Consider the following 135,466-nt stretch of genomic DNA (forward strand, 5'->3'; position numbering starts at 1 on the left):
GGACTTTCCAGGGTGGAGGGTGTGGGAAGGGATTTGTTAAAATCAGACACACTTGGGGGAAGAAACCTTGCATCTACAGAGAGTGTGGGTGAGATTAGGTAAGAAGTCAAAACTTACCAGACCACGTGAATACACTCAGAGAAGAAACCAGAAGGCACAGTTCATTGGAAACAGATAACAGTCGGGAAATCTTGAAGTATCTGGGGAGCGCAAATATCTCATTATTGCTTATTATTTGTCAGAAATACACAAGCCCGCGCTCTCTTGAGCACCCACACAGGAGTGGAGGATGGAAGTAGCACTGACTCTCTCTGTGCATCAACTCTCCATGTGGAAAAATGCTTCAGAAATGGCACACAATCAGGACCCCCTCAACTCACCATCCTACCCCAGCTGGGAGGAGACTCCAGTGGGAGTTTCATGACCCTGCTACTCTCCTGAATGAGGGAAAGGCAGAAATAATGGAATAAGAGGCAGGTGGTTTTCAACCCACAGAGCTTTTCCGATGGGGGAACATGGGAACCTTCACGTGGGAGCCTCACGTGCGGTGTTCTTAGGTAGCCCTGCTCTGTTTGAGATTTCATTTCCACACACCAGCCCTTCCTGTGTTTCCAAGGACATTAAGTGCTAAAGAGTTTCCTTCTCTCCACAGTCCTGAGGCCAGCCATGAACTTCCCTCAGAGATCTGTCTGCAAAAGCCGAGATCAGAAAAGGTAAAGACAACACTGGCTGTAAGCCCAGGTCCCCCACATCACTCAGCCCCTAAGAGAGAATCTGAGTCAAGCTCGATGTTTCCTGAAGATGGTAATCTTGTGCAGGAAGAGAAGGGTGGATTCTGGGAAAAGATATGCCAGGGGAGGGAGGGACATCTTGATTCCAGGCATCTTGGGGGTGGGGTGATCACATCAACATGCTGGGGACTCCCTGACCTCTGTTTGCCAGCTGCCCACTGGACCTCTCCATCTGGAGCATGCACAGGCATCACCAACAAGTTGTCCTAAATAGAACTCTTAAGGTTTTTCTGCAAAATATTTTCTTATTTCTGTCTTCCTCTGCTGCCTCAGTTGTTAAACCACAGGCTGGGTCCCACTTCTAAATATGGACCAAGGATCATGAACATTTGAGGAAAGCCTCTAACATGAAAAGCCAAGAGAATCCTGAAGAAGAGCAAAGTGGGGGCTTCCCTGGTGGCACAGTGGTTGAGAATCTGCCTGCCAATGCAGGGGACACGGGTTCGAGCCCTGGTCTGGGAAGATCCCACATGCCACGGAGCAACTAGGCCCATGAGCCACAGCTACTGAGCCTGCGCGTCTGGAGCCCGTGCTCCGCAACAAGAGAGGCCGCGATAGTGAGAGGCCTGCGCACCGCGATGAAGAGTGGCCCCCACTTGCCTCAACTAGAGAAAGCCCTCGCACAGAAATGAAGACCCAACATAGCAATCAATCAATCAATCAATAAATCTTTGAAAACAAACAAACAAACAAAAAGAGCAAAGTGGGAAGACTTTCCATCCCAGATATCAAGACTAGTTACAAAACGACACACATATATATTATACATATGTGTATATATGTATAAAATATATACCTGTTTATATCTGTGTTTATACATATGGTAATTAGGTATGTATAACTAGGATAGTGTGGTTTTGCACAGGGATAGACAAATGAAGCTGTGAAACACCCATGGATGGATGGATAGATGGGTGGATGGATGGATAGATGGATGGATAGATAGATACTTGATGTGTGACAGAAGGAACACAAAGACACATGTAAAAGAATGTTCACGGTAGCACTATTTTCAACAGTCCAAACTGGGAAGCCCTCAAATATCCATCGACATAGCCAATAAGTACATAGTGGTATTTATCTACAATTTATTTCAGCAGTGGACTACTATACGACATTAAAAATGAAGAAGTTTCAGCCACACACAATAAAGTGGATGATTCACAAACAGAATGTTAAAGGGAAAAAGCCAAATACAAAAGACTTCAAAGTGTGTTACTCTATTTCTATGAAGTTCAGAAGCAGGCAAAACTAAACTGGGGTGTCGGGAAACATATGCTCAGGTAGTAAAACACTAAAGAAACGCAAAGGAAGGGATTAACATAGAAGTCGGAGTGTACCTGTCTTTGGAGGGGAGGAGGGTTTGGCTGGGAAGTGTCACTTGGTGGCATCTGGCGGAGGGTCTATGGGAGTTCCTTTTATGATTATATATTAAGCTATTTACATTTTATGCCTTTTCTTGTGTGTATTATCTGTCACAAAAAGCTTTTTGAAAACATAAAATACCAAAGGGAAAACAAATCTAAGAAAAGATATGAAAGAACTTGGTAAGAAACATTATTTTTCCAAAGTAACTTAGCACATGGTGGTGGCGGCTGAGGAACAATGAATGAACTTAACGCTCCTGAACTGTACACTTAAAAAGGTTGAGACAGTAACTTTTATGTTATGTGCATTTTGCCACTACTTAAAAAAAAAAACCAAACCTAAACACTCAGAGAGGACATTAACACATACCTAAATACATGGAGTGTGACCCCATGTGGACGTTTTGGAAAACTCAGTATTGTAAAGATATCAGTTGTTGGTTAGAGCGTAACAGTGAAACTCCCATTGTTGATTTTTCCCCCTTGGAACTCGACACGCTGACGCTGGTAGAACAGGAACAACACAGAAGGACTTGCTTCACCAGATATCAAGACTTACTTTAAAGATAAAGTAATTGAGGAGATATTGTACAGACTCAGAGTTACGCAGATCCACAGAACCAGCCTGGGCACTTAGAGATAGAGCAGCACAGGTGAGGCACAGACGGCCGGTCAATCAGGGGGACGCCGGCTAACCCAGGAGTTACACAAGAAGCACATCCAGGAACATTCCGGGCAGCTCCACGGCCCATCAGAGCAGAGAGCAGGAAACAACCCAGTATCTATGGGCAAGAAAAATGGATAAGTAAATTGTGGTGTTAATTTCACAAAGGAATATTGTGCAGCAGCAAAAATAGATGAAGTGTAACTACCTGCTCCCCTAGGGATGAATCTTAGAAGTAATGTTGAGTGAGAAAAGCCAGTCACAGAAAATGACACATGGAATGACTCCATTTTTTAAAGCTCAAAAGCAAGTAAAGCTAAAAATTGTAATGGTTAGGAATGCATACCCATCTGATTTCAAAAAAGCAATTAAAAGACGTGAAGGAATGATAACTGACAAATGAGGGGTGATGGAGGCCTTTGGAAGGGAGGCAGGGGTGGGATAAGGCAATCACAGGGGCACTCACAGTGACGTGCTGGCCGTCACATCGGGTGTGGGGGATTATGGGGTTCACTTTACTGTTAAACTTGGTAACTCACAAGTAGGATGCAGACGTCCTTTAGCATGTGTCTATTACTACATAATAAAATTGGAAAAGAGCTAAGCCATGGGGAATGCCAGCTTTTACAGATCAGGTGGAGAAGACAGAGCTGTACACAGAAGTGAGGTGGAGCTGTCCGTGGGATGCCCTTGAGGCCAAGAGAACCCACCAGAAAGAAGAGGGGTCTCCCAGGTTCCCGCCTCTAGGAGCAGGACGGGAAGACGACTGGACAGAGTCTCAGATTTGGCCACCTGGGGGCGGTGTCTGGGCTCGGAGGAGCAGTCCTGGGGGAGAAGTGGGGGCAGCAGGGACATCATGCTGGCTGTCGCCAACAGGAGACATGGAGCAGTAGAGGCCTAGGGTGAGGCCAGCCCCTGGCTCCACGGGCAGTCAAGAGGGAAGGGCCTCTTCTGAGATACGAATGCCCCCACCGGCACCCCGCCCTTCTCCCGGGAACAGCTGGCCAGAGGGGAACATGACTCCAGCTGGACACGCTATTCCGCCTGACACGGTCATGACTCTTCTGGCCCAGCCAGGACTCCTTGGGGGGAGAAAAGGGCCTGGTCACCTGCCCTCACCCTGGAAGTCGGAGCAAACCCTGTGAGGACGGAAGGAGGAGGAAGCCATAAGGTAGGGGCATTGGGGTGTCTGGGAAGGACTCTGGGGTCCAGGCCTGGCCTGTGAAGGTCAGGGTCTTCCCAAACCAGGGGAAACCCTCTCTGGGTCCCACGGGTCCTCCTTCCCTCTATCCCCAGCAGCTGGGTGCCAAGAAGCCCTTGCCACGTACTGCTGTGAGGACAGACAGACACTAATCTCATCTCCCCAGACCCACTGAGGCCTCCAGGATCATAATCACAACCGCAGGAACTGGCCTGGTTCCCTCGCTTTGTGTGTCTTGGGAGGGGCAATTGCTGAGCAAACAGGGAAGGGAAATCCTGGATTCTGCCTCTTTTCCGCTTGATCAGCCGTTACTCAGGCCCAAGGGCCTCTAGGGCCCACTCAGGCCTGGCTCCTTCCTGGCTCTGTGTGTGGGGAAGGGTGCTGGGGTGGTGGGTATATATTCACCCAGGGCTTGGCCTTGGTGAATTCTCAGAAAAAATAAACCCCAGTCTAGGGGCATGAACAGAGTTCACTGACCGCTTGTTGTGGTCCGGGCCCTGGGCTGGGCCCTACACTTGTCAGAGCGCCCTGACACTGCCCGGCCACCCTAGGATGTCGCTATCAGGATCTCCAATTTCCAGAGAGGAACCTGAGGTTCAGGGTCGACAAGGAGGATGTTGGCAGAGGTGGGAATCCCACCCAGACGTCTCTGACCCCCACACTGTGCTCTGAAGCTCAAGCTCACCCCTCCTCTCGGAGGAGCAGCAGGGGGAGGGGGGAGGGGCAGGGTTTGCATGGGAACTCTCCCCTTCACCTCTTCACCTCTTCTTTCTCCCCCAGAGACCAAGACCCCCAACCGGGCAGGCAGAGCTCTCCCCATGGCTGAGTTCCTGCCCCTGCTGCCTTGCGCACCCCTGCTGACCCAGGACGGCGGTGCCCAGGACTCACCTGTCCCCCCAGCCGAGTGGCAGAGCCAGCAGCCACACGGTGGCAGGGCCCAGGACCTGGCCCCTAAGCCCTGGAGGCTCCCAGAGGTGCCCTCCATTCAGATAATGCCAGCCAGCGATGGGGAGTCACCCCCCTGCACCCCACCTCCCCAGCGCCTGCAGCTGCCGACGACCCCAGACCTGGAGAGTTCGCCCCAGGACAGGTCAGACTTGGGTGGTGGGATGGGAAAGGGGTTCTCTCTCTCGGGACCCACAGGGTGGGTTCCCTGTGGCTGGCACTCCAGGTGGGGAGCTGAAGGTCAGTTAGAATGTGGCCTTAGCCCCACAGGGGCCTGACTGGAAGCTGTGAAATAGATGCAGATAAAAATTGCAGCTGGGAATATGTGTTGGGATAACCAACTGAGCTCAGCTGAGCACTGCTTACTAAGACCAGAGGCGAACATTCTCTTTTGACCGCCTGGTGTTTTTCAAACTCTGGGTCGTGACCCATTTACGGGCTGCTGCAATTGCTACACAGCAATCAACACTTTTTCCCAAATAGAATCAGGAGAGAATCGAAAATAACAGTGTTAAAAAAAAAAAAGAAAAGAACACACTGTATGAGGCAGTGAACAAGCGTGGCTTCCTACAAATTTTGTGACATTACATATACAGCTGTCCCCGGTATCCATGGGGGTATTCCAAGACCCCTGCAGATACCAAACTTTGCAGATGCTCAAATCTCTTATATAAAATGGTGTAGTATTTGCATATTACCTACTCACATTCTCCTGTATACTTTAAATTACCTCTTGATTACTTATAAAACCTAATGCAGTGTAAATGCTATGTAAATGGTTGTAAATACTATGTAAATAGTTGCCAGCCAGCAAATTCAAGTTTTGCTTCCTGGAATTTTTTTTTTTATTGAAGTATAGTTGATTTACAATGTTGTGTTAGTTTCAGGTGTACAGCAAAGTGATTCAGTTATACATACACATATATATCTATTCTCTTTCAGATTCTTTTCCATTACAGGTTATTACAAGATATTGAATATTGTTCCCTGTGGTATACAGTAGGTCCTTGCTGTTTATCTATTTTATATATAGTATTAATCCCAACTCCTAATTTATCCCTCCCCAGCCCCCCAATTTTTTTATACAAATATTAAATTATTATTTTGTACACCTGAAACTAATATATTATGTACCAATTTAAAAAAATCGAAGTGTAGTTAATTCACAATGTTGTGTTAGTTTCAAGTGTACCCCTCCCGGAATTTAAAAAAAAAATTTTTTTTTTGACCCTTGATTGGTTGAATCCACAGATGTGGAATTTGCAGATACAGAGGGCTGACCATATTTTTAAGTGTGTACTTGGAGACCAATGTAAAAGGTATTTCCTGCTGCAACTCTTGGGGAAAAAAAAAAAGTTTAAACAAAACTTCTGCAAAGAAACACTACCTCTGGCACAAGGAGACAGGAACAGGGAGGTTCAAGGCTATAGGAGGAAAGAGGAAAGAACTACATTGGCCTTGAATAGAAATGTCCATTGTGGTTTCTTCCAACAATGAACATTCGATAAGAGTTAAAGTTTATGAGGTAGGGCTCTGTGTATCAACGTGGAGAAGTCTCAGAAACAATGATGGTTGCAAAATGATACAGTAGGAGCCTAATTGTGTATCTTTTTGGAAGACATTGAATAATAGGATATATTGTTAGAGGATGCATCTTGATGTAGAAAAAGGATAGAAAGATGTACAGAAAGAACACACACCAACTTCAGGGCAGTGGGTACGTTGGGGGGCAGGAACAGAAAAAGGAGGGATGGGGAGTTGGTAACTGTAAGTGTAATCATTTATTTCTTTTAGAAAAAGAAAAAGGATCTGAAGCAAAAATGGCAAAATGTCCACATCTATTGATGTCATATATGCTTGGTAGGGACCAAGATGACTCTTGTATTTTTCCTGTTTGAAATAAATATTCCCTAATTAAAAATTTTAAAGTATTTCGAAAGAAGAAACAGGCAAAGAGAAATACAAAGAAAGAGAACAGTGAGACAGAGGGAGGTGGTGGAGGGAAGGCCTGGCTGAGATCTGACCCTGAGATCTGACCGTGAGAGGCAGTCACGGGAAGAAGGGGGGAAGAGCTTCCCTGCAGAGGCAAAGCAAGTGCAAAGGCCTGGGGGCAGGAATGTGTCTGGGGAGTTAGAGGAACAGCAGGGAGGCTGGGTAGCTAAGGCTGTGAGCAAGGGGGAGCCAGAGAAGAAGTAAGAGTGGAGTCTTGGGCAACAAGGGGAGGACTTCTCTTTCAGCAGGACTGAGAGGTGGGGCTCCGGGAGGGCTCCAAGCCCCGAGGGCCCTGACCCGACGCCAGTTCACAGGCTCCCTCTGGCTGTGTGTGGGGAGCAGACTGTAAGGGCGGATGGGAGCAGGGAGACCAGGGAGGAGGCTGTGTGATGGTCCAGGAGGGAGAGCATGGAGGCTGGGCCAGGGTGGGGGCAGTGGAGGAGCCGAGTTTAGATTCTGGATAGGTTTTGTGGGTGGAGCCCACAGGGTCTGCTGAGAGACTGGATGTGAGTGTGAGGGAAAGAGAGGGGTCAAGAAAAGCTGAAGTTTGGGGCCTGCCATCCACCAAAATGGAGAAGACAGTGGGTCTTTTTGGAGGGAGGGGGTGTAGGGTGAGAGAGGCATGGGAATGGAGTTTTTTTCAACAGCTAGGAACAGCCTGTCCTAGAGAGGAGCAGGGAGCAAGTCTCTGTGCTGGGGCGCCCGTGGCCAGGAGCTGCGAGGTGGGACTCCCATATCTGTGTTCTCGGACAAGGGGTCCAGGACACCGATAGACTCAGGCAGCTGATAGCTCAGGCAGCCGCTGCAGAGACAGGCACAGGTTATGGCGTCACGGGAGGGTTGCGTCCAACAACAGTGACCTCGGCGAGTCACTTCCCATCTTTGAGGCCGGGCTTCCCCTTCTGTAAAAGGGAAGTCCCCCCCCCACCCCCCACTGTCCTGTGGGAAAGTCCTGACCACAGAGTTAGTGGGATCCCCAGGACTAGGTGACTTGCTTGAAGTCAGATAAGCGCCAGGGAGGCTGGATTCTAACTCGGGCTGGCTGACGCGGGCTGGGACCAAGAGGGGTCCCCAGAGCCCAAGGCCCTGGGCCCTCCGGGGGCCGACAGCGGGGGCTCAGAGACGCGGAGAGGGAGGCGGCCTCGGGCCCCACCCGCTTCCCGCCAGCTGCGTACCCACAGCCGCAACTCCTCCGTTTCCCCGAATCTCCATCCCACCCCCAGCTCCGCCCCACCTCTCAGGTTCCGCCCCGGGTGTGTGTGTGTGGGGGGGGGGGTGCGGAGAGCCCCCAGCCTGGGGCCTCACTGGAGCCGAGGACCCCTTTCCCGGTACCAGGGGAGCGGGTTGGGCCTGTGCCCAAGCCTCTAGCTGCCATGGCGGTGTCGTGTTTTAATCAAGTCTGTGTTTTTCTCTTTCTGTCTTTCCCCCTCCCCGGTCCATTTCTCTGCCTCTCTCCTTAGAGCCTCTGTCTGTTTTTCTTCCTCTCTCTTGCTCTCTCCGTGCTCTGGCGTCCCAGCCGCCCCTCTCCATCTCTGTCCCGCTTTTCCTGCCCCAGCGCCCCGTCCCTCCCTCTCTAATTCTCCCTCTCGCGTCTCTCTCCCTGTGGCCTCGCTCTGTCCCCGCCGTCCCTCCCTCGCCTTGGCCAGCCCCCCGTGGGTCTCCCTCTCGCTCTCATCTCCTGCTCTCCCGCCTCCCTGCGGCCCCTTTCTCCCTCCAAGTATCTGACTCTCTCCATCTAGGCCCCGCCGCCCCTCCCCGTCTCCCCTCCCCTCCCCTCCCCGTCTCCCCTCCCCTCCCCTCCCCTCCCCGCCTCGGCTGGTCCCTCCCCGCCTCCCCTCCCCTCCCCTCCCCTCCCCGCCTCGGCTGGTCCCTCCCCGCCTCGGCTGGTCCCTCCCCTCCCCCTCCCTCCCGCGGGCGGGGGGCGGTGCTGTGACGCGACGGGGCGGGGCCAGGAAGGGGGGGAGCTGACGCTGCGGCTACCTCCCGCGGCCCCGGCCTTTTGTGCGGGCGGCGGGCGGCGGGCGGCGGGGTCGGGTGCTGGCGGCGGCCGAAGAAGGCGAGGCGGCTGCCCAGCGGGGACGCTCAGCCGGGCCCGGCCCTGCCCTGCGGCTGGGCGCGCCCGCCGCTCCGCATCCATGTTCGAGTGAGGACCGCGGCGGGGGCGGGGGAAGTTCGGGAGGAGGTCGGGGGTGGGGGGAGGGGGCTCCGCGGGCTCGGCTGGGGGTGGCGCGGCCGCAGCCGAGGTCCGGGAGCTTGTGCACCGGGGGCCGGCCAGGGGGAGGGGAGGGAGGCGTTGGGGGCCCAGGGGTGCGCTCGGGGATGGGCCCTGACGGCGGGGAGGCCCCCGGGGCCGGTTCGTTGGCTTGGCGGGGCTTTGGCTGGGGGACCCGGCCTCATCCCGGGGGGAGGGGGGGGACCGCGGCCTGCCGGGAGCGCCCCGGGCCTCCTTCGCCGCTGCCTGGGAGGCGAGGGGTGGGCGCGAGGCTGACCCGGGTCTTCGGGCCTGCGGTCTAGGCAGGACGCAGACGAGCCCCCTCCGGCCGGGCCCCCAGGCCCCGGAGACCGGGGCAAGCCCGGGAGCAGCCTCTCCCGGTCTGGGCCCCCTCCCGCCGTTCTGATCTGTTGCTGGTCCCGGGGCTGCTCGGATGGGGGCTGCTGCGTGGCCGGCCGGCAGACCGCGTGCGTGAGATCCTCTGGGGTCGTGGGCACGGAATTGAGCTACTCTCTGTCTGGGCCCAGAGTATTTTAGATTATGCATTGTAGGTGTCTTGGAAGTGTGTATGCGTGTTTGTGTTCCTAGTGTGCAGACAGCTGTGATCATCCTTGGCTGTGTGCGTGTGTGTGAATTTATCTGGGATACCATCTGTGGTTCCAAGTGTCACTGTAAGTTGCCTGTGTGTTCAGTTGTGACTTTGTAGTGTGTGTGTGCATGTGTCAGGGGCTCTTTGTTTGCTGCTATGATCCTCTGCCTCTGTGTGTGCTTATAATTTGCCTCTGAACCTGTTAGCTCTGTGTGCAAATGTAAGTCACTTGTGTGTGTCCATGTGTGACATTATTGTGTGTCTGGGGCTCGGTGAGGATGACTGAAACCCTCTGGGGTTGTACCTTTTATCTATTTCTGGTTCCATCTTTGTGTGAAAGTTCCTGTGTGTGTCCCTTTATGACACTGTTGTACGTGCCTGGGCTTCCATGTGAGCAGCTGGGACCCTCTGGGGCTTTGTGTGAGTGAGAGAGAGACCCCTTGTGGCTTATAGTGAGCCTGGGACCCTCCCTCCTGAGACCTTGGGTGTACCCTTGACTCTCCGGAGCAATCATAGTAACTGATGTTGTTCCCCTGTTACAGTTTATAAAGCATGTCCCACGCATGATTTCAGTACCTGGCCACTGTGTTGTCGAGATGTGTCCACGACCTCCTGGGGCTGCATTTTTCCCAAGTCCTTCATGGCTGTGTGAGTGTCAGGGCTCTGTCAGTCAGCGACAGCAGCTGACATGTCCATCCCTTGCCACGTAAGAGCAGGTCTTTGCTCTGGCTTCCCCTCCAGATGGGGAACGCCGTGAGAGCTGAGCTGACCCTAGACTTCATTTACCTGGGTTGTGCACGTGTTAGCTGGGGTCCTCTGTGACTGTTCTTTCACTGTGTGGCTCTCTCTGTAACTGTGGGAATGTTACTTGCTTTCAAGTCTCCTCTGAGACTTTCTTGTGCCCGTATATGTGAATGTACCTGGGACTTTGCATGGTTTTCTGTTTCTGTGACCCTCTGCAGCTGCGTGTGTGTTGTGCATGCATGCACGCGCATGCGTGTGTAACTTCTGGGACTTTGTGTGTGGCTGTAGCATCCTTGTGTGTGATTGTGCTGGGACTCTGTGGCTTTGTGTGTGACTGTAATATACCTGTGATGCTACTGCAGGGTGTATGGGAGGTGAGGGGTAGGGGAGACTTCTTACAACTGTGGGGAACTGCAGTTTGCCTGTGACAGTGGCTGTGTGTGAGCCACGTCGAGGTTCCCTTTTGTGCACACCTGTGTAGGCCTCTGCCCCTCTCTGACCAGAGGGAGTTGTTGGCGTCTTTAGGCCTGGGAAACCGGAGGTGAGGTGTTTGCAGTGACAAAACCCCATTCTCTTCCAAGTCCCTGAGCCATGTCACCGTGTCGGGCTCCTCCCTTCCCTCTGCTGCACCCTGCCTGGTTGGGCAGCCTCCGGGCTGTCAGGCTTGAGCACTTCCTCTTTGCCCTGCCAAGGAGCAAGATCTGGGGGCGCAGGCTGTGCCCTGTCTGTGTGTGTTGGACTTGTCTGCAGGTGCCCTCCCTTAGACCTGAGGCTGCAGGAGAGTAGGAGAGGTGGAGGAGGGGTCTGCATTTTGGGCTCGAGAGGCAGGAAGATGACGAGAGGCAGGAAGATGACGCAGGGGAGGAACGTGGTCACCCCTCCCTTAAACCCTTCCCGAGCTCACCAGGGCCGTCAGGGTGAAGCCCGAACACCTGCTCAGGGCCCAGAGGGCCTGCAGGTGGACCTGTGGCCTCCTGTCCTCCTTCCCCAGCCCCACTGGCCACCTCGCTCCTCCTCAGACCTGCCAGACTCAGTCCTGTGCCGGAACTCACTGTTCCTGCCCCCTAAAACAGTCTTCCCCGGCCCTTTGCCAGATCTGCTCCTTGTCCTTTGGGCTCAGCTCAAGTGTGCCCTGCACACCAACCCACTTAGTCCTCCTTATCTCCGTGGTCCTCAACCTTGAACACGCATTAGCGTCTCCTGGGCCCCACCCACACTTCTTGATTCAGGAGGTCTGCGGTAGGTTCCAGACTCTGCATTTCTGACAGCTTCCAGGCACTGCTGGCGCTGCCCCTGTGAGCAGCGCTGCCTCACAGCACTGACCAGTGTCTGAGACCATCATCCTTATTTACGCGTTCTCTCACTGATCGTCTCTGTTCCCCCATCAGAATGTCAGGTCCCTGCGGGCAGGTGTTGCATCTGTCTTGCCCACTTTTGTGTCCCCAGTGCCTGGTGCAGGGCGGGTGCTCCGTGTCCACGTAGAGGGTGACTGACTGGAGTTGGCGTCAGTTTGGGCTCCAAATACCAGGCTGAGGTGTTTGTGCAGGGGTCAGCGTGGCACCTCGGCAGCACGTGCTCTGGGGTGGCGGCAGGGCTGCGTGCTCCATTTTAGTCTGACGGTCCCTAATAAACCAGAGCACGTTCCAGGTGGTGGGCTTTATGTACGTATGTCCTCCAGACAACCCTGGGAGGTAGATACTGCTCTTATTCCCATTATACTCAAGAAGAAACTGAGGCACAGAAAGGTTCAGACACTTGCCCAAGGTCACAGGGAAGTGGTCCAGCTGAGATCTGCAGCAGCCTCAGCCTGCGGAGGGTTGGGCAAGTGGTACACTTGGTGGAATCCAAGTTTGGAGGGTGGGGGGCATGGGGGGGGGTCAATCACTTATTCAGTCCACAGGGGCAGAAGCTTGCGGAGCACCTGCTGTGCGCCAGGCCTCGTTCTAGGCAATGGGGTGCAGCTGGGAACAAAACCCCCTTCCCCTGTGAAGTGCACCTCCTGGTGTGGGAGGATTTGAAACTCGGGAGAAGTGCTGAGGAGAGAGATGAAGAGGGAGGGGGCTTGGGAGAGGGGAATGTGGTTTCCATGGAGGGGCGAGGGACGGTATCTTGGAGGATTGGCCCCTGAGCAGAGGCGGTGAGGACCTTGCCTTCACCTGGAGTCAAATGCAGACGGGGGGAGGACTCAGCCAGGAGGTCCCTGACCTGACCAGGGAGGAGACTACTGAGATGTCTAGGAGGGGAGAGCATGGAGGCTGGGCCAGGGCACTGGAGCAGGGGTAAGTGGGCAAAATAGAAATAATGGAAATAGATTTTAGAGCTGGAGCATGTGGGACTTGCTAATAGAGTAAAAATGAGGAGTGAGTAGGAAAGAAGGAGACGCTTAGGTTTTTAGCTCAAGCCACTGAGTGGAAAGTGGTTGTTCAATAAATATTTATTGTATGAATGAATTAATAAGTTAATTTTAAGACCAGCAGGCATTACTGAGAGCTCACTATGTGCCAGGCTCTGTTAGAAGCCCTTTACATGTACTGATTTGTTTAACCCTGCAGACAACTAGAAGAGGACATGCATTTCTCACCCTTGGATTACAGATGAACTGACCGAGGCCCGGGGAGCTAGGGGGCCTGCTCTGGGTCACACGGCTAGGAAGTGGAGCAGGGTGGGTGGGAGGAGATCAATGGGCTGATGGGTGGGCCCCCCTGGGTGGGCCCCCCCCCCAAGCTGGCCTGTCCCCCCACCCCAGCCTCCTGTTTCTCCCCACAATGCCCCTCTTCCTGTCCCCCCCAGCACCACCCCGCACTCTGGCCGGAGCACGCCAAGCAGCTCCCCATCTCTCCGTAAGCGGCTTCAGCTCTTGCCGCCAAGCCGACCCCCACCTGAGCCGGAACCGGGCACCATGGTGGAGAAGGGGTCAGATAGCTCCTCAGAGAAGGGTGGGGTGCCCGGGACACCCAGCACCCAGAGCCTGGGCAGCCGGAACTTCATCCGCAACAGCAAGGTCGGTTGGTGCAAGCCCAGGTGGGGTGGGGGGAGGGGTGGGAGGGCAGCGGCATCCAGAGGCTCATTCTGACTCCATTCCTTTCTCTTACAGAAGATGCAGAGCTGGTACAGTGTAAGTATTGGGGCAGGGGGCCTTGCTGGAGGGATGAGAGGGAGGGGGACAGGTGCTGGGCCAGGGGCCCCTGGCTGCAGTAGTCACGGAGTGGGTGCTGGGGTCAGCCGACCTGGGGGTCACATCCTATGCTGCTACTTACATGTTCTGTGACCTTGAGTGAGTTGCTTAACCTCTCTGGGTTTCTCTCTCCTTGAGAAACAGTTCTGACCTTACTAGACTGAGGGGAACATTCACTGAGAGTCAGTGATACTGGTGGGTACGTGGTACAGGACCTGGCTTAGGGAGCAATCAGTAAATGGCTCTCGTTATGGTTACTCGTGTGTTACAGGCGGTAGGAGCCGGAAGTGAGCTAGACACTGAAGCCTCAGAGAGGCTCCTCCCAGGTTGAGGAGACTGAGGGGTGCTGGGCGCTTTGGGGGACAGAATTAGGGGTGTGGCCCCCTGTCCTGGTTCTCACCTCCCAAACTTCCCCCAGATGCTGAGCCCCACGTACAAGCAGCGGAACGAGGACTTCCGGAAACTGTTCAGCAAGCTCCCTGAAGCCGAACGCCTCATTGTGGGTGAGTCCCTGCCAGCCAGACCCGGGGCTTCCAGCTCTGCCCTCCCGACCCTCCCGCATGCGCCGGCCCAGCGGCCAGGACAGCCGTGTGACTTGGGTGTCTGCCCGTCTCTCCCCTCGGCCGCCTCAGATTACTCCTGTGCCTTGCAGCGCGAGATCCTCCTCCAGGGCCGCCTCTATCTCTCCGAGAACTGGATCTGCTTCTACAGCAACATCTTCCGCTGGGAGACAACAGTGAGCTGACCGACCTGGGACGAGGAGGGGCCCCAGGGCGGGCAGGGCCCTGGCCCCTTCTGACCTGTCTTTTGTCCTCAGATTTCCATCCAGTTGAAGGAAGTGACGTGTCTGAAGAAGGAAAAGACGGCCAAGCTGATCCCCAACGCCATCCAGATCTGCACGGAGAATGAGAAGGTGAGCGAGAGGACCAGCAGACAGGGGCCCCGGGGTCCCCGATCTTCACCGGCTCCTCTCTCCTCCCCACCACCCAGAGCCCTGTTGACTCAGCACCCAGCTTCTCTCATCTTCCCTTTCTCTTTATTCTCCCGGCCCCAGCCTGGTCTCCAGTAGTCTCTGACTACCCGGACTCCTGCACCTGCTCCTGTCTCAGGCCCTGCAGTCTGTCCCCTGACACAGCTGCTCAGGGATAGTATTAACAGAAAAATTCTATCAGCTCAGAGGCCTCCTCCACCGGGAAGCCTTCCCTGATGCTCCATGTATCATGATTGTTGCCTCAGGGTCCAAGAGGGCTGCCTCACACCAGTGGCCCAGACGGGACTGGAGAAGGAAGTGGGGCGGGAAGACTTCAAGCAGACTTCCCTTTGTGCTTTCTTGGCCAAAAGGGGATCTGTTGGCCACCCACTGTGGCCATAGGAGACTGGGAATGTGCCTTGGGCTTCCCCCAAGCAGCCCAGCCAGTCTGGGCTGAACCTGTCTCCCGCCCTGGACTGTGAGCCCTGGGGCCAGGGCCGGGGGCCATCTCCTCATCGCAGTGACTCCAGGGTCATCCAGTGCTGGGCTGGGCACAGGACAGATATTCTGTGGAATGAGTGAAGGGATGAATGAATACATACATCAGCATGGAGAGCCGGGAACAGGGTGCAGCGGGTGGAGCTTCCTCCTCCCTCCAGCCTTGTCTCTCCTCCAGGGCTCACACCCCTCTCTCTTCTGCAGCATTTCTTCACCTCCTTTGGGGCCCGAGATCGCTGCTTCCTCCTCATCTTCCGCCTCTGGCAGAACGCACTGCTTGAAAAGGTGGGCCTGGGTGATTCCTGGGCAGGGGGGCTAGGGGGAGGGCTGGGGGGGGACCATGGAGCCAGGGAAGCCAGGACTCGGGGAACTGGAGGACCCCTCCAGCTCTTCTCCATGGGCACCAGACCCAATGTGCCTGCAGCTCTTCCATAGGCCCCCCCGCAGGGGGCCGCCACGGGCTCCGGTGCCACACCCTGCCCATGAGAAATGCGTACTCACAACCCCTTAGTCACCACCTGCAAATCAAAAATGCTCCGAAGATGGGGAGGTTATGGGTAAAGCAAAACCTGACTTGAGCTGACGTGGTTTACAGTCGCTATCAGCACTGTCTAACAGAGCTTTGTGCTGTGCTGTTGGTATGGTAGCCACTGGCCACTCGTGCCTGTTGAGCTCTTGAAACGTGGCTAGTGTGACTGAGGATCTGCATTTTTAATTTAATTTCAGTTTTAATTAATTTAAACTTAAAACACCACGTGTGCTTCTTGTATAACACAGGTCTGTATTTATCTCAATTAATGGGACTTTTCATGTGTTTCAGGACCAAAAAATAATAACGTGAATGACTGGGGTAAATCTTAAATATAGTTGTGATTCAGTGTAATATTATAGTATCCAGTACAGAATATACCAGTGATTCTCAAACTGTATAGTTTCAGGAATCCTTTACACTCTTTAAAATAATTATAGACTCCAAAGAGCTTCTGTTTAAGTAGAGTATATCTATCAATATATGCTGTATTAGACATTGAAACTGGGAAAATTTTTTTTAAAGTGTTCAAAGTTTGAGAAAGGAACAGAAGAAGGGCAGGCTTGGGAGAGGTAGTGGTGCAGTGCGTCAGTGGGAAGGCCTCCCACAGAGAGTAAGTTTTCAACGCGTCTTTTTTTTTTTTCTTTAATTTTTTGGCCTCGCTGCGTGGCATGTGGCATCTTAGTTCCCCAACCAGGGATCGAACCCGCGCCCCCCTGCAGTGGAAGCACGGAGTCTTAACCACTGGACCACCAGGGAAGTCCCGAAACTGGGAAATTTTTAAACACAAGATACACAAACACGCATTACATTAGCCACCAGAACAATGATAACATCACATAGTCTCTGGAAAACTCCACTGTACACTCATGAGAGAATAAAAGTGAAAAAGGCAAGTGATATACTACTAGTAATACTTATCATACTTAGGAAAATAATTTTGCCCTCATGGGTTCCCTAAAAGCGTCTAGGGGATGCCCAGAAATCTTTGGACCACGCTTTGAGAACCTCTGGTATACACTACTTACTGGATCCTAAGTATAATACAGATATATGTAGTGCTGTATTATAGTATAGGCAGCGTATTATCTTTCTTCAATCCCCAAATTTCTTAATTTTGAATCAAGTCTTACCCCAAAGATTTTGAGTAAGGGATTTCAGACTTTTACTTTTCACATTCTGATAGTCTATTATGGGCCAGCCCTGAGTGGGCTCTCCTGGAATGCCCACTGTGGTTGCATGAGTTTATGTAGCATGCATTCAGCTGCAAGTAGCTGAAAACCCAACCAGACAATGGTTTAAACAAACAGATACTGAATTACTTCAGATGGTAATAATAATAGCAAACACTTAACAGAGCTATTGGGTGCGAGGAACTGTTCTGAGCTCTCCATGAATTAACTTATTTAATCGTCACAGCCACCCTTCAAGGCAGTGTGGTTAGTATCTTTATTTCACCACTGAAGCACAGAGGGAAAGCCTTGCCCATGGACACATATGCTTTTCTGTGGCAGAGCTGGGATTCTGACCCATTACAGTCAGGCTCTGGAGTCCACTTAATCACACTGATGCCCATGTAACAAGAGGTCTGGAGGCAGGCAATCCAGGGTAGATTTGGGGGCTCCCTATGTCATCAAGGACCCAAGCTCTTGTCCATTATTCCACACCATCGTCCTTCTGCATATTGAAGTTTTGTCCACATGCTTGTTGCCTCATGGTTGCAGGTGGCTGCTACAGCTCCAGATGTCATGCCCTCAGTTAAATGTCCCAAACATGAAAGAAGAAAGGGATGGATGGAAAGTGGGCATTCCTTTATCCGGAAGGGAAAGCCTCCTTTAGCAGACTTTTCCTTGTATTTCTTTGGCTAAAACTTGGTCACATGATCACCCTTGGTTGCACAGGAAGCTGGGTATGTGGCAAAGGAAAAATGAGTTGATATAAGCCAGTTATAATTCCCTGGGGCTGGGGAAGATTTTCACCCCAAACAAATCAGGGTTCTGCTGTCAGGAAGGGAGGGTGGATAGATGTCAGGTAGGCATCACACAGTGTCTGCTACTGCTGGCTTGTAGCACCTCAGAAGGCCCAAACCCACTCCTCCAGCAGGGCTGCACTCACTTCCTGTCTTCAGGGGCAGCTCCAGCTATGGCCATCCTCAGGGGCGAGAGCACTGGAGCAGGAGCCCGAGGGAGGGACAGTGCAGTGTCAAAGTCTCCAAGGAGGGCAAGGGCAGCCAGACTGCTGGGGATGGAGTTCAGCCCCATCACCGAGTGCGAGTCACTGAACCCCACTGGTCAGATGGGGACCATCCCTCCTTCACAGCAACTGAGCTGGGCCTAGAATAATAGCTTGGAAATGTCAGCTCGTGGGAGGCAGTGCAGTCCAGTGGTTAGCTCCAGGGCTAGACCAGCCCCCTGGGATCACATCTCAACACTGCCACTTCCTAATTAGATGACATTACCCACCTCTGTACCTCAGCGTCATTATCTTAAAATGATGACAATATTAGCACCTACTTTACAGAATGGTTTTGAAGACTTGTTGAGTTAGCATGCATAAACGGTTAGAAGAATGCCTGGCACATGGTAACAACTCAGTGGATGTCAGCTGCTGCTACTGCTACTATTATTACTAGTAGTATCTCATCAGCGTCATCCAGCCACTCCAGCCATGGGTAGCTTCTGAGGACACCTGGGAAAGTAGTTGGGGGCAGGACAGCATGGCAGGTGGGAGCATTGGCTCTGGAGTCTGGCTGGGTTTGAACCCCAGAGTTGACCTCAAGCACGAGTTCTCCACCCTGGGCCTCATATTCTCTGTAAAACTGGGAACTTTAACCTGTAGCTGTGGAAGTATTGTGAGGACCTAAGGGAGAATTCCTGAGCACACTGGCTCCTATGCGATGGGGTGTGGAGTGAGATTGGGAGAGGTCTGGGATGGGAGGTCATGCTCCCCCTTGTGGACACCAGGGGAACTGCTGAGGCTGAGGGCTGGTGGGCGCGGGTGGAAGGGCTCTGGCCCTGATAAGGTGGAGGCCAACGTAACGTCCTGCCTGCCCAGACGCTGAGTCCCCGAGAGCTCTGGCACCTGGTGCATCAGTGCTACGGCTCAGAGCTGGGCCTCACCAGCGAGGATGAAGACTATGTCTGCCCCTTGCAGCTGAATGGTCTAGGGTGAGTCGGTGGCTGGAGGCTGGCTCCGGGGGTCGGGAGGAGACAGCAGGGGCTGCGTGCAGAGCTCCTGGAGTCCTGGGTGGACTGAGGCGGGGGTACAAAGTCTGGGAGGCCAGGAGGGTGTGTGGGGTCTCAAAGATACAGCGGTCTCACTCCCTCTCTTTCTGTGTAGGGGCCCCAAGGAAGTGGGAGATGTAATCGCCCTGAGCGACATCACCTCGTCAGGGGCAGCTGACCACAGCCAGGAGCCAAGCCCGGCAGGTTCGCGCCGTGGCCGCATCACCCCCAGCCTTTCCCGGGCCAGCAGTGACGCAGACCACGGGGTGAGCAGGCGCGTGGAGGAGCGAGGAGGGTGCTGGGTGGTGTCGGGGAGAGAGAGGGACAGACTGACAGATTGAGGGGGACAGGGAGGGAATGGACAGAGAAGAGGTGGATGGAGGGGTAAGTGAGGGGATGGATGGAGGGATGGGATGGAGCTGGGAAGATGGGCAAGGAAACTAGGCACAGGTAGGGAAAGAGAGAGACAGGCAAAGATGGGACAGGTAGATAGATGGGAAGCGGGAGAGACAGAAGAGCCAAGAGAGGGCTGGCTGGCTGGATGAGGTCGGATACAGACAGAGAAGGCATGGACAGGACAGGCATAAGAAAGCTCACGGCCCAAGCATCCAAGACAGGCCTGGCTGAGAGGCCGAGAGGCGTCCTCGTCTGGGTGGCCCCAGGGCCCCTCGTAGCTCAGCTGTGAGCTGCACATGACCTCCCCAGCATTGGTTTTCCTACAGTCTGGAAGCCTTCTGATGGATGTGGGTACACAGGGGCCCTTAGGCTGGGACGAGGCTGGATTAAGCTGTTCTCTGCAGGCAGAGGAGGACAAGGAGGAGCAGACAGACAGCCAGCCAGACGCCTCCTCCGGCCAGACAGTGACCCCGGTGGCTGAGCCCCCGAGCTCAGAGCCCACCCCACCGGACGGGCCCGCCTCCCTGGGCCCCTTGGATCTGCTGCCCAGTGAGGAGCTATTGACGGACACGAGTAACTCCTCGTCATCCACGGGGGAGGAAGGTGAGGCAGGTGGCCGATGCGTTTGCCTTGGTTACACGTGACAAACCTCACTCACACGGGCTGCACCAGGGGATTCGCTGGCTCATGGGACTGAAAAGTCCACGGGGTAGGCAGATAAGATAAGGCGTTTAAACGGTGTTGTTAGAAATCTGTCCGTATTTAGCTCTGCTTTGCAGGCAGCTTAGCAGGCTGGATAGGAGTATAGACTCTGAAGCCAGATTGCTGGGGCTCAAATCCTGGCCACACTGCTTCGTAGCTGTGTGACTTGGGCAAATTATTCAACCTCTCTGAGCCTCATTTTCCTCATCTAAAATTTTTCCTCACCAGGGGTTAGCGATAATACTACCCACTTCATAGTGTTGTCACTGAGAGAATTAAATGTCTTAATGCAGGTAAAGTGTTTGGGCCAGTTAGTGTTGGCTGTTATTATATCATCATCATCATCGTTAACCATCATCATCATCATTTCCATTTTCTCTATGCCAACTTTATTCTCAGATAGCTTCTACTCTTGTGGCAGAAAGAGCCCCAGCCCTGCCCCAGACAAGCCTAGCAGAGAGAAAGCATGCTTTTCCCAGTGGCTGCACCAAAAGCTCTAGGGTTGGCTCTGACTGGAGAGCAAGCCCACCCCTGAGCCCATCACTGTGGCTGATGGCCTGGCTTGGGACACACACACACCCCCATCCACCCACCCCTGAACCAATCACTGGGGCCGAAAGCTCAAGCTAATGAGCAGGCCCACCCCTGTCGTCACTGGGACTGCAGGTGCGTGAGCCTAGGTGTGTGCTCCGCCTTGAACCCATGGAGGTAGCTCTGATTGTCTGGGCTTGGGGCACACGCCCACCCTAAAGCCATCCTGTGGTGGAGGGGGCTGAGTAGCTCCGTGTCTGTGTCCGCTCTGGTCCAGGAGGACGGGGCTGCCCAGACACCCCACAAGTCCCGGGACGGGGGAGGAGCGGTCACTCAGAGGGAAACCGAGGGACGCAGCCAGCCTCATCCCCTGTCCTTCTCTGTCGCCCAGCCGACCTGGCGGCCCTCCTTCCCGACCTCTCCGGTCGTCTCCTCATCAACTCCGTCTTCCACGTGGGTGCCGAGCGGCTCCAGCAGATGCTCTTCTCAGACTCGCCCTTCCTGCAGGGCTTCCTGCAGCAGTGCAAGTTCACAGGTCAGGGGCCGAGGTGACCAGGGTACACGGGAGGGGGTGAGGAGGAGCAGGCCAGGAGACGGGCAGGCACCGCTGTGCAGGTCAGGTGTGGCAGGCTGGGGAGTGAAAAGCAGCGTCTGTGAGACCAGAGGGGCTCCGCCTCTTACTAGCTGAGCGGCCATGGGCCAGGTGCGGACCCTCTCTGTGCCTCGGTTTCTTCTGTGTGACGCGGGTGTGATACTAGTTACCTGCCTTGTCAGGGTCTCATGAGAACTAAACGAGTTAATACTAGAAAAGTGCCTAGAACAGTAGCAGATAGTAAGCATTTAATACATACGAGTTAATGAGCACTCTGTCAGGCCCGTGCAGAGACCAGGACAGATGAATTCCAGAATCTAGTGAGAACAGCAGTAAACAGATGCTCACGCAGATAAGTGTGTATGTCAGAGAGGTGGCTGTGATCTGGGGGGTATTAGGAAAGGCTGCTGGAAGGATGTGAAATGGAAACTAAGGCCTGAAGGAGGAACTTTCTTAGGGAAAGTGGAGGAGGTGGGAGAGAGGAATCCAGGAGGCCAGCAGGGTACCTGCAAAGATCCTGAGGCTGGAGGCTGGCACTGGGAGAAGCCCCCTGCGGCTGGGCCTCTGTGGCCAGGTGTGGAGAGGGGAAGCCACCGCACCAGGGGAAGTAGAAGGGCTGACCAGGGGACTAGCTAGCAGGGAGCTCGGGAGGCTGCAAAAGAGATTCCAGTTGCGGAGGGCCTACTCAGATGGTAGTTTGCTCTGTTTCTTTTTTCTGTATCGATGAAAATGAACCACGTAGAATCCCCTGCAGAATGAGTAAGACTATGCCTTGTGTTGGGGGCACTCGAGTCCCCCCAGACTATGCTTAGATCCTGGAGGGACTGGCACGTCCGACGGAGGAGCTCAGACTCTGTCTGGCAGTACCGGGGAGCCATGGAGTGCTGTAGACAGATAAGGGACAGGGTCAGGCTTGGCTTTAAGAAGCTACCGCTGGACCAGAGGTGGAGACTGAGGCCAGGAGCTCAGGGGGAGGCTGAAGAGGGGCCCTGGACAGACGAGGACGGGCTGAACTAGGACAGTGCTCGGGCGGCCAGTGAACAGCCGGGGAGGGAGCGTCCAGGACGAGGCTCAGGGCTCTGCGGGAAGCCTGGAGGGCAGTGGGGCGAGGAGGGATGTATTTGAGGAGATGCGGAGGCCAGTGGGTGTGAGGGGCCCTGGGGACTTCCAGGGGAAGGTGTTCAAGAGGTCGCAGGACCCTAGGTCTGAGGCTCAGGGGAGAAGCCAGGACTGGTAAGGAGAGGAGACTGGGGCTGCAGGAGTGGAGGAGGTGGCCCAGGAGGGCTGAGAAGTGTAGGCAGGAGAGAGGCCCCAGCTCCGAGGATCATCAGCATCTGAAGTTTTAGGCGTCCAGAGGGAAGGTGGGGCAGACGCCGCGGTGGGGGCAGGGAGGAGGCGCAGGTTTGGGGGCAAGTCCCCAGGGAACTGGAACCTTCCAGAAAGGCTGAGTCTCCTACAGCCTGTGGGCAAAGGACTGGAGAATGGTGTCTTCATTCTGCCCCTCCATCCTCCAGACGTGACCTTGAGCCCCTGGAGCGGGGACAGCAAGTGCCACCAGCGCCGAGTGCTGACCTACACCGTTCCCATCAGCAACCCGCTGGGGCCCAAGAGCGCCTCTGTGGTGGAGACACAGGTGTGCCAGGCAAGGGGGCCAGCGGGTGGGGCGGCCGGGGGCCAGGGTGGGGGGCATGGCGCTGACTCCCTGATCCTCCCTCGGCCCCGCAGACGCTGTTCCGGCGCGGCCCGCAGGCGGGCGGGTGTGTGGTGGACTCGGAGGTGCTGACGCAGGGCATCCCTTACCAAGACTACTTCTACACTGCCCACCGCTACTGCATCCTGGGCCTTGCCCGGAACAAGGCCCGCCTCCGGTGAGCAGTGGCCTGGCCCCTCCACCTGACCCCCTGATGGTCCCAGGCCCCCTGCCCCCGTCTCCGCACCCCGAGTCAGCTGCAGAATGTTGGTTGCCACCGCGGCAGGCGAGCAGAAGTCAGGACCACCCCGAGGTGTTTGGCCTGAGCCACCAGAAGGATGGAGCCGCCATTGACTGGGAGGGGAAGGTGGGGAGGGGCAGGTTTGGGGGAAGATCGGAGCTCAGCTTGGGACTTGCCGAGATGTCTCTCAGAAGCCCGTGTGGAGTTGGACGCAGCAGCAAGATGGAAGGGGTTCGAGGGTGACGTGTAGGCTAGGATGGCAGTCTGGGTGGGCAGTGCTGGGGCAGCACCGAAGGCGGGAGACCTGCCAAGGTAGTGGGTGTGGACAGAGAAGGGGCTCTGGGCTGAGTGGGGTGGCGAGTGGGGATCACAGGGAACCCTTGGGGGGTGTCTGTTTTGTCTGTGGGTGACAAGAGGCCCTCTCTGAATCGGGGGAGGGAAGGCTGCCCCCGGGAATGGGACAGCAAGGCTGGAGTCAGACCCTGACCCCCTCACCCCTTCCCCGACCCCAGAGTGTCCTCCGAGATCCGCTATCGGAAGCAGCCCTGGAGCCTTGTGAAATCTCTCATTGAGAAGAACTCGTGGAGCGGCATCGAAGATTACTTCCACCACCTGGGTAGGGGACAGGGGTCCGGCCAGGGCCACAGACAGGGTCGGGGCCTGGCCGGGTGCAGACATGCAGGGCCCTCTCTCGTGTCTGCAGAGCGAGAGCTCGCCAAGGCCGAGAAGCTGTCTCTGGAGGAAGGCGGGAAGGATGCACGCGGGCTGCTGTCCGGCCTGCGCAGGCGGAAACGGCCCCTGAGCTGGAGGGGCCACGGTGACGGGCCGCAGCACCCGGACCCTGACCCCTGCGCCCGGGCTGGCATGCACCCCTCAGGTGAGTTCCGTCAGGCCTGGGGGGGGCGGGGGAGGAGCTGGGGCTCCGGGTGGGGTGAGTGTCTGACTCTGAGTTGCTCCCCCGCAGGCTCCCTCAGCTCCCGCTTCTCGGAACCGTCCGTGGACCAGGGCCCCGGGGCAGGCATCCCCAGCGCCCTGGTTCTCATCAGCATTGTGTGAGTAGGGGCCGGGCTTGGGGGTCAGACAGGCCTGGATCTGCACCCTGGCTGTGTGAGCTTGGGCAAGTGCTTGGCCTCTCTGGGTCTCTGCTTACGTGAGAGCACGGGCTCCCCACTCCATAGCGAGGGTTAAAGGAGGCGATGTTTGAGATGCGCCCAGCAGGGCTCCTCACATGGTGTGCAGCTCAGTCTGCCATGGCGAGGTCGTCCCTGCAGGGAGAGGGAAGCCTCGGGGCTCTGGGGGGGTCAGAGGGGCCTGACCTCGCCCCCGGGGCTGGAGGAGCAGGCCCCCAAGGGAGCCGGAATTAGGTGAACCAGGAGAGGTGTGCAAAAGGAGCAATGTCACTTACACTTCGTTCAGGTTTTCTGTGCCCAGCCCTGAGCTGTGTGATGCGAGGGACACAGTAGCAACCAGCAGCCCTGGGGGAAGACAGACCTGGCACCAGACCAGAGGGATGGGGTGGTGATGGAGGAAACATGGGCGGAGGGGACAGGGAAGCCTTCGGAGGCCACTGAAGGCTTCCTCCAGGCTGGACAGGTTCCAGGCCGTCAGGGAAGGCTTCCCAGGAAAGCAGAGGACTCTGAGCTGAGACCCCACGGGGATTAGGCGGGGAGACCCACATGCACAGAGGCCGGGGCTAGGGGCAGGGAGCTCTGAGGAAATGGAAATGAGATCCGTGCTCCCCGCAGACCCTGGGCAGCGAGAGATTGGCCACACGTTCAGCCTCTCTGGGCCTCAGTTTGCCAATAACAGCAGTCCAGTGAGGGGCTGTGCGGTGCGCTCAGCTCCGGGCTGCCGGGGTCGGGGGCTGGCCAGGACCGGCTGGGCGGCTCTCATCTCTTTGTCTCCCCCTCTCTGCCTCCTCAGGATCTGTGTGAGGTAGGGTCCTGCGTCCTGCCCTCCCCTCACCTGTGTCTCACCCTCAGCTTCAGCCCCTTGTCCTCACTCCGTGCCCCCAGCTCCCCCAGCAAGGTGGCCTGGAGTAGCAGTTGAGGGCTCGGGCATCAGACAGGCCTGGGTTTGAACCCTGACTGCTGCTTATGAACTGTGTGACCCTAGGCATGTCACTCACCCTGTCTGAGTCTTAGTTTCCTCCTCTGAAAAGAGGGCTAATCGTGGCACCCCTTCAAGGTGTGGTCACGTGGGTGACCCCCCACTTGTGGGAACGTTGGTATCCTGACTCCTGACCTCTGACCCCTCCCCCCAGCCTCATCGTCCTCATTGCCCTCAACGTCCTCCTCTTTTACCGCCTCTGGTCCCTGGAGAGGACAGCCCACACTTTCGAGTCCTGGCACAGTCTGGCCCTGGCCAAGGGGTGAGTGGGTAGCCCCAGGGAGCTGGGAGCTTGGGCAGGTCGGGGGAGGCCCAGACCCCACTCAGGCCCTGTATCCCCCACAGCAAGTTCCCCCAGACGGCCACGGAGTGGGCGGAGATCCTGGCCCTGCAGAAGCAGTTCCACAGCGTCGAGGTGCACAAGTGGAGGCAGATCCTGCGGGCTTCTGTGGAGCTCCTGGACGAGGTGTGGCTCTGGGCTGTGGGATCCTGCATTCAAATCCCAAGATGCGGCATATGCATCTGGGCCTCACTTTCCTTCTCTGTTAAATGAGGAAGCCATTCATAGTCCCTACCTCCCAGGGTTGCTGGAAAAATCAGTGGGATGGAAGAAAGAACTTATTGGTTCTCATCCTGGGAAAAAAGTCCAGGGATGTCTGACTTCAGGCATGGCTGGATCCAGCCACTCAATAGTAGTAAGAATCAGTCTCTCTTACCATCTCTTGACTCTGCCCACCCCCAGGGTTGCCTTTGTTTGGGGCATCCTAGGATGACCAATATGGTACCTACAGTTCTAGGGTAACATCCAAAGGAAAGAGCTCATTCTTACTGGATACTGGGGTCACATTCCCATCCCTGAACCAGTCATAGTGGCCAGGGATAGGTGAGGCTTGGTCCCTGAACCCCTCCCCGCCTATGAGGTGACTAAGGGGTCACGTGAGGGTGGGAAAGAGGTTCTCCAAAGGTTATTGGGATCTCATCTCCAGAAGGGGTTGCCCAGACAACCACTGTAATTCGCTGGCAGCATCTATTCAGACGGCCACGTTCAAATTCTGACCTGTGACCTCGGGCAAGTGACTTCACCACTGGGGCCTTGGCTTCCTCCTCTGTAAATGGGATGATAATCGATGTTACCTCAAAGGCTGCTGTGAGGATTAAAGGAATTAGCATCTGAGTAGTGCCCAGCTCATGCAAACCTCACCTGCATTCACTGTTGTTAAATGCGATCCCGCAAAGCGGGTGCTCAGTAAATGTGGTGGGGGGAGGCGTCAGCACAGCCGCCAGGCGCTGGGGAGCATCTGGCATTGGCTGGGTGCCCAAGGGCATCAGAGCCCACGTTGCTGGGTGATGGTGAAAATCATTCCTGGTCACTATGGACCGTAATGCTGAGGCCCACCTTTAGGGGCCTCATTGCACCCTGAAATCATGCTCAGAGGGAGATGCTCATGCAGGAAAGGGCTGTGCAGGACAGGGGAGAGGGATCACTGAGGCTAGGGTCCCGTCGCTCAGAGAGAGGGAGGTCAGGGCCTTCCCATCCTCAGTTCACTTCTGATTATTTTCCTCTCTCAAACTGCCGAGAGCATGGGATTGACTGCACAAATTAATACTAACAGCAGACACCAATTGAGCCGGGCTGTTCTAAGAACTGAAATGACCAACTGATTTGTTTCTCATGGCCAGCCTCCAAGGGGGGTGCTCTTGTTACCCCCCATCTAATAGACAGGAACGTTGAGGTAGAGGCATTCCCAAGGTCGCATGGCAGGGAATAAGAATAGCTAACGTGTATCCAGCACCTCCTGTGTGCCAGGTCCTAGGCGTTCACGTGTCAGATCCCTGAATTAATCCTGTGAAGCAGGTATGTTACTGACCCACGTTTCAGCTGAGGGACCTGGGACAGTTAAGGGACTTGCCCAAGGTTACCCAGTAAGTAGCAGAGCCAGGACTTGAACCCAGGCCACCTGGGCCCCTTCCACCTGCTGCCTATGAGAAGTAAAACTGGGTGCAGAATGGCTGGGGTGCAGAGGCACAGGCTGACCTTGGCCTCTCTGGACCTTCCCCAGCTCCTCAGCTGCAGCATGTTGGGGGATGCATCACCCCTCCCAGCACTCATCCCCCACCCTGCCCACCTCTTCCCCCAGATGAAGTTCTCGCTGGAGAAGCTGCATCAAGGCATCACCATCTCAGACCCTCCCTTCGACTCCCAGCCACGGTCCGACGACAGCTTCTCCTGAGGATACCTGGCCACTCGGCCATCCCCCCAAATGGACAGATGGACACAGAGGCTCGGTGGCCACTGCTGGCTCGGTGTGAGCGCCGGGGACCTCCCGCCCACCCCTCCCAGTGGCCCAGCCAGGGGCCGCGCAGACACGGGGACCACGGAACCGAGATGCACTTTAGACCAGCGTGTGTGAGTCCAGCTGCCACCGCCTGCCCCGCCAGGGCACTGGCCCGGCCTTCGGCAGGCCCCCCCACTAACTTATTGTGCTCGGCTGGGGTTATGGGGGGCACCTCCCGGGGTGCACGATTCCCTCAGCTCTGGGTTTAATGTATTATATTTATTTGGGGCTGACAGAGCCCCAATAAAGGGTTGGAAATGGCTGTGGCTGTGCCTGCGGGGCCCTGGGAGTGGGTGGGAGCCTCCCGTTGCACTCAGATCCCGCTGTGGTAGGAGGGGCGTACCGTCCATTTTCTGGGGCCACAATCAGTGACGCGACCTGGAATTCCTGAGCATCTTTCACAAGCTTTGCACCATCAGGGGTGCAGTGTGGGGGCTGTGAGGACAGACTGGTGGCTGGTGGTTTGGTTCAGTCCTACCTCTGATACTTAGTGGGCATGTCACCTGGAGCAGGTCAACCTCTCTCTGCTTCGGTTTCTTCTTCTGTACAGTGAGCATAAGAATAGCACCTGTTGGGGACTTCCCTGGTGGCCCAGTGGTTAGGACTCTGTGCTTCCACTGCAGGGGGTGTGGGTTTGATCCCTGGTCAGGGAACTGAGATCCTGCATGCCGTGCTGCAAAAAAAAAAAGAATAGCACCTGTCTCCCAGGGTTGTTAGAAGTGAGTCGTTCTCGAACTTTAGCTGCATCAGAATCTCCTGGAGGGCTCTTTAAAAAGCAGAATGCCAGACCCCACCCTCAGTTTCCGACTCGGCACGTCTGGGGTGAGCCTGCTGAGATCCTGCGCTTCCAGCAAGTTCCCAGGTGATGCTGACTGTCCAGGGACCCCACTTTGAGAACCGCTTTATAAGGTTTCAAGGAGTTAATAAAGGTGGCTGCTTATAACAGGGTCTGCGCAGAGTAAGTATTCAATAAATGTTACTATTATGGCAGAAAAATTGAGGGGAGAAAAAAGTAAGTCATGTAGTGGGGACCAAGTATGTACCAGGCTCTGTGCCACGGTCTGATGTTCATTTAATTCTCACGGTTATTCCATGAGATGAAGACAAACAAATGGTTACATGCCTGGGGCCATTCAGCAGGGAGGCAAGGCCTAGCCCCTGGTGTCTCCACATTTAGATACAAGGGCCCCCTTCAGGACCCCATACCAGCCCGTCCAGGTTGTGGCCATCTGGACCCCATCTTACCCATGTGGAAATGGGCCTAGAGGCAAGGTCTCGGTCCAGGTAGAACCTAGGTTTGTCTCACTCAAACCCTGTTCTGGTTCCAGAGTGAGTGAGGAGGGGTAAAGAGAGACCTTTGACAAGTCACAGTCAGGCTGTAAGAATCTTAATTGATGGCTTGGGGCAGAGGACTGGAGGAGGGGCTGCATGGGGCAGGATGGACCACATGTGACAAAGGGCAGAGCCAGCCTCCTCTAACCTCTAGCTATGTGACCATGGCAAGTTACCCATCCTGGCAAGTTACCCATCCTGAGCCTCAGTTTCCCACACCTGTAAAATGGGCATAATGGTAACACCCATCTTGTAGGAAGAATTAAATGAGTTAATATTAGTAAAGTGCTTAGAACAGCACCAAGCCCATAGTAGGTGCTCAGCCAACATCAGTCTGTAGAGCTGTCACTAGGTGCCCCTGCCTGGTGCCTACGACCTGTCCTCACTGTGCTTCTGCCTGCCACCCCCGATCAGAGGGGAGGGAACAGAACAGCAAGAGTTATTTTTTGCAGGGGAATTTCACAGCCTAGGAGGTGCTGGCACAAAGGCCCAGATCACAAAGGTATCTGGTGTTCCTGGCTTGGTGTCCCTGGCTTGCTCTCCCTCTGCCCTGGGCCAGCCCCACCCTTGGTTCTTCTCGCCTGGCAAGGCTGCAGTGGGGAGATTCTGGAACTTTACCCCACCCAGAACTGGAGGTCAGGACCTGAGGAGCAACCCTCAGCCAGAAGTCTCCCACCCTGGTCTTGATGCAGCCTCCCCCCTCATCCTCTCCATTTAGCAGACAAGCCCCCTGCCATTGCCTGGCAGGATTCCAGATCCACCTGAAACCAGCTGCATGACCCTAGGCAAGGGAGTGGCCCTCTCAGCCTCAGTTTCCCTGTCTGTAAAATGCGGATTAATAATAGAAGTGCAATAAATGTTTAGGGAGGTAGAAGTGAATCCAGCATACCAGAAGGGCTCTGTGCTTGGTGGTTATTTATTCATTTGACGAATATTTATTGAGCACCTACAATGTGACAGGCACAGTGGAAGGTGCTGGAGACGCAGTGGTGCACAGGACAGACAGTGTCCTCACCCTGGGGGAGCTTGTTTTCCAGGGTTGGAGGGACAAGCAGTGAATGGAGAAAAACTATATAAAGAAGAGTATAATGTCAGGTAGTGACAACTGCTGTAGAAAAAAAAAAACTAGTAAAGGAGGTCAAGTAAGGGACTGCGGAGGCAGTTTGTCCTGAGTGGACAGAGGGCCTGATGAAGGTGACATTAGAGCCGACAGTTGCCGGAGGAGAGGAAGTGAGCCCTTTGGTTACCTAAGGGAAGAGTGGCCCAAGCAGAGGTGAGCAAGGGTGAAGGCTCTGAGGTGGGAATGATATTGGTGTATTGGGAACAGCAGGGGCCTGGACAGCAGCGGGGAGTGGCCGGGAGAGGGGAGTAGAAGATGACCTCAGAGACAAAGAGGGTAGCGGGGTCTTGAAGGGCCTTCCTCTTGAAACATGGCACCTCAAATCCCCAGAGCCGACTTTCTGGTTTGGATCCAGGGTGCCCATCCTGCTTGAGAGGGGCCTGGAGTATTATGGGTAGCCCTAGCCTGACACCCCCCCATGCCCACTTGGGTTCCCACACAGTGACCTCCAGGCCGGAGTGCCAGGGGTCTGAGGGGGCGGTCACTTGGAGGTCCCAGCCAAGTTCCCCTCGAGATCCCATGGGGATGACCTCCATAATTTGAAGTCCGAAGCCCTGCCCTCAAACCGCTCTCCAAACCCTCTTGTAACTCTGAGGGTGACCTCTCCCAGACTCCAACACTGGGGCTCCCCGGAGTCTGGAGGGGTCGGACAACCAGACCACGCGCCCCACGCCCGAAGCCGCGGTCCCTGCGCCACCGGGAGAGGCCGGTGCAGCGGGTGACTCCCGGGCCGCTGCGGCAAAGGCTGGGCAGCCGCGCCCTCCCCCCGCGGTGATTCATCCCGCCCCCTCCCTCTCCCTCCTCCCTCCCGTGGCCGCCGCCGCCGCCGCTGCAGTGCGCAGGAGACCGCGGCCCGCGCCCAGGCGCGCCCGAGCTGGAGCGGGGCCGGGGTCCGCGCACCTGGCGAATGTGTTCGGCTGCGCGCGCCAGCGCAACAGCCCGAGCAGCGGCCGCCGCCCGCGCGGCGGCGGGGATGCCCGGACACCGGGCTCCGGGGCTGGGCCCCCGGCGGTAACCGGAGCGGGGGGGCCGCGCCCCCCCTCCTCCCCCCCTCGCCGGTCCCAGAGCCGCAGCTGCTGCGCCCGCGCGCTCCCGGAGACATTCTGACCGCCGCCGGGTCCCGCCGCCTCTCGCCCCGCTGTTAATACCGGCGGCCCGGGAGGGGGGCGCAGCGTGCGCAGCGCAGCCATGGGGAAGCTGCTGGCCTTCGTGGTCGGCGCGGCACTGGGTGAGTGCACTGGGGCGCGCGTGGCGGGGGGCACAGCCGGAGCACTGACCGGGCGGCGGGATTCGCGCGCTGGACTCCCGGCCGCGGGCGAGGGCCGCCCTCACCCCATCCCCCGGCCCGGCTAAGTCCTCTTCAGAAGTTGTGCGCGCGGGCAGCGGGGTTCCGGAGGGCGCGGAGGTGCGGGTGGGCGCGAGCGGGCGGGGGCCGGGCTGGCATAGGTTGGTGGCTGCGGGCGCCCAGCCGGGGGCGAGGAAACGCGGAGTCAGCTGCTCCCGGAGCCCCGCAGGCTGCAATGTGACACCCACAGCCGCGGGAGGTGGGGGTTGGGGCAGGCGTGGAGGCGGCGCCCGGAGATTGGGACGGAGAGACGGAGAGACTGGGAGAGATGGAGACGGAAGGAAGGGGCGAGAGACACAGAAGAACTCCTGAGCGCTCCGCTGGGAGACTGGGGAGATGGAAGTAAGGGGGGAGCCAAGAGAGAGGGATGCAGAGTGTGCCTGAGAGAGAGAGATTGAGGAGAGAGAGTTAAGAATCTGAGCGGTGGAGAGAGGAAAAACTTGAGCGAGGCAGAAAGAGATGGAGACACAGGTAGACGCAGAAAGAGATGGAGACACAGGTAGACACAGAAAGAGATGGAGTTTAAAAAGGACAGGGAGAGGTGGAGTGAGAGAGCGAGAGGCCGGGAGAGCGTGTCTGAGCCTGGGAAAAGGACACAAAGTGGTGGGACCTTTAGAGAGACCCCTAAGAGAGAGAAAGAGGGGGAGACAAAGACAGAGGCGCTCAGGGAGATGGAAAGAGACAGCAGAGGAGGAGGGCAGAAAACCCCAAGATTAACAGCGGAAAGAATCAGGGACAAAGGAAAAGCCCCGGAGCTGGAGAGACATAGCATTAGCTAGTGAGCAGGAAGGAGGTGGCAGGTAAGAATGTGGAGGAGGGACTCAAAGGGACTGAAATCCGGTGAGGGTGAAAAGGCCCTGGGGCAGGAAAGCGCTCAGAGTGTTTTGAGAAGCTAGTAGGAGGTGGGATTGGCTTCAGGAAGTGAGGAGCCTGGGAGCAGAGGAGGCTGAGGCAGAAGTTGGGGGCGGGGGTGGACGACAGGAACTTATGGGACTGGGGAGCAGGGCTGGAGTGTGGGTTTGCCCTGGTTCCCGTGCCCACCTCCTTCTCAAGCCTTGCCTTCCCCCAACCCATTTCTCTGGGGCTGGCTGGTCTTAACAGAGCAATAATGGTAGAACTGACACTGCCACCTTGAACTTCTAACACAGCTGGAAATCTGGTCCCACCACCTACACGCTGCAGTATTTTGGGCAAGTGGGCTTCTGAAGAAGGGGTACTTGCGTAGCAAAGACTCTGAGCTACTGACCACAGTAACAGCCCTGTTGATTGGGGGTGTCCTGTGTGCCAGGCCCCTTGCGACCTTACCTACCCTAAAGAACCTGCCCAGCAACCTCCAGAAGCAAAGACGATCGATTCCCTCACCATTCACAGAGGGAAACCGAGGCTCAGAGAGGATGAGGGACTTGCCAAGGGCACGTAGCAGGTGGCAGGGCCAGGCTCAGCATCTGGTTCTGGCCATTCCTGATCATTATTGAGGGAAAACAGATGGTTTCCGAGGGGCCCGAGAACTAACAGCCAGCGAGCCTGGCATTGCCAAGGGTGATGGGTGCCCTGGCTCGACCTGAGCCTGCTGTCCCCGCAGTGTCCTCAGCCTGGGGAGGCTGTGTGGAGGTGGACTCAGAGACCGAGGCCGTGTACGGGATGACCTTCAAAATTCTGTGCATCTCCTGCAAGCGCCGCAGCGAGACCACTGCCGAGACCTTCACGGAGTGGACCTTCCGTCAGAAGGGCACAGAGGAGTTTGTCAAGGTGTGTGGGAGCCTGGCAGGGTTGTGGAGGGTGGGCGTCTGTGTGGGAGTTGGCGGGGGCAGGGTTCCGGTAGGGGTTGGTTGGTTGTTTGCAATAATGTGCTATTACTGATGACCTGGATCCAAATTCCAGCTCCACCATGACCGACTGGTGACCTTGGGCAAGTCATTGAGCCTCTCTGAACCTCCGTTTCCACCTCTGTAAAGATGGGGGGCAGGTGGTCTCTAGCTCTGAGGTTTGCATGAGGATTGATTGAGTTCCTGCACCTGGCACATGGTTGGCACAAAATCAATGTCATTGCCATTATTTAGTATGAGCAAAAATGTCTCAGATGGTCGTCATAGAAGGAAACAGAACTTTTTTGACCTCCTCTTTGCTATGTGTATTTTGAATTACGTATGAGGGGGGCCATAAACTTTGAGGGCCTGCTGGAGAATTGGGGTCTACAGCAGCCGGCATCAGGCTGCCTCTCTCCCTGCTTGCGGAGCGTGTCTGGGGGCCGGGGAAGAATGGTAGAGAATGCAGGCCAGGAAAGCCGCATGGGGGCTCGGGAGGATAGCTGAGGAACGCGTGTGTCAGCATGTGTGTGTGTCAGGGCCTGGGACAGAATAGAGGTCTTGGTGGGGGACGTGGCCCAGCGGTGACCCCGCCCCCCCTGCCCCCAGATCCTGCGCTATGAGAACGAGGTGCTGCAGCTGGAGGAGGATGAGCGCTTTGAGGGCCGCGTGGTGTGGAATGGCAGCCGGGGCACCAAGGACCTGCAGGACCTGTCCATCTTCATCACCAACGTCACCTACAACCACTCGGGCGACTACGAGTGCCACGTGTACCGCCTGCTCTTCTTCGACAACTACGAGCACAACACCAGCGTCGTCAAAAAGATCCACCTTGAGGTGGTGAACAAAGGTGAGTCCAGCCCACGGGCAGCCAGATGGAGGGACAGATGGCGAGTAGGGGACGGGTTGGCTCCGCGCCTGGGCAGCGGGGGCGGGGAGCAGCACCTCCTTCCTGGAGTCCAGCTCCGGCCTCCATTTCCCTTCAGCCACGGGGAGGTCACAGCGGGCCTGTCCCGTGGAAGTGCTGGGTGCATAACTCAGCTCTGCCACCTGCGCTGTGTGACCTCCAGGCGGGTGCCTCCCTGTCTCTGAGCCGAAGGATCGTCCTGTAGCAAACAGGATGATAATAGTATCTGCCTCTCCTGGTGTTGCTGGAACCATTCTTATGTCCCAGGGAGGTGGTGAGGATTGAGCGAGATGCTGGGTGTCCGTTGCTGGCGTGTCTGTCACAGCAGGGCCTCAGCACACGGGGGCAATGGTGGTGGTGCGTCTGATTTTCAAGTAGCCTCAGCCCTGCCTCCCTCTGTCACGTGGGGCAGGAGATAGGAGAGTGTCACCTAGAGCGATGCTCCTCGTATTTTACTGTGTGCACGAACCACTTGGCAGTCTTGCTGATGTGTCAATCCCGACTTAGCAGATCTGGGTTGGGCCCAGGATTTCATCTCTAATAAGCTCTCAGGCGAGGCCAAGGCTGCAGGTCTGGGCCCACACCGAGCAGCAAAGATCTAAGGTGTTGTTGAACCATTTCATCATTTTGGCTTCAGCTGCCTTGAACCCCTTTCCTGAGCTATCTTCTGATTGGGTGTAAATTGGAATTTTCCAGGGCCCTATGGCCCATTGGCTTAGAGAGTCAGGGAGGTATCCCAGGCCTTGGGCCACCAAAGAGCAGGGCAAGTGAGTCCCGAGGGGCCTGCCAGTGCACACACATCATCACGGGCAACGTGCATTGGCCCACCCTTCCCTGAGAGGGGTGCTGGTTTCAGCGCCTTACATGGAGTCCATCATTGAATCCTCCCACCCACCCTGTGGGTAGAGGCTCTTCCTATCCCCATTTTACAGATGGGGAAATCGAGGCTCAGGGAGGTAAGATTACATGGCCAAGGTTGCAGAGCTGGGACCTGGATTTGAACCCAGCCAAGCCCGTGTGACTGTTGTTTCTGTTCTTGGCATGATTCACTATACTCTGTCAGCCAGAGCCTGTGGGTTTCTTTTGATAATTAGCATTTTTAAGTGTATTATCAAAGTGATCCAGCAGAATTCAATTCAGGAGACACGTCTGAGCGACTCTTTGGCATAGGTCACTATGCTGGGTGGGCAGTCGCCCATGGATGTAGATGATGGAGCCCTGCCCGCGTGAGTTGGGGGGACAGCTGTAACACAGACACCCCAAATACTGTGGCTTAACAAAATCTCTGTCAGTCCTGTCTCTCAAATCTGTGTTGAGGTGAAGGGTCAGGCGGTGGGGAGGCTCCACGATGCCCTTCAGGCACCCAGGTTCTTTCCACCTTGCGGCTCAGCCCTTGCTCACAATGCCGTCCTCACCTGCACGGTGGAGGCTGGGCTCACGCACACCCGTGACCTAGTAGAGTCTCTGTTTTTTAACGTTATCTACCACATTATACTGCCTCCCAGAGCCTGTGTTCTTTTTTTTTTTTTTTAAATATTTATTTATTTATTTGGCTGTGCTGGGTCTTAGTTGTGGCATGTGGGATCTTCGTTGCTGCGTGCAGGATCTTCGCTGCGGCATGCAGGATCTTCGTTGCGGCATATGGGTTCTTTTTTTTTAGTTGCGGCATGCGGGCTCTTAGTTGTGGCATGAGGGATCTAGTTCCCTGACCAGGGATGGAACCCGGGCCCCCTGCATTGGGAGCACAGAGTCTTAACCACTGGACCACCAGGGAAGTCCCCCGGAGCCTGTGTTCTTATATTTACGTCATGTAGAACTCTTTCTGTTATCTTCCCAGAGCCTGTATTTTCTGCATCCTCCACCATACCCCAGTATTTTTTATCCACCACATTATGGTACTGCTTTTTTAACATTACTCACTGTAGTGTAGTATTTTATATTATATTATATGCTATACTGTTTCACATTACCAAACGTATAACTTTTTATCATAATCCATCATACCAGAGTATTTTTAATGTTATCAACCATATTATCACATTTTTATCATTAGCCACCATGCTATAGTATTCTAAAATATTATCAATCATATTGTAGTATTTAAAATTTTTACTTGGTATATATTCATCATCACCAATCATACTGTAGTATTTTTTTAAAGAAAATTTTATTTTATATATCACTAGCCATGAATTTGTCATTAGTTATTACGGCCGCCAAAAAATATGGAACACTTCATGAATTTGCGTGTCATCCTTGCACAGGGGCCATGCTAATCTTCTCTGTGTCATTCCAGTTTTAGTACATGTACTGCCAAAGTCACAACATACTGTAGCATTGATATATTATTTTTAAGTGTATTTTATTTTATAAATTTATTTATTTATTTATTTATTTATTTATTTATTTTTGGCTGCGTTGGGTCTTCATTGCCATGCACGGGCTTCCTCTAGTTGTGGCAGGCAGGGGCTACTCTTCGTTGTGGTGCATGGGCTTCTCATTGCAGTGGCTTCTCTTGCTGCGGAGCACGGGCTCTAGGTGCACGGGTTTCAGTAGTTGTGGCACGTGGGCTCAGTAGTTGTGGCTCGCGGGCTCTAGAGCGCAGGCTCAGTAGTTGTGGCGCACGGGCTTAGTTGCTCCATGGCATGTGGGATCTTCCCAGGCCAGGGCTCGAACCCGTGTCCCCTGCATTGGCAGGCGGATTCTTAACTACTGCGCCACCAGGGAAGCCCCAGCGTTGCTATTTTGAACATTACATATCACTCTACAGTATTTCTTTCATTCCCCATGATACTATTGCATTGTTAGCATCACTGGCCTTGCTATATTCTTTTTTATTGTAATCCACCGTCTTACTGCAGTTTCAACATTACCCATCAGTCTGTATTGCCTCCTGGTAATGATCCCTCAGCAATGAACTGAGTCATTTCCAAATGAGGGGCAGTGGGCGCTGGTGGTGAGACCTTCACTGACCTGGCAGGGGTGCAGAAGATGGTAGGAAGCACCTGGGGGTCCCCCACCAGGGATGGGGCTGGCAGCTGGGGACAAGCGGGCTAATTCTATTTGGACACACCCAGTATGAAGGGAGCAGGTGTTGAGGTGAAGCAGTCGCTGAGGCTGGCGAGACATCCGGCCTGCAAAGGTGCAGGCTGGGCTTCAGATCTGGGGGCTGCCTGTGTGGGCAGGCAGGTGAAACTCTCAGAAGATTGGGGGGTTTTTGAAGAAATCAGAGGTCTCCCTAGAGAAGGTGCCTCTGCCCCTCAGTGTGACCCCTCTGCCTCAGTTCCTCATCTGTAAAGTGGAGGAGTCCCACCTCCTGAGATGTCTGTGTGGGTCCATGGAGATGGCACTGGACATATCCCAGCCATTTCCAAGTCTCTCTTTGGCTGGGGAAGCTTTCCAGAGCAGATAAGAGCTCGGACCCTACAGTCGGTTACACTTAGGGTTGAATCCTGGCTCTGAGTGCAGTCCTGGCTGTGCATCCTTGCCCAGCACTTTGCCCTCTCTGGGCCTCAGTGACCTTGTCCTGCAAATGGGCTACAGAGCCATACCTGTCACTGTCCTAATCTGATTGGGAGAGCAGGAGATACCAGATTACCTAAATCCGTTTGGGCATTGAGTTCCAGGGGCAGGGGTGAGAATTCCGATGATTGATCTTTATCCAACATATATTCAACTCAGTGTGCTTCCGGAGGTCAGCTGACGTGGGAATCCTGGACTGTCTCTATCCTTGGGGTTGTTTCAAAGAGTCAGAGAGATGCTCAGATAAAGAATTTAGCACAGAGCCTGGCTGAGAGCGTGCGTTCACTGCATGGGACGCATTCATGGTATCTTTGGAGTGAAAGAACGAACAAACAAACAGTTGAGGTGTGGAACCCTGTCCCCAGCTCCTCCTGCAGGGAAGCAGGGGAGAAGCATCCAGCCCTGCACCCCCCTTCCCTGTGGTCCAGAAAGCATTGGTGCCATCTGCACCGGGTGTAGCAGCAGAAAGTGCCCACTCCCAGGGGAGGAAGACCACGTGGGAACAGTGGGGAAAACGAGATCCTGACCATCCAGAAGGAGGGGGCCAGGGATGCGGAGTGGACACCTGTGAAATCCGGCCGAGGACGCCACAGTGGCCTTCCGCTCTGGTCCCCTGGCTGAACGCGCTCCCTTTACAGTTTAAATTTAGGCTCAATGAAAGGAAGCTGGTGTTGGCAAGAGCCAGGGCTGCGGAAAGGATAGAGGGTTTCCAGAAAACGTCAGCGAATAGCCAACACTTACACAGTGCTGACTGTGGGCACATCCACGCATGTTACAGATGTTAACTTGTTTTCTCTTCCCAGCAACCTGTGAGAAGGCATGAGTATTGTCATCCTTATTTTACAGAAGGAGGATAGAGGCCCAGAGAGGTGGAGTCTTTTGCCTGAGGTCACACAGCTAGTAAGAGGCAGAGATAATTGAACCCTGACAGTCTGGCCGCAGAGCCCCTGCTCTTAACTACTGTGCTGTACTGCCCCAATAATAACAGTAATAGTATTAATAATAGTAAACATGTACCAAATGCTATGTATATGTCAAGTACTATTCTAAGGATTTTTAGAGCTTGTTTAATTCTCACAACACTCCCATGAAAGAGATATTGTGATTATCAACTATTTTTTAAATCATTTTTTGTTGTTGTTATTTTTATTTGGGGATTTTATTTTATTTATTTATTTTTGGTTGCGTGGGGTCTTCGTTGCTGCGCTCAGGCTTTCTCTAGTTGTGGCGAGCGGGGGCTACTCTTCGTTGCGGTGTGCGGGCTTCTCATTGCAGTGGCTTCTCTCATTGTGGAGCACAGGCTCTAGGCGCATGGGCTTCTGTAGTTGTGGCTCGCGGGCTCTAGATTGCAGACTCAGTAGTTGTGGCACGTGGGCTTAGTTGCTCTGCGTCATGTGGGATCTTCCTGCACCAGGGATCGAACCCGTGTCCCCTGTATTGGCAGGTGGATTCTTAACGACTGCACCACCAGGGAAGCCCTCCACTCTTTATAGATGGGGAAACTGAGACCCAGAGAGGTTGAGTCACTTGCCCAAGGTCACACAGCTGGCAAGTGGTAGAGCCAGGATTTGAACCTGAGTCTTCTCCTTGTAGAGCTACAGCTCTTGGGCACCTACAACCACCTGAATGACACAGAGGCACCCTCGAGTTACACAGGGAGGCAGGTTGAGGGCGATCCCAAAGCCCGTCCAAGGCTGGTTATTGAGAATCACAGTAACAACGATGACTCTAGGGAAGCAGCCTGGCCTCACTTGCAGACCAGGACCAGGGAGGTCAAGCCACTTGCCCAAGCTTGCACAGCAAGCTCAAGGCACACTCAGGCTGCCACCTGACCCTGCCTGGCCCCTGCAGCCAACAGAGACATGGCGTCCATTGTGTCTGAGATCATGATGTACTTGCTCATCGTGGTGTTGACCATATGGCTCGTGGCAGAGATGGTTTACTGCTACAAGAAGATCGCCGCTGCCACGGAGGCTGCTGCACAAGAGAACGCGTGAGTGGGGTCGCTGAGGAGGGGGAGAGGCGGCCCAGGACAGCCAGCGCTTCCCGGAGGGGAGCGTGAGCTGAGCGGGGAGGTGGGCAGGGGAGCAGCCCAGGGCGCCATCTGCCAGTCCTCCCCAGAGGGGACCATTTGGTGTCAGAGATGGGATGAGGTCGCAGCCCCTCCCCGCTCAGACTCTCAGCCCCCACTTCTGTCAGGACCCAGGGTTCAGGCCCAGCATCCTCTGCCCCAAAGATACAGGACTCCAGGCCCTAGCCCTTTTTCCCCCCAGGACCCAGGAATCTGAACCCCCCCAGTCCCTGCTCCCTCAGACTCAGACTCCAGGCCCTCAACCCCTTTCCCCGCTAGAACCCAGGAGTCTAACCCCCCAGATACCTCCTCCCTCACATTCAGGACTCCAAGCCCCAGCCTGGGCGTCCTTTGGATCCCTGGGATCCAGCCAGCCAGCCCCCTCTTCTCTCCGACTGGAGCCCTATGCACCTGGGACAGAGACCTCAACCCTCTTTGGCCTCCGGGGGGTGGGCCAGACTGACGGCGGGGTTGCTGTACCCCTGACCTTTGCCCCCACAGCTCGGAATACCTGGCCATCACCTCAGAAAGCAAAGAGAACTGTACGGGCGTCCAGGTGGCTGAATAGCCCCGGTAAGGTGGCTGGGCGGGCAGGGGCTGGAGGGCCTGGGAGGTGTCAGCCATTAGGTGCCTGATGCCCTGTCTCTCCCTCACCTTTAGGCCCTGGGCTCCGCCTCAAGGAAGAGCCAGCCCTAACGGGGAACATCCGGGCACAGCCTGCCCCCAATGGGGGTTGGCCATTCCTGGGCCTCCACAAGCCTCAAAGTCCTGCCAACGGAGCCTCCAGGGTGGGAGGGGGCAGGGGGCTTGGCTCACACCCCTAATCCAGCCTTCTTCCTCCTGCCCCATCACCCGCCCGTGCCGTGCATGATGGGTAAAGCAATACTGCCGCTGCCCCCATCCCTGCTTCTGCTGCCTGTTTGGGAGGGGGGCGGTGAGGTGGGGGCAGCGGCTCCGCACCCCTCTTTCTTGCTGATTTGCACACATTGGCCGCTTTGGACACGCACTACTGGGGCCCAGCCCCTCTCTGCCCCCTCCCCGCCCGGTGAGGGTTATGATGGGCTGGAACAGCTTGGGGCAGGGGGTTCTGGAACCCACTCTGACCCCCAGTGACATTTCCCCTCCTGCTTCCTCTGGCTGGACCTGGGGTCTCCTCTCCCTGTGATGCACTCTCGCCCCAGCCCAACCCGCCCTCTCTCACCAGCCTTGGATTGTGGCCACTTCGAAAGGGGCCCATTCAGCCTCGTCTCTCTTTACACAAGTAGTTTTGTTCATGAAATAAAGATTCTTGGACTTGATTCATAGTCTCTCTCGTGAGCCCAGTCACCTTCTACACCCCCTCCAGATCCAGGAGCCTCAGTGTTCCTGGGGACCCGCCCTCCAGGGCAGGCAGCAGGGCCTCTCCGCACACATTCGGGGATAAGCTGGTGGCAGTGTCTCAGGCTCAGCGCCTGCCTGAAGGCTCAGCGGGTGCAGCCACTTGATACTTGATTAACGTGTTGGGGTCTGGGGAGTCATTAGCTCAGCGGGGACCAAGAGTTTCGAGGGAGCCAGCAGGAGCCAAGGAAGCAGACTGGTAGCCGGTGTCAGGGGGGCGTGATGAGGGAAGGAGAGAGAGGGCCATGAATAGAGAGAGAGGAGGAGAGGCTAGGGGCCGGGCAGTGCCAAGGCTGCACCAGTGTGGCCCCCTGTGGGAGGCTGTGGCTCTGAGTGCAGGGGGTGCGAGGGGTGAGCGGGTGGGTCCGATTGTACGGGGACGACGCGTCTAGGGTGAGCAGCTGTGGTCTGACTGTGTCTGAGGGCATATGGCTGTCCACAGGCAGGTGTCTGCTGGTGATCCTTGTGTGTCTGGGTGTTTATCTGGCCCTGGGGTCTGACGTGGATGACTCTTGGCTGCTGGCCAAGAGTGTCTGATGCGGGACAGTGTGTATCTGCCTCTGGACACTTCCGGCCACTTGGCCTGGGCCTCAGCACTCAGTGCTGCCTTTTCCGGGCCAGGTCCCCATCCCCCCCCACACCGCGCTCCCGTCTAGGACTTCCCAGCTCCAGAGGTCATTGCTGCTGGCGGCAGAGAGGCTGCCAAAGCAAACCAGCCCCCGTGACTTGTAGGAAAGCAGCTGGGTGGAGGGGGTGGGGTGGGGAGAGCAAGGGCGGGGGTGGGGTGGGGAGGGAGAGCAAGGTGCGGGGCAGGCGTCGGGACTGGGGCTGGGCTGGGGACACTGGAAGGGGCAGAGGCTGGAGCAGGAGTTGGGGTGCGGGAGGAGTCTGGGGCACGGGCTGGGCTGAGGCCGGCCTGGAACTGGGACCGCCTTGTTCAGGAGTTGGGCAACAGGTGCAGGAAATGGCAGGGGCAGTGGTGGGCCTGGGGCTGGGCAGAGGGTGCTGGAAGGGGCAGGGGTAGACAGGGGCGGGGTTCGGCCTGAGCTGGGGCAGGGCGGGGGCTGGGCAAGAGGCAGGCGAAGAGGCCGGGGCAGGGTGGGCTTGGGGCAGCGGGTGCCCTCCCTCTGTGTCCCTCCAATTCGTAGCTCCTTCCTTTGGTCCTCGTAAGCACCCCCCAGCCTGCCCTGTCTCCCCAGAACCCCGGCCCTCAGGCCAAGCCAGTCCCAGCTCCTCGTCCCCTCAGACTGGCACACCTGAGCCCCCTCCAGGCCAGAGGCAGGTTGCTGGGCCGGCCTGGTCCAGCCCCTGCAAACCCCGTCCCACCAGCCAGGTGGCCTCCAGCGCTGCCAATCCCTTTGCCCGGCCCCTCCCCGCCCCTTCCCCCGCCTCTTGCCCAGCCCCCTCCTCCTCAGGTGAGGCAGCCAGGCCTAGCAGGCCCCGCGCCACCCGCCGCCGCCGCCGCCGCCGCTGCCTCTGGGGCCGCCGCTGCTGAGGGCCCACCATGCTCCTGCCCAGGCCTGGAGACTGACCCTAAACCGGCACCATCTCTCAGCTCCGCCCCCACCTGCCGGACCCCAGGGTAAGGACCAGGGTCCTCAGTTCCAGTCCCCAGGACGTGGGCCCCCTCACCCACACCCGCCCTAATGCTCCGCTCCCAGTAGAAGGGCTCCCAGGGACCCGGAGAGTGGGCTGTCAGGCTTCTCCCCGAGGACCTCAGAGTTCCAGCCCCCTCTTCTTCAGACTCCAAGATCGGCCCCAGTCTCCTCCTCCCTCAGACCCAGGAGTCCAGGCCCCTGTGCCCCTCCTCCGAAGGAGAGCTGGCCCCCAAACCTCTCTTTCCTCAGGACCCAGGAGTTGAGGCCCCAGCTCTCCTCCCTCAGACCCAGGAGTTCAGACCCCTAGTCTCCTCCTCACCCAGGCCCAGGCATGGGGTCCCCCAGGCCTACAAATCCAGGCATCCCCCTGGCTGCTGGTCACACACTGACCCCATCCTTGAACCCAGCCCAGTCTGTGTCCGTGATCACGGCGTGCTCTGGCCGGGGCCCAGACCCTCAGCCTCCCTGGATGGGCGCCTGGGACTGGGGACACAGGGGCTGGCCTGGGCTCCCCCAGGCCCTGCCTCCCCCCGTTCATCTCCCCACAGGTCCCGCCCCGGCCCAGGAGGTCAGCCGGGGAATCATTAACTAGAGGCCGTGACATGGCGGAGAAGGAGGGTGAGTCCCCCTTTCCCTGAGCCCCAACTTTGGCTCTGCCTGGCGCCCTTCCTTCTGTGCTTTCTTCCCAACCCTCCACCCACTTGGAGCCCCCTCTCTCTGGCACCCCTCCTGGGGCCCATCCCCACCCGCTTCTGAAGCCTCTTCCACCTGATTAACTATTAACCAAATTTTCTGTGGGGCTGTGCCACCACCTGCCTCCCTGCCACCCCATATGACCTTCCTGGCCCCTTGCCTCAGTTTCCCCTCATCCCCCAGTGGTCTCTCAGCTACCCCTGGACCTGTCCTCTACTTGGGGCCAAGGCGGGGAGACTAGCTATCACAGTTAAGGACACAGACTCTGGAGTCAAATACACAGGCTTGCATTCGAATTGGCTTCTGCCACTTTTTTGCTGTGCCATCTTGTGAAAGTGTCGTCGTTTCTCTGGGCTTCATTTCCCCCCTGGGTCAAGCATGGATTCTAATGCTACCTACCTACCTACCTACCTACGTGAGGTTGTTGGGAGCACGGAACACACACAAGGCACCAGCATGGGGCTCAGCGTGTAAGACAGATGCGGTGCACCAGAGCTGTCGTGGAAGAGGTCGGCCGACTTGGAGTCCTGGGACCCAAGACCCCCACCGATTCCAGACATTCCTCCCACCTCCTCACACTGTGGGCAAAACAGCAGAGGGAGGACTTTGGACTCGGTCCGGATGGATGGAAAGGGGAGAGACAACAGAGAAACTGCTCCAGGGGTGGTGGGGAGAAACCACATCCTCGGAGTGGCGGGCACTCGAGGGCTCATGGAAGCCCCTGGCAGGGGCTCCAGACACCCTGGCTCCTTCTTACCCTCGTCCACACTCGGGAGCCAGCTGGAAGGGCCCAGTTAGGGGTGGCCTTTCCTTTCCACGCTCCCCAGCTGGGCCTGACTCCCTCTCTTCTTCCTGGAACCAGGCTAGCTGGGTTTGGTCCCAGGCAGTATCACTTTCTAGCTGTGAGGCCCTGGGCAGGCGACTTACCCTCTCTGGGCCTCGTTTCTTCCTCTGTAAAATGGAGACGGTACTAGTGCCCACCTCAGAGGATGGTGTGAGGATTTACATGCCGTGATAGGCAGGAAGCACTGAATGTGTTGGCTGAAATGATGGGTGTAGATCACTGGCCTCTTTCGGTCTCAGCACAGCTAGCGAATCAGAGCCCAAATCATTCAGCTGTGGCCCAGAGTAAATCCAGGCTCCCAGTGGCTCGGGAGAAGGTGCTGTGCCCTTGCTGAGCAGGTGGGCAGCAGAGCCCTGCACCTTTGGAACCATTCCTTCCTGGAGCCCACTGAAGGGATCTCACCAGGCCTGGGGCCTATGGGTGAATGAACCAGGGACGAAAAGCAGGGCATGTGCTGAAGGATGGCCAGAGACTGGCCTGGGGACAGAGAGAACCGAGGCACAGTGGGCTTAAGTGCATCCCCAGGCAGCTCGGGCCTGGCCTTTGAGGGGAGTCCGGCTGTCGTTTCAAACCTAGACACGAATGCTGAAAAGTTCTGGTGTTGTGGTTACTTGCTGGGTGACCCCGGGTAGGTGGCTGCACCTCTCTGGGCCTCCTTTCCTCATCTGTAAATTGGGGATGGTGATAATGACACCTTCCTCATTAACAGTTGCAAGGATTTTAGGAAACTGCAGGATGGGGTTAGGACAGGGCTAAGGTCAGTGTAGCTTCTGAGAACCATTGTGGCTGCAGTTGTGCTAATGTTTGTGTTACCATTCTGCTGGGTTTTAAAAAAATAAATAAATAAATCTATCTATCTATTTATTTATTTATTTTTGGCTGCGTTGGGTCTTTGTTGCTGTGCGCGAGCTTTCTCTAGTTGCAGCGAGTGGGGGCTACTCTTTGTTGCGGTGGCTTCTCTTGTTGTGGAGCATGGTCTGTAAGCGTGCGGGCTTCAGTAGTTGTGGCACACGGGCTCAGTAGTTGTGGCTCGCGGGCTTTTGAGCTCAGGCTCAGTAGTTGTGGTGCACGGGCTTAGTTACTCCGCGGCACGTGGGATCTTCCCGGACCAGGGATGGAACCTGTGTCCCCTGCATTGGCAGGTGGATTCTTAACCACTGCACCACCAGGGAAGCCCCATTCTGCTGTTGAAGTGCACCCAAGGCGAGGTTCTCGGTGCTCCCTGGAGACTTAGAATCAGAGGAGGTGATATCTGAGTTGACACTCAGGATGAGGAGGGAGTAGGTAGGTGTGCCAGGCAGAGGGAAGAGCAAGGCTAACAGCTGGGGTGACAATCTGCCGGGTGTGCAGTGGCACATAGCTAATTTGGTATTTCTGTTGGTAAAGTTGGAAATGGAGCTGGGAGGGTGATTGAGATCCATTAGGACTCTTTTTGGTGAGAAGCTGGCCCATGACTGGGCAGTGCCGGGTCTCTCCACAAGATGGCGCTGGTGGGTATTCTTTGTTTTATAAGTCCTGTCGTTTTGGTTGCTTTTTGGAACCTCTTATCAGTTGTCTGATAAGGACCCATATGGCTGTGTGGGAATTTAGGAAAGCATGTTCAACCCCCAAATCTCTAATAGCCATGCTTACATCCTAGAGGGGCTGGCACCACGGACTGAAGGCTTTAGACTCTGTCCTGGGGAGCATTGGGGTGTCATGGAGGGTAGGGACAGGTTGGATTTGGTGTTTAGGAAGATCCCCTGGGGTTCCATGTGGAGGCTGGGCCAGAAGGAGAGACTGAGCCCAGGGGTTGGATGGGGTGGGAGCAGGGAAGGAGAGAGTGGGCAGGAGACACTCAGGAGGCCTGTAGCTGTGGTGGGAGGGAGGCGTCCTGCAGATGAGGGACAGTCCTGAGGATGAGGGCCTCTGAGACGGGACCTGGGGATCTGGGGAGACATTGAGGCCAGTATGGGACCTGGGAGGTGTGAAGGACCTTGGGGATTCAAGTGGGAGGCATCTAAGAGACTGCAGGACCCCCGATCTAGGACAAAGGAGAGTCCAGGGCTGGGGACAGAAAAGGGACACAGGCTGTGGAGGTAGGTAAGACAGACGGGAGTGGGGAGGCATGAGGGGGAGGAGGCCATGGCCGCCCTGGGGACCCCAGATTTCAGGGAGTGTGTGGAGGAGATGGAGAAGTAGGGAGAGAATCAGAATCAGGCACGGGCCGTGTCCCAGAAATGAGACGGAGGGAGACTTCCGTTCAGGAAGTTGGAGTTGTGTACAATGAAAACAGACACGGAGCTGTAGATTGAACGGAGTTTTAGAGACAAGGAGCCAAAGATGTCACTTGGGAGGGTTTTGCAGCCAAATGGTGGGGACAGAAGAACTGTCCTGTGAGAAGACAAGGGCAGCCTAGCGCCCTTGGAGGAACAGAGAGCAGAGCCTCAGGGGGAAGCTCGGGGGTCCTGGCTTACCCAGCCCTTTCGCCCCTGAGGGATCACGCAAGGCTGCTGCGGCCTCTCACACAGTGAGGACGCTTTCCTGCCTCAGCGAAGATTCGCAGTGAGAATGCCTCTCACGCCAGGGACCCAGAGTGACGATGCTTCCTGTCCCACCAGAGGCACCTGTTTGGGGGTTGCCCGAAGTCCCCTGAACCAGAAGGCATGAAAGCAGGGTTTGCCTCTCACCTTAAGAGACACGGGGTGGCAATGCTTCCTGCCCCAGCAGACGTGCCAAAACCTCTGGGCTGGGCTCTGAGTGGCCCAAAGCTCTGCAGGCACATCTGAACACAAAGGAACCAGGACGAGCCTGACGGCTAGGGGAGCCAAGACCTCCCACTGGAACCAGGAAGATGGTTGGGGATGGAGGTGGGGACCTCTCTCCTCAGGGAGACAAGAAGGGGTCAGTCAGCCGGGGCTGGGCTGGCCTGGTCCACTGGGGCCTCTTTGGAGGGAGGAGCACCTTGACGGGAATGGCTGGGCTCTCAAATTCTTAAGACACTCAGACAATAGCCATCCCAGGAAGGTGCTGGACCGCTCCCTGCTCCATTCCGGGTGCTGGCCTGGCCCTGTGCCCATCAGCCGTACTGCCACGACACAGATGGCAAAGCTGGGAGGTCCTGCAGCCCTGGGAGGACCTTGCAGATGCCAAGGGCAGTCGGGTGCATGCCAGGCCCAGCAAAAGCTTTCAGTGGCCTTTTCCCTTTGGTCCTCCCGATCCCTAGCAAAAGGGTTGGCTTTTCAGCCCCAGGGCCCCTGTTGCACTGGGAATAAAAACCCTCTTCTCCGGGGGCTGCCAGCCCTCCCCAGCTGGCCCAAGCCTTGGCCCTACTGCCTTCCCTAAGCTCATGCCATTCTGGCCACATCAGTGGCCTCTCTTGCCCTCTAACCCACCGTGCTTATTCTTGCCTCAAGGACTTTGCCTGTGCTGTGCCCTCTGCCCACTGTGCCCTTCCATGAGAGGTCTTTGCTTGGCTGGTCTCACCCCTCAGGTCTCCACTCAAAAGTCACTTCTTGGGGAGGCCCTTCCTGGACACCCCATGGAACACTGCCACCCCCAACCCACATCATTTTCTTCATAGACTTTGCCACGATCTGGAAATTATCAAGTTCATTTACTTGTTTACTTGTTTTGGTTTTCCCCTCACTTTACACACTCATTGAGAATATGAGCTCCATGAGAACCAGCATCTCATATGTCTTGTTTTGGGATGTGTCTCCAGAGCCTAGAATGGTTCCAGGTACACAGTGGATGCTCAATAGGACAATGAATGAATAAAGTCCCATTTTACTGATGAGAAAACTGAGGCCCAGAGAGGTGAAGGGAGTTGCCCAGGACCACACAGCTCTAATGATTTAAAGGCATTTATTGACCAATAAAAAACAAAAAATAAATAAATAAATAAAAGCATTTATTGAGAACTTGCTATATGCCAGCCACTATAGCACAGGGAGGGGTGGCATGGCTTAGTGGTTATACGCTTGGACCCCAGTGCCAAATCTGCCCAGGGTTCAGGACTCGGCACTGCCTCTTCCTGGCTGAGTCACCTTGGGCAGGTGACTCCACTTCTCTGAGCCTCAGTTTTCCCTGTCTGAAAAATTGGAATCATAACTTAGATAAGGACTGAATAAGTTAATGCGTTCAGAGCAGTGTTTGGCACATAAAACATGTGATAAGAGTATGGTTTTTATTATTATTATTATTATTTAAAAGAACTTTAAAACATTATACTTAGAGGTGTGTGCTAGGTGAATGCCCATTAAATAGATGAGGAAGCTGAGGCTCAAAGGTGACACCGCCTGCCCAAGGTCCCACATAGGAATGGGTAAGGTCAATATATATATATTTTTTGGCCGCGCCACGCGGCATGCAGGATCTTAGTTCCCAGACCAGGGATCGAACCTGTACCCCCTGCAGTGGAAGTGCGGAGTCTTAACCACTGGACCACCAGGGAAGTCCAAGGCCAGTATTTTTAAGTGAGGCTGGCAAATTTCCAAATGTAGGTTTTCAACCTCCAGGGGCAAATTTGACCTTGGAGCTGGGTCCTTTGGGGGAGGTCTGGTTTTGGGGGGTTCCCAGGGGCAGAGGTTCTGGTATAGCAGAGAGAAGTGAGGCAGTGAGGAAATGCCAAACAGCAGGGAAGAGAGTTGCCAAGAGGGCAAAGGTCAGGGGTCACAGCCCCCAAGAGGCTCCAAGAACCTCTGGGAAAGTTAGCAGAAGTGAGACGTTCAAGAAAAGACGGCCAATGTGATAAAGGAAATACAGAAGCGCAGCGTCATTGGGGAAGAGAAATCCCTTAAGTGCCAGGAATATAGGCAGGGAGGGTGGCAGCTGTCCCAGCCGCGGCTCTTCCCAGCTGGAACCCTTGGGGGGCTGGACACCTGGTTGTCCTCGCCGCAGGGGAGAGACGGCCCTGCCAACTGTTCACCCCAGGAAACTGGGCCCAGGGCAGGGCAGGCTCAGGCGTGCTAAGTTGGCCTGGGGGCAGGGCAGAGCTGGCCCCGTGCTCAGATCCTGCCACCATGAGGACAGACCTGGCAGTGGCCCCAGCATGGTGTCTATTGCAGGTGGCCGGACCGTGCCATGCTGCTCTGGACCCAAGGTGGCAGCTCTCACTGTGGGGACCGTGCTGCTTCTGACAGGCATCGGGGCAGCGTCCTGGGCCATTGGTGAGAGTGGACGGACCCCTGCGCCTCTACCCTCCCCTGCCCCCTGCAGTTCCCAGCCTACCTGCCCTCACCTCTGCCTTCTCTGCAGTGACCGTTCTACTCAGGAGTGATCAGGAGCCGCTGTATCCAGGTGAGTAGAGCGAGCTGAGACCCTCTGGGGAGCCCTGGAGGAAACCCGTACCTGGTGGGAACTCAATGAAAGGATTTTTTTGAATGAATGCGTGAATGCCTGCAGGAATGCTGGTAGTGCTCATGCACTCGTATTGTTGCTCTAAACACTTCACTTGTCTAACCCAGTGTTTTTCAGACTCTAAATGTGTTATCCGTTAGTGCATCATGAAATTAGTGAGCTGAAAACCACACTTTAAAAAGTATGAAATAGATTTAAAAAATCAGAGTGCATCTCTCTCAGTAAGAAGCAGTTCTGTTAATGTTTTCTTTTGGTTTTATGAGGGTGGGACCGTTATTCTCTCCATATTACAGATGGGGAAACTGAGGCTTAGAGCAATGCCATAGTTCACCCCAGAAAACAGACGTTCAAGGCTACATCATAATGTAAAAATGTGTTTCTTATTGCGGAACGTGGTCAAAACAGGTTTGAGAGGTACTGTATGAATTCAGCCAACCTTTTTCTAGCTCTCCTTGGAGGTAGCTGCTGTTATTATCCCCATTTACAGATGTGCAAAGTGAGGACCAGAGAGGACATGCAGCTGGTAAATGATGGGGCCACGAATAGCTCTTTGACTTGACTGGTAGAGATGTATCTGCATGCAGGTGGGAAGGAGTGGCCACACAAATAGATGGAGAAACTCATTGTGGAATGAATGAATCTTCCCAAATGCCAACTCCAAGCTGCCGTTCTGTGGCTCAGGGCAGCAGGAAGAATGGGGAAGTTGGGTGATGGGATGCATTTTTCACTCCCACAAGCCTCATCTAGTTCCATAAAGGACTCAGCTCACATTAAGAGCAGAAATGAACATCTAGACAAGGAAAGCCACCATCAAGGTCAACTACCACAGTTGATGCTTAGAGAGCATTTACATGTGCCAGGCACAGGCCTCAGGGCTTTGCAGGTATTGACTCATTAAATCCTCCCCACAGCCCATTTTAATATGGGGAAATGAGGCTTGGAAAGACCAAGTGACTTGCCTCAGGTCACTGGGATCGGAACCAGGCAGCCTGGATCCAGCTCTTGTGTAGAACTACTATACTCTATTGTTTCTCAAGAAACAGCCAAGTGGGTTGCCATAGTGACGGCTAACACATGCCAGGCCCTGGCTGCAGCCTTTGCACAAGAGCCCTGTGAAGTCGGGGCCATTATCATCATCCCCATTTTGCAGATGGGGAAACTGAGGCCCAGTGACGTGAACTGACTTGTCCAAGTCCGCACGTTGAATAAATGGCAGGGCAGAGGGGTCATGTGCTTGCCGGAAGTTCACTACTGCCGCTGGGCTGGAAGGAGCCAGGCTCCGAGCCTCCTAGGGTGTGGGCCCCTCTCAATCCGCACCTCATGCTTGCTTCCGGTGCCCTTCAGGCTCCAGCGCATGGGCAGCTCTCACGCCCTTGAAGGACCCTCCCTGCACCACCTTCTTTCCCGCTCACACCCCGAGGCAGGTTTCAGGGTCCTGCACCATCACTGCTGAGCTGAGGCTCACACCTGTCCTGCCCTCTCTGGTTCTCAGAGTCCTCATCTGGAAACTGGGAGTGAGAATTAGAGGAGGTAATGATCCGTGCAACACTTGACTCTTAGCCAACTTGGTTAACATGGGCTTTTGTGTCTCATGCTTCAGGCTGTAACTTTCCTGAGCAGGGCCTTTCTGCCCCCAGGCTCCACACCGCCTACCCCCACCACCACCCCCGCCCCCCGCCACTCCCCACAGCCATCCTGCTGCCCCTGGTAAAACCCTCCTCACACTCGCAGTTCGTGATTTACTCCTGGTGAATTTCAGGAGGGCAGGGGCATTTTGTTTACTGCCCCAGACAGTGTCTGGCACATAGTAGGTGCTCAGGAAACCTTTGCTTAATGAATAAGCATGAGGACAGATCGCCTACATGAACCAAGTTGTCCTGGGCCTCCAGCTGGAAAGTAATTAGGCCATGATTCAGACCTGGCTCTGGCCAACACCAGCACCGTGCCCTTCCATTATACTCGAGTTTTTCAGAAACGTTGGGAAATTACAAAATGAACAAACAAAAACAACCCAGAAATGATATCCTCACCTCACTTTTCTGGGATTTTCACACCTCTAAATATATCAGACAATTTGGGGAGCAAACCAGGTGACCTAGAACATACTTTTTGCATTGCTTAAAATAATACAAATAAGAATAAAGAGTTTAAAAGTGAGAAACAGTGGCACAGAATATAGTTTTAAAAATACTTGGAGGGGGCATTTGATATTCCCTCCTCCCTCCCTCCCCCCTCCCTCCAAATCCATCCATAAAGTGATAATTTTTTCCTAAAACCTCACACTTTCTGGAAATCACATTCCTGGAGCACTGAGAAGTCATTTAAAAATAAGAATTCACTGCCACCCGCAGTTGGTGTTTCAGACCCCAAGTGTTGGTCTGGGAACTCAGCGGGTGGCGGGCACCACCAAGCAGAGGTACCAGGCATCCCTGGGCCCCCACCTGGAGGCCATGACTAAGGCAAGCCAGCCAGGAAGCTCCTAGGCCAGGCTGTGGGTGAGTATATTTAGGGTGGGCTCAGGTAAGGGTCCATGTGAGAGCCACAGAAGGAGCAGGGAGTATGCAGGTAGGCAGGCCTGGGTTCAAATCCTGGCTTTGCAGGTTCTTAGCGATATTCCCCCGGGCAAGTATAGCCTCTCCAAGGTTCAGTTTCCCCATCTGCAAGACGGGCATAGAAATGGTCTCTACCTTCCAGGATGGTGGTGGGATTCAAAGAACCCCCCAGATATGACACATAGCATGGGGTCAGCCCACTGACAGCCCCAGGAAACATAGCCAGTGTTAATATTACTGTGCCATTATTGTTTAACCCTCAGGAGGGAAGTCACTTGAGAGGCTGTCTAGGGCAACGTTAAAAGCTTGGGGTTTGGAGTCACTCAGGCCTGAGTGCACATCCTCTGTCTGTCTTTCTCTGTCCTCAGCAGGACAGGGTTCTCCCTGGAAGTCCTGCCTCCCCTCGTCCAGATGTGTGGGGCTGTGGGAAAACTGCTCAGCTTGGGTGTGGCCTCAGCAAGTTCTTCCTACGAGGATGCAAAATTGAGTTTGCACCAGATTCACGTTCCCAGAATGTGCTCTCAGAACACCAGCCACGCAGGAGGCTCAGGAGAAAAGGAGTTCACAGCCGATCTTTCCCCAAGCTTACTCCTCCCCACCTTCCCCATCTCAGTCAGTGGCAGCTCCATCCTTCTGGCGGCTCAGGCCAAACACCCTGGAATTGCCCTCAGACCCTCTTCCCCTCACGCCCACATCCAATCTCAGCAGACCCTGTGGGCTCCACCCACAGAATCTATCCTAAATCTAAACTCTGTTCCCCCCCGCCCCGCTGCCCTGACCCTGGCCCAGCCTCCATCCTCTCCCTCCTGGACCATCACACAGCCTCCTCCGTGGTCTCCCTGCTCCCATCTGCCCCTACAGTCTGCTCCCCACACACAGCAGAGGGAGCCTGTGAACCCCTGAGTCAGATCAGGGCCCTCCTGGCTCAGAGCCCTCCTCCGGGCTGCATCTCACTCCTGGTAAAAGCCGAAGTCCTAGTGTCAATCTAGTCTTGTCTCCCATCTCCCCTCCCCTAGCTCACTATGCTCCAGCCTCCTTGCTGTTCCTTAAACATCCCCCGTGTCTCCCACCCACGCGCCACCACCTTGGGATCTTTGCACTTGGCGGTTCCTTTGGCCTGGTTCTCTGTTCCCTTACCTGTCTTCTTACCTCCTTCAGATCTTTGTTTGCATACCACCTTCTCAGTGCAGCTTTCCCTGCCCACCTGTTGGAAAGTGCAACCTCCCCTCCCCCCAATGCCAGCATTCCCCTGCCTCTGTCAAGCTTGATTTATCTCCCTGGCGCCTTCTTTTGTGACACACCATCTATTTGACCTCTCTGTCCTGTTTGTTATGCATCTCACCTATTGGCCTTTGAGCTCCTCAGAGCTGGGGGTTTTGTCTGATTTGTTCATTGCCCAAAATAGAGCCTGGCACATACTGAGTGTTTGCTAAATGTAAATAAATACGGCTAAGGGCTGTGACCTGGCTTAGGTGTGGACAAGGGTCCTCTGACCATGTGAGGAGCAGCCTGTGAGGGGCTGAGGGGACACAGTAAGCCCCAGGCAGGAGGAATCCCCCGTAAGCTCTCTCCAGCCTTTCTGTGTATCTCCGCCCTACCTCTTCTCAAAGTTTGTGATGCTGTGTTTGGTTGGGTGATTTTTTAACTGCTGTCTGTCTCTCCCATTGGTGGACTTTGGTTGGTGAGGTCACAGCCCAGGGCTGTCTTGGTCATCTTTACATCCCCCGGCATCACCCCACACAGGACTGGGCATGGAGTATGTGTCTAGTTAACACTTGTTGAATGAATGAATGAATAGTGCATCCTCTGCTTGGAGAATTATCATGCAATTTAGTGTGTATTCAAGGCTCTGACAAGCCCTGCAGAAAAAGATAGCTATTCTCTTTTTTTTTTTTTTTTTAAGATTATAGGAAATCTATTTAAATATTTTGGCACTGTGATGTATTAGTCAAGGGTCTTCAGGCTGCAAAAGACAAAAGGAAAATCTAAGAAACTGGCTAAACAAAAAGGGAAATTATTGACTCACTTAAGCAACAGTTCTGGGGGTTCTTCAAGCCTGACTCCATCAAGGGGCTTTAAAACTGTTATCAGAAATCTGTTGACTTTCCTCCACATTGGCTTATTTTTCCCCTTCTGGGGACAAAGGCGGGCCCAAGCAGACCCAGCCTCACATGCCATTCTCCTGGGAGCTTGGTTAAAACAGTTTCCCTCTTCCCAAATCTCCTGGCAGAGTTCCAGATTTCCAGCTCATGGGCAACCAGCTTAGGAATCCCGGTGGTAGGAGGAAGCCCCCTGGTTTCCCCTGGCGGGGCAGCCAGAGTCCCAGAGACCCCGATCTTTGGTTCAACTTGAGTCATGGGCCCTTCCAGACGCAGTCACAAATGTGGGGGGCCCGGGGTGCTGCCATCGGGCCCGCCAGGATTCAGGACTAGACCCACGGGGTCGGAGGAGAGGCCGGGAGGGCTCGGGCAGGAAGGCGACCCAGGCGGCGGTCCTGTCGCCCTGCAGTGCAGGTCGGCCCGGCCGACGCTCGGCTCACGGTGTTTGACCAGACGGAGGGCACGTGGCGCCTGCTGTGCTCCTCGCGCTCCAACGCCAGGGTGGCGGGGCTCAGCTGCGAGGAGATGGGCTTCCTCAGGTACCGGGGTGCCCCTGGGGGTGGGGGGCTGGGGGGGCGGGGCCGCAGGCCTGACCCCTGCCCCGCCCAGGGCGCTGGCCCACTCGGAGCTGGATGTGCGGACGGCGGGCGCCAACGGCACGTCGGGCTTCTTCTGCGTGGACGAGGGGAGGCTGCTGCACGCCCGGAGGCTGCTCGAGGTCCTCTCCGTGTGGTGAGGAGGGCGGCGAGGGCGGCGGGCAGGCAGGGCGCACCCTGCCCCCGGGCACGCACACCCGTGCTCCCCGCTGTGCCTTTCTTACGTCTTAATTGGCCTCTCTTTTTGTCTCCCTCTGTGTCCCCATCCCTGTCTCTCCCACAGCGACTGTCCCAGGGGTCGTTTCCTGGCTACCATCTGCCAAGGTGAGACCCTGAAACTCAGAGTCCTCTTCTGAGACCCCCCCCCGAGGGCAGGGCCACGTCCCATCAGATACCCCCAGGCAGGCCTTATCCTCTTAGATCCCGCAAGGATGGGGCTGTGTCTCCTCATATCTCCCTCCCCCCCGGGTGGAGCCATGTCCCCCTGGGTCCCCAAGGATGGGGCTGTGTCTCCTCAGAATGCACCCCCCGCCCAGGGCGGAGCCATGTCCCTCAGACTCCTCAGGTTAGGATCGTGCCCACTCACGCTTCCCAGAGTGGGGCATGACCTCTCAGACCCCCTAAGGCAGGGGGTCCAGGCCTCCCACTGCCCCTGACTGCCTCCTCTCCCACAGACTGTGGCCATAGGAAGCTGCCCGTCGATCGCATCGTGGGCGGCCAGGACACCAGCTTGGGCAGGTGGCCATGGCAAGTCAGTCTTCGCTACGATGGAGCACACCTCTGTGGGGGGTCCCTGCTCTCCAGAGACTGGGTGCTGACAGCCGCCCACTGCTTCCCTGAGTGAGTGTCTCCCACGGCGCTGAGGGGGGCAGCTGGGGAGCGGCAGGGTCGGGGAGGCTGTGCCCAAGCAGGCTGCCACCCTCCCCTCCTATCCCTGGTAGGCGGAACCGGGTCCTGTCCCGATGGCGAGTGTTTGCCGGTGCCGTGGCCCAGACCTCACCCCATGGCGTGCAGCTGGGGGTGCAGGCAGTAATCTACCACGGGGGCTATCTCCCCTTTCGAGACCCCAACAGCGAGGAGAACAGTAATGACATTGCCCTGGTCCACCTCTCCAGCTCCCTGCCCCTCACAGGTAAGTCTGGGGCTGCTCCTTGGCCTGGGGACGCCAGGGGCCAGGAGGACAGAGGAGGGGGCTGGGGCATAGGAATCCATGGTGATGAGGGAGATGATCTTGAGGGGCACACACTGGGCATTCATTAGACGGGGACAATTGGTACAGCCACTTTGGAAAACCATGTGGCGATTCCTCAGGCAGTTCAACACCATTTGGCCCAGCAATTCCACTCTTAGGTACGTACCCAAAAGAAATGAAAACACATAGCTACACCAAAACTGGTGCACGAGTGTTCAGACCAGCATTATTCTAAAAGATGGAAACAACCCAGATGTCTACCATCTGACACATGGATAAACCAAACGCGCTAGATCCACACAATGGAATGATACTAGGCCATCAAAAGGAATGAAGTCCTGATTCATGGTACACAATGGATGACCCTGGACAACATTGTGCTAAGAAAGAAGTCAGGCCCAAAGAGCCACATATGATCCCATTCCTATGAAATATCCAGAACAGGCAAACCTGTAGAGATAGAAAGTAGATTAGTGGTTCCCCGGGGCGGTGGGGCATGGAGATGTCGGGAGGTCATAGGTAAAAGGGGTGATGAAAATGTCCTAAAATCAACTGTGATGGTGGTTGCACCTTCCTATTGCCAGGCAGGCTAGTACCTATATCTAAAACCTCTCTAAAAAACGTTGACTTGTGCACTTTAAGTGGGTGAATTGTGTGGTATGTGAATTATATCTCAGAAAAGCCGTTACTCTCCACCCCCAAAAAAAATGAAATGAAAAAATTTCAAGTATATGAATAAATCAGAAAGTCAGGCGTTATCCGTGTTATAGTTCTCTGGAGCATTGCCCTGCTCTCAATGAGAAAGATTCACTTGGGTGCCAATGTGTCTTTAATGCCTCATCTACACCTGCCTTTTGGATTAAGAGCAGGCCGTGGGCTTCAGCTTTCAGAAGGCCACTCTGTAGTAGGAATAGTCATAATAATGATAAAAATAAAAAAAATAGTAATGGTGATGATAATGAAGTGAAAATAGCGATGATGATGAGCCTTCAGCAGGCAACAGTATGATGATAATAATAATAACGAAAGAATACAACAATAATGATGATAGGATGAACTTCCACACCTGCACGCTCCTCCTGTGTGCAGCCGCTGCCCTCAGCATGTCCCAAGCACGCGCTCATTTCATTGTCCCAACAGCCCGGGGAGAGTGGGTTCTCTTACGATCCTGTTCTTTTACAAGGGGAAAGGTCCCAACACAGAGAAGGTACATAATGCCCCCCAATTCCCACAACTGGCAAATGGCAAAGGTTTGAGCCCAGGCTGCCTGGCGCTGGAATCAGTGCCTGTAAGCCCCTGGCTGTGCTGCCAGGGAAGTCAGTACTATTTGGTTTGCATTTTTCTTATTTTTATGGTTATTTTTCTTTTGAATGATCCATGATGCTGGTTTTCCATTTAAGGGAGCGATACATGTTTTTCTTTTCTTTTTTCTAAATTAATTTTTTTATTGGAGTATAGTTGCTTTACAATGTCGTGTTAGTTTCTGCTGTACAGCAAAGTGAGTCAGTTGTACCCACACATATATCCACTCTTTTTTAGATTCTATTCCCATATAGGTCATTACAGAGTATTGAATGATACGTTTCTCTTTAAAACAAAATAAACCCTTCTCTTTAGTGAATGGAGTGAGAGGGTTAAAAAGATTGAAGTGGGGAGGTATCCGTGGGGCACAGGTGGATGGGGTGGGAGGGGCCTGGGTTTGAGACACATGGCTGAGGGGTAACAGCATGGGCTTTGGGGTCGGGTACTTGCCAGCTCTGTGATCTTGGGTGCGTGGCTTCACCTCTTCATGCCTCAGTTTCCCTCATCTGTTAAATGACTTCCGAGGGCTATTGAAATGATGAAAAGGGTTAATCTGAGTCAAGAGCCTATAGCAATGCCAGCACTCAGTTAATATTAACAATCATTGCTCTTGTCGTTGTTTTTTACTATTACTAGTTACGTGAGCATCTCCTATTAGCCAGGCACGCTATTCAAAGCATCACCGATTTCTCACTGTACACCTCTGGGGGGAAATGATTATTTTTCCATTTTGCACCTGAGAGCTCTGAGCTCAGGGAGGTGAAGTCACCAGCAGGCAGCAGGTGGAAGTCCAGCATCTCAAGGGAGTACCTTGTAAAATTTCTCACAGAGGTACCCTCTAGGCAGGGGCAGCCCCATGGGCCATGGTTAAGAACACAGGCTTGGAAATTGGGCCAAGCTGGGTTCAAATTCTGGCTCTGCCATCGACTCATTGACTCATTCTGAGGCTTTGGACAAATGACATGGCCTTATTTCCCCCTCTTTAAATGGGGTACTAATAGCTCCTACCTCCCTGGGCTGATGGGATATTAAAGGAACTCACCCAGGAAGGTGCCTAGTACATAGTGAGCTCTCAGTAGAAGGCAACTTCTGCTGTTGTTGTTGTAAAAGAACAGAGGGAAGGGTGGGCCGGGGGCACCGGGGGCAGCTGGACTGAGGTCTGTACCAGGTGGGGCAGGCCGGCAGGGGTGGGACCAGCGTGGTCTGTCTCACAGAGTACATCCAGCCCGTGTGCCTCCCGGCTGCTGGGCAGCCCCTAGTGGACGGCAAGATCTGCACCGTGACTGGCTGGGGCAACACACAGTACTACGGTGAGTTCCGTCCTCTGCCTGTGAAGTCACTGTTAAGGGAGACTCTGATCCGGGCTGGGGAGGGGCTGTTGGCCTGCTTGAAGGCCTCATGACCCAGGGGTGTAGGGACACTAAGGAGCCCGGGTGGGCACCAGGAAGGAAGCGGGGTGTGCGCACTCCCCAGCTTCGGCCAGCCTTGCCTGCACACCCCCAGGCCAACAGGCGGGGGTACTCCAGGAGGCCCGAGTCCCCATAATCAGCAGTGATGTCTGCAACGGCCCTGACTTCTACGGGAACCAGATCAAACCCAAGATGTTCTGTGCCGGCTATCCTGAGGGTGGCATTGATGCCTGCCAGGTGAGGGACGATGAGGGGCAGCCCGGGCCCCCCCTCTCCGGGGGTGGAGACACGTGGCAGTGGGTGGTCAGGCTCGCTACCTCAGGGCCAGGGCGCTCTGTGACCACAGCCCACGATCATCCGAGGAGGGCCCCTCGGCCAGCCATCTTGGCTTCCAGCCAGGCCTTCCGTCCCCTACCAGGGCGACAGCGGTGGCCCCTTCGTGTGTGAGGACAGCATCTCTCGGACGCCACGTTGGCGGCTGTGTGGCATCGTGAGCTGGGGCACCGGCTGCGCCCTGGCCCAGAAGCCAGGCGTCTACACCAAAGTCAGTGACTTCCGGGAGTGGATCTTCCAGGCCATAAAGGTGAAATTTGGGCCCAGATGGGAGCCAGAGGGTGGGAGGGTTTGGGACTCTGAGGGGGAAAGGGAGCCAGGGTTTTCCAGAAACCAACGCTCAGGCTTAGAAGAGGGTGCCCTAGGGAACGGATAACCTTCAAAGGCCTCCTGGGGAGGGGAGTTCAGCTGTGGGACTTTGGGGGAAGCCTCTCAGACCTTGGAAGCCCCTAGTTGTCTTTCCCCAGACTCACTCCGAAGCCAGCGGCATGGTGACCCAGCTCTGACCTGTGGCTTCTCGCTGTGCACGCCTGCAGGGCCCAAGCTGATCTAGGTGGCTCCAGCCCCACATGATGGGGTTCACCCTGGGATGGAACATTTTTCTTCTTGGGCCCAGCCCACAGGTCCAAGGATACCCTCCCTCCAAGGTCCTCCACAGTGGCGGGCCCACTCAGCCCTGGGACCACCCGAGCCTCACCCTTCTGACCCCCATGTAAATATTGTTCTGTCGTCTGGGGAGTCCCATCTAGTGCCCCTGATGACAGGATGCTCTTTAAATAATAAAGATGGTTTTGATTAATGTGGTCTCTGAGTTTGCAAATGTAAGCAGCAAATGAGGACATTTTGGGGGGATGGAAGAGAGCAATTGGGCCTGGGAGACATCAGGCAGGGAGTATGATCCTCCAGTTCCCGCTGGCTTAAGAGAAAATATCTTAATTGGTTCACCTAACTGGAAATGCTCTGGAGCGCCTGGCTTCAGGTACTGCTGGATCCAGCTGCTCGAATATTTTTCATCAGGACTGTGCCTCACTTCCTCTCTCACATCTGCTTTTCTGTGTCAGCTTCATTTCCAAGCAGGCTCCCCTACAATCAGAGACAGAGATGTCCCCCCAACCCACCGAAACTCTTATATGCCATGGATGACTTAACAGCCACAGTGGAAAAAGAATGCTTCTTTCCCATCAGCTACAGCAAAAAAGTCCCAGGCCTGGATCTCCCTGGACGGATTTGGGTCACATGCTCATCCCTTATCAAATCACTGTGCACCTGTGCATGGGGTGAGGAGGAGGTTTGACCCTCAGGAGCTACATGACCTGAGTGTGAGGGGTTCTCCAAAGGAAAATGGGTTGCTCTTTCCAGAAAAAATGGTTGTAGATGCCCAGTGAAAAAAAGACATCCACTGTGGATCAACATGGGAAGCAGGGCTTCCCTGGTGGCGCAGTGGTTAAGAATCCGCCTGTCAATGCAGGGGACACGGGTTCGATCCCTGGTCCGGGAAGATCCCACATGCCGCGGAGCAACTAAGCCCGTGTGCCACAGCTACTGAGCCTGTGCTCTAGAGCCTGCGAGCCGCAACTACTGAAGCCCGTACACCTAGAGCTTGTGCTCCGCAACAAGAGAAGCCACTGCAATGGGAAGCCCACGCACCGCAACGAAGAGTAGCCCCCGCTCGCCGCAACTAGAGAAAGCCCACATGCAGCAACGAAGACCCAACACAGCCAAAAATAAAAATAAAATAAATAAATTTATAAAAACAAACAAACAAACAAACAAAAACATGGGAAGCAGAGCCCTGTAGGGAGGAGGCAGGAGCACCAGGCCCTGTGCACACAACCTGAGACCACCATCTTTTCATCTGGGCTGGAGGTTGTTCTCAGTTTCCCCTGGGACCCACTCTGTTCCCTAGAGCATCTGCAGATCTTGCTGCGACACCAATGGCCACCAGGGGGCACTACTGCCCCCTAAACTACGGGAAGTTAAGGAGTTTCTTTGGTGTCTTGTCCAGGTGTTGCTGGACACCAGATGCTCTGCAGGAAAACACCCACCAGGTGCCTGTTTCCCATGACTTTCTTTTCTCTTTCTTTTCTTTCTTTTTTTTTTTTTTGGCCGCGCTGTGTGGGTCATGTGGGAACTTAGTTCCCTGACCAGGGATTGAACCCACGCCCCCTGCATTGGAAGCGCAGAGTCTTTACCACTGGGCTGCCAGGGGGTCCCTCCCATGACTTTCAATGGTAAAAATTAAATGTGTTGCTCATCAGCTACAAGCCCCCAAGCAATTTCCTAAAACATAAATAGACACCGGAAAGCCCCTTTGAATAACATACAGACTATCCATTTAGAAAATGCTCCAAGCATCCCTCCCTGGACCAAACTCTTAGGATTTGGTGATCCACACCATTACTTTGTCCATCAGGACCGCCCCAGCCCCACATCTCCATGCAGTTTTCCAAACGTCTGCAATGCCGCTGCACTGTTCTACCCATCATACTGGAGATATAATTCGAGACTTGACCCACACATTGCTTTGTTAGAAACGTATTGAGTTACGGGGATGGGACTGTAAATTTTCCTTTGTTGTTGTTAGCTGAAAAATGTACTGTATGTGTGTTTTATGAAGTTTGGGGACTCTGAAAGAACATGGTCCACCTTGGGGATTCTGAGCAGATATGACCATGTCCTGGGGGGTCCGAGGAGACACAGCTCACCCTGGCAGGGAGGGGGCCAGTCTGAGTAGACATGACCCTGCTCTGGGTGGGACTGAAGAGGGCATGGCCCCGCCCTGGGAGACCTGAGGGGCTGCAGCCTGATTCTAGGAGACATGGTGGAAGTTTGGACATTAAAAACCAACGGGTCGTCCACTGGGAAGATGTCGACCAGGGGACCACTCTGGGTTCTGCCCACATTATTGCTCTTGGAGGGGGGAGGGGGTTGGGAGATTGTGATCCACTCAACAGCCGCTCACCAGTCTCCTTTGTTGGCCAGGGATCAGTGAGCCTGTTTCTCCTCCTGCTCCCACTAACCTTGTCACCCACCCCGAGAAGCCATGCAGATATTAGAAAAATAATAATAACAATCACAGGATTGCTTTGAAGGTCTGCTAGGATCTTGATCTTCAGAAAGATCAAATATCAAAACTCTTTCTTCCATGTCATTGCTGTGTATCTCTGACCCAGAAGTATTTGGCCCATCTGATCTAATTTATGTAACCACCTCAGGAATACAAGCAAGGCTTTGCATTCATGGTGAGTGTTTATATCTGAATATTCACTTTCAAATATAGAAAGCCTTCTGGATGTAACTTGGAATGGAAAGCTCCATATGTGGTTTATAAGTTGGCATTCTCCCAGTCAAGTTGAAGGAGAAATGTACAGTTATTTTTCCACCATGGTTATTCTGCAAGTAAATCGCCACCATAATTAACAATGATTGTGATGGCCATGAAATCTGTATTCAGAAATAATTATTCTGAATGTTCAAATAGTGCTGTAAGTAGAGAATGGGTTTTAGTTTCTGCAGAAAAAGTAATACTATTTAAATCCTGCAGTTATTTTGTAAGCAGCTGTCCCAGTTCTACTGGTGCATAGCAAACTGTCCCAAACTTTGTGGTGTAAAATAGCAACAAGCCAGGAGGGCTGTGAATCTGCTCAAGGTGGCACATGTGAGGGGGCAAAGGTAGGACCGGGACCATGACCAGGACATCTCAGGAGATGGTACTGAGCTGCCCACTCCCCCTCGAGTGACCACCCTCTCAGGTGACCAGGCTTGGACACTGCCCCCCAGGATTTCCCTGGGCCCCCAGGGAAACCTGTGTTTCCAGATGCTGGGGGTCTTCTGGGGATGAAGATGGGAGGCCTTAACCAAAGATTGCTCAGAGTGGGGGGAAGGTGACGGGGCCACTCATTCATGCTGGGTGGGAGGGAGCCTGCCAATCAGGGCCTCTGTCCCACCGGGTTTGACCATGTGAAGGACTAGCTTGGGTTTGGGGAGCCAGAGCAGGGGCTTGGGGATCCCCACTTTGAAGATGGAGTCCCCACTTTCTAATTCTGGACCTCCTCTGCCAGGGCAGCCCCCAGCGATCTCCACACGTGCACGGTCTGAGCCCCCGTCGCCTGCCCTTTATTCATCTTTCCAGGTGGATCTCTCCTTCTGACGGTCCATCCCCCAGTCATGTTCCCAAATGCCCAACTATGAGTTTCTACCACAGACTCTCCCATCATTCTCTGCAGATGTCCCCCTGGGCCCCTTCATCTCCCCAGGTGCACATCTCAACCACGCCCCCTGCACATGCTCCCTTAGGATCGGGGAGGCTGTGTGTTCATCTTTAACCTGCTGGGGAGAGAACCGGCAGGGCCCCGGAAGGAGCGGCGCTCTGCACCGTCAGCCCTCCAGCCTCAGCAGAGCTCCAGGGTCTTCACCTACGGATTGCTTGACCCGGGCTTTGGCCTGCTGATGGGGTGGGGAGCTCCTCCTGGGCCTGGGTGCCTGTGACACAACCCTGACCCCTGGGAAAGCCCTGGGGCCACCTCCTCTCTCCTTTCTTGCCCCACCCCAATCTGCAGGCCTGGCCCAGCCTCAGCCAGACCGGATGAGAACCAGCATCCCTGGGTGCTTCCCAGGCCCCCTGGATCCATGAACAATGGGTTGGTGGAGCTGAGTTACAGGTCCCTACTTGGCCCCCACCTCCGCTCCAGGCATAAGCCAGAGTGGCCAGCCAATCCATGGGGCTACCTTGGGGCTGCTCTGGCTTCTGCTGGTGGGTCAGTGGGATTGGGGGCTCTGGAAAAGGGTCAGCTGTGTTGGGTGGACCCCAGCCCTTAGCAGACACCCCCTCCCCTTAGTCCTGCAGAGCCAAGTGACCTGGAGCGAGGAGCTCAGAGGTGAGGCTGGACATGCTTCCCAACTTGGTGAGGGGACAGGACTGGGGGGCAGGTAGGGAGGGTCCTAGGGGTCTGAGAGGACATGGTCCCACCTGGAGACCTGTGGGGACCTGACCCTGACCTTGGAGACTGAAGGGACATGGCCCAATCCAGGGGGGTGCGCGGTGCTGGAGGGACACGGCCCCGCCCTGGTGGGCCTGGGGGAGCCTCAGTGGTCTCGGTGTCCCCAGCCTCTCTCCTGTGCCCCTACGGGCTGGAGCACGGGGACGAAGCCCTTCCTGCTGAGGGTGACGGCTTCTTGGAGGAGCTGCAGCGGCAGGAGCCCTCTACACTCTTTGAGTTCACACACAGGACGGCCTGTGTGAGTGCCCTGACCCCTGACCAGAGGTCCCTGGGCCCCATCTTCACCCTGACCCCACCCCTGCCTCATCCTGTCTGTATCTGCTCCTTGTTGCTTCTGGGTCCTGGGTCTCGTCCCCCGTCTGATCCCTGACCTGATGACACCCTTCTGCCTGTCTCTTCCTTCCCCACTTCCCCCAGGTCTGCACCAATGGGCTGGTGTCCTTCGGGGAGCCTGTGGCCCTGTTCACGCCTGAGGCATTTCCCCTGGAGATGGGCCAGGCCTTTGCAGCCCCGTTCTGGGTGGGTGGGTCCACATCGAGCAGGGGCCACGTGTAGTACCGGCAGAGCCTCCGTTCTGAACTGCTGCAGCGGGCGGCCCAAGACCTGGCCTATGCCTCCCTCATGGCCCTCCCACCCCGCACGCCCTGCTCGTGGCCACCTGGGACCAAGTTCTCTTTTGGGGGACCCTTGGCCCCCAGGTGAGGAAGGGGGTCGGGGAGAAGGACCCAGGCTGGGGTTCTCTGGCCCAGGCCCAGGGAGGAAGGGTCTGCTTCCTGGGCAAGTGGGAGATACCATGAGGGAGAGAGTCAGAGACAGAGGGAAAGAGCGAGAGATAAAAACAGGTGGGAGATGGGAGAGATGGAGAGACAGAGGGGAAACTGCAGGGAGGGAGAGAAAATGGGTGACAGACAGGGAAAGACGCAGACTGGGAGAGAGATGGAGAAGGAAAGACAGAGAGGTAGCAAGGGGAGTGAGACCATCAGTTGGAGAGAGACAGAGCAAAAGAGGAAGAAAAGGATAGATGGGGGGCGGGGCGGGGATTGGGAGGGTGGAGGCAGAAAAGGAGAAATAGAAAATAGAGATGGAGGGGAAGCGGGAGGGAGGCTGACACCCCTCCACCCCCTTTCTTCGTTACACAGCCCAGACTCTGGCTCCCACTCCCTGGTTCCCGGACTCCAGCCACTGGTTCACCTCACTGGCCATCCAGCCTACTAACCCCCTGACCCTGCTGCTTCCTCCTCATCCCTTTCCTTCTCAGATGTCAGGTTCCCTCCTGTGCCCTCCCTCCCACGCGCCAAGCAAACCCCGCGTCAGAAGGCTCCCCTCTCCTCTTGCAGTCACCCCTAGGCAGCTTAACACCTCTGGGCCACCTTCTTACCTGGAATCATGAACTTGAAGGGCCATCTCACCAGCCCCCCAGTACCTTCACTGGCCCCCTCTCCCCTCAGACCAAATCACCTCACTCTCAGCTGTGATGATCTCCCTTCCTATTTCACTGGGAAACGTGGGCAGAAACCCTCTGTGAGCCCCTCTGCCCAAGCCCCTCTGCCTTCCAGGCTGCGGTGATGGGAGATGGTCTGTGCTCCTGGCTAAGCCCCACTCCGTGACTGTTCCTGGATCTCAGCCGGAGATTCCTCCTGATCTCGCTCTTCTGCATCCGTGGTTCTCAAACGGGGCCTAGAGCAGCAGCATCATCTGGAAACTTGTTTGAAGTGGAAATTCTTGGGTCACACCCCAGACCACCACTCTGGGTGGGCCCAGCAGTCTGTTTTAACCAGGCCCTCGGGGACGCTGACGCTTGGGCCCCACTGATTTAATCCCACGATATCAGTTTGCCTCTTTTTACTGGCTCCTTCTCACCACATTCCAACAGGCTCCGATTTGTCCCATCTTAAGAAACCTCCCTCAGTCCCTCCTCCCCGCCAGCTCTTGCCCCCTTTCTTAGACACCCTTTATAGCAAAGGCCCACCAGAGCTGTCTGTGCTCGCTGCCTCCAGGCGCTGTCTTTCCATTCTCTTGAACCTTCTCTGGTCAGGCTTTTGACCCCCTTCAACTTCATGCCTCCCAAACCACTCTTTTTTTTTTTTTTTTAATTAATTAATTAATTTTAATTTATTTTATTTTTGGCTACATTGGGTCTTTGTTGCTGCTCACGGGCTTTTCTCTGGTTGAGGCTAGCGGGGGCCACTCTTCGTTGCGGTGCGCAGGCTTCTCATTGCCGTGGTTTCTCTTGTTGTGGAGCACGGGCTCTAGGTGCGTGGGCTCCAGTAGTTGTGGCGCGCGAGCTCAGTAGTTGTGGCTCGCGGGCTCTAGAGCGCAGGCTCAGTAGTTGCTGTGCACAGGCTTCGTTGCTCCGTGGCATGTGGGATCTTCCCGGACCTGGGCTCGAACCAGTGTCCCCTGCATTGGCAGGCGGATTCTTAACCACTGCGCCACCAAGGAAGCCCCCAAACCACTCTTTTTTTAAAAATCTGTTTATTTATCAATCTATCTATCTATCTATCTCTCCACCTATCTATTTTCTGGCCTCGTAGCGAGACTTGCGGGATCCTAGTTCCCTGACCAGGGATCGAACCCAGGCCCCTGCAGTGAAAGCACTGAGTCCGAACCACTGGACCACCAGGGAACGCCCTCTCCCAAACCACCCTTGATGAGCACGGCCCCCTGCCTCCTATCGAGTAGTCAATCCTCCATCCATGTCCTGCTTGACCATCAGCGGCTTTAGACACCATCCAATACCTCTCTCCTCCCTGAAGCACTTCTTTCCCCACTTCTAAGACCCCAGGTTTCTGGTTTTCCTCCCATCTCTCCAGCTGGGCCACCTCATCAGCTGTCACCCTAAACGCTGAGTGCCCACGGGCTCCGCCCACCCTGTTCTCACCCCCATCTTCACCCACTCCCTTGGGCATCTCTTCCACATTTTCTGCTGTAAATACCCCCATCTACATCCCCTTCCCCCTTCAAGAGTGTCACCATAACCTGAGCCTTGCCTGACACATGCATTTCTATCTCAAGTGTCTCCCACCGAGAGCCTCCCCCATAGTGTAACCGTGCCAAGGCCCCTGAACCCAGTGCTGTATCCTGTCCCACAGGTGAATGAGCGTCTGCTTCCTCCGCCCCTCTACATCCCCGAGGCTGGGCTCAGCCACCCGCCTGGCCGTGGACACCGGCCTCGAACTGTGGATCCAGCGTGGGCATCTGGAGCTTGTGGAACCAGAAGCTGAGGTCACTGTCACCAAGGGCCTGTGTGGGCCCGAGGCCCTGACCCCTCTGGGAACGCCCCAGTCGGAGCCTGGGTCATTCCAGGCCAGCTGGCAGGAGGCGGGGTCCTGCAGCTCAGAATGGCCCAGCTGCCCAGCCCACCTGAGGGCCAGGTATGCAGGTCCCAAGGCCTGTGGGCAGCTCTCAGAGCTGACGGGCCCCTGGCAGCCTGTGTCTGGACCCTCCCTGTGGGCCCATTCGTGGACAGCTGTGTGGAGGAGCTACGTTCAGACAACGGGAGCCTGGCTGTCTTCTGTCAGGCACTGGCTGCCGTCACCCGGGCCTGTCAAACTATTGACATCCCCGTGGGCACCTGGCGTGGTCCTGACTTCTGTGGTGAGCTGGAGACAGATGGTAAAGAGAAGGGTGGGAGCTGGGCCCAAGAACATTGTGTACAGTTGCACAGGCTGTGAACTGCACAAAAATATCTGGCCCTGTTCTGGGGTCTGAGAGGATACAGCCCTACCGTGTGTGTGTGTGTGTGTGTGTGTGTGTGTGTGTCTGAGATTGTCTTGAACTCAAAGCTTGATGCTGATCTCTTTCGTTCTCTCTCTCTGCTTGCTCCAGAACAATTCTGCCCTGAAAACAGCCACTGGGAGACATGTGCCGATATCTGCGGGGCCAGCTGCCCACACGAGGAGGTGCCTCTGACCTGCCACAGCCCGTGCCGTGAGGGCTGCGTGTGCAACGCTGGCTACGTGTTCACTGGTGGGGCTTGCGTGCACCCGGCCCCCTGTGGCTGCCCCGGCAGGGCCATATCCTGTCACTGGGGGCTCGAGAGCTGAGCCCCCACTGCCGTGAGCCGTGTGAGGGTAAGAGCCTGGGAGGCCCCCTTGCTGTAGCCCCCCGGCTCATGGAGATGGGGCCGCATGTCTCCTGCGTGCTGGGGCCTGGGGCTGCGGAGTCCCGAGAGGCAGCACCTGGGTGTCAGGTGACCCCCATTACCGCACCTTTGATGGGGCCACCTTCACAACCCAGGGGGTCTGGCACTATGTGCTAAGCTGTGCCTGTCCAGTTGGCCAGGGGCACCGGCGTTCATGGCGTGGGTGAACAATGACCACCTAAGCCCCACAGCCAGCGTGACAGGGGCACGGCGGATCGAGGTGCGTGCCCACAGGGTGAAGGTGATGACGGAGGCTCAGACGCCCGGGAGGGTCCAGGTAAGCTGGGGCAGGGGCTAGGGCCAGAAGTCCAAGGGGGGCAGCAACCCCCCTGGGGAGCCCATCCCAAGGGTCCTGAGGGAGTCAGGGCCCACCCGGGGGTGTCTGACATGGACATGGCCCCATCTGTGTTTCCAGGTTAATGGGACCCAGGCCCACCTGCCCTTGCCCCTGGCCGGAGGCCCTGTGCGTGTGTACTTCAGTGGTTCCGGGGCGGTGCTGCAGACCGAGACTGGCCTCCTAGTCGCCTATGACTGGTTCAACCACCTATGTGTCATCGTGCCCGAGACCTATGCTGGTGCCCTCTGGGTGGGGACTTCAATGGGGACCCCCGGGATGGCTTCTGTGGCCCCGATGACTCCCTGCTGCCCGACACAGAGGTCTTTTTGCACTCAGCTGGAAGGACCGGGGCTCCCCAGCTGGCTGGTCCATGCCTCTCTGTGCCCGCACGACAGGGAGGGCCAGTACAGTCCCTGGCCTTCTGTGGGCTGCTGAGGGCCACAAAGGGCCCTTCCAGGCCTGCGACGAGCCAGCCAAGGCCCAAGTCCCCATGCAGAACCATGTCCACGACCTCTGTGCCACCGGGGGTTCGAGGGAGATCTTGTGTACCGTGCTGGGGAGTTTATGCCCAGTGGTGCCAGCAGCATGGCATCCCCATGCAGCCCCGGAGACACCTGGTAGTCTGTGGTGAGTGACCACTGTACTGGTTTTCAGGGCATGGGCACTGCCTTCCTCTCCATGCCAGCCAGCAGTCTTCTGCTTCCTAGCTACAGAAAACCAATCAGCTCATTTTGTTGTCTTATTGTAATTGATGATGTAAGAGTAGATACTTCAGGCCTGGCTCAATCTGGAGTTCAGACAGTGTCATCAGCCCTGGTTTCCTGCTTCCTGCCATGTTGGCCCTTGTCCGGACAGGCTCACCCAGAGAAGAGTAGCTCCAGACCTGCAGGCCCTCGGGTTTCAGCCCAGCAGGAAAGAGAAACCCTCAGGTGGGAAGCCCCAGCATAATTTCACTGTGTCTCAGTGGCTGTGACTGGCTCCTTCTTGAACCAATCACTGGCCAGGCTCAGGGATGTGGGGTGGGATGATTCCCCAGTTGGCTTCTGCCTGACTCCAGGCTCTGCCCCGGCGGAGGTTGCCTGGGCAGAAGCTGGGGTGATGTTAGCAGTGGACAGTGGGTGCTGGCTGGTACCCCAAGGACAAACATACACTCTTCTCCCCATCCTTGCCCTGCTGCTGAGCCACCTTTGTCAGGATCATTAAGCAGTCTTTCAAATATTTTTGATGAAGACTCACAGTACAAAATACAATTAGTTTGGGGACCCAATTGTATTCGTTTTCTATTGCTGCTGTAGCAAATTTCCACAAACTCTGTAGCTTAAAACAACAAAAATTTATGACATTACAATTCCATAGGTCAGAGATCTGACACAGTTCTCATCAGGCTAAATTCAAGGTGTCTGCAGGGCTGTGGGTCTTTCTGGAGGCTCTAGGGGAGTCATTTTCTCACTCATTCAGATTATTGCTGAATTCAATTCCTGGTGGTTGTAGGACTGAGGTTTCCATTTCTGTGCTGGCTGTAAGCTGAGGTCTGTTCTCAGCTTCTAGAGGCCTCCCACATCCCTTGGCTTGTGGCCCCTTCCTCTGTCTTCAAAGCCACTAACAGCAGGCCCAGTCCCTCTCATGCTTCAAATCTCTCCTGCCTCTTTCTAACACTTCTGCCTTCATCTTCCACTGTCAAGAGCTCATGTGATTATATTGGGCCCATCTGGATAATCCAGGAGAACCTCCCTATCTCAAGGTCCATAACTTAATCATATCTGCAAAGTTCCTTTTGCCATGTGATGTAACAGGTTCACAAGATCCAAGGATTAGGCCAATACTTGGCCACACCAATATGTACATACACATAATAGAAAGTGTCACCAAATAGTTGACACTCAAATACTTTCTTTCTTTTTTTTTTAATGAATTTATTTATTCATTTATTTATTTTTGGCTGTGTTGGGTCTTCGTTGCTATGTGTGGGCTTTCTCTAGTTGCGGCAAGTGTGGGCTACTCTTCATTGCGGTGCGCAGGCTTTTTATTGCAGTGGCTTCTCTTGTTGCAGAGCACGGGCTCTAGGCGCGCGGGCTCAGTAGCTGTGGCTCTTAAGCTCTAGAGCTCCGGCTCAGTAGTTGTGGCCCACGGGCTTACTTGCTCCATGGCATGTGGGATCTTCCTGGATCAGGGATCACACCCGTGTCCCTGCACTGGCAGGCGGATTCTTAACCACTGCGCCACCAGGGAAGTCCTCAAATATTTTCCATTCTCTTTTTTTCTATTTTATTTTTTAAAAGCAGGGATTGCCCAATATACCTGTATAGGCTTTAGGTTGAGAACACAGATCCCAAAGTCAGCTGGCCCTGGTTAGAATTTGATCAGCACCGCTTCCTAGCTGGGTGCTCTTGGGAAAGTCACTTAACCTCTCTCTGTGCTTCAGTTTCCCCTTTAACAAAAACAAATGATGCCAATAGTACCTTGCTTGTGGGGTTGTTGTGAGAATCCAATAGATTAATAGTTCCTGGCAATACAGTGAATGCTGTCAAGTATTAGCTGTCATTATTCGATTGATTTATACTCTTCACCTTAGGGAAAGACACTGCACTGATGTCACTCTGCCCTCAGATCAGAGCTACAGGGCTCTGCACCCCGGGGCCCTGTTGGTGACAGATATTGTTCCAGAGCCCTGAGTCACCCCGTCCTGGGGGGAAGTAAGAGTCAGCCTTGCCCAGACCCTCCCCAGTTCAGCAGGCAGCTGAGGGGTGGCCTGAGCCACCTTCTTACCCCTTTCACAGGTGAGACACTGAGGCACAGATGTGAGGGGTCTGGCTCAAGGCCACACAACTAGAGAGTGGGTTGGAGGCACTCTGGACCAGGCCTTGCCCTGGGCGATGCTGGGGACACAGCAATGACTGACAATGTCCCTGGCTCTGTCCAGTGGAGCCCACACTCCACTGGCATAGACAGCTGTGCTCAGACAGCAACAACCCAGGGCGGTCGGGGCTGTGATGGGGGAAGCGCAGGGACAGTCACTGGGGCTCAATGAGGGACACTTCGGGTTCTGTGGGAGCCCTTGGGAGGGATCCAGGCCAGCCTGGGGGGTAAGGGGAAGTTTCCAGAGGAGGGGACATCTGAACTGAGGCCTGAATGACCTCAGTCATCCCTGGAGAGGGATGAGGCCGCACATGGGCCAGGGCTGGGCCTACAGGGCATTGAATGACAGACATAGAGTGAGGGCTTTATCCTGATGGCCTGGGACCCGCTAACTCATGGGACCCAGGGACTCCCCTCCCCCACCCCAGTCCCATGCACCTCTCAGGAGTGAGTTCAGTGTCCCTCTAACAAAACCCCTTTTTGTCTAAGGGAAGTAGCCCATTGCATGTTCCAAAGGCCAGCAGAAGGGACTGGTGGGGGGGTGGGGGGAAGGTGGGGGTTCTGCCCTCCCTGTCCTGCCCCTCTGTACCAGGGATCTTGGCCTTCCCCAATCAATAGAAATTGACTAGAGGTCATACAAGAAATTCAGGCAAGGCTTTATTGGGGACCCTGCTGCAGCAGGGGGGAGCGAGAACAAACAACAGGCTCCCTTGCTTGCTCGCTCCCTGAGGGCGGCAAGCTTGTTCCTTATATGGGGTGAGGGTAGGGGTGTGTCCAGGGGTCAGGCGGGAGGGGAGGCTTAGGTGGTTTGCCCACCCCTTAGGTGGTGTTGTGTGCAGGGGGCATGCACAGTACCCTGCTTTTGCTCCCGACACCATGTTTTTGCTCCAGGCTCTTCAAAAGTGGCAGTTGGGTTTTTTGGTCTCTTTGTATCTTTTGGATCCAGAATTTGCCCCAACTGTGCATGCACGCAGTTATTTCAGTCCCATACTATTTCTTTGTATTTTATTGCTCAAGGAGAGGTGTGTCCAGGTGCAGGCATTGCAGCACTGCGGCAAAGGGTCCCAGGTCCCAGTCTGTCTCACCTCCTCCCAAAGCCAGGGACAAGCCCTGAAGTCATTACTCATTTCACAGTAACCAAACCTAATGTTAATTGAACAACTACTACGTGCCAAGCAGTGTTTTTGGCTAGGGACTCAGTAGTGAGCAAAACAGACAAAACCCTGCCCTAAAGGGGCTGACATTCCAGTGGAGAAGACAGGAGAGGGCAGATAGATACACAGATGAAAGAGGGTGCCAGCAAAATGAGGCAGGGTGGGGCTGGGGAATGCTGGGGAAGAGGCATGCAGTATGAAATATTGGGGTCGAGGGTGGCCAGCGTGTGGGGAAGTGCCATGGGAGTGAAGGGAGGGGGCCACATTGATTGAGGGAGGACATTTCAAGTATTGGGAACCCAGGGAAAAGGCCCAGGGAGGGTGCAGGCACTTCCCCTACCCCAGGGCTCTGGGCACCCAAATCAAGATGAACTTTTAGCTGAAAAACTCCCCCGTCCCACTCCAGAGCATTTCTCTTTTCTTGACTTCCTTTATTAAATTCTGAGACTGGGAGACACTCCTCCTAACACACACACACACACACACACACACACACACACACACACACACACACCCCTCCTCAGCAATGTCTGTCTTTCCCCTGATTTTTGAAACCCCCAAAGACAGGGTTGGGGTCTGTCTTTAGGGATGGGGTGTGTCTTGGTCACCCCTGTGTCACCAGCAACCTGGCATGATGCCTTTAAAATATAAATCTGATCTCATCAGACTTCTGATAAAACCATCCATGGTTCTGGGGCTTCCCTGGTGGCACAGTGGTTAAGAATCTGCCTGCCAATGCAGGGGACATGGGTTCGATCCCTGGTCTGGGAAGATCCCACATGCTGCGGAGCAACTAAGCCCGCGAGCCACAACTACTGAGCCCGTGTGCCACAACTACTGAGGCCCGCGCGCCTAGAGCCCGTGCTCTGCAACAAGAGAGGCCACCGCAGTGAGAAGCCCGCGCACCCCAACGAAGAGTAACCCCCGCTTGCCGTAGCTAGAGAAAGCCCGCGCGCAGCAACGAAGACCCAATACAGCCAAAAATAAAAAATGAATAAATTAAAAAAAAACACTGGGGGCTTCCCTGGTAGCGCAGTGGTTGAGAATCTGCCTGCCAATGCAGGGGACACGGGTTCGAGCCCTGGTCTGGAAAGATCCCACATGCCGCGGAGCAATTAGGCCCGTGAGCCACAATTACTGAGCCTGTGCGTCTGGAGCCTGTGCTCTGCAACAAGAGTGGCCGCGATAGTGAGAGGCCCGCGCACCGCGATGAAGAGTGGCCCCTGCTTGCCGCAACTAGAGAAAGCCCTTGCACAGAAACGAAGACCCAACGCAGCCAAAAATAAATTAAAAAAAAAAAAAAAAAGGATGAATTATATAAAAAAAAAATAAAACCCATCCATGGTTCTGCATTGCTCTTGGAATGAAATTTAACCTTCACACATCCTCCTAAGAGACCCTCACATGCTGCCTCTCCTTGCTCACCCCCACCCCCAACACTTCACCTCCTACATTCCCTCTCCCTCTAGCTCACTCGGCTCCAGCCCCACTGGCTTCTCTGCTGTTCCTGCAACGTGTCCGTCTCCTCTCCACCTCAGGGCCTTTGCATCAGCCAGGAGGCAGTGCTGGCTCCTGCAGGACCCCCAGGGGCCCTTTGCCTCTTGTCCCAGCGAAACCAACCCAGATGCATACATATTCAGTGGTATCTGTGATCTGTGTCTTGCTGGGGCAGTGACCGCATCCTCTGCTTGGCCCTGCAGAAGTACACCGCAGTCTGCCAGGGTGCAAATGTCACCATTGGACCCTGGAGGAATTCTTCCTTCTGTGGTGAGTCATGGTTGAGTAGGGCAGGAACTCATCACAAGCTCTAGATGGCCACGCCCAGTGTTAACAGACCGAAACACTTCTGTACTCCTGAGGGCCCCCAACTTCTTCCCACATTCCAAAGCCTGGTATAGCAAGGGCTTCCAGACTCTTCCCAGGTTCCAGCTGGACGCGTGCTAATTGGTTTGGAGCAATTCTATTTGACTGCTGTATATTTTAATTCCACCCCTGGGCTGACTCTGTGATTCCTTGTGCTATTCCCTGCCTCCCTGTCAAGTGGGCTAGAGGGTCCTTTTCTACCCTCAGAGAGCCTGACCTGAGGTGTCCACCTTTCTAATTCCCAGAGATGCCAGCAATCCCCCAAACTGCTCATACTTCCTGAGCATCTATACTGTCCCAGGCACGGGGCTGAGGGCATCATGTACTTCTTGCTGTCCCCTCCTCAGAAACACCCCATGAGTGACAGACAATGACTTTTTAAACCCACATTTTACAGCTGGAAAAACTGAGGCTCATAGAGTTAAAGTCACTTGTCCACAGCTAATAAAGGACATCGTTAGACTGGAACCAAAGACTTTCTTTCTCCAGGGATGGAAGAAGTTTTATTATAGCAACATCCTGCAATTCTTTCTTTCTTATTTAATTCGTGAGCATAGAAAATTTCAAACACAAACAAAAGTAGAGAGAATAGTATCGTGGAGGTTCTTGTACCCAACAGGCCGCTTAACAATGGCCAAGTTGTGGCCAACTTTGTTTGACCCACCACACTCCTCACCTTATTATTCACTTTTTGTAAAGCAAGTCCCAAACCTCATGGAAGCCTATAAATCAGCATGATTCTCTAACAGATAGGGCTTAAAAAAAAGGCATGATTTGCTCACACCTAACAAAATGAACAAGAATTCCCTGATATGAAAAACTGAGTCCATATTCATATCTTTCTGATTGTCCCCCAAATATCCTGCCCTTGTCCACTGCACCACAATTTTTCCTGACTCCCTAATGCTTGGATATCAGAGGTTCGAACATTAGGGATGCAATAGGGACAAGGCATGTTCTCTGTGGGGCACCACTCCCTCGCCCAACCCAAAGGCACCAAAAGTCTTCATGGGACCATCAGGGGATCAGGACGTCCCTAAAACCATGCCCTGTCCCCATGATGTTAGATCCAGATGTGACTCTCTGGTACCATGCACTAGGGAGCCCTTCAAAGCTTTGGAGTCGGGGAGAGAGGGCTGGGATAGTGCTCCTGGAGAGGGAAGGTTAGGTTAGGGGCTGTTTCTAGAATAACAATAGGTCACGTTTATCATGGGCTCATGATGTGCCAGGTGCTGTCCCAAACCCATAGTTTATTTTAACTTGCTTAGTCCTCAAAACAAGTCTGAGGCCAGTACTAAAGAGCCCATTTTATTTATTTATTTATTTATTTATTATTATTATTTTTTTAAAGAGTATAGTTGATTTTTAAAAATATTTATTTATTTATTTGGTTGTTCCAGGTCTCAGTTACAGCAGGCGGGCTCCTTAGCTGCAGCTCGCTGGCTCCTTAGTTGTGGCACGTGGGCTCCTTAGTTGCAGCATGCAAACTCTTAGTTGTGGCACGCATGTGGGATCTAGTTCCCTGGCCAGGGATGGAACCCGGGCCCCTGGCATTGGGAGCACAGTTTTATCCATGGCGCAACCAGGGGAGTCCTAGGGGTCCATTTTAGAGATGGGGAGGCTGAGCGCTAGTAGAGAGGAGAGCAACAGGATCCTGGTCGGGGACAGAGCCGGGATTTGAAGCACAGAGGCAGGGAGCCGGGGCACCGGGGTGCAGATTCTAGTCGCTGCGTTTGTTTTCTCCTCCCTGTCAGCTGCGACGGGCCCCAAGCACAGCCGCTACCAGCTCTGCCTGGACCCCTGCCGCGCACGGCACCTCGGCATCCCTGCCCGGCTGCACCCGCCCAGCGGCGGCCTTGCCTGTGCTGAGGGCTGCGCCTGCCACGACACGCGCACCTGTGGGCCCCGGGCCAGGTGTGTGCGCCCCGAGCAGTGTGGCCACTCCTATCAGGTGAGTGGGGGGCTGGGCTTTGCTCTAGTGATGGGGGCGGGCCCATCTTGAGGGTCAAGAACCCCCCAAACCTGCTAAGATTGCGCTCCCAATCCAGGACAGCATGTTCTACTGGTGTGGATGGCAGATTGGGGATTTACAATGTGTGACAATTTACATCTTTATTGTTGATGATTCCAATATTACTACTAATTTTTACTATGCTCAGTCCCTGTGCTCAGCACTGTGTGATAAGTGCTTATTATTATTACTATTGTTACTAGTATTGTTTGTATTTAGCCATCATTTATTTATTTGTTTGTTTATTTATTTGTGGCCGCGCCGCACAGCTTGTAGAATCTTAGTTCCCTGACCAGGGATTGAACCCAGGCCTCGGCAGTGAAAGCGCCAAGTCTTAACCGCTGGACCACCAGGGAATTCCCAAGCCATCATTTATTGAGTGCCTACTAAATTTGATACCCCTACCAAACACTTTCATAATAATAATGATGGGAATTCCCTGGCAGTACAGTGGTTAGGGCTCTGTGCCTTCACTACCAGTGCAGTGCGGCCGAAAGTAAAAAAAAAACCTGATAATAGTAACGATGATGATAACAATAATAAAGAGCAATAATTACAACAAATAAAACTATTTAGCATTAATAGGTACAAAACTTTGTGTGCTTTATTATTGTTGGTGGTGGTATTATTTTAGTGGCTAATATTTGAGACCTGACCATATGTCAGGTCCCTTACTACTAATGCTACTAGTAATGAAAATATATTGGGTATTTACTGTGTGTTAATGTCTAGGCTAAGCATTTTAATAACAACAACAACAATGGCTAGTATATTTTGGGCATTTCCTATGTGTCTATCTGTTTGTAAGCATATTAAAATAATGAGGATGGTGATAACAATAATAATGGCCAATATGTACTGGGCATTTGCTATGTTCCTGTGCTAAGTGCTTAATGACATATAACAACAATGGTGAATATGTTTTGGTCATTTACTACGTATGTAATCCTGTCATCATAATAACAGGTAATATTTTCTGAGACCTCATTCTGTACCGAGCACTGAGCCAGCATGTTATTGACAGTAATATTAGCCAATGTGTGTCGACAGCTTACTGTGGGCCAGCTGGGTGCCAAGTGCCTCATGTACACGATCACACTGACCCTCAAACAGTGTGAGTTTAATACCCATATTGTGCAGAGGAGGAAGCCGAGACTACCAGAGGCACAGAGCGATCAAGGGGCAGATCCAGGTCTGGAATCCTGGTGTCTCTGACCCCAAGCTGTGCTCTTAACCACTGGCTGGCGCTTCTTGCCGAGGGACACGTGTTTCACAGTTTGCTGCTCTCTGGGCCCGTCATGAGCGTCAGGCATGCCTGTTGCTGACTCTCAGCATCGCTTCATGCCCATCCTCGCTGAACAAGCCCCTCGGCCTTTGCTCTTTCGGGTCCTGCGGCCAGACCCAAACTTCTGCCTGCCCCAAGCCTCCACCATGCCCTGTTTGGGTCAGCTGGGCTGGGCAAGGGATGCTTATCTGGCCTCCCTCCCTGATGAACTGATGCACCTGCTGCTGCAGCTGCGACAGACCAGGATATTTCCGCAGCAGCTCCGTGCCCTACTGGGGAGGTCTGTGGTCTGCGGGGTGGCCATCTGGACTGCCCGAGCCCCCTAGGCACCTGTGTGGCCACCGGAGACCCTCATTACTTCACCTTCACTTCCAAGGCACCTGCACCTACCACCTGGCCCATTCCTGCGAGCCAGATCCCATCGCTGGGGGCTTCTCCTTCAGCGTAGCGGCTTCCAACAGGAACTTTTGCAGCCTGCACGTGTCCTTCCTGTACTGCAAGGAGGAGGAGCTCAGCAGCTGGGGACTGAAGACCCGTGTGATCCTGGAATGGGGGCAGCAAGTTCAGGTGACAGGGCAGAAGGGTAAGGCCCACTCTCAGTCCTGTCCAGGTTAATCCCTCATCCCACCTCATGCCTTTAAGTCCATGTTGTCATCCATCCACCAATCCTTATAACCATTCTTCCATACAGTCATCCTCAGTCCATCCATCCACCCTTCCATCCATTCATTGATCCATCCATCCCCTACCCTTCCATCCTTCCACTCCTCAATTGACCTGCCCCTCTATCAACTCCTCCCTTCATTGAAATTCCCCTGCATCAAACCATCTCTAACAGTATAGCACACCATCGATCCCTCCATCCCTCCATACTTCGGTTCATTCCTCCCTCTATCCATCCATCCTTCCATCCATCCATTCAACAAAGCTTTACATTGACTTTGTGTCAGACCCTGTTCTAGGCTCTGGGAGCACAGCACAGAACAAAACAGACAGGTCCCTCCTCTCCCTGACTTCACATTGTAACAGTGGGAAACAGACAGTAAAACATAAATATATAATATATCAGATGGTAATAAGTCCTAGAAAAATAAAACACCAAAGGAAGATTGGGACTGCGTGTGTGTATGGGGTGGGGGTTATAATTTTAAATGGGGTGAGGTTCCCTCTGGCTTCATGTGGGGCACAGACTATTGAGGGCATTTGGGGAGCGGGTGGACCATAGAGGAGGCTAATGGGATAGGCCAGGCGGGAAGTGACAGGGGTTGGAATCAGGGAGAGGGTAGTAGGGGATAGAGAGAAGTGGGTTTCTGAAATATTTTGAAAGGATCGGATGTGGGGTGAGAGAGAGGGCGAGTTCCAGGATGTCTTGGTTTTTGGCCCCTGCATCCTGAAGGATGGAGCTGTCCCTGCCTGAGATGCAGAAGGCGAGGGGCAGGGCTTGGGGTATGATGGGAGCTCAGGTTTGGACACGTGGAGCTGGAGATGCCCCTTAGCGCTCCCTCCCTTCCCCCATACCTGCGGCTTTGGGCAGGGGCAGGAGGTGGCATGAAGAGTCAGACCCTGAGCGCCCCCCATGCCCAGGTGGATGGCGAGGTGGTGGGCCTCCCGGTGCAGCTGGGCCCCGAGGCCCACCTGTGGCGGGCACCCAGCTCCAGCTATGGTTCAACGGCTGCACCACGCTCTTCCTGCAGGTGGGGCCTGAGTACCAGGGCCGCCTCTGCAGCCTCCGGGGCGACTTCAGCGGTGACCCTGGTGATGACAAGGTGCTCTCCAGCAGGGTGCCCGGCTCCAGTGATGCTGATTTTGGCAACACCTGGCAGAGCTGGGACAGCTGGCCTGGGTGAGTGGCCATACTGGACCAGGGAGGCCTGGGCTGGGGGAAGTGCGGGGCTGGGGGCAAACAGCGGGTGGTGCCTCAAGGACAGACAGGCTGAAACAGAGGCCGCTAATAGCAAACATGGGGTCCCCCTTATTACCAGGAACTATGATACCCATTGACAGATGGGGAAACTGAGTCACAGAAGATAAGTATTTGCCCAAGTTCTCACAGTAGCAAATGATGGAACAGGGATTAGAAGCCAGGCAGCCTGGCTCCAGAGTCCTTGATCTTAAATACTCCACTTAAATACTCCACTTAAATACTCCACTTAAATACTCCACTTAAATACTCCACTTAAATACTCCACTCCTTTGCCAAAAGGAGACAGCAAATCCTCCCCGTCACCAGACCTTTAGTCCTGAGATGTCCCATGCAGCAGCCACTAACCTCATGTGCCGCTTAAAATCAAATGTGAATTAACTTAAATTAAATTAAACCTCTCGTTCCAGTCACACTGGTCTTATCGCAAGTGCTCAATAGCCACAGGCGGCTGGGGACTGCTGTATTGGACGGCACAGATTTCGAGAGTCGTCCAAAGGCAGAGCTGGGATTTGAAGCCAACAAAGCTGATTCCAGAACCCATGCTCTACTGGCTACTCTGGGCTGAGCGACAGTATGAAAATCATTTTACTATGGGTTGGGGTTTTTTAAACTTTATAAAACTGTGCCAGGGGCTGTCAGGGCCTGAACGGACAGGCTGGCAGGGGCTGGAGGAGGAGGGCTGGCAGAGCTGGTCCGGCAGGGGGCAGGACGTGAGGCTTGGAGGTGTTCGTGCTGAGTCCCCATGACCCCCCAGCTATCAGCAGGACATGGCGGGGATCCGAGCCCTGCCGGGACCGGCCCCGCAGGGGAGCAGCTCTACAGAGTTCTGGCGAACAGCTCCGGGCCCTTCGCCGAGTGCCACTGGTACGAGGACCCCGTGTCCTCCATGCAGGCCTGAGTCTTTAACCTCTGCCAGTACGGCCCCGGCAACCGCGTGCTGTGTGCTGCCAGAGGCCTACGCCGAGCTCCGCACCCTGCGTGGCATCCGCCTGCCTGAGTGACGAGCCAGCCTGGGATGCAGTAGGTGTCTCTTCACTTCTGACGAGAACCTCACCCCTTGGGCAGCTAGGATGTCCCCTTCCTCGGCTGATTGGAAACCCCTCACCCCCAGGGAGACCCAGAATCAGGGCTCCTCTCAGCCCCTGTCTAATCTCCCCTCCTACCTCTCCGTACTTGATCCCGAGTAGCCCTCATTGTTCATCATGTGCCATGATTTTAAAGTGGCCCGTGGATGTGATATTAATAAACCACATAGAGGGAAAGCATTAACCGGGATCAACGGCGATTTCCGAAGTATCCCGAGGCCCATCCCCGCCCCCTCCCCCTCCGCCCCGCCCTGCAACCATCCTAGGTTTTTCTCCCTCTGATTGAGGGATCCAGGGTTTCAGGGTGGTGCCCCTCCCCCAGGTATGGTGTGTCCTGCCAACAGCTACTATGACTTCTGTGGGCCACCCTGCCCAGCCACCTGTGCCAGCCTTAACCCCTCCGCTCCCTGGGCTTGCCAGTGCACGGCGGGCTGCTTCTGCTGCCAGGGCTTCGCCCTGAAAGCGGACATCTGCGTGCCTCACACTCGCTGCGGCTGCTGCCCGCAGGGCTGCTACATCCTTCTGGGCGCTGGGGTGCTACCCACGGCCACCTGCGACCAGAGGTGCTGGGCCACAGGCCTGGACACCCACTCGAGTGCTACCCTCATGCCTGCGGGCCCCACGAACTGTGCTACCCAGCGCAGGGGTGTTTGGGGCTCCGCCCCATGTGCTACAGGACATTCTGGCTCTGTGGAGACCCTCACCGGCACACATTCAGTGGGACTCGCCACCAGTGTTGAGGGCTTGGCTGGGAGACACTGACCAGAACGTGCTGCCACACCACACCTCCCCTCGCCCTCTGAGTGGAGCCCTGGGGTGCCACGTGGGCCCAGCAGGTGTATGTGGACATGGCAGGATGGCGGCTGTCACTGCTGGTGGGACAATTTGGGGGGGTCCAGGTAGGCATCGGCCAACTCATAATGAACATGAATAACAACAGGCTGACAAAATGGTAGGCCAAGGGCATTCCCTTTGGAGACAGAGATACTGGGGTTCTGACGCCCTTAGAACTGGGCAGAGGGTCCCTGCCCCAGCCCTGCAATTCAGAGGTCCCGCTCCGGACACCTCTGACTGCATCCCTCCCCACGGGTGGCAGAGTCCAAGGCCCTTTGAGAAGTGCCCCCAGGAGCCTGCTGTCCCTCCCAACCCCTTCTAGACCTTGCTCCAGAGAATGGACCAGACAGCGGCAATGAGCACAAGCCAAGGCCCCCCTGCAGGGGAGGGTGGAACCAAACTGGGCTGAGGAGGGCAGGCTGGGTCGTATGAATATGCAGGACCTCTGCCAGGGCTGGAAGGTAGGACGCAGGCCTGGGGCAGCCTGTCCTTGGGCACCATTTCCTGTCCAGGAACACTGAGGAGTCACACCTGGCCTCTGGGCATTAGGAAGGTCCTGGTGTCAAGGCAGGAGGATAGAACGTATTTCCTTTAGCTGTTTGGCAGCTTGAAGACATATGAGATGTGGGCCTCCATTTATACTCTTGTTCTGGGCCCACAATTCAGGGACAAATGGACACCGGGCCCACCCAGTATTAGTCTATGCTCTAGCCGGCCATGGGGTGAAGTGGTGCTGGACCTGGAAGCCTGGGTTTGAATCCCACTGTGCCATTTGCTAGTGACCTTGGCTTGGTGGCTTTACATTTCTGTGGTTTGGTTGCCTCATCTGTAAAATGGGGGATAATGGTACTGTGAACACTTCTGTGGCCAGACGTGTGGGTTTTCCACTCCAGGCAACTCTCCGTGGATACCAGCTGGGTGTCTACAATTTAGTTCCATTCTGACCTTCTGTACCTGGGTCAGCATCAGACCCCACAGGCTAAAAGGTTCAATCTCCCAAGACCGTCCCCACTTCAGATGCCAAGCCCAAGTAGTGGGTCCCCATGTTACCCACACTTCTGTCTGATTTGGCTACAAATCAGGGGTTCCCACAACCCTCTCCTCTGTTTCGATAATTTGCTATAATGACCCACAGAACTCAGGGAAACACTTACATTTACTGGTTTATTATAAAGGTTCTTACAAAGGATACAGATGAACAGCCAGAGGGAGAGGTGGAGAGGTACATAGGGCGGGGTCTGTGGAGGGGTCCCGAACATGGGCGCTTCCGTCCCCGTGGAATTGGGGTGTGTCATCCTGCCAGCATGTGGATGTGTTCACCAACCTGAAGCTTCCCAAACCCCATAGTTGAAGTATTTTTATGGAGGCTTCATCACATAGGCGTGATCAGTGACTCAATCCCTACCCCCTTCTCCTCTTCCCAGAGGAAGGGGGGTGGGACAGAAAGTTCCAGGCTTCTAATCATAGCAACAAGCTTCTAATCTTGGCTTGATTTTTCAAGGGACCGGCCCCCATCCAGAAGCCCACCAAGCATTGTCTCATTAGAACAAAAGACACTCCTATCACCCAGGAAATTCCAAGGGATTTAGGAGCTCTGTGTACCAGGAACAAGGGTCAAGGACCAAATATCAAAACAAAAGATGCTCCCTGCACCCTTATCACTGAGGAAATACAAGGGTTTTAGGAGCTGCTGGGGGCAGAGACAACATGTATATTTCTTAATATGTCACAGGGGCCTACCTGTATGTGAAGATGAAAAGGTATAAATTGCCTAGGACAAGGCATTTAGTAAGGGCATAAAGTGTTTGATAAATAAATCAAACATATAACTGCAAAGGCAAACCAGCTTTCTAGCGGTGCTCCGTCCCTCACCGCAGAGTAAAGATACAATCTTGAAAAATCTAAAGTCAGGTCACAAGGGTCCTATCTCGAAGCCTTCCCATGGCTCTGTCTTACTCGGAGTAGATCTGTGGCCCATGTGACCCCCCAAAACTGGCCTCTGTGACTTCTCTGCCCTCATCTCCTCCGACTCGCCCCCTTAATCACTCTGCTCCAGCCATACCAACCTCTCTGCTTCTCCTCCAGCAGCCAGGCAGGCTCCCACCTCAGGGCCTTTGCACTGGCTCTTCCTTCGGCCTGAAACACTCTTCCTGGAGAGGCTCATATATAGCTGATGCACTCTCATTCTCTCAAATGTCACCTCCTCTGAGAAGCCCTCCCTGACCACCCCCATGAAAGGAGCCATCCCTCCCAGTCTCTCTCTATTATAATCCCCCATTTTCTTTCCTTCAAAGTAATGTATCAGTATCTTAAATCATCTTTTCTTTTTTAAAAAAACATATTTATTTATTTTATTTTTGGCTGCGTCGGGTTTTAGTTGCGGCATGCGGGATCTTTCACTGCGGCGTGTGGGCTCTTTGTGGCGGCGTGTGGGCTTCTCTCTAGTTGTGGTGCCTGGGCTCCAGAGTGCATGAGCTCAGTAGTTGCGTCACGTGGGCTTTGTTGCCCCAAGGCATGTGGGATCTTAGTTTCCTGACCAGGGATCAAACCTGCGTTCCCTGCATTGGAAGGCAGATTCTAAACCACTGAACCACCAGGGAAGTCCTTAAATCATCTTTTCTATTGATCACTTCTTTGTTTCCTGTCTGTCTTCCTCTTGACAGAATAAGAGTCCTCCAAGGGCAGGGACTTAGTTTATTTTGTTGAAAAATAGACAAAACCCCCTGGGAGAAAGATAATAAACCAGTACATAAGTACACTTCTAGTGTGTCAGAAGGTAATACAGTTGTTCTGCAGAAAAATTAAGCAGGAAAGGAGACAAGAGCATGCATTGGGGTGTTACGCTTTAAGAAGGAGGGCAGGGAAGCACTGGGGCAGAGACCTGAAGGAGATGAGGGAGGGAGTCAGGTAGACACAGGAGGGAAGGGTAACCAGGCAGAGGGAACAGCCAGCGTAAAGGTCCAGAGGTTGGAATGGTGCCTGGTGTGTAGCTGGAGCAGGGTGAACAAGGGGGTGAGTGAGAGGAGATGAGGACAGAGGAGTGACAGAGGCTAGTTCTGTGGGCGGCACAGGCCACAGGTGGGAGTTCAGAGTTTATCTGGGTGTACTAGGGAGCCATGGGAGGGTTTGGAGCGAGGGAGGGACAGGATCTGATTTGTGATTTTAAAGGATTCAATGCATGCCGCGTGGAGAGCGGATCACGGGGTGGGGGGCAAAAGCAGGGGGGCCCCAGAGGGACCGGTATCTGGGCAGGTCTGCCTGACACAACCTGGGTGCCTGTGTTCCAGGTGAACGGGTCCCGACCCTGGCTGGGGGCACTCTCCGGGCCTTCTCCACGTCCTCGGCCATCACAGTCAGGCGGCCCCTGGCCTCTCTGTGGCCTTTCACGTGCTCTCTGGGTGACAGCGCCTGAGAACTACACTGGCAACCTCTGTGGCCTGGCTGGGGACGTTCACACGGATACTCATGTTGGCTTCCGTGGCTCCCACAGCACGTGGCTCTCTGACGCCCACGGCTCAGCCACAGGCCTGCCACCCTCTGTTCCCGCAAGACACAGACCTGACAAGGCAGCCCTATTCCAGGCCTTCTGCAGATGGCTGGGGCCCGGACAGGCCCTATGGGGCCTGCAGTGAGGACATGGAGCCTCGGGTCCACTTGGAGAACTGCGTCCACGACCTCTGTGCCACAGGGGGATCGCGGGAGACCTTGTGTGCCGTTCTGGGGAGCTATGCCCAGGAATGCCAGTGACGAGGCCTCCCCGTGCAGCCCTGGAGGCACCTGTGGCCTGTGATGAGTGGGTGTTGCCAGGGGAGGGTCCTTCTCAGCCTGTTCTCACCAGCTGGCCCAATACCACCTCCAGGAAATCCTCCTAAGTCTGTGCCACCCACGTAAAGTCACTGCACACCCTGCTGGATAACTGCCCCCTTGAGGACTCTCCCTCTTTAAAATGCTTCATTAAAAATGATAGGGCTTCCCTGGTGGCGCAGTGGTTGAGAATCTGCCTGCCAATGCGGAGGTCACGGGTTTGAGCCCTGGTCTGGGAAGATCCCACATGCCGCGGAGCAACTAAGCCCGTGAGCCACAACAACTGAGCCTGCGCGTGTAGAGCCTGTGCTCCACAACAAGAGAAGCCACGACAATGAGAAGCCCGCGCACCGCGATGAAGAGTAGCCCCCGCTCGCCGCAACTAGAGAAAAGCCTGCGCGCAGAAACGAGACCCAACACAGCCAAAAATAAATAAATAAATAAATAAATAAATTTATAAAAAATGTAGGTCTTGGTTTAAACACACACACACACACACAAAAAAAATGATAGCTGGGGGACTCCCCTGGCGGTCCAGTGGTTAAGACTCCACGTTCCCAATGCAGGGGGCATGGGTTTGATCCCTGGTTGGGGAACTAAGATCCCGCAAGCGGTGCGGCACAGCCAATAATAACAACAAAAAAATGACAGCTGACATTGAGTGACATCGAATCAGCCAGGACAGTCTAGGTTCCTCTGCAGTAACCAACCAACCTGACATTTCCATTCCCGAACATGATCAAGGGTTAGTCTCTCTCCTACAAATTCCGCAGTATTGTCCAGGACACGATTCAAGTTCATTTCCAGCCCGTGATGCCACGCCGGTAACACGTGCACCCCCTGCTCTTCTATCCTCACCTTGGAAGTCATAGCACTTTGGCCAGAACTCATCGTGGTCCCACCCACCTGCAAGGGTGGTGGTGGGACGGGGAAGCACGTGGGCATTCAGTGGCCATAAGTGACTCTACCATATACATTAGCTCATTCAGTCCCCAACACAACCTGCCGAGGGAAGGGCTATTATTACCTCTGTTTTATGGATGAGGAAACTGAGGCACAGGGAGGTTGCATAACTTGGACAAGGTCACTCAGAGAGTCAGCAAGATGCATGCTGCTTTGATTCCTGCTGCCCTTAGGAGGAAGTGCAAGCCTTTGGCTGAGCACCTGGGCCCTCACGTGGACTGACTTACCCACCCTTCTGACCCCTGTCTGCTGCCCTTCACCTCTCTTTACATTTCCTGATGTGTGTCTACACCCTCCAGGTGGTTTCTTGCTGCTTCTTCAGGGCTCAGAAACCCAAATGCCAGCGGAGCCAGGCAGGCAAATGGCTGATGTGGATGTAATAATGAGGGGAGACTGCTGTATAGCACAGGGAGCTCTACTCAGTGCTCTGTGGTGACCTAAATGGGAAGGAAATCCAAAAAAGAGGGGATATAGGTATACATGTCGCTGATTCGCTTCTCTATACAGCAGAAACTAACACAACACTGTAAAGCAACTATACCCCAATTAAAAAAACATAATGACGGGAGGCCAGGCAAATGTGGGAGTCTGTCCTTCCTATGGGGTTGGCGCTGCTCTCCCCAGATGATTCTTGCTAAGTGGGAGTCCAGGCTCAGTGGAACCCAATAGCCTTCAAATCCCAGCTCTGACACTCAGTAGTCGTATGACCTTGGGCAAGTCACTTAACCTCTCTTGGTCTCAGTTTCCTTACCTGTGAAAGGGGGTGATGAAAGTCCCTGTCTCCTGGGGTTGCTGTGAGGCTGCTGTATGAAAAGCAAGCTCCCGGTATCTGCTCAGTTACGGGTAGTTCTTCTCATCAATGAGATGATAACGACCCTGCATGGTTTCTGCCTAACTCAGTTTTCTTCAGTGAATTCAGGAAGAAAATATGAATAAGTATAAAATATAATACCCTGAGGAAGCATAGGGCAGAGCCCGGTGGATAGTAAGTGTTCAGGAAATGTTATCTCACACCATCCTCATCACTATCGTCATCTCCAGCATCACCATCACCATGATCACCTCCATCATCATCATTACCACCACCATCCTCCTGTCCATCGCCACGATCAACACCATCATCAGTACCATCACCAGCGTCATCATCACTATTACATTACCTCCTGATGATACCCCCACCTTTCCCCTGCCCTTATGACCTGCCCTTGGCCCCCTCAACCCTCCCTCTGCTCCCTTGGTCCTCTTCTGGTTGGATACTTTCCAGAAGAGTAATGCTTGGCTAGTTATCAACTCTCATCTGTCTTCCTCCAGAGCTGGTCTGCCCTCCCCACAGCCACCACAAGCTCTGCAGCTCCTCGTGTCCCAGCTCCTGTGCTGAGCCCACCCAGCCCGACGTCTGCCCAGCAGGAGGGCTGCCAGTGTGACACAGGCTTTGTGCTCAGCGGCACTGACTGCGTGCCCCCTGTCCAGTGTGGCCTCTCCATGGGGGCAGGTACCACCGGGGAACACTGCGGGCATTACTGACACTGCGCGTCTTCCACCAACGCTGTGCCCTGCTCCACCTCCTCCTGAGGGTCTGGGCAGGAGTGTGAGACCCTGAGGGGCATTTTTGGGTGCCACCCGCCCTCCCCAGGCACCTGCCAGGCCTCTGGGCACTCACACCTTCAATGGGAGGACTGCTGAGTTCCCAGGCATTTGTGCTTCTGTCTTTGCAAAGTCTTGTGGCTCCTCCAGCACATTGTTCTTTTTCAAGGTGGAGGTTGGGAGGGAGGACAGGTCCATTTCAAAGATGTCTATCCAAGTGAATGGGACCCAGGTTTGTTTACAGAGAGAGAGAGAGCATTGATCTGGCCAAGGTAAGCACTCGTTGACCCCTGGAGATGCTTGAGCTGACTGAAGCTAAAAGAAATGATTTGGCTGAAACTAAGTACTAAATCATGTGACATATCCTAGGGAAAGTGTAGTAATTCTGGGTCCACAGAATTTTTCTGTATACCGGTTTGGTTGTTTTTGTTTACAAATAACAGGAAAACTTACTAAAACTAACTCAAGTCAAAATTTTAGAGTGTATAACTGAAAATTCCAGAGGGAGAGCTGGCATGACTTGATCAGGGTGCAGACTCTATTTATCAGCATTTCTCTTGGTCTGTGGTCCTCCATGGTGTTAGCTTTGTCCTCAGGCAGGCTTTTCTGGTGGTGGCAAAATGACTTCAACTTCCAGGCCTCAAATGTGCTTTCTCCACTGTCCGAAGCAAAACCCAAATCTTTTCTTCCCTCAACTACTAAACCAAAATTCCTGTGTTTCACTTTGATTGGACCCCACTGAGCCAATTGCTGTGGCCCAGGGATTGTCTTAAGCCTATCTGGTCCTAGCCTTAGGAGCTGTACGTAGGAGAGATCCCTCCAACCCTCACAGCTGCTCATTGTAGGGAGAAGGATAAAATGGGAGCCCACTCCAGTGGGCTCGTATTCCCAAACCAGTATTTCTTGTTGCAACAATCTTCAAAGAATGTAAATGCGCTGGAAAACATCCCTTCTGAGACCTGAGACTTTTGTCTGAAACCCACAGGGGTGGATGTGTTTTCCATGCCTGAGGGCTCCTCCTACAAGAGTTCCATTGTTGGCTGTTGGAAAACACACAGCTGTGCCCCTCCCACCCCACCCCCTTCCAGGAAGGGAACCAGCTTTCAGAATTAGTCATGCTGTCAGCATCCCACACAACAACCCCATTGAATCCAAAGGGCAGCCCTACCGGGTGAGTATTATTCTTATCCCCATTTTATAGATGGGGAAACTGAGGCCCGGGGAAGAAGACTTGCTAGCCCAAGGTCACTCAGTGAGAAAGAGGTGGAGCTAGGATTTGAACCTAGGTTTTCTGCCTCTGAGATCCTTCCCTCTCCACTTGTGGGTTTGGGTGCCTCCAAAGTGTGATCCACTAAAGGAAAGGGGAGGGGGGTAACTGATTCTTCTGTTATGGGTCCTGGGACATAGTAACTCTCAAGAATGGTTTTCATTCATTCACACAACACATATTTCCTGAGCACCTACTATGTGCCAGACTTTGTGCTGGGGACACAGAGGACTGTGTTCCATTGAACAGCCAAGGAAGGCCCCTCCCTCCCAGAGCTGACATTTCGGGACGTGGGAGGGAGAATAAATATAACCAATAAGCATATAATTACACAGCATGTCAGGAGGTGATATATGCTAGCGCTACAGAAAAAAATAGAGAACAGGGTGGGGCGAGGTGGTTTCCAGACTGAAGATGTGGTTTTTTTGTTTTTTTTAAATTTTATTTATTTTATTCTTAGCCGCATTGGGTCTTTGCTGCTGCACGCAGGCTTCTCTCTAGTTGCGGCAAGCGGAGGCTACCCCCCGTTGCGGTGTGCGGGCTTCTCACTGCGGTGGCCTCTCCTGTTGCAGAGCATGGGCTCTAGGCGCGCGGGCTCAGTAGTTGCGGCTCACGGGCTTAGTTGCTCTGCAGCACGTGGGATCCTCCCAGACCAGGGCTTGAACCCCTGTCCCCTGCATTGGCAGGCGGATTCCCAACCACTGTGCCACCAGGGAAGCCCTTGAAGATGTGGTTTTAAATCAAGTAGCCAAGGAAAGCCTCATCAAGAAGGTGGTATTTGAGCAAAGCCCTGAAAAAAGAAGATGAGGGAGGGACCCATGTGACATCTGTGAGAAGAGTGAGCTCGGTAGAGGGAACGGCAAGTGCAAAGGTCCTGGGGCTGGAAAGGCACCTAGTAGGTTGGAGGAACAGCGGGGAGGCCAGTGTGTCTACAGCTGAGTGAGTGAGTGATGGGGAGGAGAAGTGATGGGGGACCAGGAAGGGGAGTGACTTACAGGTTGCGGGTCATGGTGAGGACCTTGGCTTTTACCAGGAGTGAGATGCAGCCAGAGGAGGGCCCTGATCTGACTCAGGGATTCACAGGCTCCCTCTGGCTGTGTGTGGGAAGCTGACTGTAAGGGGCGGGATGGGAGCAGGGAGACCAGGGCGGAGGCTGTGTGATGGTCCAGGAAGGAGAGGATGGAGGCTGGGCCAGGATGGGGACAGTGGCAGGGAAGGAGTGGTTGGTTCTGGCAATATTCTCTGGTGTCTCATTCCCTCTTCTGACCTGCTGTCTGTTCTTGGGACTCACAAAATTATGCGGGGCTCTTGGTCCTACACACTCACAGGGTGTGGAGCCAGACAACCTGCCTTGGAATCCCAACTTTGATCCTTAAATAACTGTGTGTCTTGTGGGGAGGTGACTGAGCTCCTCTGTGCCACAGTTTCCTCCACTGGGAGAACAATGCCTGCGTAGCAAGTGGTAAGTCCCACAGCCCCACACGTTGCAGGATTGTTAGTTGACAACAGAGAGAGGCAGTTAGCAATAGCAGGTAATGACTCAGGGATGTACAGGGGTGTGCAGTTGGCTCTCAGCACTGCCTTCTTGGATGCCAAGGTGCAGGGGGAAGGGAGATGGGAAGACTGAGATGTCAGGGGCCCTGGCTGCCAGAGGGCTGCCTGGTCAGTACCTCTGCATGGCAGCGGCTGCCAGCCAAGCTCTTAGAACTGCAGACTCATCTCCCTGCCTCTGCAGCCAAGCAGGAGCCTGCCAGCCCTAGCATCAGCCTCAGAGCCTCAGGGCCCCCCTACCAGGCCAGGGCCAGGCAGCCAGGAGTGGGTAAGGCACCCACGGCTAGCGGGAGGGGCAGAGTGGGCACCAAGGGGTCAGGGACTGATCCGAGAGAAGGAAAAGGAAGACATTGTGTGTGGGGGGGAAGAACACAGGCTTTTATCTAAAAGGGAAAAAATGTATATATATATTTACTGATAAATAATATTTATTTATTGTATAGTATATACATAAATACATGATATCCAAAGTTCAATTAAATTCTGTTGATTTAACATTTAGGTTACCCAATTCTGAATTTATTTTTCCTCCGTTGTTTTTTGATCTTGTGTTTTATTATTTTTGTGTAAATGTTAATTAAAAAAATTTTATTGATTCTCCCCAACTTTTATTTTGGTTTTTTTTTAAACTACAGAAAAGTTACATAAACAGTACAGTGAACCCAAATACGCTTCACGGAGGTTCACCAGTTCTTAATAGTTTGCCTCATTTGCTTTACCTCTCTATGTCTCTACCTATGTTCATAATTTTTTCTGAGTTCTTGCATCTCAGAAGTGTTCTCCTGCCCCTTCTGTGTGCAGGCATTTTACAAGGCTTGGTCTTTTCTGATGCTAGTTGCCAAAGACTTTTCGGGAGGGAGTCTCAAAATATCACCAGGTTTTTCTGTAATCATGCCTTTTCCCCTGACCTCAGGCAGACTCGGGAAGACAGTCCTGGGGATTTTTCCTGCCTGAACCGCGCCATGATACATCCCCCAGGGATGAGTCCCCCAGGATGCATGTGTCCAGGGTCTGTGCTGAAATGGTGGCCACATAGGCAGAGGGTGGGTCTCAGATGGGAGGTGACAGGAGCAGGCCTGGGACCAGAGCAACTGTGGGTCTCCCTCTGCTTCCCTCCCTCCCCTGAAGCTTCCTATCAGGGGAAGATGGGGCCTGGGTCACCCCGGGGAGACAGACCTGCCCCTCCAACAACTAATGCCAAGGGGGAATGTGGCCCAGTTAGGCCAGATCTTCCACGAGAAGCTGAACATGCAGCTTGTTATGTTGAAATATCCCGAGTTTAAATGTTGGCAACAGTGAATTTTTGCAACACTCTTTGAACTCAAGCAAACATGTACAATCGTTGGGTTGGCCCGGGGGCCGCCAGTTTGAGATCCTTGTCTCAGGGACTGAGACAGGCTGGGAGGAGGCTGCAGGGCTCCCCTCTCAAACCCCCAATCCCCTCTCCTGCTTCCCTATAATTCCAACTCACACTCAGGACTCCTAGCCATCAGCCCAAGCCCCCATCCCCAGTGATGAGGAAACTGGTCCAGGACTGTCAGCAAATGTGGTCCCCCTTGCCCACCTGCCCCCATTAGCACCCCCGCCTCACTCCGGCAAGGCCTCTGTGATGGTGAGGGGGGGCATAAGAGCTCCTTTCTCTTATTATTTAAGAAATACTTCAGGAGCACCATTACTGCCAGGCGTTGTTCTATATATAATTCAGATGAAAATTTGGGGGAGGACCTGACATGCCAGCAGGGGAGGCGGATAATCAAAGAAGCAAAGAGGAGTTTCCTGGAATATGCTTTGAAGATAGATAAGTCAGAAGGGAATAGAAAGGGAGAGGGTGGATGTGCTTTTAAGTAGGGTGATCAGGGAAGGCCACGTCTTCAGCCAGGACTTGAAGACGGTAAGGGAATAAGACCTTATGTACTGACATGTGGGAGAAGAATCCCAGACAGAGGGAACAGCTGTTGCAAAGGCCCTGAGGTAGAAACATGCCTGGAGGGGAGGAGGGGTAGCGGGGGGCGGGGGATGGTGGTACCTGAACCTCCCCCCCGCCCCACCCCGAGCTTGCCTAGTCCCTAAGATGGAGACTCACACTGGTGGCCATAGGGCCAGATCCGACCTTGGACACATTTCATTTGGTACACAAAGTGTTAGGGAAATTAAAAGTCAGTTACCAACATTTAAAAATCAGGAGATTTGGGGCTTCCCTGGTGGCGCAGTGGTTGAGAATCTGCCTGCCAATGCCTCATTTGTCTGCCCAGGGGTATCTCTGTCCCCGTCTTGCCCAGGAAGTAGGAGCTTGGAGCGTCACTGTGATCACGCCTTCCCAGCCTCCCAGCCCCCCAGCCCAGCCTCTCAGCCTTTACCTGGGAAGGTGAGGCCCCAGCCCCACCAGGACCCCTCTCATGGGTCGGGGTGCTTCCAGCTCCCACAGCCCAGGCTGGCCCATTTAGGGCCTATGAATTTGCCAGGATCCTGAAGAAATACAGCCTCAAGAGAAGAGCAATAAAATGACTGAGCCCTGACTAGCAAAAGCAAATGGCAAAACCCCAATTACTAAAACTTTGAATCGATGACTACAAAACACCCCACAGCCTTGATTTTGTACTTGAATTCGGCATTCCTGAAAACTTTGTGATGTTCAGAAACTGTCTATAGGTTTGGTTTTGCTCATTTCGCAAGAATTCCCAGGATACTGAGAAATCACAGCTAATCTCTGCTTCAGCAAATGATTTCAGGCTTCCCTGGTGGCGCAGTGATTAAGAATCTGCCTGCCAATGCAGGGAACACGGGTTCGAGCCCTGGTCCGGGAAGATCCCACACGCTGCGGAGCAGCTAAGCCCATGCGCCACAACTACTGAGGCTGTGTTCTAGAGTCCGCAAGCCACAACTACTGAGCCCGTGAGCCACAACTACTGAAGCCTGCGCGCCTAGAGCCCGTGCTCCGCAACAAGAGAAGCCACCACAATAAGAAGCCCGTGCACCGCAACGAAGGGTAGCCCCCGCTCGCTGCAACTAGAGAAAGCCTGCGTGCAGCAACAAAGACTCAACGCAGCCATAAATAAATAAATAAGTTAATTAATTTAAAAAACCCCAAAAACAAAAAACAGACAAAAAACCCCAAATGATCTCAAAAGCAAAATGAAGGAGAAATATTCCAAATGGCTTTATTATCTATATAATATGATAATATATATATAACACATATATTTGTATATAAACATAAACACACAACACATATACATATATAAATAACTGGACACATGTTGAATATGACTGAAGTCAAGCAGGCCTAGAAGACTCATCCCAAAAGAGAGTCAACCCCCAATAGGATGCAAGCGGCTGCATGCACGCCACTCCCTGCAGACCTTCCCCAGGGTCTCAGTGTTCACACCTGTACCCATCCACACGGGAGTCTCAAGTCCTGCCCTAAGTCCCAGCCCCTGCCCAACATCCGCTTGGATGGGGCACATTCTGTTCCACCCTGGGTTAGGTATAGGCTTATAAACATCCAAATGCAAGACCATGTGATTAAAACTTCAGGGAATGAGGTTTGCAGAAGGCTCTAATTGGTGGTCCCCCCAGGCTGAAACCAGCCCTTAGATTTGTTTTGTCTGACCTGCATAATTTTTTAAAAATCTGAGCCTTTTTTTGTTTTTTGGCCGCACCACGTGGCTTATGGGATCTTAGTTCCCAACCAGGTATTGAACCTCGGCCACAGCAGTAAAGGTGCCGAGTCCTAACCACTGGACCACCAGGGTATTCCCTGAGCCAACTTTTAATATTGGGAACTCTACATAAAGGTTCAGGTTCCTGACATCTTTTGAAAGTATAGAAGCAATTGGCTAGAACTGTGTAGAGGTTATCCTTGAAATTCTTTTAATTAAACTTTTTTTCAAAGTAGTACACTTGTAGGATTTAAAATTCAGAAAGTAGAAGAGGGTGCATGAGCTTAAGTGAGTCTCCCTTCCCAGCCATCTCCCAGCCTCTCGGTCTTCCTCTTCAGAAGCAGCCATGTGTGCCAATCTCCAAAGATACTTCATTCATTTATAAGTACATGAATATACATTATTTTTCCCCTTACAAATGGTAGCATGTGTCTCTACATCTTGCTTTTTTTCCCATAGCAAGATGTCTGGGAGGTACTTCTGTATCTGTCCACATGAGCTTGAGCCAGTGTTTTTGGTGGCTGCCCTTTATTCATTTAAACATTTTATTTTATTTTATTTTTATTTTTGGCTGCATTGGGTCTTCGTTGCTGCACGCGGGCTTTCTCTAGTTGCGGCGAGTGGGGGTACTCTTCATCGCGGTGCGTGGGCTTCTCATTGTGGTGGCTTCTCTTGTTGCAGAGCACGGGCTCTAGGTGCATGGGCTTCAGTAGTTGTGGCATGCGGGCTCAGTAGTTGCGGCTCACGGGCTCTAGAGCTGAGGCTCGGTGGTTGTGGCGTACGGGCTTAGTTGCTCAGCGACATGTGAGATCTTCCTGGACCAGGGCTCGAACCCGTGTCCCCTGCATTGGCAGGCAGATTCTGAACCACTGCGCCACCAGGGAAGTCCCGGTGGCTGCCCTTTAGACAGGACAATAGTTCTGTTTGCCCAGCTGCCACCGTACCTTATAGTCTCATGCCAGTCCTGCTTCACTCATTCATGATTCTTGCCTGCCCCATTGGCACCTGAGTGTGCAGACTCCGGCACAGGTGAAGGATGGAAGCATCCCTCCTAGCCACCCAGCACTCGCCCCATCTGTCTCAGATGCATGCAGTTCCTGGACTTCCCAGCAGAGGGAGACACCACCCCATCCCCAAGACCACCAGAAGGGTCTTAAAAGGAACATCGCAATCTTGAAATGTCTGGGCAAGAGATGTTATCTGACTGGACACAAAGACCCCCTCAGCTGGACTGGGATCCTCCCCCACCAGGCCTCCCCTTCTCTGTTTCCATCTCCCTCTGAACCTCCTGCTTCGACTGAGCCCCACCCTGACTGAGCCCCACTCTTGGCAGGGACTGGCCCCTCCTTGGTGGGAGTTGTAGGGAGACCCTGTCTTAGTCGAGGGCCTGGGATTGAGAAATTGCCGAAGGGACCCACATAAAGAAAGCGTGTAGCTGGGCGGGCGTTCCTTGCCCCACCCTTCCCCCTCCCTGCTGAGAAGTCGCGGGTGGGGTCCTTTCTCCCTGCCCCCAGCAGAGCCTTGACCTCAAAAGCCCCTCTCCCTGTCCTGCCCTCCACACTCCCCATGGTACCTTCTCCCCGGCCTGGCTCCTGCGCCCCCCTCCCACCCCCGCGATGGTGTTGGGGGTCGCCTGGAGTCCAGCTGGTGGCCAGTGCAGATCCACCCTAGGAAGGCCCTGCCCCTCCCCGTGACCCCAATCCTCCGCCAGACACTCAAAGGCGCCTTGTTCTCCATCCAGCCCCCAGACAAAAGTCCCTCTGTCTAAAAAGGCGGAATTGGGGGGAGGGGGCACCCCAACGGGGAACAAGTGGGGGCCTGCACAGACCCCAGCTGGAAGGAATGCCATGAGGAGGAGGGGCAGGAGAGGGAGGAGGGAGGGGAAGGGAGCCTTGCACAGTGCAATGGCCTTATCCGGGGTGAGAGACAGCCCCCGTCCCAACACCCACTGTGGAGACATCTGGCTCCCAGCACCCTTGGGAAGAACCCAGGCTGGGAAGGTCTGCCTGGTGCTGGGAACCAGGTCCCAGTCTCCCTAGGCCATGATGGGCACGATGGGGGAGAGGTCATGGTCTACGGCCCAACAGCTCAATCCCCACTTACCCCCCTCCCCCCCGTGCATCCCGTCCCCACCTCATGACCTTGGTCCTATCAGCATCTTCTGCTGACCCTCAAACTGTGTCAACAGCAACAAGTGGCCCGGAGGAGGACTTTAGATCTCCCGCAATGGCCACCCATCCCCCCTCCAAGGACAACACACAATCTAAGTAAAAGAGATTAGGTTATTACAACCAAAGCATGGCCTTCCCCCCACCGCCCCGCCAGGCAGCAGCTCTGCCGTTAAAGACCTGAACCCCTCCTCCTTCCAGGTCCTTTTCTGAGGGGCAGGAGACTGGAGAAAGCCACCTCCCTGGATGTGCGGGGCAGAGTTCCAGCCCTCATCGCATTCTCCTTCTGCCTCGCCTAAGGCTGCTGTGACCCTAGAGACCCCAGGGAGCTCCCTGCCACTAGTGGTTGGGGGTTGGAACTGTCTCTTTAAGAGCAGGTGTGAGGTGAGAGAGCCCCTGAGCTTTAGGGAGTCAGACTAGTTCTCTACCTGCCCAGGTTTGCTTAGGGCGTGGAGGCTGCGGATAAAGGCAGGACTCAGGCTAAGCAGCCCGGCTCTCTCCCGGAACCTGAACCTCTGCGCGGCCTGTGGAGCACGCAGGTGAGGGGCTGGGGCCCCCCTCCTTCCAACCCCTTCTTGGCTCTGCCCCTCCCTCCACTGCTCTCTGCTAAAGACCCCTAGAACCTTCCCCCTTCAAGGTGCTTTGCTGGGGGAGCAGATTAGAGAAAGCCCCCCCTCCCCATCATTCTCCACACAGGAGGCTGGGTGAGCCAGCTGGGGTGAAGGTAAGGCCCACAGATGGGATTGGGGTGTCTGTTGGACTGGGGGGTCTGGGTGGATCGGGGTTTCTGAGTAGAACAGAAGTATCTGGATCGGGTGGATGACTAGGTAGACTCAGGGCGTCCGCGCATTGGGAATATGTGGGTCCTGGAGGCCTCTTGGGGAGGGCGCTGGTGGCTTCCTGGGGAAGCTCTAAAATGGGGAGGTAGCGCGGAGACTTCAGGGACACGAGGGAGTCATTTTGCTCAGGCCTGAAGGGCCTGGCCACCATCATGGAGAAATAGAGCGATAGTAGGGGGTGGACGGCGTAAAGTCCTCACACCAGCACTGGGATCTCTGGGGCCAGGACGGAGCAGAGAAGGGTGGGCGCAGCCTCCGTCTGCAGGCTTTCTCTCCAAGGCTTCACACCGACGGCAGTCAGTTCTGGAGCTGCCCGGGGGCCTCTTCCAATAACAGCCTGAACAGGGCAGGAGGGGGCAGATGCCCGGACGCCAGCTCCCAGCAGCCCACACCATGGGACAGTAGGGTGGAAATGTCGTGCAGGGGCTGGGGTACGGCTGAGACCACCCATCAGTGCCCCTTGTGCTAGGGGTGCTGGGAGATGCCTGGGGAGGGGGTGTATGGGGGTGTACGGAGCCCTCACCGGCCAGGGAGGCTTGGAGGCTCCCATGGAAAGAGGCTGAAGCGCTGAGACTCTGAGTCCCGAGTGACAGTACAGAGCATTAAGCTGAATTCGCAGGGGTGACAGGGTTGCGACAGCGACGTGGGCTAATCATAGTGCCAACTTCATCAAGCTGCGAAGATTATATGCGAGAACAAGTGCAAAGAGCTGAGAACAGAGCCTGGTGTGGGGTAAACATTCAATCAGCACCTGCTCTTATTACTAGTATTAGTGTGATCGTGGGGTGACAAAGGCTCATGTGTTCGCTTTAGACTACAGGTGGTCCTTCTACAGACCTGTGCCGGGAACCACTAGGCTGTCCTGCCCACATACACACTCCAACTCTCCCCGCACCACCCCAAATTTGGGGGGCGGTCTTAAATGCCTTAGTAATGTTCCCCAAAGCTACAGGCCCTTTTCCTGCCTGAATGCTCAAAGAAATGAATGCTCAAATTAAAACCGTGAGTCTGGTATATGGGATGAACTGGGAAGCTAAGAAGGTTCCCAGGAAAGAAATTCAGGGAGGGGGTTACATGGAGGCCAGAGAGAGAGAGAGATGGGATGTGCTCTCCAGCTGTGGGCAGGAGACAGAGCAGGGAATGTCAATGGGCTTTTTACCAGGCTTAGGGAGGGTGTGTGTTTTGCTGTCTGTGAAACAGGGCCTATAACCAATGGCCTCCGGGATTCTTGGGGGATTACATGAGAGAAAACCCAGCAAGGTCATTTGGCGGTGCCCCGCACAAGGTGGATCTAAGTGTGAGCTCTTGCTATCAAGATTGGGACAATGTATGCTGTGGCAGTGGGGCAGGGGCGGGGGAGGGGACAGGGGGACGCACAGGGGGACTGATACTGGGCCAGGAAGGGGGCGTCAGAGTGTTCTTCGTGCTGGGCAGGCCTACCTGGGGAAAGAGGAAGTGTTTGCTGCCAGAGGAGCTTGGTAGGGGTAGAGGCAGGACCAAGAACTGGGGTGGGGCAGAAGCAGGACGGTGGGGTGAGAGGAGTGTGGGGCAGAAGATGAGGCTGGGGCTGCCCTCTCCCTCCCCCCTCCCCCCTCCCCCCATCCTCTCTGAGTTCTCTCCTCCCCACATCCTGCCCAGAGCAACAAGAGGAGCCAGCTCAGTCCCCAGCCCTGGCCCAGCCCAAGTTCTGCGAAGTCTGGGCAGGGCGGGCAGGCTCCGAGCTGTCTATGGGAGACACTCCCAGGAACCGGGCCTCCTGCCACCTGGCTCCCGACACCCCATTTCCCACAACACCCCAAGGCCCTGAGAGAGTCCTGAGTTAGGAACAGCCTCCGCAGAGCCAGGTCTGGTTTAAATCCCGCTTCCTGGCAAGGTGACCTTGAGCACCCACTTTTACCTCTGGAGCCTCAGTTTCCGCATCTGTAAGATGGGAATAACAGCGGGCGGCACCTTCCTCATTTGGTTGCCAGGGCAATTCACTTAAAGCCTCAAGTCCACGTCCAGCGAGTTATTATTGCTGCTCCCCCTTCAGGTCTGCGTTCTCACCCAGCCCCCACTGCACTTTCCGGCTCCTTCTTCCTTATCTCTCAGCCCAGCGAGTTTCAAGGCCAGGCTTTCTGCCCTGGGCTGAGCTGTGTACCCTGGATAAGGAGCACAGTAGCAGGGGATTGGGAACCAGAGGCATCCCGGTGGCCCTGCTAAAGCTGGACCTTCCCCCTAGATCCCTCCAGGCCAGCTCTCCGACATGCAAGAGGTGGCCCTGAGCCTGCTCGTCCTCCTGGCAGGTGAGTGCCCGTTCCTGGACTGCCTTTCCCCTGACCCCCTCAGCTGCATGCTGACCACGCTTGCGTGTGGCTCTCTCGTGCTTTCTGCCTCCCCTGTGGGGTGGTGAGTCTCAGGACAGCATCTCCTGGAAGGTGGGAAGTGCCACACTGGTGATTTCAAGGAACACATAAAGGAGGACCTCTTACAGCAGAGGTTCACACAGCTCGTCATGCATGGTCTTGATGTCTCCTTGATGATATCAAGAAGTCTCAGCCCTGGGCTACTGTGTCTTTAACACTTCTTAACACTTGATTACGAGAGGTAAAAGTTTCGAGGTTATGTGGCAAGTTACCAAAGCCCCTTGTGCCTCAGTTTCCCCATCTGGGCAATAGTAGCACCTACTTATAGAGTCACTGTGAGGATTAAACGAGTTACTATTTGCAAAACACTTAGAAGAGTGCCTGGGACAGAGTAAGCACCATGTGTTTGTGCTTTAAATATAATTTAAAAATGTGAACCTCCCTTTAACAAAGAAAGAACAGAGCTTAGGCTCAGAGCTAAGGCAGCCCACTGCTTCTAGCCAGAATTCAATCCTAGTCCTTTGCTTTCATTGTATCTGTTTTTATCCATTAGATTGGGCAAGACTGCCATTCCATTCAGGGTAGTGATGTAAAGTTGCATTTTTAAATAAAGCGTACTAAGTTCATAATTAGTAAGTCACTTTAAGGGGAATGGTGAGGGATGGGTGGGATGTGGGCGTGGCAGAACCAGGAGATGAGGGCTGAGAATGCCTGGGAGCTGAAGCCACCTGTCATCTTGACAAGACCATCGCTCGTTTCTGCAGGGGGTGCGGATTAGCCAGGTGTCTGGAAACATCAGGCCAAAGGCTGGCTAGGTGGCCCAAAGCCACCCAGGTGAAAACCTATTTCAGGTGTGGGGCTGAGTCGGGGGAAACCCTCATTTCCGAGGTGGAACGTGCAGAGGAGCTAGTTTGGGGTTGGACCCCTGTGTCCGTGGGAGGTGGGGAACTGTCCATCAGGGGACCCTACGCTGAGGCCTGGAGCTCCAACGGCCCTGTCCCCAGCTTTGCCGAGGCCAGCACCCCCATCTCTCTCCTACCCTGCTTCTCCCCGCCAGGCCTGCCTGCCTTGGATGCCAACGACCCGGAAGGTGAGTCAGACCGACTCTTCCACCAGTCCCGCCCCCAAAGTCTCCCCCAGGACCCCTGCATCCCCACTCTTATCCTGGATTCATGTCCTATTTTTCTTTCCTTGCAGATAAAAACAGTCCTTTCTACTATGGTGAGAGCCTGTGCCCCTCCCTTTGCAGCCCCACTCACCCCTCAGACCGATTTCGTGCCAACGGTCCCACACAGGGTTGGGTGAGGGTCTGATGGGGGTGACCCGGGGGCGAGGATTGGGGCATTGAACAGTAAACACAGTGGATTAAGGGAACAAGACATGCCCGCCTGGTCCTTGGAACCACCCCCATGTTTTCTTCCACGTAGCCCCATGCTCCCTCCCTCCCCTCCTCAGGCCTCTGCTCAAATATGCCCCTTCAGCAGGGTCCTCCCTGGCCACTGTCCCTAAAAGAGCTGTCTTCTGACCCTCCGTCCCCCGGCCCTGCTTATTTGTCTTCAGACCGCTTCTCTCTACCTAACCCCACGTTAGATCTCTGTCGCTTGCTGTGTAGAGACTGGAAAGTGAGCGCGGGGGCTGGAGGGCCGTCTGTTCTCTCCACTGCTGCATCCCACATCAGGGGTGCCTAACGCATATCGTCAGGCGGTTGGGGGCTTGGATGAGGCGGGCACGGGCTGGCACCGAGGGCCCCCTCTGGGTTTCTCCTAGACTGGTTCAGCCTCCGTGTCGGCGGGCTCATCGTCGCAGCGGTTCTGTGCGCCATCGGCATCATCGTCCTCATGAGTGAGTGAGGAGCTGGCGGGGGAGCGGGCAGCGCAGGGCGGTGGGTGTCCTCCCCTGACATCGCCCTCTCTCCTAACAGGTGGGAAATGCAAATGCAAGTTCAGCCGGAAGCCCCGGTAAGATGGGTTCCAGGCAGTGTGCCTGCCTCATACTGGACAGACACCTTTCAGGGGTAAAGAGCTAAATCTCGCAAAAAAAAAAAAGGCCAGGTCTCTGGGTCTTGCCCTGGAGAATTCCTGCTACTGAGATTTTCCAGGTTTATTCTTCAGAGCCATGAATCCTCAGAGGGCCTCCAATCACGAAATGCTTTGGTCCCTGGGATGGTAGAACTCTGTGGGAAAATAGCTAGGAAGCTACGTCGGGGCAAGCTGAGAATCCTCTAGCCTTGAGGGAGAGGATAAACGGGGGCGAACGGAGATCTCACCACTTTTCTTTCCCTAGCCACCATCCAGGGGATGCCCCACCTCTCATCACTTCAGGTAAGACAGGGACAGAATGGGGCTGACTGGGACACAGGGTATGAGGTGCGTGTGTGTGTGTGTGTGTGTGTGTGGTGTGTGTGTGTGTGTGTGTGTGTGTGTAGAAATAACCTGATCCACTCTCACAAGCTGACCCTGTCACCTCTCCCAGGCTCTGCCCATAACTGTTGAGGATGGATCAGCTGAAAGAGCACCGAGGGCCACTCTTTCCCCAAGTCCTGGCTCTGCACAGGAGCCTGAACTCCAGGATGGAATTCTCAGACCCCCCTGGCCAGGGCTCCATCTCATCTCTCACTGGAGGGGGTCTTTGTTCAGTTTTCACTCTAAAATGATCTTGCTTCGTGCCCAAGCAGCCTCGAAACTCCCTATGTGCGCGTTGGGGTTTCGGGGGGCCAGGAGAAGGTGGATGTGCATGGGGGCCAGCATGGAAGCTGGCAGCTGAATCTCTCCACTGAGACAAGCCCACAGGCCTGCTTCCTCATGACCTGGCGGACGGCATGGGGCCTGACCTCTGCCTCCGTGGCCATGGGAGCCACATCTGCCATTTAAAATGCTGTAGTAGCCACATGGGGGACATTTTGAGAGTGAAAGGGAGCTCTAGCCAGATGGAATGCTGGGACACTCAGGTGGACAGTGGGACCATCCCAGGAAAACTAGGATGTGGGATCATCCTGTCACAACAGGAGTACCCAGATAGCTTATGATTATAATAGTGACCCTCTGACTCACCTCAGACCCCATTTTATTATAAAAGACCCTTCTTAACACTCAAATGGTCCTGTAAGACCTTTAAATTATTCCCCATGATACTCCTAATAACATATAATGTCCGCATGGTGTGAGAACTTCCAACAAGCCCTAAACTCCCTTGAGACAGTCTCCAATACCCAATAAGACTTCCAAAATGTCCCCAAGAGCCATAAAAATGCCTAAAATCCTTCAAAACACCCCGAAGTATCTCCTACAATACATAAGACATGAGACCAACAATAAGCCCGTGACCTGTCCCCTAATAATGCCCTTAAATCCCTTGGACATCCCACGAGGCCCCCCATAAGCATGAGCCCACGCTCCTTAGAAACCTCTGAAAGCTCAACAAGGGCAGCCAAAATGTACCCTGGGACACCTCCCCCCGCTCCATGATACCGTTCCTGGGACACCAATCCTCCTCCCTCACCCCACCCCATGCCACAGCAGACACCCTCTCCCAGTGACCCCACAACAACCGGTGAGGCGGGTGCACAGCGCGTTTATTGAGCTCATACACTTTCTGTCCTCGCCCCTTTCATCGACCGAGGACGGGTACCTCGGACTCCGGGCAACAATTCTCAATTTCCCGCCTATTCCCTGCGCAAGCGCAACAGGGAAGACACACTGGGCTTCCGCCTCGGCAGCAGGCATGCGCACAAGCAGCAGAGGAAGTTAGCAAGCCCGGCAGGGAAAACTGCCCAGCTACTGATGACGTCATGGAGGCGGGCACTAAAAGCGATTGGCTGGATTGAGTTTAGAAGGAAAAGGAAAGCTATCCTCTCCGTAGTACTTTTACAGGGAATAGGAGGGGTGAGAGTGGGTTGAGGGGGGCGCTTCCAGACCTCATGGAGCGCTGCACATTACCCCCCCCCCATGATTTCTGTACTGGCTCTGTGCGGCGGTGCCCCAGCCTGAGCCCCCAAGTCATCATTGGAGGGGGAGGGGTCATCTGCCCCCAGCCAAGATGTTGCTTAAGACTGGAGGAGCAGCTCTTGCCTTGAACTTGGCCTGTGGTCAGTATCTCACAGGACCAGCAGTCACCTCTGAGTAGGGCCAGGAGTCCAGGCAATGGGGCATCCAGAGGCCCAGGACTCCCCATGCCAACCCTCTGCCAGCCATGTCCAGGGTCCCTTCCAGTCTCAGGCACTGAGGTCTAACTCGTGATGCTGGTAGATCTGTGTGGGGCCCTTGAAGCAAGCAGCGAAGAGGAAGCGTCTGCCGGCCATGGTGATATGGGCAAAGGCACGGGGGGCCACCAAGGCTGGGGGCCCCAGCTCCTGCAGTGGCTCCAGGAGCCCCCTGTCAGGCTCAAGGCGGAAGACCTGGCTGAAGGCGAAGTCGCTGCCCAGGATAGCCAGCTGGTCCCTGGCGATGAGCAGTGGCTGGAAGACGTGGGCACCGCGAGAGGGAAGCTGCTGCAGCGGGCGAAACATGGAACCATCCCAGCGCATGACCTGCGGAGGGTGGCCGCTCATTAGGGCTGGGGTCCAAGAGGGCCAGGCCTGCCCGTCAGTGGTCCTCTAGGCTTTGGAGGACTTGGAACAGCTTGGGAACAGAGGCCTGTAGGTCCCCAAACTCCCACAGCTTTCTTATCTTCATAAATGTCACCACCCAGCTGCTCAGGCCACCGACTTGGAGTCATTCTGAGCCCTTCTCTCTCCCTTACACCCCACATAGAATCAGTCAGCCCTGGAATCTGTCAGTTTCACCTACGGTGGCATTTATGTCTCTCATTTATTCTGGCCGCACTCCAGCCCAGCCACAGATGGTCCCTCCTGGACCATCACACAGCCTCCTTCCTGGTCTTCCTGGTCTCCATGCCCCTGTCCCTGTGCCCACAGTCTGCTCCCCATGCAGACACCCTGTGAACACCTGCGTCAGATCAGTGCCTTTTAGGCTCAGAGCCCTCCCCCTGGCTGTACCTCACTCCAGAGAGAGAGTGTTGGAGGGGGTGGGCCGTCAGCCCTGGGGCTTCAGGGTGTGATGGTTGTGATTAAATGTAGGTGCTGGGGTGTGTCGGAGTTTGGCGGTAGAATCTCGGGGCCAGTGTCAGTGTTGGGGGATGGGGAGGGGTTTAGGGTCAGCCAGCCTCGAGGGGTCACAGTCTTGGAGTCAGTGTTGGGGTGGGGTCAGAGCTCAAAGATCGGCACATTAGGAAGGTCAGCCCGTGAGGCGGGTCAGAGTTCAGAGGTCAGTGCGCAAGGTGTGGTCAGTGCTGAAAGGCCAGCCCTGAGTGGGAGTCCGCTGCTGCAGGTCAGGCCCGGCCTGTGCCTGCCCCACGGGACTGCGCTCAGCCTCACCATGGAGTCCCCGATGTAGCGTGTCAGGCACAGGAACACATCTCCGCTGGCCTGGAAGTGGCGTGTGGCATAGACGTCCTCGGCCTCGGGGATGTCCGTGCGCCTCTCGAAGCGGCCCCCAAACCAGTGGAAGAGCACGGGCCGCTGCGAGGCGGAGGCTAGCAGCAGATGGGGCCGGCCGTCCAGCTCGAGGGCCTCGGCATCCGTGTCCCGGTGCCAGGCGTGCAGGCTCTGGCGCGGGTAGAAGCCGGGCCCGTCGCGGCACAGCAGCGTGGTGCTGCCCGCCTTGGAGGCGTCGGCCACCACGAAGCAGGGCTGCCCGTCCAGCCACAGGAGCTCGGCATCATTGGGCCGCAGCAGCCGCCGTGGAGCCAGGGCCTGCAGCGGGGCCAGGCGCAGGTCGGGGCCGGGCCGCGCCCACAGCTGCGAGCCTCCCCACAGGCGGGCGGCCAGCACAAAGAGGCGCGGGCCCAGCACCAGCGGCTTGCAGGACACCACCGAGGGCGCTGTGGGGAGTTGGGGAGCAGGGCGCCTGTCAGGCGAGCTGGGCAGGCTAGCTGGCAGGCGGGAGGATGGGAGTGGGCTTACCGGACAGCTCTTCCTCCTGCCGGAAGCGCTGCAGGCTGTAGTCCCAGGTCAGGATCAGGCAGCGGCCGGCAAAGGGCTGTGCCAGGACGACGTGGGGCTCCCCTTGGTAGGAGAACGCCTCTACGCCCAGCGCCGACTCGCCGACCGTCTGGAACCAGGACAGCTCTGGGAGGGGGTGCAGCGGGGAGGGGAGAGTCAGGCAGGCCAGGGGCACCCCACAGGTCCTCATCACTGAGCCCCGGCTTGCACACCTCTGGGATGAGGACCACCACGGTGTTGACCTCACAGGGACATACAGTGGAATCTTTTTACCTGTGGACGTATTAACTCACAACAACACGGCGGTACTCTATTTTCTAAGCTGCGTGGCCTCATCAAATAGCTGCTTAGAAGTAGCATATTTATTCATTCATTTAATTTCACAAGACCCCTATGGGTTATGTTCTGTTATTACATCCACTTTATAGATGAGGAAACTGAGGCTAAGAGGCACAGGCAGCCGGCTGTCCAGCCAAATCCATCCTTCCCGTCTTCCAGGAGGTAGGATAGCAGCTGGGCACACAGCTGCCCAGCCAGAGGACACATTAGCCCAGCACTCCCCCTACGCTGCCCCCCGGCCTTGAGGTCCGGTGTGGCCATGACCAGACCAGGTTCCCAATGGAACAAGAGCAGAGTGATGGCTGTAGTGCTCGCCTTGCTTGCAGGAAGATGGCTCATCCTGGACTTGGCCCTTTCCCCTTCTCCTTGTGAACTGGCATATGCACGGGGCCACAGCTTGGTTTCAGCCGTGGAAAGCAGGATAACACCCAGGGGCTGCCGCACCCGCCTGGACTGCTCACCTCAGACCCTTCTGTTTTCTTTAATTCATGGTATTTACAGCCTCTTTGTTACAGCAACTTAGCATTTTTGGTAATGGCGCACCCAGATTGCCCAGTGTGGTGGCAGTGGAGCTGGGTGGTGGACTCCAGTTTACAATACTTCACTCTACATGCCAGGCCCTACTTCTAGGGACCAGGGTTGAAGCAATGAACCAAACCACTAAGCATACCCATCCAAAGGGGATCTTTTAAAAACGGCCATCAAATCATGTCACTCCCTGCTCAAAACCCTCCATGGCTTCCCACAGCCCTCTGGATAAAGTCCGCCCTGTTCTCTGTGGCTTTCAAAGTCCTGCAGAGTGAGGCGCCTGCACCTTCCACCTCATCTGTGTCCTTCCCTTCCTCACTCCCGCAAGCCAGACGTGCCTCCCTTTGATCCTCATTCAGGACAAACTCTGTGCTGCCTTGGGGGTCACTGCGCATGCTGGGCCCTTCCTCTGTACTCCACTTAGCTACGTCCACATCTAGTGCTACCTCTTCAGAGAAGCCTTCTCCGATGCCCCAGGTAAGGCAGGACCACCCCCTAAACTCTCTCATCACCCCCTGTGTTTATCACAATGTGTACCATACACTTATTGGTGCAATGTTTTATTTAATGTCTGTCTCCCCACCCCCAGGACTGTGACCCCATGAGGCCAAGGACAAGGCCAAGGCCCTTGGTCACCACAGTGTGCCCATCGCCTCTCACAGGGATGGGCACCGAGTGGACCTCGGTGACTGTTTGTTGAATAATGGAATGAAGAGTGACTAAGTTCAATTCCCTTGTTCTGTGAATCCCAAAGACCAAAAACATGTCTTACGCTTTGATGATGATGATGTTAGTAATGGTCTTCAGGTTTGAACTCAAATGCCCACTCCTTCCTGACCCTCCAGCTGTGCCTGGCCCCCGCTCTGGCTCTGGGCTCCCCTAGCTCCATGGTTTCCCTCCATCCCGGCCCTGACCCCTCTGTGCTGCCCCCATCCCAGCCCTGATCATTCTGGGCCATCCCTCTCTGCTTGCCTCTGGCTGTGGGCTCTGTGAGGGCAAGACCCAGGACTGGCTTCATCACTGCTGTGCTCTCTGCTTTGCCCAGTACCCATAAAGGTACCAAAATATATTTGTGGAAAAGCAAAATGATCATAGGAAGTATTTTTTTAAATGGTCGATTTTATATCAATAACAACAAAGACGAGAATGAACATTTATGGGGGCCTCCCCTCCCAGGCCCTGCGCCAAGCACATCACTGAAGTCTCACAGCAGCCCTATGTCACTGTTTATTACCCCTATTTACAGATAAGAAAACTGAGGCTCAGGGAGGTGATGCTGCTTGCTCAGAAGACTCACAGCCAGGAAATGGCAGAGCAGGGAGGGAGGTGAGCCCCTCAGGCCTGGCAGCCGTTCCCCAATCTCCCACCTTCTTCCGGGAACACCTGCTGTCCCTCCCACCCCACCGGGAAAGCCCCCACCTATGGCTCTGCACTTGAACGTCTTGGGGTCGAGGTGGTGGAGCTGCATGTGGGCCAGGGCGGCGGGGCCGGCACAGGCCCCAGTCCCCACGCTGGCGTTCACGGTGGGTATCCACTGCAGCAGCCAGAGGACACGGCAGTCACACTGGAGCGGGTTCCCGCGGAGGTCCCTGGGGCAAGAGGCCGGGGAGGGGCTGCGACCCGGATTCCACTCCCTGGGGGCCACGCTCCCCACCCCTCCCCAGGCAAGGTTTCAGGATAGGGCCCCCAAGGGGTGTGGAAAATATGTAGGAACCATCGCAGTCATACTCATTTGTGCCAACCAAGAGTGGGCACAGATGTCCCCTTCCCCCACCCAGACATTCCCAAATCCCCCCACCCTCCCAGCCCCCTTGAGCCTCACACGTGAGTCAGGGTCTCCAGGCCTCGGAACAGGAATCTGGGGAGGGTCTCGAGATGGTTATTGGCCAGGCTTCTGGTGGAGGGAGAGAAGGAGAAACCATCAGCAGCTCCCAGGATACGCTGCGTGCCTGGGTGATGGGTGCGGGGTGCCTGTCAGGGCGGGCTGGGGCGATGGAGGCACGCACAGGTGTGTGAGGGAGCGGAGTCCTCTGAGAGCGTTCTTAGAGATGGAGCCAATCTCATTGTCTTCGATAAAGCTGTGGAGGGAAGGTGGGGTCAGGGGGCGGCCCTTGGTTCCCTGCCGTGGCCCTGCAGTGCTTGGGGAACTCACCCCATGGAAGCCATAGGCCACTGGAATGTGCCGAATTCTCCCCCAACACCTTGCATAATCCCAGGGAAAACCTCCCAGGAACCTGTCCTCACCAAGGTCCCAGCCTACAGTTTCAGGACCCAAGAACCTGACCCTAGGGTCATTGCCAGCCTCATTGCCGTGAACACTGCCACCACCATCACCACCACTGCTGCCATGATCACCAACACCAGCACTAGCACCAATATTACCACCCATACCTCCACCATCATCCATTATGCCCAGTGCCTCTACCATCGTCATCAACCCCAGTACCAATAACTGCCGTCATCACCAACAATATACCATGTCACCACTGTCACCAGTACCATCACCACCCATTCCCGTCATCAAGACCAACACCAACACCAACACCATCATTACCAAACCCACACCAGCAACACTGATAAGCATCACCAAGAACACAGCCTTTGTGATCAATACCAAAACCATTGCCACCATTATCACAAGCTTCAGCACTAGCACCAGCATTGCCAACACCAGAAACACCACCTTTACCCCCAGCACTCACATCATCACCCATCAACACCACTACTGCCACAATTTCCATACATACGAACATCTCCGCCATCACCACCAAACCCCATACCAACAACATTGCCATTACACCAACACCAACATCCTACCCAAAACCATCACCAACACCAACACCAATACCAATACAATAATTACCAGTGCCCAGAATACTGATAATTATCACTAACACCAACCCTTCAAACTTCATCATCTGTACCACCAATAGCACCATCACCGTTGGGTCCACCATTTTTATCAAAATCATCCCCACTCCACCACCCTCAATAATGCCACCACTTCCCTGTGAGTAGCTGCAGCAGAATCACCACCACCACCATTACCATCACCACCAGCACCAGCACTAATGCTGGCATAGTCATACTGTCATCACCACCATTACCGTCAGTACCACCATCACCACCATCACCATCTAACTCAGAATAGTTTCCTCTTAATTTGAAACACTTCCTTATCGCTGGCCTCTTGTAACCTCCCTGGGCTCCCGAAAGTCAGGTAGGACCCGAAACAGTCATGGGTCATCCAGGCCTTTTGTGAATCTTGAAACAGAGAGGGCAGTTGAGCAGGAGCCCCAACCCCATTCAAGAGGCCCGGCCTCTTGCCCCCTCCAGGATGGTCCCTTGTCCAGACACTTCCTCCCCAGGGCAACAAGCCCCTATCTCCCCCACTCTAGGAGACACAGAGGGGCTCCTCCTTCCTCTCCCGGGCTCCCATCTCCTGGCCTCACTCACAGGTACTGCAGGTGGGACAGGCCCGCAAACGCATCGTCCTCGATGACGGAGAAGGAGTTGGATGTGAAGAGGCTGGCAAGGAAGTTAGAAAGAAATTTTTCCAGGGTTGCTGCTCCCTACCTGACACGTTAACCTTGCCCCCTCCCAACCCCAGCCCACGTGGGCACGGTCACACACACATACGCATGCAACGTGAGTATGTGCGTGACACGGATGCTTTCACGGACACGCACACACACGTATGTGTGTCCAAGCCTCCCCCACGCGCATGTGCACGGACACCCCCTCCCTCAGGTGGTCGTCGCTAAGCCGGGCCCCACTCACAGCAGGTGCAGTGACGGTACTCTCAGGAAGCTGCCGGCCTTCAGCTGGGTGACTCCAGTCCTAACGAGTGAGCTGGGGATGTGGGCAATGGTGGGCGAGGAGAAAACCGCTCCAGTGTGCCAGTCCCATCCCAGAGCTGTCTCCTGTGTCCGGGGGTGGGGCGGAGGGGACCCTGGCATGCCACCTGACCCTGGGTGTGTGTAATTCCCCTACATCCCAGGGGAGACAGGCATTTGCCCTCCTCGCTTGGCAAGGATCCTGGCAGCGCTCAGCCCACCCCACGGCTCTCCCTCCTCCCAGGCCCCGATGCTGCCCCTGCCCTTGGAATTTCCCTCGCGCTCCTTTCCAAATCCCAGCAGCCCCCTTTCAGGCCTCCCGACATCCTTTGCTGCCACCCTCCCAAGATCCTGATGGGTCCCTGTTTCCTTGGGGAGCCAGCCCCTGGGGTCCCAGGACTCCCATCCCCAGCCTCAGGCTTCCGGAGGGCCTGACACTCACAGCGACAGCAGGGTCGGGGCGAAGCTCTCGGGCAGGTCCGGGGAGCCCTCACACAGGGCACTGTCTTTGGAGCAGGAGCAACCCAGAGGACACTTTCCCTTTGGGGGTCTCCAGGCCTCCCCCACGCCCACCCCAGCCAGCAGCAGCAGCAGGATTCCTGCCCCTCCCATGCCCCCTGACCTCCGCCGAGGCACCGGCTTCTCTCTGCCCACCCAGCTTGGCCCAGGTCGCGGCCACTACATCTCCCACGCCAGGTGACCCTCTATGCCGCCAGCTGGCACACTCTGCCCTGGCTTCTCTCTCTCCTCTTTCTTGGTCTCTCCTCAGTCTGTTTTTCTTCCTGTATCTCTTTGGTGTCTAATTTTCTGTTTATTTCTCTTTCCCTGTCTTTCTGTCTCTCTCCCTTTTTATACTTCTGACTCCGTGAGTTAGTCTGCTTCCCACTCTCTATCTCTGTCTCTCTATTTCTATCTGAATTGTCTCTCTGTCTCTGTTTCTCTTTTTCTCTTTCTGTCTGGCTCCTTCTGTCTGTTGGCCTCTCTTTCTGTGTGTGTCTGAGTGTGTGTGTGTGTGTGTGTGTGTGTGTGTGTGTGTGTGTCTCCCTCTGTCTGGTGTCTTTATTTCTGTCTCCCTACCCCCCCTTTCCAGCTCCCTGGAAGTTTCTTCCCCTCCTCCCACGTCCCTTCTCCCAGGAGGTTTGGGAAAGGGACTCGCTGGGTGCTCCAGGCAAAGCAGGGCAAGGAGGAGGGGGTCAGAGGCCATAGGAAGAGCAGCCCTGGGGAAGGGGCCAGAGGGCCCCATGGGAGGGGAGGGGCCACGGAGGGTTGGAGCTGCCCTGGCTCCTCCTGGCCAGCCCCCTCCCCAGATTCCCCACTCCACCCCACTCACGGAGTGTGAGGAGGGTGTCACCAGCGTGGGGGCCGGATGGCTCTGCAGGCAGGAGGGGGGTGGGAGGAGAGACCACTAAGGGCTGGAGCCGCGGTGGCCACTCCCAGCCGGCCCCCTCCCCTGGCCCCAGTAGGGTTGGGTGGGCGCTGGCACCCAGGCTTGAAGGGACCAGCTCAAGTCCAGCTGCTCCCTCTGGTGGCGACACTCAGCAGGGCAGCCGCCCTGCCCCAAACCCACAACCTCTCTTGCCCGAAATTAACTCCTTGAGTACCCACCACTCACTTAGGGGTAGGGAGCCAACCCAAGGAAAAAAGGATGATAATGATGCCACCCCTTTCTTCAGCACTGACTCTGTACCACGCCATGTCCTACAAGTTCATCTATTAGCTCGTGCTGACCTCACTACAGCCCTCCGAGGCTGATGCTATCATATGGCTCTTTTGCAGATGGAAATACTGAAGAGAGGGGTCAAGTCATTTGAGATCTAGGTTATCTAGCTGGGGCAGAGCCAGGACTCAAGCCCAGGCAGCTGGCTGCACAGCCTCCCAGTATGATTTTGCATTCCTCCTTTGGAGATCAGAACCCATGGATATTGGCTGTTTTCATTTGGACTAAGCTTTTAGCAGTTTGGATAGATTCTGTTCATTAAATAAGAAAAATAAATAAATGATATTGCCCAATCTGAAGTAGTAGTAATAATACTCACTGAGCCCTTACTATGCATCAGTCTTGACATGAATTTACTCAGTCCTCACAACAACCCCTTGAGGTGGGTAGTATTATTAACCCCCACTTTACAGATGGGAAAACTAAGGCATGGGGAGAACACACAGCCTCTCTTGGCACTGCTGCACACACCCAGAACACTTGGAGGACAAGGGGCCTAACAGCACCAGCTAGGGGTCATCGGTCACGAAGCAGGGCACGGGGTGGGCCTGGCACACGGGCTAGTTGGGGCTTTGGAGGGCACCGGGCAAAGCTGCGGGCAGGTGAGGCCCAGGCAGCGTTGGGTCAGCTTCAGGTCAGCATGCTCAGGACTGTTCCACTAACGTCTTTTACAGAAAAGTAGAAATGTGTGTCTTACTGGTAAAGCATAAATTATTAAACTTGAATATTTTTTAAAAGTATTAAAAGTGACCCCCCCTGACACCAGATGAGGTCACTCAGATCTGGGTCCCTGATCCTCAGTTTGCCCATCTGTCAAATGGGGCAATCGTGTCACCCACTTCTCAGATGTGTAGAGAATTCCTCTTCTATCCGAGAGGATAGAGAGTGTTCAGAGCAGCGTGGGCACCTCACAGCTTGGGGTGGATTCTGGACCCAAGTGCTTGCCCTGCACCTGAACATCTCTGTGATTTGAGCAAGGCCCTTCAGGTCTCTGTTACCTCAGCCTTAAAGCAGGGATGATAAACTTCTTTACAGGGTCTTTGAAAAAGATAGATAAAGAGCTTAGGGCCAGGGACACCAAGGGGAGACAGATGGGCCTAAATCCATACTCACAGAGTGTTCAGCCCAGCAGGGTTCTCCCTCCTGTTTATGATAAGAATGACAAGGATGATGATGGTGACAGCTTACTTTTCTTTTTTTTTTTTTTGATCACTTACTGTGTGCCAGGCTTTGTTCTCAATATTTTCCATGGATCATTTCAGATAATCATCCTGACCTCCCTCTGAGTTGAATAGTATTATCATCTCCATTTTACAGAAGGAGAAACTGAGCCACAGAGAGGTTAAGTCATTGACCCATCACCCAGCCCGAAAGTGGCTGGGCCTCTCCACTCTGGAGCAGCTGGCCCTGTGAGGGGAGGGAGGCCAGCACTGGCTAGAGCTAGCCAGGTGCCCCCCTCCCTGCTGGCCCCCCTTGCCCCTCTGTCACCCCTCCCCAGGGCTACATAAATATTAGGGTTATCATTAACCAGGGACTGCTGGTGACTCTGGGGTATAGGGCCACAAGGGGCAGAGGCTCATGAGGGAGACTTTTGAAGCTGCCGGGGTCCTCTGAGACCATGTGCACATGCGCGCTCGCGTGCGTGTGTGTGCGTGTGTGTGTCAGGGCCACCTGTGCCTGGGTGTGAGCTCGTCTACCTGTTCTTGATCTGTGTCCTGCAGAGTGTGGTATCTGGGCCCAGGTCTCTTTCAGGTGGGGGCAGTTTCTGTTCTTAACCACCAGAGGGACCTTGGGAGAATTATCTCCACTTTGCTAAACCTTGGTTTGCAGATATCTAAAATGGAGTTAATGATAAGACAACGTCAGGGGAACTTCCCTGGTGGTACAGTGCTTAAGACTCTGAGCTCCCAATGCAGGGGGCCCAGATTCAACCCTTGGTCAGGGAACTAGATCCCATATGCATGCTGCAACTAAGAGTTCGTATGCCACAACTAAGGAGCCCACGTGCCACAACTAAGGAGCTCTTGAGCTGCAACTAAGACCCAGCGCAACCAAATAAATAAGTAAATAAATATTAAAAAAAAAAGACAATGTCAGATTCAGAGACCTCTGAGCCTGGCCCAGGGTGATACGTATTACCTTAGTGATTTCTTCATTTTGTAGGATGGGAAACCAAGGCACAGAGAGGTCTCTTGGGCTGCTCGAGCTCTCACAACTAGGAATGGCAGAGCCCAGAGCTGATCCCCCTTTACTCTGTCACCAGTGCCTGGTAACCTGGCCCGCCCATGAGGACGCCAGGTGTGTTGTCCTGCAGGGGGTTTTAGGGGTCACATGAGCTCAGGGACGGGGAGGTTCTGGGCTAAACACATCAGCGCACATTTGGTGGTGTCTCCAAGTGTGTGAACACAGAGCATAGGCCTGTATGTCTGTGACTGTATGACCAGCTGTGTGCCTGTTTGCTGGTGCATGAGGATGCATGTGTGTGTGTGTGTGTGTGTTTTTATGGTTATGAAACCACAGCATGGTTGGTTGTATGCCTGTGTCCTTGACAGTGTTTCTGCTTCTCCATGAGCCCACATAAATGTGTGTGTGTGTGTCTGTGTACAAATGTACACAGTTTGTGTGCCTTCACATGACTGAGATTGTGTAGGAGTGCTGGCTGTGGCGGTGCCTTTGAATGTATTTATGTTTAGTGTGCATGTGTTGGTGTGTTTCTGTACAGACATTTGTCAGTATTGTCCTCGCAAGAGTGTGTATCTTTGTGACCATTTGTAAGAGTGCACAGTTGTGTGGTTGTGTCTTTGTGCCTCTATACGGGCATCCATCTCAATGAACACGTGTGTGTTTTGTGTGTATACAAATGTGTTTGTCTTAGTGTTTTGTGACTGGTGTAAGGAGTGCTGGTGAGTGTCTTTGGGTTTCTCTATGGATGTGTTATTCTGAATTTGTATGTATGTACATGCATGTATTTGTCTTGTTTTGTGCCTGTTTATCCAGGTCTTTGGGTTTCTGTGTGTATGTGTGTGTGGTGTGGTGTGGTGTGTACCCCTGGGGGACCTCACAGTCAGTAGAAGACAACCTACATACACGCTGAAATGCCCTCCAAACAACCCTGTGGTGCTGACGAGGGCCCCGCAGGACCCTGGGGTCAGGGGTCAGTGGACTCCTAGGCGCTCAGGCCAGGTGACCTTAAGCCCAGGCTGGGCCCAATTCCCAGGGAGCAGCGTGGAAAATCATTGACACCCACCCTGCCCCCCCAGCTCAGAAGCCCTCTGAAGTGTGCCCGAGGCTCACGTGTGAGCGTATGTGTGTGTGTGTTTGTGCGCCTGTAATACAGTCCTCCCTGCCGGCACCTCCTCTCCCCAGCTTTCCCCACGGCTGGCTGCCTATGATTCCTCCCTCTGAGCTGAGAGAGTTAACCTAGCGGGCCAGGGCGGTCTGGGCTGGGGGCCGCCCCCTGGCCCCCCTCCAGCCCGGCTCCAGTTACAGCTGCCGGTTGCGGAGGGTAGGGGTGGGGTTGGGCGGGGAGGGGAGACCGCTGAGGGCAGCGCGGCCAGCTCTGGGCCAGGGGGTCCAAAGTGCTCGGCCCCAGGGCACAGCCGGACGCTTGGGGCCTTCTTTCGGCAGGGGACAGCCTGACTGGGGTGAGCGTCCCCTGCCCCTCCCCTCCAGGCCTCACCCCTGGCCTGGCTGGGCCGCCTATTTTGGGAACAGGAGTGGCTTCCCAGGCAGGCCAGACCCAAGAGGAAGAGAGTGTGGTTGGGACGTTGGGGTTCTCCCAGGGGTGGGAGTGTGGGTGCAACTCCTCCCTGCTCCTGCCGTGGCACGTGCACCCTGGCTGGGTGTGGGTTTTGGACACTCACGTGTGTAGGGTGTAGGTTGGGTTGTGTCATTGTTTGGGGGTGCAGGAGGCCCAGATGAGGAGTAACGTGTGCCTGGGTCTCCACCCCATGTCCTGCTCCAACCAGAAGTTTGGGGAGTGGGCATTGTCTCCATTCCAGCCCCACTGTGTGTGTGTGTGTGTGTGCGCGTGTGTGCATGTGTGCGTGCGTTCCTGCCCCTGGCATCTGTCTTCTATCTCTCAGCCCGGCTGGCCTGGGCCTCATGTCACTCGCCTGGCGTTGTCCGTTCATGAAAGATGTCACCCAGAGGCAGGCAAAGGGGACGTTTTCCCTATTCTCATCTCTTTCAGGAGAGGAGAAGGTGTGGCCTTTCCCACGGGGGCAGCCCATGGCAATGTGGCAGCCCAGCCTCACCCGGGCAGGGTTGTGCATGACCCCCAAGGGGGGGGAGGAAGGCTGTTGCCATGGTGGCCTGTGCGAGGCAAATTCCTCCAGGGTGAAGTGGGAGATATTTATACCCAGGGTCAGGCAGAGAGCGGGCCAGCGGCTGAGGGCAGGAGAGCTGGGATATTACGGACACGGCGAGGCCGTGGTGTGCGGGCAGGTGGGCCCTTGGGCAGGTCCGGGCTGTCTCATCCCTGGCAGTGTGTCTGTCTCTCCACCTGGGTGGGGCGAGGCGTCCTGCTCTCCCCCGCCAGGGTAGGCGTGGGGAATCTGCGGCCTGCTGTGGGGACGGCCCTGGCCTGCGGGAGGTCCCTGTGGACTGTGTGTGTCTCACCCCTGTCCTTGCTGCTCTGTGACCCCCACCGTGTGGGTTGTTTTGGTGATGCTGTGTCCCGGTGAAGCAGGAGGGTGCCTCTGTTTCTCAGGGTGACCAAGCTGGATGATGGACGCTTTTGAAATTAACTCCCTGGACTGTCTCTGACTTAACAGAGACAGTCCCCTGAAGAGAGTTCAGGCCCCAAAGGTGGGGGAACGAGGGTACAGATTTCCTGACCCTTGGTGTCCCCCAGGACAATGGCATCTCTCAGCCACATCTTGGTTCTTTGTGTGGGTCTCCTCGCCATGGTCAACGCAGGTGAGTCCGGGGAAGGCAGCCCCACTACCCACTTCAGCCCCAAGGGTGGCAAGGGTAGGGGAAACCCTGCAAGAGAACCAAGTTGGAGACTCCAATCTGAACTGAGTCAGTTGAGGCACCAGGAAATTGGGGTCTCATGTGGGGTCCAGTCACAGGCTGGTATCTGGGGGAGGGGAGAGGATGCCCCAGGTCAGGCAAAGGTGGAGGGCGGGATGGAGGCCTGTGAATGACGGAATCAGAGACAACCTGTAATGAGACGGAGAGCTGAGGCAGTTAGGTGCTGCCCCACCCAGGACAGTGCAGCAGGGCAGCTAAGACCCGGAGAGGGTAGGCAGCCTGCTCAGGGTCCAACAGTCCCCAGACTCTCGGCCCAGGAATGTAAAACCCCCAAAGGGTCTCGTTATGCCCCTCCTTGTCCAGGATCCCAGGAAGCATGCGACCCTGATATCTTTCTCTCTTTCCAGAAGCGCCACAGGAACACGACCCATTCACCTATGGTGAGGGAGGGAGGGGCACCTTTCTTTGGGAGTTAGGGGGGTGCTGGGCTGGGTTAGTCTGTCCTCTCCTCATTCCTCCCCTCCCCCCACCTCTCTCTGTTTCTGTCTCCATCTATCTCTAGACTCTCAGTGTTTTATGTCTCTGTCATTCTCATTCTCTCTCTTTCTCTTGATCTGGCTCTCCAACTCTTTCTGTCTTGATCTCCCTCTGTCTCTGTCTCTCTGTTGGTCTCTGTCTATTTCATCCCTCTCTGTATCTCTGATTCTTTCTCCTTTTACCTCTTAGTATCTTATAGCTCATCCTCTGCTGCCACCTGCCTTTCTCCTCTCCCTGATCCTCTCCATCATCCTTCACTGCTCCCTTGTTTCCTCCCTCCTCCTTGCCTTGCCCACCTCCTCCCCTCCCTTTTCTTTACATCCTCTCTTCTCCCTGATCCCCCTTCTCCCACATCTCTCTGTCCTCCTCTCATTGATCTCCTTTCCTCTTCCCCATCCTTCCTCCTTGCCCCTTCCTTCCCATTCTGCCCCTCTACTATCCTTCCTCCTCCCCTCCCTGCATTCACGCTCCTCCTTGCTGCCCACAGACTACCAATCCCTGCGGATCGGAGGCCTCATCATCGCCGGGATCCTTTTCATCCTGGGCATACTCATCATCTTGAGTGAGTACCCCTACCCTGACTCCAGCCGCGAATCTGCGGGTGTCTGCCCCAACCCCGTCCAGTCCCCGCTCCGCTTCCAACCCCGCCCCTATCCGAGCCCTTGGCCCCGCCCTTATTTCTGTCCCCGGCCCCGCCCTCGGCTCCGCCCCTGTTTATGCCCCTCCCTTATCGCAGCCCTAGGCCACGTCCCTTCTACTCCGCCCTCGGACCTGCCCCCGTTTCTATCACCGCCCCCGGGCCCACCCCGTTTACGTTCCCGCCCTCGGCCCCGCCCCTGTTTCTGCCCCTCCCCTTTCCCAGCCCTAGGCTCCGCCCTGCCCCTTCTACTCCCCCCTCGGGCCCGCCGCGTCTCTACTGCAGGCCCAGCACCCCCCTGTTCCTGCCCCACCCTTATCCCCCCGCCGCTCCAGCCCTGGCGAGCGCGAGCTCTGGCTCGCTGTGCCGCATAGAGCGGAATCTCAGCGCACTCCTCCCCACGCCCCCACCCACAGGCAGAAGATGCCGGTGCAAATTCAACCAGCAGCAGAGGTAAGAAGCCTGTCTGGGCCCTCACTCATCTACTCCCGCTCTGAAGGAGCATTGGGGGTGAGGCCGGAAGTCCACTCAATCCAGAGCCAGAGAGACGCCTCGGCAAATATGTATCAAGCACCTACTACGTGCCCAGCCCCAAGCCAGGCCTTGGGACCAAGCCAGGAATTAACTGCCCTCCCTGCCTGGCTGAGCTTCCAGCCCAGTGGGGGCGGTGGCGATGGGCTCCAACAGACCCACAAATATAAAATCACGAAGCACGATAAGTGCTGTGAAAGAAAGAGCCGCGGCGAAATGAGATCACCTCACTTGGCGGCCCAGTTTAGCTCAGAGTCCTGTTTCTAGCTCTTTGATTCATCCTTAAATAAAAATGTAAAGCCCAGGCGATGTATGAACACCTTGTCGGTATTAAGATACTTGTAGATGTTATTATAAATAAAGGTAGTATTTATTGGGTGTGTCCCACGTGCAGGATGCTGTTTCATTATGTGTTATTTACCCCTCACACCATATCTATAAGGTAGGTGCTGTTATTAACCTCATTTTACAGATGAGGAAACCGAGGCACAGGAAGGTGGTCACACGCCCCAGATCGCTCAGCTGCAAGATGAAAGCTCTGGGTTTCTAACCTAGGCCGTCTCCAGGCAATCTGCCCTCAAGTCGCTTTGGCTCTACCTCCTCTTCCAAATTCTAGTTCCTTCTCCAGCACTCCGGGAGGTACTCGCTGTTACCGGCTTGGAGCGCCTCCCGCCAAACACTTAAACTGCTCCTGGGTGCACTGGATTCTCTGGCGGCCCGGAACCTGCTCCTCGCCCATCTCTGGGTCTCAGAACACAAGTCTGTGAAATGGGGGCTGCACTGGGGTTTCCCGGGTGTAGCTGCCTCTCTCCTTTTCCATCCCCAATTCCTTCTGCATCTCCTTTCTCAGGACTGGGGAACCTGATGAAGAGGAGGGAACTTTCCGCAGCTCAATCCGCCGTGAGTTTGGGGAGACTTCGGGTGTTTGGGGATGCGGGCTGCTTCCAAGAACCCCTTTCCTGGTCCTCCGTGGGCGCGTGGAGCTGGGGGCTTGATCTGAAGCCCGAGGTCGGGGAGTTGCCCTGCTGTGCTCCCACCTTCCAGAGGAGCTGGGGTGCCCCTCCTGCTACCCGAACTCTATGTGTTCCCCCTTAGGTCTGTCCACCCGCAGGCGGTAGAGACACCTGGTGCGATGGAACCCAGCCAGGTCCTGCAGCTCTGACTAGGCTGGAGGAGGGAGGGGGGAGGAGGAGGGGGCGAAGGGCTGGGATAGGGGGCTTGGAGGGCTCTCCTGCCTCTTACCCTTTTCACCCACACAGAATTCCCCTGGCACCTGACGCCTCCCACCCACCTTCCGCGCGCCCACCTCCATCTGGACTGTCCTCTTCCCCAGCCCTGCCCCCACAGACTCCTCTCTGCCGCTCAGATTTCCAATAAAACGTGCTTTTCTGTCTTGACAGAGCGGTGTGGATCTGTCAGTCCCTTCGCGCGGAAAGCCTGGGCGCCCCCTTGGCCCCGGCAGAGGGCGCCCCCACCCTTGGGGAAAGGGCGGGGACGTCGGCAGTGGGCGGGGGCGGGGGCGGGGGTGGCCGGGACGGGGGCGGGCTCTCCGGGCCCCCATTGGCTACGGCCCCCTCCACACCAGGGCTCCCCCCATCTCCCCCCGACAACAGTCCGTCCCGGTTCCAGCTGCTGCAGCCGCTCCTTCACCACCTCGGCATCCAGCCGCCCCCTGCTCCGGCTTGGCATGGCGACCCCGACCCAGGTCCCCACAAAGGGTGAGCGTCGCCTGGGGAGAGGGCGCAGGGGGGCTCCGGGATCTTAGAGCTTAGGAGAGAGGATCTGGGGAGATTCCAGTACTGGAAGGGGAGGGGAACGGGGAAGGAGATGTCCCTTCCTACCATGGGCGGAGGCCCCTGCAGTGCACCCCTTGGCACCCCTCCAGGCCTCTTGGACACCCTCTCCCGGTGGTGTCGTTCCTGTGCGGGACCCGTGGTTGGAGAGCGGCAGTCCCGGGAGAAAGGATGCTCGGACCGGTAGCTATAGCAACCGGGTGGCTGGTCCAGCACAGCGGTGGTAGTGGCCTCGAAGAGATGGGTTCCGAAGGTGGGAGCGGGTAGATCTGCAGCCACGGAGGTTCTCGCAGATTTCAGGGTCTCTGCGGAGGGTAAGGGGAGGGGGTCCATATGCCTGTTTTTTTCTAGTGCTGGCACCTACGGTGGGTGTTTCCTGAAATCTCTGACAGGCAGGTTCAGTGGGAAGCAGGGAGAAAGAGGGAAAGATAGGAGCTGGAGGAAGTGAGAGAGAGACGGAGAGAGACAGAGGGAGCAAGAGAGAGGGAGACCGAAAGGAATATAGAAAGAGACTGACAGAGAGCCTGAAAGAGATAGAGACTGAGAGATAGAGGGACTGAGGCAACTATGGAGAGGGAGGCGTAAAGACACAGAGGGGGAGAGAGAGAGAGAGAGATGGACCCACAGCATGAGAGGGAAATGGAAAAGAGAAGGGGGGGTTGGCACAGGGTGGGGCCCGTACCACTGCAGTGAGCCCCCATGGGCAGGGATGGGTGTCAGGACCCTCCTTCCCAGCCCACATTCGGGGTGTTGTCTGGTCCGAAAGGTGCACTTGGGTGTGCACACAGATGCCCTCCCCACCTCCATCGCCCACACAGAGATTTACATTTCACACCATTAGCCCAATTAGGCACCCCCGAAATACTCACCCCCCCCAACAGCCCCCTTTCTTGCGCCTACTTCTGCAGAGGAGCAAGGGGAGGGATGCTTCCATGGTGGGGGAGAGGTGGGGGAGGGAGGGTCCCCAGCGCTGAGAGCAGGGCCAGGGGAGAGGCCAGCGGTGCTGAGGAACCTCTGGCAAGTGAAGGGAACCCCAATTGCACTCTGATCTCTCCTTCCCTGCCCGCTTTCCCGGCAGGTGGGGGCTGCTGCACTGAGCCATATCTGCAGAATTTGAAGCAGGGCGGGGGGTGGGGGTGGGGGGGCGGCTGCAGAGGCTGGAAGCCACCCTAGGGAGAGGGGGCAGGGCTGAGGCAGCAAGCCTGGAGGGAGCCTAGTGCTTCCTTTCGCGGAGATGGTGGTTAGCAGGATCGATGGCAGCAGACGGGCAGAGGTGGGAGGACAGATGCCCCTGCCTCCCCACACCCTTTCTCCAGTCACAGCAGGAGAGGGGACCACAGGTCTTGGGAAACCCCGGGGGAGGAAGTGCATGTTGCCTGTTGCAAACCACTTAATGAAATTAATTAATTAATGAATAGATTGTTTGGGGGCGGGGGATGGCTCCCGCATCCCCCCATCCCCCACCCCATCAGAGAGCAGGAGGGTGTGTTGGGGACAAACAGAAAGAAGATGCAGGAGCACAGCTGGGCCTGGGTCCCTATCCCTAAGAAGGACCCTCCGCTTGGCCAGAAGCCAGTCCTGCAGAGGCAACAATAGGAGGTACAAAGGGAGCAGAGGCAGTCAAGGTTGGCCCCAGAGTTAGAAACCCAACCCCCAAGTCCCACACAGGACCCTATCCAGCCTGGGGTACCCAGACCCATCACCTCTCTTCACCTCTCAAGATGCCCCAGTTGCCATAGTAACCACCTCCTTCCTGATGTCTCCTTGGCAACTGGCCAAGAGTGGTGCACATTCCTTCTCCTGCCTCCTGACTCCACCCTTAGCTCAGCCTCGTCCTGAGGACCCAGATTGCTGGGGCAGCAGAGACCAGAAGAGGAACTTCTGCATGGAGCAAGGAGCACCCAGGGAGGAACCAAAGAGGATTCTGGGGCAGGCGCTCACCCACTGGGCTTCTCTGATGGTTTGGGGAGGCAGGATGTGTGGAAACACAGGAGACAAAAGCAGGATAATTCAACTGCTCCACTTCTGATGCAGTCTCCCTGCAGCCTAGCAGGAGCTCATTCATTCATTCATCCATTCATTCATTCATTCTAGAAAACTTCTTTGAAAAACTTTATAAATGCCAGGATTAACAGTAGAGATGAATCAAATAAATTTACTCTCCATCTGGTGGGGGAGCTAAGACAGAGCACAGATGACTCTAAAATAATGTTTCCCCATCTTGATGCTTATGAATACCACCTTCATGATTTTTGCCCTGTCCAAATGTTCCCCACAATGATATTTATTTAACATTTTCCCTCCAAAGAATTAACTTTTAAAAAACTTTGTTAGCTTTATTTTATACTGCCACCACAATGGAAAATCAGGATCTTTTTTTTTTTTGGTCTTACATTGAAGGCAAGTATTAAAATGATCTTAAACAAGTGACTTCACTTTTCTGAGCCTCAGTGTTCCTCTTTTGTGGAATGAGAATGAAGATAGCGCCTATATCAGAGAGCTGCTGTGAAGATTAAGTGTGTTAATATCTGTAAAGTGCTTAGAAGAGAGCCTGGCATGGACTCAGTGCCATCAAATGCCGCTTAGATAAATAAAGGAGAAAAGCCAATAACGTCATAACAATCTATTTAGGTATTGTTGCCTGCTGAAGGCCCTGAACCCAAGGCCTGTTTTATCTTGGGAGATTAACAAGGGTTGGAAGGTGTAGAGTCACATCAGCTCCTATTTAAGACTTGCTCTTTGAAGATTGGACAGGGAACTGAGAAGGGTGAACTTACACACTGTGAATCAGTGCTAATCAGGGTCTTGCCTGGGCGCCACCTGCATGAGTCAGTTTAAACTAGAGTATGCTGTGGTGACAAATAGTACCAAAAATCTCAGTGGCTTCTCACAATGAAGGTAGATTTCTCATTTAGACTATACGGCCACCACAGGTCAACTGGGGGGTCTCTACTCACCAAAGAAAACTGGAGAAGCCACGATCTTGAACATTCATATCACCAGGCCAAAGGCAAAAGAGAGCTCTTGCGTGGGCACTTAAATGCTGCAGACTGGACTTACAGTTCATTGGCCTGAATTAGTCATCTGTCCCCCTTCCCAACCTCAAGGTAGCCATCCTTCCTGAGCCTGGATAGGGGAAGAACATTAATGACAACATCTGGCATCGCCCTGGCACTCCTGATAGCCCACCCCCACCCCCGCTCCCCTAGTGGTGCATGTTTTGCAGAATTGTGCTCTAATCAAGGCAGAGTGTACTAAAAGCTGTCAGAGGAATTAGGGAAGCATCAGGATGGGTTTCTTGAATGAGAAGGATGTTCTGAGCTCTCCTGAAGGGGAATAGAGTTTGAGACAGGGAGGTGGGAGTTGGGGAAAAGTAAATCCACAGACACACAGACACACACAAGTTTTATCCACCTGTTAACATTTATGAAATCAGAGTGAGTCTTCCAATGGTTGAGTATGTTTTATGTGGTACAGCTACATACATATGTGTGCATATACACACACACTGGGAAAGTTATTACAGAGTCAATTTTGAATCTTTAAATTGATGTCTGAGAAATAAGTAATATAGGATATATATAATATAGTATGATATAATATAATAAATATAATATAATATAAAATTTTGGACAGCTGTGCTCTGCTGGATTTGGTGGCAGGAGCAAGTGGATGAGAGCAGTAGCCACAGTGTCTGCCTTTTGGAGCTCTCAGATGGCTGAGAAGTTTCAGGGAGTGTTCAGGGGAAGCCGATACACTCAGCAGTCCACTCAGCAGTGGGGTTGGAGTCTCAGCATCGTATGCAAATGGGAGTATCTATGTGTATTTCAGGAAATGAGTCCATGCTTGCATTAGACTTCTACAGGGGGCTAGGACCAGGACCGCCATGTATGGTTAGGTAGGTTGTGCACTGTACAAGGGAAGGTATCAACCAATGGAATGAGTGGGGGCTGGAATCCAGCCTATGCTCCTCTCTTTAAGCTTTGTGTCTGGCCATGAGGCAACATCATCCAGAGCAAGAGGTCTCATTATCTGATTCCTACACAGAAACCACTGGACCAGTGGCCCCATCAGGATCCTCAAAAATGTTAAGAAGCTCATTGCTGAAATTTTTTTCCCCTCTCTCTCTTTCTCTGCCTTCTTGCCACAGTTCCTCAGGAACCTGACCCATTTTACTACGGTGAGTGGCAGATTCTGTGATGAGGGTACCCTGGGGCTGGATGGAGGGGTGGCTGTAGATCTCCATGGGTCACTGCTGAAGTGGCTTCAGCTATGGCTACATGCTACGTGCTGGCCCACTGACCACGTGACCATGTGGATATAATTCACATCAGCTGGGCTCATGGAGGGTCGAGTCAGACTTGGGGAGGGGGTACCCTCTATGGACCCTCTTCAGGCTTCACCAGCACTCTGGGCTGGTGCACTGGCGTCGTCAGAGAAGCAAACAACTCTGACACCAGGCTGTCGGGATTTGAATCCTGGCTTATCCACTCACTAGCTGTGTGGCCTTGAGCAAGGAACTTTACCTCTCTGGGCCCTTCTGTAAATAAAGAATAGTAATGGTTCCCACCTATAAGGACTGTGGAAAAGAGTTACTCGGATGATATCATTAAATCTTCCCCACAGCACTGAAGCTCAAAAAATTACTCCAGGTCTAGCAGAACTGACCCCAGTTCCCCCTCTAAATACCCTCCTACCCTCTCCCATTGCTCACTCATACTGCTTCTCCATACGCCAAGTTCTTTCCTGCCTCAGGGTCTTTGCACCTACTGTTCCCTCTGCCAGAATACTCTTCCTCTAGCTCTCCACACAGCTCCTTTTTCTTCTTCAGGCCTCAGATCAAATAATGACTGTCTACTAGGAGAGGCCCTCCTGACTCCGCAGCAAGAGGGGCTACACCCACATCTAGCCATGGTCACATGACTGAGTTTTTTGGTTTTCTTTTGTCTATCACAATATGAATGACAACTCCCCGAGGGCAGGGGCCTGGGCTGCTGCTGGTACGGAGTGGATGCTTTATAAATTAATATTTCGATAAATGTTTACTACGGCATACTAGACAAGAATAATTCTTATGAAGGAAAATAAAAGAAAGAATGAGATTAGGAAATGTTGAGGAGAGCATGGAAAATTCTAAATGAGACAGCCAGAGAATGTGTCACTAACATTTGAATAAAGCCCAGAAGTTGGTAAGGGAGGGATATTTGGGGGAGGAGCTTTCAGGCAGAGGGCCCAGCAAGTGCAAAAGCCCTGAGGTAGGACCATGCCTGATAGGCTCCAGGAACTGCAGGGAGGCTGGTGTGCTTGGAGTAGGGGATTGAGGAGGAGAGTGGAGTGGGATGAGGTCTGAGAAGGGATAGGAATGAGATGGTAGAGGGCCTCATGGGCTGTGGGGAGGACTTTGGCTTTTCCTTGCAATGCAGTGGAAGTGGAAGTTGGAGGGGGTGGAGTGGTGTGCTCTGAACTCAGGAAGACCCTGATCAGACTCAGGTGTTAACAGGATCCCTATGGCTGGAGGGTTGAGTAGGGGGATGGGTGACAGAGAGACCACAGAGAAGGTTGTTTGCTGAAAAATATACATATATATATATATATATATATATACGCAGTAGAGGAAGGTCATATCTATATCTATGGCCAAAGAATCCAGAGAGGGGTAAAGAGGAGAGGTTAAGGGGAGCGCCCAATGCCCAAGGCCATGCACTTGATCCTCACGTTGACCCACTGGAGGAGCCTGCAGCCTTGAACCCAGGCCAAGGCTCCAGGGGAGCTGAGGTGCTGCCCCCACTTTGATGTCCTCCAATATCTTCCCCAGACTACGATACTGTCCAGACCGTGGGCATGACTCTGGCTACCATATTGTTCCTCCTGGGCATCCTCATCATCATCAGTAAGTGTGACCCCTTCCTGGGCTCCAAAGCCCCGGGCACCTACAGTTCCCCTGCTGGCTTTTGTCCAGACCCTTATGTCCTCTCTCCTTGTTCTGTTCTGTCTCTATCCTAACAGGCAAGAAGGTGAAGTGCAGGAAGGCGGACTCCAGGTCTGAGAGGTCCGGCAGCAGTGGGGAGAGACGGGGAGGGGTGGGAGCAGCCTGGGGCGCAGGGGTGCTGCCAAACAAAAGGGCCCCCAGGGCCTGCCAGGTGTTTCCCAGAAAGCCTGCGCAATTGAGCCTCTTTATACTTTTCTCTCTCATCTTTGCTTCCACAGCCCAACATGCAAATCCTGTAAATCGGAGCTTCCCTCCTCAGGTGAGGGTGTGAAAGGGTGTGGTTCTGGGAAGATGGGTGGGGGCAGGCGGGGGAGTCAGAGGGGAAACTGCACTGGATGTCCCTAAGAATGGGGCCACCAACGATGGAGCTGAGACCCTGCAGATCAAACATGGTAAAACATGAAGTTAGCAGGATGTGAAATGTCCTAAAGAGTCCTTGAAACTGCCCAGAAACAAGTACCTAATCTCATAAAAGCAAGGATGAACTAATTCCCCAGATGAGAAAGCCACAGCCTGTGGAGAGAGGGGTCCACATGGGAGAAGGATGTTGGCAGTCAGAATGAAGGCAGAGTTGAGCACTAGAGAAGGCAGGAAGATAGAATGTTTTCCAGACTTTACTGTTCAGTTGGGAAGATCTAGGATGAAATGACTGAGAAAAAGGGAAGAAGGAAGGAAGGAAGGAAAGCTTGTGAATAATTGTATCAAAAAACAAAAGGAGAGACATATAGAATACAGGTTTTAAAAATTGATATTGGAAAAGAGAGAATATAGGAGAGAATATGAGGAGTATGAAGATGGAAAGATGGAAAGTATAGGATAAAGAGTGAAGAGGATGGGGGTGTAAGAGGAGGTGAAGGGTGCAGGAGGGGAGAGAGGAAGAGGGGGAAGGAGTCGTTAGAAAGGGTGGAGAATGGAGGAGGAGGGTGGAATGTGGGAGGGGGTGGGGTGAAGGGGGTGGAGGGGGGAGGGGGAGGAGGGGGAGAGTGAGTGCAGGTGGATAGATGTAGGATGTAGGAGGGGGGATAAGCATGTAGATGAAAGATTGTGACTCCTTGGGGGTGTTAATTTTAATTATGTAAAAATATCTCGACCTGTTTTTAGTGGAACTGTGTCCTTTCCAGGGACTTTTAAAAAATCAGAGATGGGAATCTCTCTGCCTCTTATAAAGTTTTTAGAACGAAAAAAATGGGCCTTGGGGTACTCCATATTTGGAGGATTTGATGTGGAATTTCATGTGTTTAGTTTCATATTTATTTAATGAGATTTAAGAACATTAATGGGTCACTTTGTGGATGATGGGGGGGGGGTACGGTTGGCCTGGGTACCTGGCCACAGTCTAAGAGTATGTACAGAATTCTGACCCATTCCAGCTGAATGATGGGCCCAAGTGGGTGGGAGACATGGGAATTCCTTTTGTATCCAAATGTTCCAGAGGTGGTGTGTTGGAAAGGAGTGGGGGTATAGGAGGACGTTGGGAGCATGGGAGAGGGATGGAGACTCTTTTTCTGGCAGGGGGACACCCCAGAAAAGCCCAGGCTGGGCCAGGGATCTTCGGCCTCATCACAGATGTGTTCCTCTCAAGACAGTGCCCTGTGGGACAGGACAAAAGCCCCAAAGGTGTCCCTCTATGGACCAGATATTAGGGTGCAGGGAGGCAAGACAACTTCCCAGGGCTAGCTCTAGGGTGACAGTCTGGAGATCTGACTTCCATGAAGGGCCCCTGGCAGTGTGTGGCGGGGGGCTGCTTCCACCCCTCTTGCTGCCCACTGAAGCTCCCTGGCTCTCTCTCTCTCTCTCTCACTCCCTCTCACCCCAGCCCCTGGAGGTGGCGGCGTGTAGACCAGCCCTGGGCACCTCCACTACTGTCCCTGCCTGAGTGCGGGAGCCTGAGGACCGGGTGGAGGCGGTGGGGACCCCAGCCTTGCCCAGGGAGCGCTCCCCTGAATGAGCCGTCCCACCCACTCCAAGGCTGGAGCCGCTGCACCTCCCCAGGCCTTGGCAATTACGACCCCCCCAAAGAGCCCGTCTGCATCCCAGACCCAGGGACTCAGGTCTCCAGCTCCTGGGGTCCCGGAGTCCACCCTCAGCCCCCCGCAATCCCTGTGTGCTACTCCCCGGCACCTCCCTGTTCCCCGCACCCTCAGAGTCTATGTCTTGAGCTTAATAAATGTGCATTTGGTTTTTCCCCCTGTTCTGTCTGTGTCTTCTCATCTGTGGGGACAAAACGGGGGAGGGGACAAAGCTGAACCTGGGGAGCTCTCTCCCCCATCCCCAGATTTTCCCCCTTCCTCTCCTTCCCCACCCCCAGTGCCCCACTGGCCGCCTTCTCTCTCAGAGCCCCTCAAGCTTCCCTTCCCTCCCTCAGCGCCACCGCCCCCAGCTGCCCCTTCCCTTCTCATCCCCGAGACCCCAGAGTAGACCCCTCCCCTGCTCTCCCTCCCTCCCCACAGGAGCCCCACCCCGCCCAGACCTGCCTGCCCTGCTGTTCCCCACCCCCACCTTCCCCTAGGCCGGGTGGGTGGAGGCCTCCGCCCAGCCTCTCACCCCAGCCCCCCCATAGCCCTCAACGTCTCCCCCTCCTGCTCCCACCCCGGGCTCTGAAGCCAGGAAACCCAAGAGGAAATGACTGAGCCCGTCTCGGTCCCCGCCCGCCAGCGCTCCCCTGGCCACACCCTCCGCCCGGACTCAGCCACTGCAGCTGCCCTCTCCGCACGAGGCTGCCGGCTCGGGACCCCCAGCTCTGACGTGAGTCTCTCCTCCATCCTCCTCCATCCGCTCCCCTCTGCCCAGGGGCCGGGCTCAGGTGGGTAGAGACCGATCTTCTGGGCGCCTCTCCGCCCCCCCCATTCATGCTCACCGTCCCTCCTGCTCTCCTGTACCACCGGGTTCGGCACTGCTTCTCTCCTCCTGCCTCAGTCTCCCCAGCTCGCCTCCATCCCTCTCACCCTCCCAGATCTGCCCAGCATCCTGCTCTATTGTCCCCGCAGGGAGGCCCCTAACACCAGCTCACTTTTTCCTCTGAGATCAGGAGCGCATTACTCACTCTTCCTCTTTCCCCCTCCTAGCTGACTCCTCTGCTCTGAGGACTGCCCCGGAGGGAGGGACCGAGGTCCTCAGATCTACTCCGGCGCCCCAGATCCCTCCCCTTGCCCTCCAGGGTCGGTCCTGGCTAGCGCTTGAGTGCTCCTCTGCCTCAGCCCCGTGCAGTGGCTGCTGCTTGAAGCCTGGTTTAGTCTGATGCTTCTTGTTTTCTTTGGGGACCTGCAGAGGGAAAGAGGGAGTGACTGCTGGCGATCCCCACTTCTGAGACCCTCCCCCTGGCCCTCCTTCCTGCAGCCAAAGACCCTGGCAGGGGTCTTTGAAGCCAGAGGTGCCTGCTCAGGGTAAGGAAGGGGGCTGCAGGGTCCCCAGGGGTTGCCCTGGGCCTGCCTCACTAACATCATGGCTGACCCCAGCTCTGGCTTGCTCTATAGATGTCGCCCTGTGGTCGCCTGTGTCTCCTGGTCTTCGTTGGCCTGATTCTCCCCACCAGAGGTAAGGCCCAGCCCTTGACTCCACCCTGCTGCAGAGCCCCCAGCCCCACTTCGAGTGCATGTGTTGCTGGGTGGGCGGCTGGTGAATTTGGATGCTCTGTCCTGTGTCCTCAGTCCCCTCTTGAGCTGGCACCAGGAAGTGGGGGCCCCAATAAGGGGGCCAAGGTTACACCCTGTTTAGATACCTCAGACCTGGGTGGCTGCTTCCAACGCGTCTGGCCAGGGCCTGTCCTGCTGGGCATCCTCTGTTTCATCTCCAAGAAGGACTCACGGAGTTTGATTTGGCGGGGAGATGGGTGTCGGTTTCCTACTTGGCAGCCAGGAACACCGGACTCACAGCAGAGCAGCTCCCTTGGATCCCTGGGTGATATATGATTAGGGAAAAGGGTGAGCTGGGGCCAGTCCAGGAGCTGGAGATGTCTCACCCTTGCCTGAGAAGTGTTTTCTGAAGGCAGTACCTGTGGTGGGCCTTGCAGGTGCTTTCTACATGACAGGTGCTTGTTTCAGCTTCAGCTCTACTCTATGATGCTGTTGTCGTGACCATTTTGCAGATGAGGAAACTGAGGCTCAGTGAAGGAAAGTGCCCTGTGCCAGAGGCTAGTGAGTGGAGGGGCTGGGCTACAACCCTGGAACCCAGAGCAAACTCTGCACTGAAGCTGCCCCATTTCTCTTTGATAAAATGGTTTTCCTGTGTTCATTCAGTCATTCAACAAGTGTTCACTGAGCAGATCCTATTCTAGGCACTGGGGAAACAGCAATTGCATAAAACAGGAGCTCACATTCTAGTTGGAAAGACACACAGTAACTGACACATCAGTAAATTATATAGTATGCTAGAAGGTGAAAAGTGCTATAGAGAAAAACAGAGGAGAGAAATGAGGATTGTTTAAATAGGGTGATCAGGTAAGACCTCACCAGAAGGTGACATTTGGGCAGACACTTGAAGGAGAGGAGGGGACAAGCCAAGTAGGTATGCAAGGAACGAGCGCTGTCTGGAGAGTGTGAGTGACAGCAGGCAGGCCAGGGTTCGGGTTAGGGTTCGGGTTAGGGTTAGGGTGGGAAGGGGCAGGGTGGTAAGAGGAGAGGTCAGGGAGGTGACAGGGGACTGGGTGGAGGGGGGACTTATGGGCCAGGTGAGGACTTTGGCTCTTACTAGGAGTGAGATGCAGCCAGAGGAGGGCTCTGAGCCAGGAGGGCCCCGATCTGACTCAGGGGTTCACAGGTTCCCTCTGGCTGTGTGTGGGGAGCAGACTGTAGGGGGCGGGATGGGAGCAGGGAGACCAGGGAGGAGGCTGTGTGATGGTCCAGGAAGGAGAGGATGGAGGCTGGGCCAGGGTGGGGGGCAGCAGCTCTATCCAGCACTGACTGCATGTTGAGCAGTGGGGGAGACCACTCCCACCTCCATCTCATTTCACCCTCTCTACAGTCCTGAGAAGTAGATTCAAGTTTTATCCCCACTTTGCAGGTGAGGCAGCCGAGACTCAGAGAGGGGTTTCACTTGCTCCAGGACACACAGCAAGGAAGTTATTGGGAACAGATTTTGAGATCAGGGCCCTGGCTGAGTCTAGCACCTGGGCTCTTAGGCTAAACTGCCTCTCTCATCCCACAAGGATGGGCAGGGAGAGGCAGCTGCAGGTAAGGTGCTGGGGCATTAGCACTTCTTAAAACACTTCCACCAAAGCTGATCAATCACACGTCTGTCTGCTGCTCCACCAGCAGACAGGACTTCCTGGTTATCCCTCAAGGTTTCGGGAGGGAGGGCAGGGTGGGGGTATCGGTGAGAGAAGGGGGACCAGAGGCTCCTCCCTGACTTCTCATCCTTCATTTCCCAGGACAGACATTGGAGGAGGCCACATCCATTACTCTAGCAGACCCAGTCACTGAGAACGTTCATGCCCTGACTCCAGCCCCAGGTGAGGAAAGAGGGACAGGTCTGTCAAGATCCTGTCATTGCAAATAACAATGGCAACAAAAATCTCAAACTTGGACCAAATGGGATTTTTTGGATTTGTGTAACTGAAAAGTCCAGGAATAGACCTTCAGGCATGGCTCCACCTAGGCTCAGATTATGCTATGAGGAACCTGTCTCCATTTCCTGGTTCTGTTTTCTCTGTGACGGCTTCATTTTCAGGCAGATTCTCCTTTTATGGAGCCAAGATGGCCCATAGAGACCCGGAGCTTCTATCCTACCTGCTAAGAATCCAGAGGAAAGAGAATTTCCCTTTCCCCAATCCAGCAAATGTCCCAGAACTGAGTGTCATTGACCAGGCTCAGGTCACACCCCCACCTATGAGCTGATCATTGTGGCCACAGGCATAGAAAACTGATTGGCCAGACCCGGGTCTCGTGTTTAACTTCCAGCGGGGCTGGTGCCAGGCCCATTGAACCAAGTGGACTGAGAGTCAGGGAAGGATGTTTCCCCAAAGGAAGTTCCGGGGGCTCTTACCAGAGGCGGGTGGGTGCTGAGTAGGGGAAAAGGCATCTGTGGGAGGGGAGGGCCTGAGGCCAGGGAGATACTGGCATCCCATTTGGGCAGTTAGCAAATGGCTGGATTAATTCGTTTCCATGACATCAAATTTGGGTTGCTATGGAAATCCCCCTGTACCTCCATCCATGCACCTTCTCTGCATCTTCTCTCTTTTCTCTTCCTGTTTCCGGACTCCAGACACCGTCCACCCAGAACTCCAGCCCACTCCTCAGACTTCAACCCTGCAGGCTGGTAATGAGTTGGGCAGGGGCAGAGGGTGGGGAGGTGGGCCTGGGACAGACATTGTTGCCCCTCTTCCTCTGACACCCTGAGTCCTTGATTACCCATTTCAGTCCCCCAATGCTGAATCCCCTGGTTTACTTTGTCGTGGGGCAGCCAGCTAACTCCATTCACTTCTTGTAAAAATTGTTTGAAATCATGAAAAATAACATGCCTATAGAAAAATATAAAAACCGTAAGTGTACAACTTAAATGACTCTAAGTTGAACCCATGTAACCATCACCCAGGTCAAGGAATAGAGCTTTGCAGACACCCCAGAAACTCCCTGTATGCCAACCCCTTCATTTTCTTCCTTTTATCTCTTTATCTTTTTCCCTTTTTGAATTTTCAAATCATTTCTTAACTCTTCCTTGGAGTATAACATCATTCAAAAAGTGTTCACCAATTTTGTCCATTAATGTTTAGTGGTACGTAGACACGTTCTCCTTGGAAATAAAAAGAATATTGCAGGCAAGATGAAATCCCTTCATCCACTCCCCATTCTCATTCTCTCCTCCCTCTCTGAGAGGTCCCCACCGTTAGTGTTATATTGGGAGTAGTTCCCCAGTGATACTGTATCACATGTGTATTACCTGGGGAAAATATACTAATTGGGAGGTGTCGTTGTGGGAGCTTAAGGATATTGTATGACTGTTGTTCAGCAACTTGCTTTCTTCCCCCATGCAATAATGTGTTTGGAAGCTCTTCCCACAGTCCTATAGAAGCATCCGTGTTGGTCTTTTTCACTGCGTGGCATTCTGCAGGGTGCCGGTGACAGCTGATGAAGCCATGCCCATCTCGATGAGCATCTTGGTTGCTTCCAGTTCTTCCCATTGCTCGCAGTGCCGCAATGAGCAAGGCTGTCCCCTCCTCCTTGAGCACTTATGGCAGAAATTAAGTGCCGGTCATGGTTCTAAATATTTCACCCGCATTCACTCATTCAATCCTCACACAAACCCTGTGAGGTAGAAATGAGCATTATCTTCACTTTACAGGAGGCTCAGAGTAACTCACCCAAGGTGTCACCGAAAGCCAGTGACACGGCTAGGATGAGGGTCCAGGAACCTGGCTCTAAAGTTTACCCACGACACGGTGGGGCAAAGGCACACTGATTTGCCCCACCACCAGTGGCGTGTGAGAGAGTCCCCCTGTCTCACGCCCACAGCAGCGCTTGTACATGGATGTCTTTGATTTTTGCCAACTTGAGGAGGGGAGAGGGCCCCTTGCTGTTTTCTGCAGGTCCCTGATTCGCTTCTTTCTCACCCGCCCCTCCTTTCTCTTCCGACCTGAGTAGAAGCAACCCCAAACCAGATGGAGATCCACACCCAGCAACCGACGGAAATGGATGTGCTTCTAACAACAGGTCCGGGGACAGACAAGAGCTGGACGCAAGGTAGAGCCTGGGACTAGAACAGCAACGTATGAGTTGTGTTTAATTCTCCATCTAGGTCGGCATTTCCCTGAGTACATTTCTCAGAGCACCCGTTTGGGGAATTAATACATTTTTCAAAAAATTTTTCTCGGTTTGCGGTCAAAGGTATTTGGGAAACTCTGAGTTAAAGTTAAACACGTTTCTATCTGGCGGGACTTCTCGGAGTCGTAATAAAGCTTGTCTGTAGCAGGCATCCCAAGAGGGAGCATCTAGTTTGCAGCGTTTTCCACACTTGGTAGACTCAGGAACCCTCTTTATTCAGATCCCTTCGAAGGGCTGGTGCGGGAAATGTACCTGTAGGTGTTTCCCTTGGTGTAGATCTTCTTAATGTTAGAGCAGGAGCTGTTCAGTTGCAAAACTCAGAAAACCCAACTGGAAAAAATAAGAAAAAAGATGTATTAGCGATATACGCTCTGTAAAGTACAGAGGCACCAATTCCAGGCACAGCTGGGTCAAAGAGCTCAAGCTCTGTCATCACGACTGACTTGCTTCCTCTCTCAGCTCTGTCGTCTTCATTCTCAAGCGGCTTTTCCCCTCTTAGTGACAAAGGTGGTCCCGTAGCTCTGAGTTTAGGCTACAAACTCAGCAGCTAGAGTGCATCTCTAGCTGAAAGGCCTAGAGTTGACTCTCATTGGCCCAGCTGGGGTTATGTGCCCATGTCTGACCAATGGGAGCCTGGGAGATGAACAGCTCTGACTGGTCAGGCCTGAGTCTGTGCCCCATGTCTGATCTGCATAGACTAAGAGTCAGGGGAGAGGTGGCTCCCCTCAGGACAAGTGAGTTAATGTTACCAGAGGCGTGGGAAAGGGGGATGAGCGGAAATAAAGGTAGCAGGGCGTCTCTAATGCCTGTGTGAGGATCCATATGTGAGAGGCAGCCCCCACTGGAAAGTACTATAGATTAGGCCACTCTCAGGCTGAGTTGCATGCACGGTTGCTCAGACTGGGCACTGCACAAGAGCACTACCTAGAAGGCCACACCATTCTCCTTGTAGATTTTTTATCATTGTTACAACTTCCCAGTGATGGCAGTAAAGCATCTCATTCTGAAAGAATCTGTCTATTAAAACAATTTTACAACAGATGGAAATACGGTGTCTTGGGGAAGGGAGCTTTTTTTATTTTGTACAACAGTGGGGTTTGGGGGTGTAGCAGCAGTTTCCACATTTTCCAAATGAGAAAACATCTTCACGTCTCCGGATTCACTTACTCTGAGTCCTTGCTGACCTGGGTTACCCTATGTGGTATTCCACGTTCCTGGTTAT

At 54.6% G+C, this 135,466-nt stretch overlaps 8 protein-coding genes across 43 annotated transcripts in view; 7 read left to right on the forward strand and 1 right to left on the reverse strand.

The window, feature by feature from the left end:
- Positions 1-3,834: 3,834 nt before the first annotated feature.
- On the forward strand, positions 3,835-27,760 carry GRAMD1A (GRAM domain containing 1A). 7 transcript variants are annotated; one of them, XM_082370037.1, is made up of 21 exons: positions 3,839-3,993; positions 4,804-5,113; positions 13,296-13,506; positions 13,600-13,620; positions 14,099-14,183; positions 14,313-14,416; positions 14,498-14,593; positions 15,353-15,433; positions 17,402-17,434; positions 18,732-18,844; positions 19,017-19,167; positions 19,702-19,900; positions 20,922-21,065; positions 22,637-22,755; positions 22,848-22,990; positions 23,566-23,669; positions 23,757-23,930; positions 24,018-24,105; positions 25,317-25,424; positions 25,508-25,628; positions 27,301-27,760. In XM_082370037.1, exons 2-21 carry the CDS (start codon positions 4,842-4,844, stop codon positions 27,391-27,393), a joined length of 2,460 nt encoding a protein of 819 aa, XP_082226163.1. In that variant the 5' UTR covers positions 3,839-3,993; positions 4,804-4,841; the 3' UTR covers positions 27,394-27,760. The 7 variants fall into 7 exon arrangements, with proteins under 7 accessions (XP_082226167.1, XP_082226165.1, XP_082226163.1 ...); XM_082370041.1 differs by lacking the exon at positions 24,018-24,105 and having other exon boundaries at positions 3,835-3,993; XM_082370039.1 differs by lacking the exon at positions 25,317-25,424 and having other exon boundaries at positions 3,838-3,993.
- Positions 27,761-30,766: 3,006 nt separating this feature from the next.
- SCN1B (sodium voltage-gated channel beta subunit 1) lies at positions 30,767-40,898 on the forward strand. Of its 2 annotated transcripts, none has more exons than XM_082370046.1 (6): positions 30,767-31,178; positions 32,878-33,044; positions 33,710-33,950; positions 39,381-39,522; positions 40,102-40,173; positions 40,261-40,898. In XM_082370046.1, the coding sequence occupies exons 1-5, from the start codon at positions 31,139-31,141 to the stop codon at positions 40,166-40,168; spliced, it is 657 nt and encodes a 218-aa protein (XP_082226172.1). In that variant the 5' UTR covers positions 30,767-31,138; the 3' UTR covers positions 40,169-40,173; positions 40,261-40,898. The 2 variants fall into 2 exon arrangements, with proteins under 2 accessions (XP_082226172.1, XP_082226173.1); XM_082370047.1 differs by lacking the exon at positions 30,767-31,178 and adding an exon at positions 31,619-31,637.
- Positions 40,899-42,392: 1,494 nt separating this feature from the next.
- HPN (hepsin) lies at positions 42,393-59,734 on the forward strand. 2 transcript variants are annotated; one of them, XM_082370044.1, is made up of 13 exons: positions 42,393-42,559; positions 43,124-43,193; positions 49,161-49,262; positions 49,351-49,392; positions 54,513-54,642; positions 54,713-54,835; positions 54,983-55,023; positions 55,374-55,539; positions 55,641-55,831; positions 58,408-58,503; positions 58,697-58,839; positions 59,021-59,185; positions 59,403-59,734. In XM_082370044.1, the coding sequence occupies exons 2-13, from the start codon at positions 43,178-43,180 to the stop codon at positions 59,439-59,441; spliced, it is 1,254 nt and encodes a 417-aa protein (XP_082226170.1). In that variant the 5' UTR covers positions 42,393-42,559; positions 43,124-43,177; the 3' UTR covers positions 59,442-59,734. The 2 variants fall into 2 exon arrangements, with proteins under 2 accessions (XP_082226170.1, XP_082226171.1); XM_082370045.1 differs by having other exon boundaries at positions 59,472-59,734.
- A 36,930-nt stretch (positions 59,735-96,664) lies between these two features.
- Positions 96,665-102,696, forward strand: FXYD3 (FXYD domain containing ion transport regulator 3). 7 transcript variants are annotated; one of them, XM_082369463.1, is made up of 8 exons: positions 96,816-96,963; positions 99,485-99,548; positions 100,666-100,698; positions 100,806-100,829; positions 101,376-101,450; positions 101,530-101,566; positions 101,892-101,929; positions 102,081-102,273. In XM_082369463.1, exons 2-8 carry the CDS (start codon positions 99,509-99,511, stop codon positions 102,098-102,100), a joined length of 267 nt encoding a protein of 88 aa, XP_082225589.1. In that variant the 5' UTR covers positions 96,816-96,963; positions 99,485-99,508; the 3' UTR covers positions 102,101-102,273. The 7 variants fall into 7 exon arrangements, with proteins under 7 accessions (XP_082225584.1, XP_082225589.1, XP_082225585.1 ...); XM_082369460.1 differs by lacking the exon at positions 96,816-96,963 and adding an exon at positions 98,230-98,265; XM_082369461.1 differs by lacking the exons at positions 96,816-96,963; positions 100,806-100,829 and adding an exon at positions 98,223-98,265.
- Positions 102,697-103,162: 466 nt separating this feature from the next.
- LGI4 (leucine rich repeat LGI family member 4) lies at positions 103,163-111,203 on the reverse strand. 4 transcript variants are annotated; one of them, XM_082369436.1, is made up of 9 exons: positions 110,752-111,203; positions 110,254-110,325; positions 109,930-110,001; positions 108,480-108,551; positions 108,296-108,367; positions 107,893-108,062; positions 105,568-105,732; positions 104,980-105,485; positions 103,163-104,133 (listed from the first exon to the last, which is right to left on the reverse strand). In XM_082369436.1, exons 1-9 carry the CDS (start codon positions 110,919-110,921, stop codon positions 103,819-103,821), a joined length of 1,614 nt encoding a protein of 537 aa, XP_082225562.1. In that variant the 5' UTR covers positions 110,922-111,203; the 3' UTR covers positions 103,163-103,818. The 4 variants fall into 4 exon arrangements, with proteins under 4 accessions (XP_082225562.1, XP_082225563.1, XP_082225564.1 ...); XM_082369437.1 differs by lacking the exon at positions 109,930-110,001; XM_082369438.1 differs by lacking the exon at positions 108,480-108,551.
- A 4,334-nt stretch (positions 111,204-115,537) lies between these two features.
- FXYD1 (FXYD domain containing ion transport regulator 1) lies at positions 115,538-120,105 on the forward strand. Of its 2 annotated transcripts, none has more exons than XM_082369464.1 (7): positions 115,538-115,670; positions 116,882-116,946; positions 117,411-117,443; positions 118,028-118,102; positions 118,594-118,630; positions 119,559-119,608; positions 119,804-120,105. In XM_082369464.1, exons 2-7 carry the CDS (start codon positions 116,886-116,888, stop codon positions 119,824-119,826), a joined length of 279 nt encoding a protein of 92 aa, XP_082225590.1. In that variant the 5' UTR covers positions 115,538-115,670; positions 116,882-116,885; the 3' UTR covers positions 119,827-120,105. The 2 variants fall into 2 exon arrangements, with proteins under 2 accessions (XP_082225590.1, XP_082225591.1); XM_082369465.1 differs by lacking the exon at positions 115,538-115,670 and adding an exon at positions 116,383-116,472.
- Positions 120,106-120,222: 117 nt separating this feature from the next.
- FXYD7 (FXYD domain containing ion transport regulator 7) lies at positions 120,223-128,675 on the forward strand. 3 transcript variants are annotated; one of them, XM_082369466.1, is made up of 6 exons: positions 120,223-120,426; positions 124,652-124,681; positions 126,317-126,391; positions 126,508-126,550; positions 126,709-126,749; positions 128,307-128,675. In XM_082369466.1, exons 1-6 carry the CDS (start codon positions 120,396-120,398, stop codon positions 128,327-128,329), a joined length of 243 nt encoding a protein of 80 aa, XP_082225592.1. In that variant the 5' UTR covers positions 120,223-120,395; the 3' UTR covers positions 128,330-128,675. The 3 variants fall into 3 exon arrangements, with proteins under 3 accessions (XP_082225592.1, XP_082225593.1, XP_082225594.1); XM_082369467.1 differs by having other exon boundaries at positions 126,508-126,541; XM_082369468.1 differs by lacking the exon at positions 124,652-124,681.
- A 365-nt stretch (positions 128,676-129,040) lies between these two features.
- Positions 129,041-135,466, forward strand: part of FXYD5 (FXYD domain containing ion transport regulator 5) — an 11,894-nt gene continuing 5,468 nt past the window's right edge. For 2 of the 16 annotated variants that reach the window (XM_082369445.1, XM_082369454.1), the window contains exons 1-6: positions 129,111-129,235; positions 129,758-129,873; positions 129,964-130,024; positions 131,856-131,936; positions 132,689-132,742; positions 134,065-134,163. In XM_082369445.1, the coding sequence (XP_082225571.1) occupies positions 129,964-130,024; positions 131,856-131,936; positions 132,689-132,742; positions 134,065-134,163 (295 nt within the window). In that variant the 5' untranslated portion in view covers positions 129,111-129,235; positions 129,758-129,873. Of the gene's footprint in view, positions 129,294-129,757; positions 129,874-129,963; positions 130,025-131,855; positions 131,937-132,688; positions 132,743-134,064; positions 134,164-135,466 lie in introns of all 16 variants that reach the window. The other 14 variants (XM_082369453.1, XM_082369441.1, XM_082369447.1 and 11 more) reach the window with 12 other exon arrangements.

Source organism: Balaenoptera borealis, assembly GCF_965194805.1.
Source record: "Balaenoptera borealis genome assembly, chromosome: 19".
NCBI lineage: Eukaryota > Metazoa > Chordata > Mammalia > Artiodactyla > Balaenopteridae > Balaenoptera > Balaenoptera borealis.

Excerpts from the sequence above, each read along its gene's own strand:
- GRAMD1A (XM_082370037.1), top strand. The coding sequence starts at position 4,842 with ATGGCTGAGTTCCTGCCCCTGCTGCCTTGCGCACCCCTGCTGACCCAG. Across the intron at positions 14,184-14,312 it reads AGCCGAACGCCTCATTGTGG|ATTACTCCTGTGCCTTGCAG; the intron begins GTGAGTCCCTGC and ends CGGCCGCCTCAG. Across the intron at positions 14,417-14,497 it reads TCTTCCGCTGGGAGACAACA|ATTTCCATCCAGTTGAAGGA; the intron begins GTGAGCTGACCG and ends TTTTGTCCTCAG.
- SCN1B (XM_082370046.1), top strand. The coding sequence starts at position 31,139 with ATGGGGAAGCTGCTGGCCTTCGTGGTCGGCGCGGCACTGG. Across the intron at positions 31,179-32,877 it reads CGTGGTCGGCGCGGCACTGG|TGTCCTCAGCCTGGGGAGGC; the intron begins GTGAGTGCACTG and ends CTGTCCCCGCAG. Across the intron at positions 33,951-39,380 it reads CCTTGAGGTGGTGAACAAAG|CCAACAGAGACATGGCGTCC; the intron begins GTGAGTCCAGCC and ends TGGCCCCTGCAG.
- HPN (XM_082370044.1), top strand. Across the intron at positions 54,836-54,982 it reads CTCGAGGTCCTCTCCGTGTG|CGACTGTCCCAGGGGTCGTT; the intron begins GTGAGGAGGGCG and ends TCTCTCCCACAG. Across the intron at positions 55,024-55,373 it reads CCTGGCTACCATCTGCCAAG|ACTGTGGCCATAGGAAGCTG; the intron begins GTGAGACCCTGA and ends CCTCTCCCACAG.
- FXYD3 (XM_082369457.1), top strand. The coding sequence starts at position 98,233 with ATGCTCAAAGAAATGAATGCTCAAATTAAAACC. Across the intron at positions 99,549-100,665 it reads CCTGCTCGTCCTCCTGGCAG|GCCTGCCTGCCTTGGATGCC; the intron begins GTGAGTGCCCGT and ends TCTCCCCGCCAG. Across the intron at positions 101,930-102,080 it reads CCCACCTCTCATCACTTCAG|GCTCTGCCCATAACTGTTGA; the intron begins GTAAGACAGGGA and ends CACCTCTCCCAG.
- LGI4 (XM_082369436.1), bottom strand. The coding sequence starts at position 110,921 with ATGGGAGGGGCAGGAATCCTGCTGCTGCTGCTGGCTGGGGTGGGCGTG. Across the intron at positions 108,552-109,929 it reads CTGTCCCACCTGCAGTACCT|CTTTATCGAAGACAATGAGA; the intron begins GTGAGTGAGGCC and ends TTCCCTCCACAG. Across the intron at positions 108,368-108,479 it reads CTCCGCTCCCTCACACACCT|AAGCCTGGCCAATAACCATC; the intron begins GTGCGTGCCTCC and ends TCCCTCCACCAG.
- FXYD1 (XM_082369464.1), top strand. The coding sequence starts at position 116,886 with ATGGCATCTCTCAGCCACATCTTGGTTCTTTGTGTGGGTCTCCTCGCC. Across the intron at positions 116,947-117,410 it reads CCTCGCCATGGTCAACGCAG|AAGCGCCACAGGAACACGAC; the intron begins GTGAGTCCGGGG and ends CTCTCTTTCCAG. Across the intron at positions 118,631-119,558 it reads AAATTCAACCAGCAGCAGAG|GACTGGGGAACCTGATGAAG; the intron begins GTAAGAAGCCTG and ends CTCCTTTCTCAG.
- FXYD7 (XM_082369466.1), top strand. The coding sequence starts at position 120,396 with ATGGCGACCCCGACCCAGGTCCCCACAAAGG. Across the intron at positions 126,551-126,708 it reads GCGGACTCCAGGTCTGAGAG|CCCAACATGCAAATCCTGTA; the intron begins GTCCGGCAGCAG and ends TTGCTTCCACAG. Across the intron at positions 126,750-128,306 it reads ATCGGAGCTTCCCTCCTCAG|CCCCTGGAGGTGGCGGCGTG; the intron begins GTGAGGGTGTGA and ends CTCTCACCCCAG.